Here is a 144,179-nt window from a genome sequence, read left to right as displayed (position 1 = left end):
TTTTAAGAGCCTTTTTGTCTCTTTTAAGAAAAGAGATCCTGCAAATATTACCCACTGTACTTGCAGTTATCTTGCCACTGACTGTATTTGGTTTTCTTGAAGGTGTACTGCCTATTCAGCACATGCTGCAAGCAACCAATGCAGAGATGTTTTGTATTCCCTGCTCATTGACACCACACCGGGCTTTCTTCTTCACTCTCTTTGGGAAAAAGGTTTATCGATGGGAGTGGGACAGATGGGAGTAAGTCCTACAAAAGGCAATGAGTAGGATGAACTTGGTTGTATGTGGGCCTTAGGGTGACAGATGAGGTGGAGACCAACTGACGTGGCTGTGGGGCAGAGAAGTTTGCTGATGGCAAACTGTATGGGAGCTGGAAAACAGCCTGGTGGGCTCTTGGACCTACTTCTGAACTAAAAGAGCAGCATTATCCTCCTGGGATTTCTTCATGAGGCAGATGACGGCAAGGTATGCTTGGGCAGAATGGATGGCAAAGGTGAGATTTGTAGAGAAACTCCAGGAGAAAGTTTAAGAATTACATCAACAGGAGATGAGTATGAAGGACGGCATGAGAAATCTGGCACTGTTGTGCTCTTCCTACCCCAAGTCAGGCATGAAACTCAGTATGTAAGAGCAAAAAGGGATTTTTCTCAGTTGTAAGTGACTCCCGGTATCTTCTAGAAGTGGGGTTGTTACTTAATAAAGGATGGCAAGAGCTTACTTCGCTTTGGACTTTTTCACTGTTCGACGAGAGTACTCAGAAAAGGAGGATAAATAGGGCTGATGAAGACTGTAAAGCAGCTAAAAGCAATCGCTGAATGAATTACTTCAGAGCTGTACACTGTTATTAGAATAAGTGTAAGGTACTATCCTTTTAAAAATGGCCAAAGAAAATAAAATGGGATCCTCCAGGCAATAGTATTCTGACCTCACCAAATGCCGTTGTCTAATTTAGACTGCATTAGCAATTGCGTTCCTCACAAAATCCTGGGTAGGAGAAGGGAAAGGATTTATAGATAGCATTATGTCCTAAAGAGATTCATACAATGAAATTATAAAATGCATTTAAAAATACATAATTAGCACTTTTCATCCATAAATTTCCAAAGTGATATTTTTAAAAGGAGGACATTATCTAACTCCATGTGGACTAAATAACTTTAAATCAAATGAGATGATTTATGTGTTTGAGAGATGTTTATATTTGAAATAAGAGCATCATTTAACATCTCTTCGCCCTTCTCTCATGCTGATTTATCTCCCATATTTCTGGAGGTCACTCTTATTGGTAGAAGTCAGCATTTGTTGTGTTTTGCAATGCAAAAATTCTTTTCATTCCCTAACACTAGAACAATATTTCATTGAATTGCTCTGGTTTATTAGACTAGTTGCACAGATGTCCTCTCTTCCTGAGCCAGATGTAGGGAGCGCTGCTTCCAGCTTAGCCCAAACTGGAACATGTTGACAGAATAACATAACTGAGACCAGACATATTGCATTTTACACTAAAGGTCATGCAAAAAGCACAGGCTGCATATAGCATGGACTGTTTTACATAAACACGCATTTGGTTCAGCTTTGGTATAGGGATTACTGAAAGAATGCTCGGGGAGGACAAGCTATAAAGCAGTTAGAAAGATCTGACAGTTGCTGAATGAATTACCCCCAAACTGGTGCATCTCACTGCAAAGAAGTGCGAAGGGCTGGCTCTCTGCAGCAGGGAGCGAGAAAGGGGTCTTGGGGAAGTGGTTCTGCTCGAGGTTCTTGCAGAGAGACTGGGCTACTTGGCAAGTTTAATGGGAGACTCCCTGAGGACTTTTTGTGCAGGGGGGTTGATTCAGCAGTGTCCTTACTGTGCTAATGCCTTGTACCAACATAAGAATAGTGACTAGAAAAATAAACGGAATCACCTAACAGTGAAGCTGAGTGAATGCAAGTGAGGCCAGAATTCTTCCAGTGGCTCCAGCATCTTTTTGGGAAGAGCTTGTGAGAAGCATGGATGGATCCAGATGGTACAGACGAGAAAGGATTGTCCTGCAGAGTAGCTACAACTTCAAATGCTTAAATTTCAGGCTCATGAAGTTTAGACAAATTACCCAGATGAGTTTGAGGATGAGGGTGCAAAGCCATATAAGGGCCAAAATCCCAAACGTTTCTTTGTGAATCAGGTTGGTCTTCTGTGACAGAAATCTAGCACAGTACCTGCCGTGCTGACATCAGTTCTGGTGACAGAGGAGGGGGAACAAACCCCTTCTGAACATTGCAATTCACCTGTGACTTGCAGAAGGCTTTTTTTCTTTTTTCTCAAGAAACTTAACCCTTCCCTGTTTTCTGCTCTGAAAAACGGGTGCAAACATTAAACCTCTTAAGGATACTGTTCGGTTTAATTAATCGGTGTTCATAAAGTCACTGAATTAACAGTATGGAGTGTAAGTGCCAAGTATTACTGGTACTATGAACAAATGCACAATAGCAAATGAATATAAGCACACTGCAAAGGAGGAATGTCATTAAGGAAAGAGGTCCCATTTCAAGCTGCCAAATACAAAGGAGTGAGTCATTTATTTTCAGTATGAAAAACATTTCAATGTTGTTCTTTAAGTGATTCTGCTTATGATCATTACTCCTTAGCTAACTGCTATAAATAATCCCAAGTGGTGACATGGTCTTCTATTCCCACCTAGATACGCAGAAAATGAAGACTGCAAAATAGGAAAATAAAAATAGTTTGGAAAAGGCACGTCTGGCTTGCCACGTGCTAAATACAGTCTTTGTCTTATGCACAGTTTTGCCTTTCTTTTGCTCCTGCAGACATCTCTGTGCATACGGGACTGCAGTGCCCCACGCTTCGCCATTACGGTCGGACCAAGATTTATGAGTTGATAACTGTCTAAATGTTGGATCGCAAAGTATCATTTTTGTTCTCTCCTGACCTTAGCTGTAACCTATGGGATTGCAGGCAGAGGGAAACGTGTGATTTCTGTACAGGCAGGCAAGGTAATGCAATCTGCTGGCGCTGCTAAAGCACAGCTCCACGTTCCTGTGAGAGTGAGTGCATTGAATTGGCCCGTAAAAGAGTTGCAAAGGGTACACAACGCGGTAGGAGTTTCTCTCAGAGACTGTCAGATAGTACCCTGGCTCCCTTGGGTATGCTCAGTGCACCCATCCCGAGGTGACAAAGGAGCAGTTTGTGAGTTGGCTGTCAGGTTAGCTGTATACACGATATTCTGGCCATTTCTTGGTGTAGCTGTGATCTCCAGCAAAACTGTAGAAATTTATGGCACCCGAGGCTTTGGAGCAAAATATGTATGTGCCCCATTTTGGACCAAATACACCTGCTTATTTTATTCCTTACAATGACATTTGCTGTCCACATCATGCACAGACAGGCTGGTCTCTTCCCTTGTGGGCTGCCTCCAAATAAGCGGCTGTCTGCTCCCTGCAACAGAAAGCCTTGTGCATGGAAGTGCCATCACCCAAACAGAGCTTGGGCTCAGTTTCCAGACCATGGTAAAATGCAGATGAATGCCAGCAACTACCTGAAGATGAACCCAAGTGCTTGGGCGTGAGGATCTGCAGGGGGCTCGGCGTGTTCAGATGCAGGTTTGCCGAGTTCACCCCTGTGAAGTTTCAACAAAGAGCCTAAAACCCAGTGCTACGCTGTGCCCTGAGGTGCAACAGAACTGTGCTACTTCAGAGGCACGCTGACATGGATTATTGACTTATTTTGATGCTCTGAAGAAGAATCTCACACGTCAAGCAAGAGATACTCATTTAAATTGGAGTAGCAGCGGGGCACATCAGACTCGAATCCTCTGCAGCAGTTGTCTCCGTTCTTTCCTCTCGTGGAGGCAATGAAGAACGGCAGCCAAACCCCCCAGGTGGTGCTGCAGGAATTGGCTGCAACAGGACTGTTCGGGAGCACGGCCTTGCTGCGCTCTCTAAGTGACAGGGCTGTGCAGCTCCCACCCCATGGGCATCGCTCTGAGAGCAAAGAAAATGTTTCCTGCTCTTAGGAAGGCTGAGACGATGATCGTCCCCTTGGACAGCGCAAGGCAGGGATGGGATTCCTGCGCTGTCACTGCCACCACCTTTAATGCATATAACGAAGAGAAGCTCTCGTCTCTGGCTCTGTCACTCAAAGGGGTATTTGCAGAGCTGTGTTTATTACAAAATAATTATAACTGCAAATTAGGAATGGGGGTGTGCTAGCACCTCCTTCCATCTCTCTCATATGCATCTAAAGTAAAATTAGCGTGGTGAAACTATTGTAACCTTCTGTTATAGGTTCAAGGCAGAAATTAAACTGAGATACTCAATTAGCTAGGCGCAAACACCGTGCATGCTGGCTTCACTGCCCATTTTCCAACCCCAGCAAGCCTATTTTCTGCACCGAACAGCCCAGCATACTTGAAACAACTTTAAATACACGTAGGACTCAAACAAGGCACAACTGATTTTACAACGGGCTGTTGTTACGTGGCTTTGGGGCCTGTGGAGCACCTTGTCCTTGACTCCTCCCTACCGTGATGCTGGTCCTGGGAGAGGAGGGTGGTCAGGGTGATACCCGCAGACTGGTGGCCATCCCCATTGCCCTCCACTGCTGTGGTTCAGGGACTGGTGTGTGGCTTGCAAGGGGAACAACAGCAAGCCAAAGTTCATTGAATTAGGTTTGCTACGGTTACGTTTGTTACCAGGAGGATTTTTATTGTATCGGTAATTTTGCTACTGCAAGGATCTCTGATTGCAGCAGGTTCTCAGCCAGGGGACAGCCACAGCCTAATGGATTGAAGTAACCTACCCATACAGACCATGATCGCTTTGTAGAGAAGTTATTGTCCAGATTTCAGTGTGCTTTGCTGTAATTTAAAGGTATTTCATAGCAGCGCTTTTTTAAGAGACTGGTTTACAAAGCTCTGAGCACTCCTTTTGGACATTCAGCTAAGCTGTAAAAGTGAGGGTTTAAAATCAGTGCAGGAAACTGGTTCCTAAGGCAGTTTATGAGTCGGTCTGAGCGAGAGCCATAGTACTGGGACAGGCTCAGAGCCCAGATACATAATGTCTGGGTCAAGAGCCTAACTGAGATCTTGGAGATACCAATTCCACATATACGGCAACCCCTTCCTCCACTTTTTTAAGGATCAGACTTTTCAACAAGGACAGGGAGAAGTGTTGAATGAAAAATGTTACTGTCAGGGTATGTTTTCCTACTGGAAATATTTTACTGACTGCTTCAAGGGAATAAATGCACAAAATATAACTACATTAGAAAAAAGATTGTTATGCATGCATATGTTTTACAGTTCATGCAGTGTGTTTTATGTTACATGTGACTTGAGCTGGTTAGGGTTTAGGAAACTCTTGAGAGAGGAAATGATCTTGACATTTGCAATTTATTTGTTCAACAGATCCAGAAACTGAAGGTTAAAAAAATTAGACTTGCCTAAGTATACGATGGCATAAAATTGGAATAAAATACTAAATAAATAATTGGGACATATACGACAAATAAATATATTAAAACTAATTAAAAATTATAAAGAATAATTTGAAAGAAAGAAAATGCAAGGCTATGCAGCACATTATATAAAATGCATATGCATGGGCTTTAAGTGTAGTCCTGAGGGTGATGCACATCTGTACTTGGTTTGCCACTGCAGAATTCACCAGGAGAGCACAGACCTAATCACAAACCTTTGGCATAGGTTTAAGCAGGTGACAAAGGGATTAGGTTGTATGAATTTTAGAAACCATATCTATGGATGTTCTGGTGCACAATTATGTTCTGACTTGGTTATTGTGAATTAAGACAGCCACGAACTATGTATTTCAAACCACTGCAAAGTGGGAATTTCACCTTCAGCTCCCTATAATGCCACTGATGACATCCTTAACACAGGTATCTCAGTGTAAATCTATGTTTTAGGGACTTGTGGGTCATCATATGGTCAGCGAAGTATTTCATCCTGTGGTTAATCCCGTGGATGCCATGCTCTGTTTGCCTTGAGGCTTGTTTCAAGGTCTTGATTAACACCAGCGCTCCATGCCTAGTTAAGCTGGCAGAGGCCCGTTGTGCAACCAACGTGGGTTTCCTGTCCCCCGTGCTCTCCAGATGGTGCTTTGCACTCCCTCCCCCTGTGCCAGCACAGGTGTTTCTCTGACCATGCAGTGAGAGATCAGAAAACTAAGCTCAGTGAAAATGGAAAATTAAGCCCCCACTCCCCCACCTTTTTTTTTTTTTTTTTTTTCCCAATGCCTGATTTTCTGACAGGCCATTTCCTCGGTTGGGTTCACTGCAGATATTCAAGCAGCATCCAGGCACTGGTGCCTGGCTGGATCGTGGACCTCTTTATAGACTTGCACAAGGAGAATGCTTCACCCACCACCAGGCTGGTGAAGAAGCAGCTTGCTCTGAGTATTGGCCATAAAAACACGTCCCTGTGGGATTTGCAGTGCAGCCGCTACTTGGTAGTTATTGCCCGTGCATAAGCTTTCCTCATGGTGAGGGAATCCTTTATAGCTGAAATCAGCCAAAACCCTGGCGCTACATACCCTCTAAATTTAGACATTTAAAATCTGAAAAGGCTTTCTCATTGGTATGGCTGCATTAGGAACAACTTGATGCTTCCATGCTAAAATCCTAAGCTCACAGCCTCCTACAGACACTGCAGTTCCGTTTCATTTCCCCTAAGCTGGGAACAGTCAGTTCGTCTCCTAAAGGCGGACCCGGCCCACCAGAGAAGATCATGAAGTCTGAGAAGTGGATGAACTGTTTGGAGACACCACCTTGCTTCCCGATGCCAAGAGCACGAGCATCTTCCCACCTTCCAGCACCAGAAGTGTCCACCAGCAAAGTCCCTCCCCATCACATAATAATGACACATCTGCCCATGGGATGGCGTCACACAGGAAAATGGGGCTGTAGGGCCAGATCCTGACTGCATTCTCTCCTACACGATCGATTACATGGTGGAAAGTAGAAATGTATATGGTCACTTGAGTTAACTTTTCTTAGTTAGCCAAAAGGAGAACTATCCTGTTGTGTTCTTCCCCCAAAAGACAGTAAAATCATGATCCTCTTCTACGTGCTAAGATATCTCTTCCGCCCTAAGTGAGGCCTTTTCAGTATTACGTGGTTATCTTGCTTTTATTGTGATTTGTGGCTTCTGTCTGTGGGTTTGGTTCCCACACATCCTTGTTGTGGTTTGCTACCTGAGTTGGGGTTCACCGGGTTTTGTCTTTGAGATCACGTTTACTCTCGGCTAGCTTGGCAGAATGCCTTAGAAAATGAGATAGGTTTGGGGCAGGAAGCGGCAGCTCCCACACAGAGGTTGTCACCGAAGCTATTCAGATGACTGCGTTCCTGTTGAAGTGAAGCTGAAGATGAACTCCACCCAAATGACTGCGGTAATAATTTGCATTTTAGCAGGGTCCTATCCCATCTGTAACGCTAAACTCTGTGCTCTGACCTGAAGGGTGCCTTGTAAGTCTTTAAACAATAATTTGATTAATTTGTGCATGCGTTGAGAGGAAAAGAATCAGTTTTAGAACATCAGCTTCCTACCCCAAATACCAACGAGGCTTTAAGTGCAAGAAGCTTGGTTCCCTGACATTAGGGATCAGTATTTCTTCAAATACCACACGGAGATGGCAGAGGACAGGCTGGCAAAAGGCTTTTTGTGCTCGTGTGCAGTCAGAATTACTCCTCTAGTCACTTCTATCCTTGTTTCTCTGTACATCCAGTAGATGATGTGCTCTCCGCCAGTGACACAAGCTTCTGCTGCTGAAGCTGCTCCTACCCTTGGCAGCAAGCAGTGTGTTTCCACGTCCCCGGCACAAAGAGGACAACCTCTGCAGCTCCTGCTGACAAGGAGCGAGGCTCGAGCAGCCGCGGCGTCCTTTGTGCAGGGCTCCCTGCCCCGGGAGATGCATCACTGCTACCTGGAAATGATGCTGGCGTGGAGGTGGCCGAGCCAGAATGCAGCCTGCTTTTCCTCTGAGAAATTAATCCGAGGTATTTTGATGAGGTGTGTACGAGAAACCTTTGCATATTGACCCCCTAGCAAGGTCTGAAATGTGCCTTCAGGACCCACTGCCCTCTTCCAGGGTGTTATAATAGTGAAATCTCACTGTGCTTTTTTTTTTCTTAAGAGAATCAGCATCAGGGAAGGAAGATAAAGCAACAAAAATATATGAATGCATCATAAGTTGGAATGGGCAGTTTTTAACAAGTATTCAGGGAAAAATAAAACTCTTTAGAGTCTTCAACTGAACTTTTACTAAGAAGAGTAAAGGGAAAATCAATTACCCAGCCTACAGTAGCTACCTTCTCTTACAAGTTTTTGTGGAAGAATTTTTTTTTGTTCGCATAACTATTTTGGATTCGAATTCTATTTTTTCTCTTGTATTTTACCTGTATTTGAGGTAAAGCACGAAACTTCCTCTAAATGCCACCCTGCAGTAGTTCATCCTTAGGATATTGTTTTAGATGTAATTGAATTGCTGGGGTACATTAAACATTGCAGTGTTTTAAGCAGGGGAAATAATTTAATGATGTGGTCTTTAAGACAGTTAATTAGCCTGGCATGTATGAAAGTGTAACAAGAACACCACCTACTGTAAAAGTGAATGTTCTACACTCTGGAGCACTAATTCCTTATAGCTTCACCCTGCATGGAAATTGTTAACCCCTTTTTTGTCAAATGTTTTTAGCCAATATTACTGAGTCTGGAGTTGGTGATCACAGCTCTCAACAACATTAGCCAGAGGGAATATCTGAGGGGTAAAATAAATCACAATTGGTTTAAAGATCAGTAGCGATTAGTTATGGGAAGATTATTCTGAGGTCTGATACAAGTCATTTTCATAATTATGATGGATTTTTTTTTTAGCTGGAAATGGTAAGGATTAAAAAAAAAAATCTGATGATGTCAGCACAGTTTTTAGAAAATTGCTTGTTGTGACCCTGCTGCAGCATTGGTGCATTGCAGGCTTGATTTATCCACCGTGAGACGGACTGTAAATGATAACTTCAGCGCTCGGTCTTAGCAGAAGGTGGCATAAGTCGTGGTGCAGGGGAAAACAGAGCGGTCCCTCCACAGCTCTGCACTGCCAGGAGCAGAGAGCAAGATCTGCATCCCCCGAGCAGCCTGAGCTCAGACCCCCGGCGGTCTGGGAGCTCTCAGCACCTACCTCACAGTCATCATTTCAGAGTATTCAACCACTTGTCGAGGTTTCATTCAAAGCAAAGCATGAGAGAGGTCTCTTGAAAAGGTCTGCAGACCTGGAGCACCTGGAGTTTTTAAAACACAATCATTGCTTGTGTCTGGAAATCGTAGCTTTTATCAGAACTTTTAGGTTGGCGTATCTTGGTCTTTTAAGCTCTGCCTCTTCAGCTGTCAGTTTTATTATTATAAAGCTCTGCCTCTTCACCTGTCAGTATTATTATAAAGCTATAATATTTAACAATTATAATAATGCTGCAGGTCTGAAGTCCCAAATCCTCAGAGATCTTTTGCACCCCCTACAGAAGGCACCTACGATGAGTTATGAGTGACCACAGGGCACACTGCCAGGCCAGCTGGGAGACAATTCACTGAGATGGTAACATCTTCCACTAAAAGATTAGGAAAGGAAAAAGAAATCTGATGGGGAGAAACAATGAGGGAAGTCTGCAGGGAGCACAGCATTATGCTGGCCTTGTGGAAGGCAACGCAGATATTGCTCTTACTTCTACAAGCCCTTGATTTCACCCAAAGTCACTTTCTGTTTTTATGCCTGCTGTTGAAAGTGGTTAGCACGGCAGGATTTTTTCTTCCAGTCAGAGAGCAGTTTTTGTGATTTCTAAGGGACGTTCGGTGCTGGCAGGGCTGGGAGCATTCCTGGTTAAACAAACTCCCTAATAGACCAACTCTTGCGCTGCTAAACTCACATGCATTATTGCGCAGGAGGCCAAGCATATTTCAGCCACAATGATGGAGTGGGCAGCACTCTGTCAGATCAATTATGTACAAGGCCCATCTTCTCTATGATTCCCTCGATTTTTCCTCCTGACAGTTCACCTTGTGCCCAACCTTCTGTTCTCACAGAGAAAAACCTGCAGACAATAGAAAAACCTAAGGCTGTTTTTCCTCGCTGCAAAATGGCACAAAGTAACTCTTTCCTGGCAGGTTCCTCATGACTTTTCACACTAATTTATCTTGCACAGTTTGGGAGATTTATAGCCTCTTTCTCTCTCTCTCTTTTTTTTTTTTTTTTTTCTTCTTGCTTCCTCTTTTTGTTCTCTTTGGCAGTGTTGTGGAAATAGGGAGCACGCTCCAGTCTGCTGGTTTGCAGCACGGTCCCTGTACCACTAACAGTGCTGCGGCCGGAGGCAGGCACCCATCCTGCTCCATCTTCCCCGTGGGTTCTGTGCTAGGGCTCAGAGGCTGCCCGTTTCCCACCCGAGAGCTCATCCCCAGTGGGGTACGGCCTGTCCCACACCCTGGCGGTGCAGACACTGCTGAGACCGGGGTGCACACATCCTTCATTTCACGGCAGCGCACACTGCTGCCTGGGGAGATGAGTCCTAAGAGACTGCAGTTCCCAGTAAACTATCTGATGCAAGTGGTCTCAACCATTTACAATCAGTTCTGCCCTGCAGGATTTTTAAAGAAAGGAAGATGAATCTGAGTCTTCTAAGTGAGGGCCAGTATCAGCCCATACTGCCCGGAATAATTCAAAGCAGACTTCAGATGAGCGAGGAGCTGAGTAAAAATGAATGGAGTGGAGCGAGTGGGGGAAACTTCAGAGAAGAGAACTGCTGTGAAGCTGGTGCCTTGCCTTTCTCCATCCTGTAAGTCAGTTCGTACACCTGCATCAGCAAAATGAGCTTTGGTGGTACCCAGGGTGAAGACAACCAGGAAAACATGACAGAAAAGGAGCTGAACGGCTCAGGCAAAGTTTGTATTACCCTTCTGTGCAGGAGCAGATACTACAGAGCATGTTTAATTCCTACTCAGTTGCATGCAAGCAAAACCAACACAAAGCACAATCAAGCACATTGTTATAGGTTGAGTTAGATTCCCTGTATGAAATAAAAAGAAGTAGTACCAAGCTGAAACAAAGCTCAGACAGATGTATACACACAAATGTGAAACAGAGGCGATGTTTATCAGGAGGGACCTCCTGGAGTCCTTTCAACGCAGTGCTGGTGGGAAGCTCGGGAGCCTTTCTCTGCCTCTGGTGGAACTGCCTAAGCCATCGCTGCAGTCAGCAGAAAGCTTCAGATAAAAAGCTTTGGATTAGCGAAATTTGTTCAAAGTGGCGAGTGTCAGTGATGTGCACGAGGGGAGAGAGCCCTGTGCCTCTCTCTATGAGACAGGAGCTTATTTGCCTTGAAGTTGGTGCAAAGAACATTAAATGCAGCCGGAACAACTCAGGAGAGCCGACCACAGCCTATGCCCCGAGGAACTGAAGTGGGAGATCGCTCCAGCCAAGGATAAGCACATATTTTTTTGGTTCAGATTGGTATCTTCTACAAATGCCTTGTCTTCCTAACAACCCAACTTCCTTCCCCAGTCTCTGTTTTCTCTGACCAAAGGGCTGTAGTCTTTCGATAGGACAGAAATTAAGTCATTTTTCTACCTGGGTCACTTTAAGCTGGGGAGAATTCAAGGTCCTGATAATATGGGTTTTCCACATAGTCTTTTTTTACTCCTCGCTGTTTTCTCTTTTACTTTGATCTGACCAGTTCTACTCTCACTTTTCAATCTCACTTCTCTCTCCCTCTGTAATGAGAATACTGATAGCAGATATATTATGTGGTATATATTGCATCAAGCAGTCACAGCACGCTAGGATCACTGCATTATGAGTAAAGAATAGACATGGCAAAGTGGCAAGATTCATCCATGAAAAGTCATTAAATTCATTAATTGAGAAATATTCCCCAAGACAGTGCTAGCATTTTTGGTCTCTGATACCCAAATCGATTTAAAAAAGAAGATTGTGCAAAATAAGAATTCAAGCTTCAGTAGCTAAGAACTCTGCAATAAAATGTTTTCAAATGTACGCAAGTGTCATTACGTGGCATAAGATGTTTTTTTATAGCTAATTGCTTCTCCTATCAATGGCTCTGTAGCAGAACCTTTCTAACAAAAAAAAAAAAAGTGTCCTGGAGTGAGCAAGATTACATTTTTAAAGATACCTAGCGCATCTTTAACAACAAAGAACAATTAGTCTTTTCTCAGTGGAAAAGGTCAGCACTTTATCTAGTCTCTGTATTTAAGGTTTTAATTAGAGATCAACTATGTAATGACAGTGCCTGATGGTATAGTGCTTTATGTGCTGCTAGGGCTGACTGCAGACAACCAAGTCCTTGAGTCCTTTTCCTTCCTATTTGGGCATATTTCTGGTAAATACCTTGAAATCTGTGACCTCTCTATCTGTGATGTTACGACCTCTAACCATGCTGCAGCCTGAGAAGAACGGTGAAAAATTAAATAGCTGGAAGCTGATCCTGGAAAAGAACATAGTACGTCTGAAAACTTTCCCTTTATCAGGCAGTGATTTGAGAAGAATATTTAGCCCCATTGAGGAACCTTGTAATTCCAGCTCCTAACACTGCTGCTTTCTGCTGGGCGCATTGCTGAAGGAAGGGGCCCAATAACCTAGATTACTAACGAATATTTCAATCTGACAGCTCACTATCTATCTGACAGCAGTGCTGTGACAACACGTCTGGGTCAGATTCAACACTATTATGTAACCCACCAACCAAACCTTTTTTTGAATACATTAAAGGCTGCTTAAGTACAAACCCACTCATGCAAATCTTAAAATGCAGGGAAATATTTGGCTAAGTGGAGTTTTTGGACACCCCTTTGTGCCCACACATTATAGCAAGCGATCACACTGAGAAACAGCCTCCACAAGAAAACTCCTTTGCATTTCCAGCATCGAAGAAATGTAACACATGCCCAAATTCCTCTGGCAAGAGGAACAAGCCTTAACTCTGACCTCAGCTGGAAGCTGGCAATGCCAGCTTTGGAAAGGGGAAGCTCAGCCTGACGGTACCTCTCGGGTGGAAGCAGGCAGAGGAGGGAAATCAGCTGTGGGAAGAAGTCTCCCTAGACAAGGCATTTTTGTTGTTGTTTTTTGTTTGTTTTTTCAGTCTACAGCACAACATCCAACATTTCTTAAATCACTAGATTGTGCATGACTAGAAATGCCATCTTTGGGTTTCAGGAAGGGGATGAAGGTGGTGGGACTTGAGGTGAGACATCCCTGTCCTTTTTGGCAGACCCTGGTAGGTTTTGGCCAGCGGTAGCAGACAGATGGCTGGTGTGACTGGCAGCCTGGCCATTTCTGCTGGGTTGAAATCCTTCCTCAGTGCTTCTGGAGCCCTTCAGCTGCACTTCACTTCTGATTCAACCATAGGCTAGATTTAAATAGGGCACTTGTAAGCAGAAAGAGACGTGCCCACAGAGGGCTTCATAGCACTTCGTGTTGGTTTATATGAGCGTCTCAGAGGCTATCTGTGCAGGCAATATTTCCGAGCTACCAAAACAACCTTCGTGTCAGCCCGTGCTACAGCCACTTATCCAAACCATCCTTGGGCAGAACAGGGGACACAGCAGAAGCAGGAGGGAAGTCACGCTCGGAGGTGCTACCCGCGTTGCTCCCCGGCGGTGGGACTGGATGCTTTGGGTTTGAGTGGCAGTGGCAGGCCTGGCTCCGGGCCAGGCACCGGGGTGGCCGGAGACACGTCCCTGCTCGGGCAGGGGCTCTCAGCTCCCGGCGAGATATCACTTATGAGGCATATTTCGTGCCCTCAACACTGGCCTCTCTCACCTGAATGTCACATCAGTGTCACCGGTTCTTGCTGAATTTGGAGCTCAGCAGTTCCTGGGAGCTGGGAGCATCTGCCCGGAGGCAGATACTGCTTATCAGCATCTTGGTTCCCTAGGAGGCCGAGTCTCTAAACTCCCGCTGAGCTGTTACCCAAAGGCTTCCATCTGAGAAAGAAAGAAATGTCCTGCACCCCGCTCCTAATTCCTGGGCCACCAAGACTGGTAGGAAACGTGGGCAGGAAGGGATTTCGTGCTAATGCAGTGGCCTTGGTACCAGCCACTGGCCATTAACAGGACCATTAGCACAAAAAAAAAAATCAACCAAGTTCCTGGGATGTCCAAAGGATTTAGTGACAGGGAGTCCCTCACAGAGGGCACAGATGGATATATCTATGAGTATTGTACCAATTCCTCAAGTTAAAGCAGAATTAATTTACTAAGTAGGTCTGTCCTTCTTTTCCTTACAGTGTGACATGGTGACAGACCTTCGGTAACCCCGTTAGGGTTAGTGGAGGTGCTTTGGATCTGCCCTTATAATCTAAGCAGACTTTGGCCCTTCTGGTTTTAAATGCTTCTAGAAAACCTCCACTTCTCACACAGAACAAAAGTGAGCACAATACTAAATTTCATCATTTCCTCATCATTCATTGTGTAAGCAGGCAAAGAAAACACACGTTGTACTGTTTCAGAAAGGAATACTCTCTGTGGGGCTCACAAGTAAGAACATCATGTTTCATGTATATGATATTCAAAGTATTTGATTATTTGTAGAAAACCCGGTGATTCAGCAGCGCCATGGGCTAGGTGAATCAGAGGGTGATAGGAAGGGGTGTTTGTTTGAAAGTCTTGTCTCCCTTAGCAGCCCACAACGTCTCCAATCCTCAGCAACCTGCTTCCTCTCTCCCAGAAATGAGGTCTTTCCTGCACAGCCTGGTTCCTGTACTCCGCCGAGCCTCTGATTCTGAGGAGGTTACACATGGGTGTAGGTGAGGTGGGTGTTATCTGAGGAGTTAGGTTCAAGTATGAGCCCTCTGGCAGGGGTGTAAACTATCTGAGGTATGACACACGTGAAGGTATGGTTATTTGTATTTTGTACAACCAGCTTCTGCTGCTGACTATTAAGAAGAAAAATTTGCCCATCACGTGTACCAGTAGCTGCAGTTATACCTGTGGTATGGACTTAGAAATGGAAGTCTTCCTGAAGGAGAGCTTCACAGAGCCACTGACTGTTACAAGAACAAATAGGACCCATGTCTGGACTCCTGTATAACACAAATGCCCAAACTGATGTTTTTTCAATCCCAAGCATATCTTTAAGATAATCATTTCCTCCTAGTACCAACCTAGATAGATAGATTTCCTCTATGTATCTCATATCTCCCAGTGGATCTAAGGAGGGAGCGAGATCTCACCTTGGATTTTTTAATGCACAGTCAGCTCTCATTGGTAACGGACAAAATCCAAATTCTTGTACTCTAAGCAAGGGGAATGGAAATCAGTACAAAAAAAATATGGACAAAAATAATTTTGTTTCTGTTACTTTAGTCTCAGTAATTTTATTAGGCATTGCCCCTGTGCCGTCGCATACTGCTTTCTATTACCCACTTTCCTGAACTAGCTGCACTCGTAAGAGTAAGAGGCACAGTGGCCCATGACTTGGTAGGTCAGCATTTTTTATTTCCTTTCAGCTCTCTCTAATGAAAAGCACATGTGTCCAGTAAATCTTGCCTTTTCCCTTATTAAACCAGTCGATGTTCATTATTGAGGTCTGTGCCTGGCTGGGTGGGAATCAATAAGATGATCCTTTTAATCGCCTTAGTAATCAACAAGCTATTTCTTATTTCAATCTCAGCCCAGTAGTCATTGAAATCCAATGATTTATCTGCATTACACATCCACTCACATGCACGCTTACAGAGCAAGGAGGTTTTATGTGTATACGAAAGAGAGAGAGAGAGGGGCTAGATTTCACAATGTACTTTAAATTAACGTGCCAGAGAGTTGCCCCCAATTTTATTATTTACTTCCCAGTAACCAGTACACGCATGCCTGCAATGCAAAAGATGAAACTGCAGAAAATAAAGGCAATTTTAATGGAAGGAACAGCCAAGAGGTTCATTATACCTACCCTAAACCTACTTTTCTGATTTTTCCTCGTGCAGGGAGGCAGCACAGTGCTGCCGAGAGCCCGCTGTGCTATGAGCCTGGTAAGCACAACTCTGCTGCATCACCAGGGACAAGTTTTGTCCCTCTGTGCCTCAATTTTCCCAGCTGTGAAATGGGAATTCTTGGACCATTTACCTTCATAAAAGACTTTCTGAATCTGTTTGAGTCCTGTTTGCACTATCCTTTAGGTGGCCGTATTTTGAGGGTTTGGACATAAAAATATTTGGATAAATGGAGGACTCATGCAAGCCTTTCTCAGCCGAGAAGCTCCTGAGATGTCACTACGTCTGGTTATCTGAGTAAGGATTCTTTGCACAGGTGGGGTAAACTGAATACTGCATGTCGGGGAGGTTGCTGTATGAAATGTGGTTTAATTGCCCAATGAAAGCAGCTGGGCAGGAATGGCAGGACCCTGACCTTGTTGAAATAAGCAGCAAGTCCTCAGCTGATTTTAGTGATTTTACCCCATATTTTCTTTTTGCTGAAAGGTCATTATGGTGTGAATTATGGACTCTGTTAACAGACGGAAAATTAGACACAGGGACTTTTTCCTGCTAATTTACAAACTTTGTTTTTTGGAGAACAAAAAACTAGAGGAGGAGAAGAAGAAAGAAAGAAGTCAACGTGTGAGTGCATAAAGTGCAGGCGCTGGAGCATCTTTCAGCTGTGCCTCCTGCTACGTAGGGCCGAGCTGTGTTTTGGCTGCAACCCGACACTGCCGCTTTCTCCCCCAAACAGAGCTTTTTCTCATAAAATTCAGTCAGGCACTTCTTCTCAAGTTCTTCATACACTTTTCGCAAGAAAAAAGAAATCATTCATATCTCTCAAAGAGAGTCTCGGATTCTTCAGATATTTTCCATTATAAGCTTTTGGCACCATTATTACCCACAGATCGAGTTACTTTTCTGATCCCTCTTCTTTCATCTAGTAAAAATGGATTATTTCATTATTAGCCTGGAACCGTTACTGTTCACAGAGATCAGGTCTGTATATGAACAATGCCTTCCCCAGTACATTACCGAAAATCCCGTGGCTGTTGTAAGGTTTCCTTTAAACACTAGAACTCTATTTTTTTTTTTGTGAAATCAGCATAGTCACATAGTCTCTGAAAGGAAATTCCTTCTCTCTGAATTATACAAAAGTGAGATATGGTCATTTTCAATAGTTTATGGAAGGTCTTAACTGGTGCTAATCCCGTAACTAGTATGTTTGTGTATACAGCATATGTATATATGTGCATATATGTACTTCCAATGTCTAGGCTAACATTTACTGTAACCTGACTACATTTTAACTATCTAATTAACTGTAACTTAATGTTGCTGTTATGTCAAATCTGCCAATGTATTAAAACAAGTCCTGTGAAAAATGGATGGGCTGAGTCACGCCAAAATCTCCAATTTGGAAAGTTTAGCTGACGGGAAACAATTTTTGTTGTTGTTGTGTGCCCGGTTTCTATTTTTTCTATTCCTCCTCTTCCATCAGAAGTCTCTCTGTCCACACATGGATGTCAGTTTGAGAAGCAGGGAAATCTCCATAACTAAAATGTAGACCCACGTCCCGAACAGAAAGGGGAATGTTTTTACGTTGGTGTTAGGAGATGCGTCCTGCCTCCTTCCCTTCCCTGCCCCATTCTCCAGTTCCTGTGGTGAAAACCATCCCCAGCATCAGAGTCCTCATGAGTGGGGAGATCGGGGGAGCAGGAAGAGATCTCGGTCTTGCAGGTCCTGGGACAGTGTCCTCAGCTGCACGACTGCTGCTCCTGCTCCCGCTGCATCCTTGACTGGGCAGCAGCAGTTGTGAGCGCTGGTCCCGCTGCCTGCACCTCTGCTCCATCTTCTCAGAGCAAATCATCCTCTCGTGCCCTCAGAGTGTTTTCCTGCAGGAGAGCACCTGTCTTCTGAGAAGTGGGCTAAATCCATCCATTAATTTTGCGAAGACCACCAATAATCTGAGCCAGTGACAACTTCTAGACGCCAGCCACACGGACAGAGGCAGAACAGATGGGACGCCAGGTAGAGAGCTCCGCTTCCCATCCCCACTCCTCTGAGAGGAGCTTGAATTCTTTATGTCCTCCATGTGCCTGCTAATTAGAGTGTCTTATCTGCTTAGACTCCATCAGAACATGTTTTCTACTTAATATGAGACAAATGGTTTATGTAAGTGGAGTCTTGAGTTAGACACTCAGTTCACATATGAGCGAAGGTGATAGCAATATTTTAAAGATTTGTTGTATAATGATGTTTCCTTCTGTGTTTAGCTTAACTTATTTATTTGAGTACATTGCTTCTTCTTACCTCCTTGGTACCTTCTTCCTATATGTGCCGTTTCCATCCTCATGCAAACCCATGCCAATAAGGCAAGAAAAAAACCCACCTTGGATTGCAGTTGCCTAGGTTTGATTCTGAATCTGGAATTTCGCAGGAATCCTCTGTTACGCTGAATTATCACATAGAGGCGAGGGTAACATCTTTGTGGGCTGTAGGCTCTTCCAGACTCTTTGTCCTCCATGGTAATGTCCCAATCACAGTGAAGTGCTCCCAAATGTGCAAGGACTATTTAAGCTTTGTAAATGCCGTCCTCCAAAAATCACTCCACATAAATGTTTCATGTCTCTCCTCTGCGATGCACAGGCCCCAAACATTCAGCTGTGAGGGTGTTTATATTTGTGGAACTCTCTTGAACATTTGCTGTGGATTTCAAACAGCTGCTACACTGAAGCACTGGGAATAGTAAGATCATGAATATTCAGGTGAAGCCACTGGAATGAACAGCCGTTAATAGAATAAATGCCTAAACAGTTGTGTAAGGCTTATTAAGACCTATTGGGGCTGAGATAATAAATTCCCTCTTTGACATGTTGCAACTACTGTAGTTTAAACATTTTGGACCACCTCTTCAGAACTGAAAGAAAAAATTATGTTAGTTCTGTGTGATAACACAATGAAACACCTGGAAGGGTTGGCGCTTGTATTAGATTTGGCAGAGAGATTTTAACGTGCTAGCTCATCCTCACTTAAAATCATGGCACTGTTTATTGTGTTAGTTGTCAAGGTTATCCAAATTACATACAGTCTGGAGTGAGCACAGTTATTTTGCTAGAAAGTATGTATTTTTTCTATTTTCCTTTCAAGTTTGGAAATCATCGATAATTTACCTTTGCATTGCTGGAGAAACATGGACAGAACTCCACTGCACAAAAATAGAGACTAAGCAGAATGTTAGGAAAATAATAAAGCATATTTAAAGTTGTCTTATCCTACTGTGGAGGATAACCCAGCAAAGTTCAGGAAACCTGCAGGCAGTGGTCTAGCTTTGTATGTTCAAAAAGACTGGCGGCTCTGCAGGTGACATTCTTGTTATGAGGACACCTGGCTGGCTGCAGCAAGCACAAAGCACTGGAGTTGTGCTCGGAGTATCAGGAGTGCTTAATTGTTGCAGGAGAACTGTCTTTTCCTTTGAATTTAGCTGTCACGTTGCATTATGCTGTGCTGCATTGCCTGGTTGTGGCATCCTATGTCACGAAACATAAAATCTGACAGCATGCAGCGTAACTCTTGCAGGTTAAAATTTAAAGGCAAACTCAGTAATATTTGATCAGTTACCTGCTGTCAGCTCAGATAAAGGGCATTTGATCTACAACAGCAGGGCTAACTTGTTAGGAGCAAACTTGCACATGGCAACACAGTGCTGCATTCAGTTCTGCAGCAGCTGTGAGCTGGCGAGCCTCAGCACAGCCGCTCAGGTGCACTTTGAACTTTTAAAAATTAACCCATTTGGCTCTTTCTCGGTGTTTTAAGAAATTTATCAAACTGAATCCCTATTTACTAGTCTGTGTAAGAGACAAGCAGACTCTGGTAGTTATTTAGAGAGGAAACTCCCAGGTTACAAGAAATACCCGAAGAAGTTACTTAATTCCACTGGAATTTGTACAAAACCCTGTTTTAACACACTGCACTTTCTGGCGCCTTTCTGCAAGCAGCGATTAGCTTTTCTGATCTAGTTGCACAAATGATCTCAGATGCATTTTGTTGACTGCCCTGATGTATGCAGCATACTGTGCAAATCAGCCGTCTGCATGAAAGAGAGTCAGAAGCTAGTCAGGATGAAATAAAAGCTAAAATCCCAACGTTTCCCTTCACCCCGTTCCCCGCTCTCCTGTTTTTCTGTGACCTGTTTATCAATATGAGAACCAAATCTGTTTCGGAAACTTCTGTGTCATGGTTACATTTTGGGAGGAAGGAACAGATGGAATAGATTAATTAGTCAAACTATGTTTAAGTAGAAAGGCATTTCTTTCCATGAGTAGCCAAAGGCTAGAAAGAACATATAAGGGACAAGGAGAAGTGCCTCGGGACTTCTTGCTTGCTGGAACAGCTTCCCAGTTCAAGGCTTTCAGCAGCATAAAGGGGCTTTGATTTCAGCTGCTATTAAGAAGTGGGTCAGGAGGTGCCTGCTTTGCAGGAAGGCAACTGCTCCCTTCAGCTTGTTGAAAGTAGCCACTCCAAAACATTTTTTGCATGTCATTTTTGTACAGACTCTGGCTTATAATGATTTCCACTAGCTATTGCTGTGATATGAAAGCAAGTGTCCCTGCTGCTAGTATCCATCAGTGCATGCTCTTGCTCTTCAGCAAGTGCCTGCCTAATATGATGCACCGTCATCTGTCTCCAGTTTTCCAGAGCCTCAGGCGAATACTCATTTCATCACCTCCCAATTTTTCCTGCTTGGAACAGAAAACTTGCCACTACACTTCTGGCTCCAATGTTGCTAGCTGCCACGAAGCTAGGCCAGACACGCCACTGCTTTAGAAACTTAACACGACTTTGTTTAACTTTAATATTGATCTTTGACGGCTCGTACAAACCTACGTGAAAAAACAAAGCCCAGAAAAGCAACTGGCTTGGGAATCACAGCGCTCAAGTTTCGGGAGGTTTAGCACAGCTAACTTGAAGCTGGTGCCATGCGCTGGGCATTAGCTGCAAGGTTTTCACTTGGCTTCGGTCACCCGACCTACAAGGAGATACTGAAGCAAGGTGCCTGCATGAGGACCGTGGTCATATTAATATCCTCTGATAGCCCATGGAGAGAAATTTGCACATCCTGAATGTAGTTTATCTGCCTCCAAGGGCCTGCTTCTTACCACAGAGTGTAACGGGGCCACAGGCTGACCTGGCCTAGGTGCGCTTCTGCCGAGCGCCAGGCAGACGGATTCAGCCCTTCCTCTTGCTGGTTTGGTTGGAATGGAGTAATTCCCACAAGCAATCATATTTACTAACTAAAATGTGTAACTGCCCTCTCTGACAGCTTCTAGAGAGTGTGTTTTACTGCTGTTTCTATTTTTATTTTCTGTCACGGACAGGAAGGGAAGATGGGAAGGAGTCTGGGACGGAAACAGTTATTTCAAATAACTGAGTCGGGAAAGATTTTGGCTACGAGGGAGATTTAAATCTAACCCAGATGTAGCTCATCAGTGTCTGGAGCAGGAGAGATGGTCCCAATCACCGAGTAGCACCCAAGGCTGGCGCGGGAAGCTGAGGGACAGCTGGGGGTGAGGAGCGCCGCCTGCTCAGCCTGCAGCCCCAGGAAAGGCACCGGGGCTGCAGCTGGGCACAGGGGTCAGGGAGCAGGATAGAGCTCACCAGCAGGCCCCGCTGCCTTCTGGGCACGTTGGCAAACGGGCAGGGCTGATGCAGGTCTGAGGCAGGGGCTGAGGAAGAGGAAGAAAGCCTTCTCCTTACTGCTCTGTGTGAACAGGGGGTCTCTGGCACCCAGGACAGCAGCTGGAGGGACACGGTGGAACTGGGCTGCCCAAGCTGGTGTGGCGTCGCTCATGTTTGCTGCTGACACAGCTCAGAGTGAAACTGGAGCGATCCCTTTCCTCCTCATCTCCGTCTTCCTGAAACGAGGTGGCAGTTGTGTACCAGAGAGGTATCGCCAAGTGCCCGGGGCTGTTTCAGAGACAACAGGCGTGCACACAGCTGTACACCCAGGTATATACGGCCAGCACACCTCACGCGGGGCTCTGGCCACTGCTGCGAGCTGAGCAGCCAGACCCGAAAAATAAAACTCTGGATAAAGTTTAATTCTCCTGATCATGGATGAGAAAGTTGACAAATGACCCAGCAAGCCATCCAGTGACAGAGAACAGAAAAGGTACTACGAGGGGCCTTCTAAAGGCTTTCTTTTTTTTTTTTTTTTTCCAAGAAGCTTTCTGAGATTGTCTAAAAAATATATATCTGTTTAAATTCACCATATTTGTCATGTCTTTGCTACAGCTATGAGAGAGAAGGTAGGAAAGCAAGCAAGGAGGCAAGAAAGAAATTGCTTTTCTGGTTGTCTTGCAGTAACTCTGGGTGCTACGATCTGGAATAAATCTCACAATACAGAAAACACTATGTTTACTGAAAAAATGCACAGTTCGTGGGTTTTAGTCTCAGCAAGACAGATGGAAATAAAATGAAAGAAGAAATCACCAGAGGTCTGTTTAGAAAAGTAATATTCAAAAGATAAAAGAAACAGCATGTATATTGTAATGATCATTGTTAGATAATAGTCTTTTTTATTTTTTTTCCCTGGTAAATAGTACTAACATATGCTGAGAAAACCTGGGATCAGAGCTCCCCTTTATCTCATTCTAGTCACCTACTTTTTAACAATGTTGGAATCACATTGTTCAAATCACTCGGCTCCAAAAGGATCATCTTATCAACAACGTGATAATAGCAACCAGGGCCATGTCGATTTGTAGCTAACAGTGCAAAATTCTGACCTCAACTCGGAAAATCTCAAAGCCTTTGGATAGCAGTGCTGAGACCTTGGCATGACCTCATTGCAAAATAAAGGTTAAAAATAAAGGTTAAAAAAAGACCCCAAATGGACCCAGACTGACAGGTCTTTAGAACGAGGTTGTGTATTTATGTAATAATCCAGTCTGAATTCAGATCTTGCATATAGCTGGAAGACAGATTTCTTTTTTCTTTTCTTTTCTTTTTTTTTTTTTTTTTGACTGCTGCAAAAGATTTTCCAGTGGAGGTGCTGATCCATGCTTAAGGAATTTAAGCCTAAAGAGAATAAGTTTGCTTTACTAGTTGCCCTTCACGGACCTGTTAGGAACAGTCCATGAACCCTCGGGAGCTTTCATCCCAGAGTCGGTAAACGACAGCTGTATGATTTTAGGATGAGTGTGTGGTTATTAGATTAGTAATAGCATTAACTCATTTCTTATTGTGTTTGTCTTTCAAGGGAGGAATTAATAGAAGCAGGATTATTTTCAGAACACGGATTCTTTGGGAGACAGCAGAACATGCTTGAGGTGTCATGAGTGGGGACATAGAGTCAGGATCCCAGGGGACGCGGGAGTAACATCCTGGCAGGAAAGAAACGGAGCTCATCTAAGTGAAAAACAATGCTTGATTGGGAAGGAAGGGTGTAATGACCTGGGTATAAAATTCAGAGTAATGGATGTGCTGTTACCTAGCTCCCAAGTTCTGTACTACCTTTGCACATGCTTCTTTCTGGGAAAGGAGTGAGACTAAATGTTTTCATAGTAGGAAGCACGCCGTCAAATGCCTGGTTTTGGACAATGTCCCCACTGGTTATGTCCCCAGGTACTGCAAGTCTCAGCTAAGCATGGTCAGCTAAATGCAGTGATGACTGAGGAGTCTACAAAAGATATTGCACAGCCTAATGCAGCCTCTCTGGAAGGTACTGCCATTCATGAAAGCACTGTAAGCACCGAGATTTTAACAGTTTGCTACCATTAATGTCCCTACAGCACCAATTCTACACGTGGCAAATGTATTGTCACCTAGGACAAAGCCAGCATGAAGAAACCCCACAGCTGAAGAACCTGCATGATTAAAATACAATGATAATTACATACATTGCAGATATTCTTCAATAATCACATAAGCCTTGCTGTTTTGTCTTCTCTGGTAAAGAGGTATCCTTGCGAGTGATCTGGGTTCCATGGATACCATGAGCAGCTCCAACTTTGTGCCTTTAATGCTTGCACTGTAAAAAACGCTGTTTAAATATTCATGCTGACCTTAGAAAGCTATCCACTTGGCCATCTGGAGGACTCCCATACCCCATCCAGTAGTATTTTATTTTGAAGGATATATTCTGATCACACTGACTGGGCTAAATAGACTATTGGTCCATTTGTTTTGTAACTGCCATTTAGTTACCCCTCAGGATGTCAGCTCAATTTATCAGGGTGGAGGTGAATGAATTCTCCAATAAAAATATAGATAAATATGACCAAGTATTGCGGGCAGTTAGGAGGTTACTCATTCCCACTGTCGCTGCCGTGAGTGGAAGTGACCTTGTCTGTAACTACGTGACCTTGCACCTTGTGATTCACATGAAAATTCAAAGCAAAAACCCTGCCAGGTTAGAGTGTTGTGTTTAAGCCTTGTGTTAACACAGCCTTGTGTTTAAGAAAAAAGATTTGCTTGTTGCGGCAGTGCTGGGGCTGAGTACCATACAGGGACACGGAGTGCATAATGCCCTGGGCTAATGGGAAAATGAATGGAGAGGGAACACACTTATTTAATTTGAAGTGGGAAGGAAAACGAGCATGTGACAACGTCAGGGTGATGGCTGGGAAGAGCAGGAAATGCTATGTCGAGCAGAGCACCAAAGGTAGAGACATCACAGTCCTGCATGGGGTCTTGCGAGGAAGGGCCAGCTGCTCAGGGCTGCCTGCCTCTGCTTGCTTCAGATGGGAACAGAAAAGGGCCCCAGTTTCATTGCCCAAAATTCCAAAAAATCATTATTTGGAGTAGGTAAAGGATTGTCCCATGGCCATCATGGTTCTCCAAGGGCAATTCCACTGCAAAGTCACCTGCAAAGATCTGCAAAGTCACCCAAACGACACAAGAGCCATTCGCTGCACAATCTCCTGCTCCTGAGACACTCCACCAGTATTGCTAATGCAAGGTTAGATGAATCGCTCATGATCAACAATGTTTATTTTGGCCTTTTCTCTCCAGTTTGGGTGCGGGGGCAGTGGCGATGGTGCTATTTGGCTGATTTATTTATATTAGGAAGGAGGGTGGAGGAAGGGGGCGTATATCCATGGTCACGCTGACTTTTTCAAGCTGCTTTGGAAGAAAGTGCGTGCTTAATTTGCATTCAAACTGCATCTCTGGTTCCTATCTCTCAGAAACGCTTGAATAGATTGTGGTGTGTACAAACCTGGCAATAACTCCAAGCTGGACTGACAAGAGTTAGGAAACACTGCTTAATTCTTCCATTTCGTTTTACTTTTCTGATCTTGGAGGGAATTTTATTCTTTGCTGCTTGATCATTTTCCTTGTGATTCATGTCCTTTCAGGAAATTGTAATTGACAAAAATAAAGCACTTTGGTTGTTATTTAGTGAGCTCCAGCTAAATTCACACAGTCCTGCTTAAGAATCTATGCCCTCCGTGCCGCATTTGTTTTAAGCTTCCAGCCTCTTCTAGACAGATTTTTTTCCTGTGCAGGCACAAAAGCACTTTAGTCAGCACAAATTTGGAGGTAGAACAAAAAGCCTGTAATAGCATATCTCATGCTGCTATCAATTTTCCACCAGTGGAGCACTTTGGTACATGAAGTCCTTTGTCTATATTCAGAAGTCAGCTTCGGTGACATTACATGAGCAACTACAACATTATAGCCTGTTCCACACTGGTTTGAATTGTAACTTACAAAAAAAAAAATAAAGAAAGGATGTCTTGGAATGCGGCCAGGGCATAATGATTTCAATTCTGAAGAAATCCGACAACCAATTACACTAAATTCAACATTTTCATGTACTGTAAGTTTAAAATCTCCTCTAATCAAATAGGGAAACCCTTTTCCCCCATTATGCTATGGTTTTAGTTACCAGTAGGCCTCTAAAAATCTGGTTTTGCTTAAAAAGAAACCCTGAAAGGTTATATTTACTATATGTATGAAAAAGGGTTGAATCATACAATTATATATTTTAGAATACTAAAGCGATGTAAAAGAGACTAATCATGATCCCAAATTCAATTTTCAAACCTTTAATTGATCCCATCCCAAAGGTAACATTCTATCTTAATTGCCATACTGAAATGGTTGCAATTACGTAAAATAAAACTATTCATTGGTAACTGGAAAAAGTCTTCTCATTAAGCAGATGACGGCCAGCCTTGAAAATAGTTGATTGCAAAAGGATGCAACCACTTTGCTTATATTTCCTTTTCTGGTTAAACTCTCCTTCACATATGTTGAGTCGGTTCCAAAAAACCACACACACACAACAGCAAGTTGAAGATAGTACCGTGGCGTGTGTCTCTGCTCCCTGCACCTTCCCTGGGCAAAGCTGCTACCTTGTAGGGGGGAAGAAAGGGCCAGAAGGAAAAATGGCTCGAGGGCTGATCTGCCGTGCTGGCAGGCTCTGGGGAGCACAGCACGCCGTATCGTCTACAGGGTGCTTCGTGGGAAGGGCGCTCCTCTGGAGATGCTTTAAACCCTGCTCCAAACAAACTCGGGAAATAATTGCTGCAAGCTGGGCTGTCGTGTCAGCCTTGTGAAAAGTTAAACCCCTGCCACAATGAGAGCAAGATGAAAGGCCCATGGAACCGAGTGATATAAATGTAATGATTTTCTCTCCTCCTTGGCAGCATGACTTTGAAAAAGGTGGTGACCGTGAGCCCAGGGAGAACTTAATTCCCTGTTAAAATCAGAAGTTGCACTATAAGGCATGTATAGGTAGTCCTGCTTGTACAGGTGTCACACAGGCAGGACTCACTGGATGCGGATATCACGTCAATAGTCACCAGGTAGTTACTCATTGCTATGACTATTATTATTTAACTTCTGTAAGATACAACTGTCCAGCAGAGACAGAGGCATGCCCGTAAGAGATTGCTAGAATTAGAAACAAGGCACAAGACTTCCAGCTGTGATGGCAGCAGATCACTGGAACAAACTATTGGGGAGACTAGAAAAGTACCCCTCTTTCTTCCCTTTGATCTCGTCTCAAGAAGGCTGGATGTTTTTTCCAGAATATCATCTCTGGTTGAACATACGCCACTCTTCTCTACTTGGGAATACAAAGACGAATGTCTACAGCCTGTGGCATACAAAAGATCAGACTAGATGATCTAGAGGTCCAGACTGAAATATATAACAGAAACACCTTTCAAGTAATTCTCTGAGTAGATCCATCACGTGGAAGTATTGGAAATAGCCCCCTTGTACAACACAGAAAGTTTCCATGATGACTGTCACCATCTCTCCGTTCAGGTGCAGGTTTGGGGCTCTGCTGAACTGTATAAAATCAATGAAAGGACAGTCCCTACCTCAAACAGTTCATGTTGTTTGAGTATAAGAGAAGATAGAGTAGAAACAAACAGATACAAACAGATGGAGAAGCACAAGGTAAGCCTGAAATGATTGTTTAATAAGCATCAACTGCAGCATGCCAGCTGTAGCTTCTCAGTCAAACTCTTGTACATGTTGATTAAATAAGTATTTTGGTTCTATACCAGCAAATACCAAGTCTTTGGACATGCCCATCCCATCAATGTTCAAGAGGCATTTGGATAATGACCTTAATAATATACTTTAGCTTTTGGTTAGCCCCAAAGAAGTCAGGCAGTTGGACTTGATCTTTGAAGGTCCCTTCCAACTGAACTAAACTAACCTAAACTATTCTACTCTATTCTATTCATCTAAACATGTTTATATATGCTTGTGATAGTTACAGAAAATAGATCCTTTAAATGTCCAGGAGATACAGTAGAAGTGATGTAGGTGCCTGCAGGTTACCTACCAGAACATAGTTTTCTATTTCCCTTTAACAAAGGGACTTAGATGCCCAATGGGACTTAGCTGTCCAAGTCATTTAGACATGCCAATGCAAGCCAAATATTGCCTATATATATCTTTAAACATCTGAGCTTTTGAATTGCAGTGCTATGTAGTGATGAATAAATGCCTACTTGGACATAGAACAAAGATATTTGACTAGCTGAATAGGCAGCATTTGAATTGTACAGAACATACAGATATTCTGCTAAATGAATGGCTGTTCACTCGCTTGATCAATAGGAAAAATTGCTCTTTCTCTTTCTGAGCACAGAGTATTTGCAGTAAGGAGGACATGCATATAAACCCAAAAAATCTATTTCACAAGCCCTCGAGCAGACTTGTTAAAATGGAACCAGTGCATCTTTTTTGCTGATGAAATCTTCCAAAGCGATTCAGACAGAAATCAGTAGCAGACCTACAGACACTCGGGTTCTGCACTCATCCTGAAGCACACAGTCTGGTAAAACATCATTCCAAGTCTGACCTACTTCTGTCCCCACCTCGTTCCACCAGACCTAAATCTTGGTCCTGTATTTGATCTGGAAAACGGTTGTGAATACAAATTATTCCCGGCACTGCTTCTAGGCTCAGGAAGAGTCTCACTTATGTGTTCATTTGAACCCAGTGCACTTGGGAAATTCAGGGACTCTGAGGTCAAGCAAAATTTTTCCTCCAGCAAAATCAATGCACTTTTTGAGTAAATCAGCCTTGGAAGTGCTTTGTATTTCTGTGGAGGATCACTCTTCACCAAAGAGACAGCAAAATGCGGCACTAAATTAGTATCTGAAACTTTCCCAAACTTTACTAAAATAGCAGTGAAAGGCCATACTCTTAGCTTGCATAAGCTGGTGCAGATCAGCTCTATGACAATTACCATGGAGATCAGCAAGGTTTGAGGTTGTTCAGCTGGCTGACCCACCTCTCCTATTGATCACTCTTGCAGCTGAAATCATCACAATACCATTTTTTTCTGATGTAAAAAGAAAGCAAAGGAAACATTGACAACTTTAACTACAACAGAAGCCGAGCATTACCCAGTTTGTTTTCAGAGCACTTCTAAGAAATCTCTGTGAATGTCACGGGATTTGAACATCATTTCAGCTTTACATTTCTGCTCTCGCATACAGAAGATTTCCTTTGGATTGTGTGGGGAATTCTTTTGTATCCGTGCCCTTGGTCCTAATGTCACTTACAGATGAGACAGCTGAGCCAGCACCAAACCAGGGCTGACTGAAGATGTACCACTGTGAAGGGACAGGGGTTGCTAAACTCCTACTTCTGTTGCAGTCTGACTCAAAGCAGCCTTAGGCCAAAGTCTAATTTGGGTACACAGTAATACACCGGCCTTCTCTGCCAGGTGGATGTCTGATCTATCACTTTCATTAGGTATAGACTTTCATGAGAGTTTGTTATCTGATAGCAACTGCAACAAAAATATGCAAAGCTCAGCCTGAACAAATAAGAGGCAAAACAGAGAATGCTGCTTGTGGACGGAGCAAGGTGCTTTACCTCATTTCTCTTCGAGTTAGGATTTGGCAGACAATGTTTTAAAGAGGTATGTGGGGACCTGGAAGGAGATAAATGCTGTCTTGGATCTAAAAGAGGACTTTCTTTTTCATTGCAATCTACTGGTAAAAAATGCCTAAACTTGTAACCTTGCAATTTGAATTTCTGTCAGCTGACTGAAGTTGTAGTGAGTTTTTTAACCTGCACATTGGAGTGTGCTTCCCTGCTTTCTTCCTTCACCCGTCCTGTCCTTCCCCAGCTACCACAAGCAGAAATACAGTGGGAAAGAAAATAACCAAGGAAGACAGAGGAGAGAGGGTGTTTCAGATTTGCTGAGCAGCCTCAGATGTGCTGTTCCCACCCTTCCATACCAATGCAGAACTACAGGCATGCTGTGGAGATGCAGCATTAAAAAAGCAGACACAGTAATGCTCGGTGCTTCCATGAAACATTTACCCACAAACATTAATCCCAGGTAAATAGAAGAGGGTGAGAAGCAGCAAGTGAAGCTTGCTCATGGCAGCTGAGCACAGGACTGTGTTTCTGACCAGAGACCGTGTAGGAGGACAGTAGCAGGGCTGGAGATGGACCCCAGCTACTCTGCCGCTCACCCTCCCTGTCCACCTGCTGTGCATTGCCGAGCCTTTTATCTTAAATCTCCTCAATGGCTTGAAAGTGTCATTTGATAACACTGCTCTGGAAACTTTGGACCGATATGGGGTCATTGCACAAGATCGCACATAATAAAGGAGATATTTATATCCTGTTAGCACAAAGTTAATAATAATCACTACAAACACCATTAAACTACAGCACGCAAAGCAGGGTTAGCTTACTTGGAGTGTAAACTGCATAGTACTCTAAGATGAATGCATGTTGTATTCCTTCCATGGTTATATTTAAATCTGTGTTTTCTTTAATTTGAATCTGTTCTATAAAGATTTCAGCAATTTGAAACAAAAGTATCCTTTAAAAAAAGAAAAAAATTGACATGATAGCATCCTTCATGCCAGGCTGGCCCTGTTGTGATTTTACATTGAGGGTGCATTTTAATTGATGAAATGTGCTACACAGCACAACTTGAAAAAGTAACAACCTTTAGTTACCATTTGGAAATGTGATGGAGGTGCCAGAAGTTAAACTCTTAGGACTAAATGAAATAACAGAAGCTCCCTATCCTTTCTTGAAGACGCTCATTAGTTTTCACTTTCTCACATTCTGTTTGCCATGGATTTCATCCAAGAATGACGGATGTAGAGTTATTAAGCAAGTGATAGTTTCAAAACTCCAAGTGTCAGTGCTCAGTGTGGAAGCTCAGTTACCTTGCAGAGGACAGGAGGTTTAAGTACCAGTACCCTGAAGCTGGCGTTGTAGCAGAGGGAATGATCACGCGGAAAGGTACCGTCAGAACAGGCTGAAAGACACAAGTCAGTTATAGGAATGGACAAATAAACAAACGAGGAATGTTTGGGGAATAATCTGGTATTCGAATGCGCCGGCACACACAGGAAACCAAAAAAAAAAAAAAAGAAAAGAAAAAAAGGAGTTTTAATATTCAGAAGGGACTGGAACAAGCACCTTTTCTAAAATGCAGTCCAAGGGCTGGGATGTGATGCAGGGGTATCTCAGACACTACAAGGCCTCTTTGAGGGATGAGGCAAATCACTAATGTTTCTGATTGTGGGCTTAGAAGAGGAATCTATGTGTACAGGTCACTCTTTCACTTGTTTGGGCCTGCCAACATGACCAGACATGGTCCATGGGACACGTGCCATGCAAGCGGTACCAGGGCTCTACGTAAGGAACCTGCTGGAGAACATGGAGAGCAAAGCTGAACCTCAAAGCCCAGCCTTCAGCTGAGGAACAGAAAAGCAAGCTGTCCATCTGATCTCTCCTTATTTTACCTTCCAAGTGACATCACTGCCACAGCTCCCTGTTTCCAAGGCTTTGTCCATCCCCGGGCCTAGATGGCTGTTTCATCTGGCCCCGCTCACTTGCATTTCCTGCCACACTCTGACACCGAACCACTCAAGCCCATCTATCAAATTAGCCCCAACCCAACTCCATTAGCTTTTTTTAATTACTTTTCCTCATCCTTTTGCACTTGATGATTTCGCTTGCAAAATAAAGTGGAAGCAGAAAGTAATGCCAGAAAAAAGCTGGTGATGTAGTATTTCTTCTGTCTTAGATGCAGTAAAAGCATAAAAATGGTGAGTGAGAAGCCTGATGCACACTTTCTCACTTGATTTCCAGGCTCCGGTGACTTCATGTGTGTCAATTCACATCAGACTGTGCATCCCTGGAAGTCCACCTGTTCCTGGCGGGCAGCTTGCTTCATATTCCAACCTGAAAGCCATCACGGTCTTATCCAGAACTAAGTAAGGCCTCTCCTCTAAGTGTGTGCGTCTCTGCTAAACTACACAATTCAGCCTGTGTTGTGAAGACTTGGGTTTATTTTTGAATTAACTTAGAGGCTCATTGCTAACATCCAGCCTGGCAATAGTTTAGACTGGAGGAAACCTCTCAAAACAGAAACCTCTTTCTAGGTTTCTGTAGTTTTCAGCCACAGATAGGCTTGCAATAATTTGCCTACAATGAAGCTGAGCCTGGTTCTCAGTTTTATTCAGCCAAACAGCTCAATTCTAAATCTCTCTTCACAGCACCCATACACCATTTCTTTCACCTGCTTTTAATTCTGTTTCATGCAAACAAATTGCTCTTGAATTTCTTATATTCAAGCAGCATCCTTTTCATGTTCTGTTTGCAAGCAGCTAAAGTGGTGGAAATCTATTTTTGCAACTTCGTCTTCGAGCAATGAGTTTTGGGCACCATGATTCAGGGATGATATAGATTAATTTGAGGTATGTCAAGGGAAAACAAGAATGACTGGAGTTGTAGATAACATGACCTGGTTACGGACATGAGAAGAATTCATCCCTTTCCTCTCTGCATCTTCTTTTTTCATAAAATCAGGCATTTCTCCTGTTTCCTATAGCAAATTCCTTTTCGAGAACCTAGTCCCCAAGGTGGGTAAGAGGCAATGGGAGTGACAAGGACTTTGGGGTTTGAACGTGAGCTGTGAAGCACTGGAATAGGTTGTCTTGAGAGGTCACAGATTATTCATCACTGGAGGTCCTAAAGATTGAACTGGACAACATCAGAAAGATGACTGTGCTTTTGGATATCTGAATGTGCTGGCTGACCTCTCAGGCTTTTTTCCAGCAAAAATTGTGGCAAATCCAGTGATTTTTTTTTTCTCTGAAGATAGAAGTCTGTGACATTTGTCACCAGCCTGAGCAGAGGACCCTTTCAGGGGTCTTTTCTGGAGGCAAAACATTGATTTAAGCCTATTCAACGCAGTGGTACATGTAAGTTAATAGTTATTCCCATTTGCAGGGGATTTTAAAGCTCTGTTGCAGCAGATGCTATGACCTGGCAGTTCTCAGCCTTGGCTTTTGTTGTGGCTTTCCCACTTCCTCTGATCCCGTCTTCTTGATGTGCTCTTTCAGGCACCCATTGCTATGTCTCTCCTCATTTTTGGATTCATGCCTGCATCTCAAACTCATCGCTCTCCTTTCCCATGGGTTTACTGTCAGATCCTTTGTGTACACAGTCATCTTTCATTGAGGACTTCATACTGTCTTAATCTGCCCCATGCTCTCTAGCATATTTTGTGAGCCCTGACAATCCTCTCCAAATACGCATTTTACTGGAAGTCCACACATGTATTCTTTACTTTTTTAGTCTCCTTATAACCTTAATTATAAATGTAATTAGATGATGGTGGCTATTCCTTGGGAGCTCCCAAGCGTGCCCTAATTTACAGCCCACCATTACTCAGTGTGAGCCATAGAAAAACCCATTTGCTGGTAACAGCTGGTGCAGGGCACGGATGGGAAACAAGGTGGCAGGGCATTTCTAGAGAGGTCCAGAAGAAAATGAGCGTGAATGTAATAGTGTGCCTTCAGAAATGGGTAAGGGCTGATTTATCTCTGGGCTACCAATTTCACCATTAGAACTCTTGCCAGTAGGCATTTTTAACATACGGTTTGCTGATGGGTTCATGGAAACAGCGTTAGTCTGGACCCTGAGAAATCCCCTGTGAGACGCTCTGTCCAAAAGCAGGCTTGTTCCTGCCAGAGGGTTGTCCAGCGTATTCTTTAGCATGCTCTCTTAGAGCAAACAACAGTGTCCAGGGCATGTCCGAAGGAGTCTTTTTTTTTTTTTTTTGTCTTTTTTTTTTTTCTGAATGAAAGACAAGAAAGCACTGTCTGGAACAAGAACGGGAACAGAGATAACGTCCTATTGAGAATGAAAACATTTGAGAGCTTCCAGTGGCACATTCCTGACAGTTGTAAGAGACGGTGCAGAGTAAGGAGTGGGCCTGCACTTGAATTACAAATGGAAAAGAGAATTTCTGTCCCAAAGAGCTTACACTAGGGATAAGAAATTTTTGTATCCATTTCTGCTTGAGATTTTTTTTTAGACTTCATGATTTGATTTTGTTTATCAGTTTGTCTATCTTTAATACTGCTCAAAAATATACGAAGGAAGTGCTTTACAACAGCTGATATTATTGAAAATTGTTAAATGTGGGCTACAGAGTTACATGCTGACCTTCCTTGTTCCACAACAAGATCGTGTCTGCCAGGTCAGTACTATTCTGGCCTAACACAGATATATTCAGATTGAATGCACATTCAGAGCCAGTTCTAACTCTGTTGTCATGCCCAACTTCTACGGATGAAACTTGTCAACCCACGGTTAGCATTAAGATAATTAACATTTCGAAACAGCCCACTAACATCTTCATTACCTGTATTATTTCCACTCCGCAAGTGAGACAGAGAGGATGGAAGGACCACTTTCAGGTTCTACTGAAATACATGGAAAAAATCTCACTGCCTTCACAAGAAGTCAGATCAAGTTCCAAGGTTGCATGTCAACATTTTTCTGAGTGGTCCTGGCTCTGCACAGAGGCCCCTACATCGCGTTACATTCCTCTGCAGAAAAAAAAGATGTGGGAATTTCTTACCCTTCCACAAACAGCTCTCTTTGGAAATCACATTTGTTTTCTCTGTAAGTACCGGAAATAAATGGATGTGAAAAGCTCAACAGTTGACTCTAAACCGCCTCTTATTTTGGTATCATTTTGGGGGCGTTCAGGAGGGGGGGACAGGGACGGGGGCAGGGAGGTAGTGTGCATGTACATGCACTCACAGCTAAGGTCTTAATTCTATCTCCAGATGCTGTGTATAATCTAGAGGTTTATCTTAATGAATTATTTCTGTTATTACTGCAGGCAAAGTGAGATTTAATTTGATGTGTGATATATCCCTGGATTAACTACCCTTTGGTTTTATTTGCTCCATAATGGTGAATTTTTGTTTATAGACCCATTTTGTAATTACATCCCTGAGCTCAGAAGGGCTACAGCAATGCTGCTTCGTCCTATAGGAGATCAGGATCCAATTCCCTTCTCCCAGGCCTGTTGTAAGCTGTGGCTAGAACAGAAGTTGCACAATATGATGTGCACCGTTTTGTCTTGCTTAATAGCAGCTTGACAGGACAAAGCACATTGAATCGAGAGGCTCTCCTTGGCCTAGAAGACTGCGATTACCACTTGAGAGGAGTATGCAAAGTGGCAGAGAAGCTTCACCTAGAAAAGTGACAACAGTGTATGTTATAATAAGTGCCAGGAGCATTCAGTTCAATCCCTCACGACACCAACACGTGGAGAGCATCACGGCACCACCGAGGCTCCAGGGGTGCTACAGGGTGCTGTGGCCATGGGAGCAGGTGGAACAGAGGCTCATTAATTCCCTATTTCCCAGCTGACCTCCCCTCGATGGGAACCCAAGCCTTCAGCCCACCCTCAAAGACGCAGCACAGGCTGGTGGTCGTGGCATTGGGACACTTCTCCCTTCCTCACTTGAAGCTCTGGATTTCCTGCTCCATCCAGCCCAACCCCTTCCCTTGTCTTCTCCTAGCTGGGTGGTTCAGGACCACCATACCTGCACCAGCTCACACTCACAGCATCTCTCTTAAAGCTGCAAGAGAAGGAGGAGCCTGCCCCAAATCCAGCTCGTCCACTTCCCTGGTGACCAACCCAATGTGGTCCCAAAAGGGGCAGGGGCTGCGAGCCCCATGGCAGCCCCGTACAGAGCAGGACACATCACGGTGGTTACAGAAGCTGAGAGAGCACCCTTACCTAATCCCCTGCTACCACATGGCACGGCACACATGCAGAATTGTGTTTCACTGCAATCACAGTGCTCTTAATTAATACTACTTCTAACAATAGAAGTCAGTGCAAGTACTGGGAGAGGAAAGTGGAAGCACACAAATCCTTCTGGACCTTAGTACACCCCTTGGAAATGTGTTTTTATCTTGACCCCTCACTCATGCCGATGCTCTCAGCTCGCTGGAAGCAGTGGCTCCAACTCTCTGAGTGCCCCATGCTGGAGCCTGGTGTGATGGAGCCCCCAGGAACAACCTGGAGCGGGCAGCCCCACCGAACCAGCCCGAAAGTACCAAGTTCAAACAGGAGGTCAGGCTTCTCAGGGAGAGGTGCTGGGTTCAATCTCTACTCAAACAGAGTCACGCTGAAAAATATGCATATTTTCTAGGTATACATCATGGTGAAGACATTTTTTTTTTTTTTTAACTGCCAGACAAGAATGTTTGAGGCCATTAAACTGCACTGAGCTAAAGCCTCCAGTCCATAAAGAGTGCCTGCAGATTTACGTTGCACGGTGTGTATTTGTAATTGCTCCTGACATGTCAGTTCTCATACACTTCCATTAAAAGTTTATTTCCACTTCTTTTTTTCATTTTTTTTCCCCAGCTAATAAAATTAAATGTTGGAAAGCCAAAGTGAAAAAGCAAAATCTGTCAGAGTCCTGCTTGGACCAGTGCAAGATGGGATATTCAGAGCTGACACCAAAGCCGTCTTCAAAATCACCTACTGTTGAGAGAGCAGCATACTAAAACTCAGCTTCCTGCTTTTTGCCAGTTTAAACCAAACCTGCAGTGCTGTTTTATGGCCTTGGGAGTGTGAATTTCAAATGGACCTTAAGGGTGGAAAGTGATTTAACAATATTTTTCCAAGAAACCCCAAAACACGAGCAGCATTTTTATGAGCGAAAATCTAGGAGTGCGCGTCAACATTTGCAAACATTTCTGAGGGATGCAAGCAACATAAATCCTAGGACTTTAAAGTTGTCAGGAGGCCAAAGCCTTGTTTCCTTTACCCATATGAGTAGTCTTGTTCAAGTCGACGGCTGTAAATAAAATGAGCAGGACTTAGCCTGAAGTCTACAGCAAATAATGTGAGCAATCTTTTTCCCCCGCAGGAGGAGACGCCGAGCATTCCTTGGCCTGACCTGTCCCTGCCAGCCCGTGGGGCAGCATCGGCCATGCCCGTCATGTCGGATCTCCACGGGGCTCCTGGTTTTCCCTCGTCTCTGGTGCCAGGGATGTGTCCACGTGGCGTTGCTGGACAAGGGCAGCACTGGGATCCTGCGCCTGGTCCTGCCCCGGGGTGTACGTGGGGTAAGGACAGTGCTGCAGGAGGGATGGGAGCAGCAGGACAGGAGGCTGGCCACACGTCACCCCTCTCTGCAGATTCAGGGATTGTCAAGCCCTTCTAATACTGGCTTTGGTTTTTAAGACCAGAATGGACCTTTGTGGTAGTGCAGTTTGACCTCACCCACTACTGAAAGGGACCGAGTAACCAACAACATGCTAAAGCAATTAAACAGGTCTTGCACAGATCTTAAAATCTATCAGAGAGAACTTATGCTGATTATATCCCAGCAACAATTTTTTGGAGAAAAAATGATTTTTTAAAATTTAAATCTAGAGTACTTTCTCTTTACAAGAAGTGGAAGGTAGGTCTGCTACTTGCCTTCGACTGCAGCAGGTCATTTGCTGATCCTTTCTGCTATGCTACGAAGGTGTAATAAATTTAACACCACTGAAGAAACTATAAAGACTTGAGGACCATTATTACAGATTTTGTATGTGCAGCGAAAGGCAAATTGTTTGCAACTATTATTGATCGGAGAAGGCTGAGTTAATGCGATTGCAGAACATAAAATGAGGGAATATAATCAAAAAAATAAAATTAATATACCAGTCACAGAATCTGAACTCAAAAAGCCAATAAAACACATGCAACGAAGCACTCCGGAGAAATGAAACTCCATCACAGTGAATATCAAGCTATTTACAGGAAAGTGCAGAAATCAACTAAGGCATTCCTCACCACTCAGACAGTTAGTAAGTCCTGTCTGCACTCCCTGTTTTATAAAATTAGTAACTGCAGCTAAAACCGTGTTTCACTGATTGCAAAGCGTCAGCAAGGTCTTCACCTGCCCTGCCGTGGAAGTGCATCTTTGAAGCCTTACCCTGGGATGCAGAGTAAGGAGTCTGATAGAAGTTTGTGCAGGAGGAAAATGCTGCTGTCATCAGCCTGTGGACAGAGCAGCTAAAAATGGAAAGTTTCACAGGGAGCTGGGGTCCAGTTACAGCGGTGCAAGATGTCCTATAATAAAGTACCCATTTTGACAGTACCCTGTTGTGAGAACAGCAGTATTATCAGTGTCAAAAAGCTTGAGGAAATCATGACATTGACAAGAGAATGAGGACACCGAGCAAGAAATTAAATGTACGTCCTTTGCCTTTGGTATACGACTTTTTTGGACTTTCTATGGTTCAGATTTTCAAGCTTTGCTCTGTCTCCATGAAGACTTGGACTGTATTTTATTTCCAAAGCTCAGATCAATGATGTGTTCAACCTTAGGCAATGCTTGCCTTGAGGAGTTGAGTCTGCCACAACGTGTGCTTCAGTCTGCTTGTAGCATGGGCTGAACCACAAGTTTGTGGTGAAGGAGGTAAAACAAGACAATGCTCTTACTCCTCAAGAGGTGCAGATTAACGAATTGATAAGTTTGAATCTAACTTTTAGCTCACAGGTTTACATATTACGTGAAAGGAACCCACAGTTTTCCCTACTTTCCTCGATGCCATTTCTCTCCAAATCCTTGGGCAGGCTGGATTTCAGCAACTGCTCTGAAGGATGCTCTGGCCTCTGGAGTAGGCTGGAGGTGGACACTTTATTAGCAATAAAAAAGGAAAGCAAAGTCCCTGCAAAATGTGCACTTACATTTTCTTCATGTACAACAGGACTTTCTTAGCACTTTCAATCCAGACAGGGAAGTAAGGATATCCTTTTAAAGTGCCTATCCAAAAAGAGGTAAAATATGGATCTTTCATAGGCTGTATATTTAAAAAAAGAAATGGTGCTTTTAAAATGGGATGTCCAATATCTGGTGACTAATGGATGACAAAGTGGTTGCAAGGTACTTTATTAAATGTCTCTAGAGACAAAGAAGTCAATTGCTTTCACTAAGTTGATTTACAATGATAAAGGTTTCTATATGTAGGAACCACTCTGGCTTCTCGTGCCTCCTCTTCCTGCTCAGAGCACACAGAGACAGAAAGCTTCACTTTTTTTCACAGGAAAGAATTTCTCTCTGAGCTAGGGCTGATGGTATTTTTCTGGTTATTGTGACAATCCTATCAGGCTAACGGGCTGGCAGCACTGGAACAGCTCTGCTATCTAGGAAGGGAACAACAAGACCTTGAAGAATCATTACATCATATTTGGTAGGAGCCACGTTGTCTTATTGGTACCATTCTCTGTGCTGAAACCATTCAAAAAGGAAATAAAATATAATGCCTCTCTGCATTAATCAGTTGTGAGAGGGGAGAATGCACAATTTTGCCTGGATTGCTGCTGATGGAGGAGAGGAATGAAGCTGGGGCAGAGATGGGCTGTGCAAGGGAAGCACTCCGGAGGCACTGGGAAGTTGTCCTTTGATGCCTGGGTCGGTAACTGCAGCGTATCTGTGTGTTAGATCAGAAGCCCCAGCTGGCCCAAGCAGAAATAATTCCTTGTTTCTGTGACACTACTACCTGCTCTACTTGAGCTTTGCTTTCTCTTTGTAGCTTTTGGTGGCATAACCTATTAACAGCACTGATTCTCAGCCTGAGCTTACGACACCACTTCCATTTGTTCTGCTCTGTCCTGAACTCTCTGTGAAGGAGTGCCCTGCATTTACTGCCTCAAAACATGTTATCCTGTGTCCAGAGTTCAGACTAGAAAAAACAGGTAAGTGAACCTCCTGCTTCCCTAAATCCAATTTTAGTACCGCCATGACTTGGGAGAGAGACCCTGGGAGTACACTGAAGACCAATTTGTAATAATGAAGGTCAGAAAAACAACAAAACCAGGTAAAAGACATCAGAAATACAGTTGCTGATTTGCAAAGCCCTGTTGTTCCACTGCCTCGTGGTGCAAACTAAGCCTGCAGAGCCATGCACTTGCTGATGCAATACCGAAGGTGGACAAAACGACTGTACTTGGGGAAGGCTACATAAAGAGGAACTGCAGCTTCAAAGAAAGGAGCTTGTGACATGAAACTTGTGATGGGCTTAAGAGGGTGTCAGTGTGACAGAAGCCCTGGGGTTTCCTACAGGATGCCCATTGATACGAAGAGCAAGGTCACGATGGATCTCGGGGATCCATCAATCACCGCAGCACAGACCGCAGGCACGGCATAGCTGAAGCGACACAGCCACTTCCATAGCACTGGCTGAGCTGGGCTGCTCGGGCTCTTGCGCCTTTCGATGAAAACGAGTTAATACGGAAGGAGCTTGGAAATGTCGGAGTGTTACGGAGGTGTACGGTATCTTACTGCACTGGGTCTTGCACATGCCTCTTCCCACAGAAGCACAGAAATATGTGAAGCAGCTAGCTCATCACTTTGCTGTAAAGACGGCTAGCAATTTAACAAGAGGGGTTATTTTAAAGCTGTCACTGTGTAGGATGAAGTTATCAACTCTCTATCTTTCCATGGATAATCCTGTTATGGGATAACGTGATTTTAGGACCGTCCATGTCAAAGGACAATCTTTTCAGCCTTGCCTGACAGAAGTCTCTAAGTTCTTCGTAACTTCTCTCACTCAAAGAAAATGGGAAAATCAGAACTTTCTATTAAAAATGTTGACTTGTCTTTCAGCTGACTTCGCCGATACATTGCACAGCGTCTATATCATTAATCGACAGCCTCAGTTTAACTGAATCGTGCACATACACTGAAAGAGTGGTTACCCAAAGAAGTTTGCAGCCTGCCATTCTTGCACGCTGGGGTGGCACACCAGTGCCCACCAGACCTGCCCACACCACTGTACTTATCTGCTGCTGCTCCCGCTGGCTTTACCTTCACAGAATCCTTACGGGGCACTGATGTGCTAACCCTGATGTTTTAGATCTGGGGAAAGTGAGGAACGAACCGACCAAATGAACTCCCCAGTGGCTGGGGAAAGGCAAGGATGGAAATCAGATGATCCAGTGCAGCAGTAAAAAATTCCCATTCCCAGGAACACCTCCCATTTTTCCTCCTTTATTTTTTTTCCATAAAAATTCCCAAGGTGTTCAGTAAAGAAAAGATTTTACACTTTAACTTCCTAGCTAGTCCCCAGGCATTCATTTTGGGCTCGCTGTACAGAACATCAGCACACTAACAATGAAAGCTATTTCACTTTAAGCCAAAAATTAACTAAGATCTTGCAGGTCAATAGGGTTCTCGTGAAGCAGACTGCTATTTCCACTTGCTTTGCTTTCTGGAAAGAAACCCTTAGTACTTTAAATCCAGACAAGTCCAGTTCTTTCCTCAGCAAGAGGAAATAGATCTACAACTGACGCTGAAATTCAGTGCTATTATTTGTATTTATTGCAACAGCATTTAGGAACCTGAAGCATGGACCAGAAGCCTTCCATAAGTGCTTCACAAATACAGTGAAATGGACAGCCCCAGCTTCAGTAATGCTGGGGAGAGGGGAAGGGGGATAAAGGGGAAAAAAAGAAGGGACAGCAAGCACGGAAATATAGCAAAATTCATGGATCAGTATCCTTTCACCTATTAATTTTTAAATTATACCCTGGTATCTCGATACTGACAACTCCCTGCTCATTCTCACCTTCATCTTTCGAAACGTACCTCTTGGCTGCTTACAAAGCATTTTCCCCACCCTGAAAGAAACCTCAATTATTTTCTTCAATCTCTGTGCACAAATGGCTCAGTGTAGATTCTGTGCTCCAGCAAGGTCAAAATCTGCGTGTGCAAATGATTTTAACTCAATGATAACATATTCATGCCCTGTCTGGGGAATTTCACTGATACTTTCTGGAATAAAGCAGAAGGTGAAATTTTCTGATTCAGTTTCTGTTTCAAACTATTTCAGTGTTCTTCAGAGGAGAGACAGCTCATTTCCTTAAGAAACTGTATCCACCCACCAAATGTTGTTTCTCACTGTATGTAAGTAATGGGAGATTTCCTACTTTTTGCCCACTTCTGCCCCATAGATTTAATATGTAAACTGGGAATGTACAGAATATATTGCTTGGCACAAGTCAGCAAAGTTCCACCTGTGAGAACACAGTATGAATTCACCCTTTGGCTGCCTCTACTAAACCACAGGGAGAATCTACGCTTAAGTGATGTGAAGTTCATAGATTAGACACAAACCCACAAAACCAAACCCACGGAGCAGCATTGAGGCTTGCAGAGATCCCTGACCCTCTGACTTCATCTCGCTGGAGCTGCTGTAGGAGAGCACCTTGCCCTGGGGCTGAGATGACCCTTGCGAGGTAGAGGAGGAGTGTTGCTCCTGGGGTGTAGCACACAGAGGGTTTTAGCACCTACCTGTTTCTTCTGGTACAAATGAAGACAGCCTGTGCTCCTGTCATTGCCTGCTTCCTACCAGCCCTGGGTTCTGGCTCCACAGCAGAGCAGGAGGGAGCACAGCGCTCTCCTCTTGTTAGAGGGGGCTCTGGTACTGGGAGAGGATGCTGAGGCACAAATCCTGTATCAGAAGACTGATTGGGAGAGGAAAACTTGACCTATTTCATGAAGAAGGCAGAGAAAAAGTGACTGATGCTCTGAAAGTGAGTGTGCAGGGCATAAGGAGACCATACGTGTTCTCACATTTTGAAGAAAAACTCCCTTTCGTGATCTAGAGCTATATTTGAACATTCATTTAAGCCTAATGCACAAAGCACCTGATACTCCTCGCCATCCTCTGCAGTGAGTCCCCAGGATTCATTTCCATGACCTCAGCGTATCACTGATCTCAGCTCCACAACAGGTGAGTGAAATTTATACCACGGTTTGCCCTTTCAATTTCACACATTTCTGCGTGAACCTTGAGAGGTGGGAGAATTATTCCTTGTTCAGTGATTTTTTTTGTTTGTTTTGGTCCATGGATTTGTTTCCACGGAGCAGTTTGGATTCCAGGTGATCCAGATCTTAAGCCATTATTTTCTCTTTGTCACGGGTCAACTCTTATCCTACTTCACTTGAAATGTGAGGCAAGCTGTACTGCTCTGAACGTGGAAAGGCAGCTCCAAAAAAACTCTGCTAGGAGCAGAGCGACAGCCAAAGTTGTGATTAACTTCACCTCTTCTGCGGGCTTCTGCAACTAACGCAAACTGCTGTGAAATCTTTTCCAGCAGGGTAATGGAGGGAGGCAAACAGTTGGCTCTAAGTTTGAGAATTATTATTCGTATAAACCCATTCACACACCTATCACTTGGGACAAGTGAAGGGCCAAAGACATGCCAAGCAATTACACAGCTACATAGGTCTGTGCACAAGATATTCCACATCACGTTGGCTGTAATTTGCACTCGCTAGGTTGGCACTAGCTCCACCTGTGTCAGATGGCAGCGGAGAAAACAACTTTTCTGGGAGACTAAATCCATCTCAACTGTGGCCAAGCCATGTCCTTGTTTTGGAAAGTCTGATCATCAACAGCAGCACCTTTCAATTTAAAGTGGAAAAAAGGTTTGCAAAGCTCGGACTCGTCAGGCCTGAATTTTCACCTTGCTTCCAGCACTCCGAGCAGAATCCAGGTGCTCGGAGCCTGTTGGTGCCATCAGTGCAACTGGCCACAGAGTCCAGGGGATTCAGTCCTAGTCCTGACCTCAGCCAGCTCTTTGTGCCACCTGACGAGAAATGGTTTTTAAACAGGTTTGTGTTTTCCCTCGCTACTCATTTGAGTTGAGAGAAAGCAGATGAAGCTGTTTCCTCGTTCAGCTAAAAAGACAGAAGAGCCACCCTTCCTTCTCAACTCACCAAACTCCACAGTGCGAAGGATCTCGGCAAAGCAAGAGGAGAAGCCAGGACCATCGTTCATCTTGTACAATGCATTTGCAGATGCTTAAGGATCTACGAAAGGCCCGAGGTGGTTACAGAGCAAGGCTTAGCCTTGTGTGGGCTGGTGTTCAGGACTGAACACATCGATTAAACCCTTCTTTCTCTACTGGTAAACTGAAGACTGCTGTTCCCTGCCAAACAGAAGTGGCTCACTTCATTAGTGTTCACAATGTATTTTCAAGTCTTCCTTCATTCTGTCTCGCAGAGAACCAAAAGCCATTGATGCTGTAAAACAAACGACAGAAGAGGACACAGCAAGATAGATGGGCCTATTCTGAAGGGCTCCTGAAGCCTGAAAAATGCAACACTGCCGATTGGATAGGTAAGGATTTGTTGGAACAACTCAATTTTGACTTTATTTTTTAACAATTAGAGGAGAAATACTCAATTACCTTGGTCTGAAATGCATTTTGACTTGACTTTCAAGAAGGCAAGAGAGCAAGTTAGAGGTGCTAAAGGGTGCCCCTGTTTCCCTGAAAAGCAAAAAGCATGTCTGTCCAGCTGCAGTTACTGTGTGTTGTCCACAGTATTGAACGGTTCAGGGGAGTTTAAAAAATATCTGACCCCAAAATATCTGACCCAAAATAGGCTGACCCACTATTCCACTAACTGACCATGGGCAGGACAGAAAAGCCCCCTCCCTTTAGCTGCAACGTAAGCCTTATACAGAGATTTTGAACTTAGACTTCTACAGTGGTTCCTTGAAAATCAAGGCCCTTGTTGGATGAGGATGCAAACCTGGAGTAGCATGAACAAGGCATTTTAAAAATTAGTTATTGCAACCATGTCGCCCCACAGGACTAGTCTGGCACAGCATTGTAGCTGCTTTCTGCTATTTGCTCGCCCCAGGAGGACAGATAGTTCACAATCACATCTCTCTCTCCCAGTAATACTGTGTTTTGGGCTGCTGTTTCGGCTTTGCCGTGTATCTGCCAAACGCTGCAGGTGCTGAAAAACAAAGGTGAAAGCACCCATATGGTGTGTTCAGATCACAAAACCAACTCACAGTTTCAAAAGCCCAAAAGGACCTGTTTTTTTTTCCCCTTGTGGGAAAACCTAACAGAGAATCTATGGAGTTACATCCAAGTGCCAAGGCTTATGAAAGGATTTATTGTGAATCCCTTTTACAAGATTCCTTACTTGGTGGAGATAGGTCCTTTGGGATTCCCCTTCCTGATACTGCTAATTCCACATATTTACATTTTATGATGCACATTCCCTGGTATACCAAGATGACTTTAAAAACACAGCGGAGATTGTTTTGCTAGATTTGTCATCCTCTTTTTAAGATTTCAGCACACAAGCATTGACTGTGATCACAGGCTTCCTTTTGCAAACATGAGAGCTTGAGCCTCACATTATTTGTATGCCGTACTGTGCCCACTGCAAATGTTTACCAACGCTCTTGTACAGTTCTGGGGTCCAGGGCTTTTCCTGGGATCAGTCATGCCAAGACTCAGGACTGGATAGTAAAAGTAATTTTATGCAAGGTGTGTGTGCATGCAAGTGTGTGTGCCCACATGCATGGTGTTCTTCTGCCTGCTCCTTCTACTTTCAGTGACCGGTTTGGGAATTAAAAAGTTGAAAACATTTTTTCCTTTCCACGCATATAGAAAATAACAGCAGATATAGTTCCTCCTTTACACTCTTCAATACTTCTAGTCATCCTCCCTGTTTGCAAACTCCAAGTATCTGGAAACTAACCTGGTGCTACTTTGCAGCTCCCTGCTGCATACAGGTAGGTGGAAGAGACAAGGACGCAGCCCAGCTGCCCAGAACATCCCACCCTGGGAATGAACAGCTTCTTTTCCTACATGCCAACTCCCTAGCTTCTGACATCCTTGTTACTTCCAGTGATAAAATACACAGGGCTTCCAAACACGTGCCTGGCCAAGGCAAAAACGACGTCAGTGACAGACGAGCTTTGTGTTTTAGGCAAAACTTTAACTCCAATGAAAAACACACACTGAGAGCTTTTGTTTGAAAATGTCGTATTATGTTTTTCCATGCCCTTTTCCTGGATGAGTTTAATTTGATTTGGTGTAATTAAGGAAAAATCCCAAACAACACACAAGTTACACGATGCCTTCTTTATGTCAGATTAGTGAAAAACCTTCAAAAAACTCCAAATGTATTCCAAAACCAGCATTTTTTCTCCCTTCTATTTCCCTTCCCCGTAAAAGAAAAACACTTTCTCTATGGAGTATGGTCTCATTTGAGCTCGAGAGCACAGATTTATATCTCATCCCTGCAGTGCCTCCTGAGCACAGCAAGGACAAGTTCACAGGGTAGCTCCAAAACAGCACTTAGAAATGTAAACCCACCCCCTAGCCCTCTGATAAATAATCCATTCAGCCCCTAAGAATATCAGGAAAAACAGGAAAACGATAGCACTAATAATAAAACCCGGAGCTGCCGTTATTAATAGAGGAGCTACACAAAGTGCACGGTAAACGAAGCTCGTTTAAACCCGCTCTGCATTAATTAGATTTAGTTTAGCCACCTAAAAAAATCCCAGCAGAACTTGTGGTGGGGCTTCGGCTGCCGCTCCCCGCTGGGTGCCCACCTGTTTCTGCCACCCGCACTGCCCTGGCAGTCCTAAAATCCCTGGGTCGGCTTCACAGGCTGGGGAGGTCACGGGGACGGGCTGCCAGACAGCCACGGCACGGGGTTGGAGGAAAAAAGGGGGTTTTGAGTGAAAAAGTGGCCTTGCCCAAGATTTGCCGTGCTAAGAAAAAGAAAAAAAAATACTGCTAAGCAGATAACTGGTTTTTTATTATTTTTTTTAAACTGCAGGTAGGTAAGAAACCTATTATTTCAAGTAGATTTTCATACTCTGTACAAAAGCTATTAAAAAAAATAATGCACTATTTTAAGCTAAGCCCTCCCCCCAATATCCTAATCTTTTATATATATATATATTAAAAAAACATACAGAGCTATGGCATGTACCAGGAACAGTGTCTCTGTGCTTTCGGCTGTGTATGTGGGTGCAGGGAATTTCTGCTCCTTGGAAAAATCTCTGTCCTGCTGTGCTCGGAGCCTGACCCAAATCCCAAGGCAGCGGCGCTCGCAGCCAGCACCTTTGGTGGCAGGGCTGGGCGGGGAGGAGGCTCCCGCGAGCGGGGATTATTTCTACATAAACAAGCCCAGGATCAGCCGAAATTGCCGCTCGCTGGCAAAGGAAAAGAAAGAGACAATTCAGAATCAAAGGTGAGTCAAAGAAAAAATATGTCCAATAAGAGGAGGCAGCCCAGACAATCAGTCAGATGCCAAAACATGTGACAGACCCAGAGGCAACTCCAAAACAACCAAACCAACTGCCTGTGGAGTCTGCCAAGGAGCCAGATGCTCCTGCTTAAAAATATCTTCCGCTGCCTTGGCATCTGCATCTCCTGCCTGCCGTCGAAAGGGGAGGGAGGGGAAAACGGGAGAGGGGTGCGGGAGCAGGGGTGGGGGGACAGCAGCTAATAATATTTTTGCCGTTTTAATTCTAACTACTCCTGATTATTCATCTGCAGTTTGTCACCGTGTCACTGGGGAGCAAAACAAGACCGGGAAGGGAAAAACAGGCAAAGCCCTCTAGGCTCTTCCTCTAGGAAAAAACTGCCGAGAAAGACCTAATTCTGCATTGCTGCGGGTGGCGGGTCCCCGTTAGGGCAGTAAGATGCTACAACCTGCCTGGCCAAGGCACGCACCGGGGCACCGCTGCATGCACCCATGGGCAGGGTGTCCCGGGGGTGCCCTGCCTTGGGCAGCGGGGATGAAGCTGGCGTGATCCGTGCTGAATAAAGGCGCTGCTGCTGTCAGTGCCGGCGGGTTTTGGTTCACAGAGGCTGCTCGAGGGAGGCTGAAGTCATGCTTTGGTGATATTAACTTACTGAATGGAGATGCAGATTCTTTGTCGGTGTGGTCGTTGATTAAAAACATCAGATAAAACATAGACTGTGGAAACATTAGATTATTCGATGTCAAACAAAAGCACAGTCAAAAAGGAGAGAATCCGCACAATTTCTGTTCTAGAAGGAACTATAATGCAAGAGGTACTATTACTACATTTTGTTTCTGCTGAAGGCCTTTTTCTCCTGTAGGGAAGTTTTCTTAGGAGAATAAACCCCTTCGGCACTGAACCTGCAGAACATTCCTGTGCTCCCCGATCCTCTGAGTGGGAATTGGGAGCCCCCCATGCGGGGTGTCCTGCAACCACTGCACTGACCGGCTGGCCACGGCGCCTGCACGCACAAAACCTCCACGCTTCTACGTGTCAGACGTGGCTCTCCCCACACCATCCCGGGCAGCAACACGCTCCCAAAGCCAGCAGTGCCAGAGCAGCAGGAACCGAGCAAGCCATGAGCAGCCTGGTATTTCTGTTGGAGAGTAATTTTGCCTGAAAAGAATTAGTGCATTTGTTTTTCCATGCTGTAAATCACAACTTTGTTTTTTTTCTGGGCTGCCCAGGCTGGGGTATTAATCGGGAAGGCTTGGGACCCTAAGTGCACTGGTGACTGCCTCAATTGACATGCTCCAAAGGTAGAAACCTGGTGCAAAAGGACAGACATACATGAGACCATCACTGCCTTTTAGATGGGAAGCAGCACTGAAGGTCGAGTAGGGCTTGGGTAAAAATAGGACTCGATCCTAAGCTCTTATAAGCAGGGAGATCTTTTTGTGATATTTGACTTATTTTCCCACTTGGAGCGTGGTGAGGCCCAGCTGTACGATGCCTGTAGAGAAAAGAGCAAAGTTTCCCGAGGGCTGGCCAGCAGCAGGAAGGGCAAGCTCTGGGCTCGCGGCTCCTCTCTCAGGCCCTCAAGCACTCCGGCTCCTGTGGGCCTGCCACCGGCTTTTCGGCACGAAAGGTTTGAACCCCTCGCTGAAAATCCGCACTACACCTTGTACACTACATTTTGCGTACCGAACTCATCTGCGGTGAAACGCAATCGCCGTAAATAAATAAGTCACGGGAGCCAAGCCGGCCGGGTGGCGGATCGGCACGCTTGTTTCGGACAAATGGGAAGAACTCGCGGTGATGAACCCTTCGTGTGAGTCTGGTACTGGGATTGTAAGAATCCTGCATGTCTGCATCGACTGACTGATAGCAAAGGAGTCTCTAGTCCCCCTCATGGCACACACAAATGTCTGTTAAAGACATAAATATTTAAAAACAACAGCTAGACTAAGAGGGTTAGCTTTCATTTCATCTAATTTGGCAAGCATTAGATACACCCACCAGAAATCATTTTATTTTGTGTAACTTAATAGCAGATCTATTGTAGTATTGCAGCTTCTGACATACCGAAACAAATCAATGTGGCCTTTTTGGAAGTTCAGAATTAATACAAAGCTGTATTTCAAATGTTAGATGGAAATCGGCGAAGATTAAAACCTGTGTCATTCACTTGTTTTCCAGCTCTGCTGCAAAGTTTATTTACTTTCCTGCATGTAATCCAGAGACTTTGATCCTTGTTCAAATATCTCTGATTTTTGCCTTCCCTCATGTTTGATCTGGTTCTCAGGTGAGAAATATTGGCAGAACTTGTTAGAGTTACACCTGCCAACGGTAGCGCGCGGGCTAGCAACATGGAAGTATATAAACTGCACTCTGCATGCCCTCTGGGTTATTACACATCAGAATAATATTCCCACAGAAATCAATCCGAGATTTTAATTTATTAAACCCTCTTTTTTCCCCCCCATCCTTAAAGGGATAGATGGAGATACAGCGGAGGAAATGAGACGACATCAAACAAAAACGGGTTCAGAATGGTCGCGGATGACCTTCACAATATGCGTTTTGCAATTTTGGGTGGATTAGAGGAAACTAATGATGGCTTTGAAATGAGCTTTTGGATAAAGCTTGGGAAACTCTAATCATTACAAATCCACTACTTAAGGGAACAATTCTGCATAGCACGCTGCAGCTTTAAAGCACACTCGTCTTGATTTCTTTCCCCCTCTCAACGAGCTTATTTTGCTTTCACTATGTCTAGTCTTCTTGGAGGAGCCCAGTGACTGTTTTCATTTTCTGCCCTGCCTTTTAATTTAAGGGAGCCTATTGTTTTTCGGCATTGCCTTGCCCTTACGGTGCCTTTTGCATTTTGTTTAGGACTCATAGAGTTAACAGGCTGAGGAAGAGAGAGAGGAAAAAAAAAAAAACCCACTTGCATTAAGCCTGAAGCCTGTCACCTTTTCTTGGCAATTACACTGCTAATGGCTGGGTCCCAAGCAAAGTGGCAAAGAATATCTCTTCTCACGTTCCCAACTCACAGTGCATTCCCAAATACCAGATGGTGTTTTTGGAATCCATTTCACTATGTTTGATATGACAATACTTTTGTATAATGTTAAATTATATATAACTATTTCAAATAGCCGCTACCAGAACAAGGCAAGGAAAGGAATACTAGCCGCAAGGAGGGGAGAGAGAAACTGAAGACTGAAGGTTCTCGTCTCCTCCTGTTGTGTCTTGTGCCTCTCAGATTTTTGTGCAATTTGAACAAAAGAGGAAATAAAAGTGGTTCAACAGACCTGCTCTCGCAATGGTACTGTACAGAAACGGTGTTGTTTCCCTCCCAGAATTTGGTATACATCTCAGGATGCTTGCCAGCTCTACAGGAGGTGAGTGCAAGATCATAAAGAGTGCGGCGAAAGCAGGAGAAAAGAAAAGGGGGGAAAAACAGTCATGAATAAACAAGCCTCAGCATTTTCTGTACAGACTTCTTCAAATCTTGGGGAAAGCAAGGCCCAGAAAATTCGTACAGAAGTAAATGGGTTCAACTCCATCATCTTCAGCAGAGCTAGGCCAGTTGACAAGAGCTGAGCGTTTGGCCCAGGTTATTTAAGTTAAAGCAACTTAGATCTGTGTAGGAAGTCTGCCACACATCTACTGAGGATGAATCCAAGCTCTCTTGCCCCAAATTAGCCCTTCCAGTTACACTGACGGACTTACAGGAGCTGGAAGCAGGCCTGCAGATTTAGTTGCAATACAATTTGTCACAGGAGTACCTTGGCCATTCCTCAGGAGACAATCAGGCCCTCAGCCTTAGGACGGATAAAGATTTTCCTTCTGCTGGCCACACTACAAACAATTTCTTAAGAGCAGGAGGAAAATGCAGTACTGAGGGAGAAAGTATTCGGGATGATCAGCGTCGCTTCGATCTGCCAGCAAGGCCACTTGGATTATCAGAATCCCATCATTTAAACACTGCTTAGTTTCATGATTTCTAAACGGAACTTGTTTATTTTAATGTAGCCAGAAACTTTGTTTTCTTCCATCTCAGTTTCAGCTCAAGGCACATTTTAACAACCAGCAAGCTTTCAGGATAAATGCTTACTAACAAAAACACTTTCCGAGCTTAACTGTAACATGAATATTGAAGCTATAAGGACACAACTTCACAAGTAATTTGTCTAGTTCAATCAGCTTTTTTCCTGCATATGCTGCAAACCTGTGGTGTACATAATCCAAATGAAGGTTTCCTTCATATGTCTAGGCATGAGCAACTCACCACATTAGTACTTACTTTTTTACACAACAAAATACTGATTTTCCCTCTTGATTACTGACGCTGCCAGCACACAGTAAAGATTACCAACCCCTTAAAGGATCATACAGATCCAGTGACTACTACATAATTAACAATAACTTGTAGTAATGCAATTTAAGAGTCTTTTTAATGGGCAGAGATGGCAGAATGTATAGCCCATCTTTCTTTGTCATCCTAGAAAAGGGGCCCCATGCGGAGCTGCTGGTTGCTGAGTGATGCTTTGTAGTCTGTACCAGACAGTTGCACAGTACCAGCTGCATTGGCAGGTAGCCGAAGTGCAAAGAGATAGCTGCCAAGCTATGCTATACAAAGGAAGCAGTGCCAGAGAGAAAGGGACCTTTGCATGAAGTCACCTTTGACCCCGAAGCCAGCATGGATCCCATATTCATCAATTCCAGACAATTGCATCTTTCATTCCACCACAAACTATGATTAGAAAGGGCCCATTTGTGATAGTGATTGTTAGTTTACAGTTCCCAGAGATTGGATTATTTAATCTTTAGTTCTGTTGGCAGCAATATTTTCCCTAACCTTTTGTAATGGCACGCCAGTGATAATCTAACATATGTATATAGGGAGATACACACATACACGCAGGCACCTCCTCTCCCCACCAAAACCGGGCGGATAGATAAACATACAAAGAAAAGGGGAAAGCCACAGCACAAAGAAATCACGTTGGTTTGCAAATATTGTGCGAATGTAAATTTTCAGAATTTACTCTGGAGAAGTGCAATCAGAGCCCAGCAGCATCTCAGCTTCTGGCCACAGACTTCTGACTTTGCTACAGTTCTTCTCTTTTAACAGGGAAACTTTTGCCTTAGGGAACCGAGATATACCAGAGATTATTTTCAGACAACAGCAGTTGGAATCACAGGATTTTAATTCCAGGTTCCAGATCACTTTTTTTATTTCTACACATGATTGCTTGTAGCACATGGAAAAAGAAAAGGAGCATTACACAGATTTTAAAAGGGCTCCTGAGAAAACACCAATGACGAGCAAAAGCGGTATTGGAAGGGTTGGGGGAGACACAGAATAAAAGCAGCAGGGAAGCGTCTAGGCCTGGTCCCTGCTACTGCTCTCCTGCGTGCTTCGCTTTGATATTGTGAGTCCTATTGAAATCAGTGAAGCGCTCACAAGGTGCATGTGTATGTCAGCACGTGCAAGACTGGGATCGTAGGGAATGGGTCTTGAGTAGCCAGCTCACCCCCTGACTTCATACAGCACCTCCTTCAGCAACAAAACAAGTTGTGGGCACAATCAACAGGTAGGTAAAGCACGTAAGATGTCTGAGAATTTAACACTCAGCAAAGACTTTCCGTAGTGTTCAGCAGAAATAAGGTAAAAACCCCACCAGAATCAAACAAAAATCAAATTTGTAACTGGAAATTGAAAGGGAAAAACAAACAAACAAAAAAAAACCACCAAAACCCAAGGGCATCTCTAAAGCCTCCATGAAAATCTCGTTTGTTCTTATCCTTGGGTCTCATCTGAGAGCTGTTAGCTGAAGGGAGAAAATCACCCTACCTGAAGGCTGGCCGTATTGTGCTGCACCTGACTTCTGGCTCGCCTGCGAGACCGTCTGTTCTTTATTTTCACTCTGTATGAAGCTAATGGAATTTGCAGTTGATTAACCTCAAATCTGGAGTAATGATCCAGCCTGGGACTGCAGCTGGCAATGCCGGGGCTATTTGTACTTCTTAACTAAGTAAGACAGCAACAAGTACAATGGCACAAAGGTAAAGGTCCTGGATAGCCGGCTAAATGTCAGAGGTGCGTTAAAGCAGTTGAGATTATGACCTCCTGAGAGCACAGACAGTTTCCCCCCTCCCCGCAAAGAGGTGGGAGTGCCAACTCTTAGAGAAATGAATCACAAGATAATATAATAAAAAGTACATGGCTGCACTTACTCAATGTTATTCTACAGGGGACACTCAAAGTATAAGATTTACCCTTTCCGCACACCAAATCCCTGCAATAGAGAAAGGTCAGCTGTTGAGGAACAGCCTCCGTGGAAAATTTAGGAGACACGGGGTCCTAAAACTTCTCTACAACTTCTATGAGGGAAAGCAAAGTCTTCATTAGATCAACACCGCAAAATAAAATTCAGAGTAGATCTACGCTGTGTTATTTGTGCTGACTTACTATTCTGTCTGAAATACATAAAATGGCAGCTGAATGGCTGCAGACAAGCACCACAAGCCAGCAATTCAAGCAGTTTTTCTTAATAGCTGTGTTGCTGTTTTTTCCTTTGCAATTGTTCAAAGCTTCAATGAACGGAGTTACACAAATGTGCACCAAACCTCGGAACTAATTTAGTTTAGCAAGTGCTTCACACATCTTCGTTTACTGAACAATGTTACTTTCAAATCACGACAACATTCTTCCTTCCTTGCCTCATGACTAATACAGTGTTATTCAAGCCGTTCCTCTTCAGACACTTCAGATCTTTACAATTTTCTCCCCAGCTTCACCACCTGATTTCTAATTAAAATCAAACTGAGAAAGTTCCTTCCACAGATGTAAATCCCGAAACCCCAGGCCAGTGACAGTTGCTGCTGAAAAAGACATTGCACAGCTTCCCTCCCACAGCATCATTTGGAAGAGAAACTCCAAGAGTTAGGTAAAACGAGCAGAGATCCAGGAGGAACTGCGCTTGGTCGTGAGCTCTGACGCTGCCGACTGGATACGTAAAATATCAACGTGGTGTAGTGAAAACAATTTTTCAGTCTGAGGAAGATCATTCTTTCCATCCTATATGAGACTCATCAAATTAATGACTACCAGTGGACTTCACTAACACTACATTACTGTCTGTATTTTATTTATATAGCGTGCATGTAAATATACATGTGCACACACACACACTGTGTGTACTATATGTCAACAACTAATCAAAAGTTGTTTGCCCACAAGCATATGTGAAAAATTCATCTAAATAATTGTACATTTAATTTTTAATGAAATCCCAGTAATCCACTCAATCTACCAAATTCCTACTTAATATGGAACAGCGGCATGCAAGTGCCTGGAAAGACACACAGATCTCTCTGTCTTACACAGCCTGAGCACAGATACCACTTCGGGCTTCCCCAGTCAGGTTTTATTATATTATTATCTTGATTTTGAGAGAGCGAATTCAGGGATTAATCACTGAGCACTGCTTTTACTTGTGCTCAGAGTGAAGAAGCATATGCTATATGAGTAACCCATAGTGTTTGGCTTAAAGGCAAAACAAAAGTCAGCAATAAACAAACAGTATAAACAGACTGCTAGGAGATGGAAAGACTCCACAGCCTGTTAGGTCTTCCCTGCCTTTAGCTTCTCTAATTCTGCAAGAGTTTATATTCAGAAGTAACTTTTCAATAAAATAATGTATTGCAATCATAGCACCTGCCTTCAGATAATGTTGGAAACTCATTAATTAACACCTAACACCCTTTTTGAGGTGAGCTGTATTATTCTGCTCCATAGACGGGGAGGGCAAGGCATAAAGAAGTTAAAGTGATAGATTTGGCAGACCCCTACCGAAACCAAGGGAAACACATTGCGTATCCACTTGCAAGAGCACAGATTTTAGCAGGCACCTGCATTTTGCAGGTGCAAACACCTACAGCATACAAATAATAATTCTACACCATGCTCGTACATACCCGTCCTGGAGTGTGCACCCAGAAAACTCGTTAGAACAAAGGAATTTGCAAGCAGGAACACATACATGGAAGTGCAGGTGTTTGATTATTTCAACCCAAAGCACATGAACAGATGTTTGCATCAAACTGAAATTGTCACCATCCTCAAAACTCTGTAGCTCTGTCATTCCCCCCTTATCGGTCTGTTTATTTCTCGTATTGCAGAAGGCCTTGTCTCACACCGTTTTTCATGGTACAACTTCCCCTCATTTTGTCTCCGGTCCTTTTTCCTGTCTTAAGGAAAATTAAAATTCCCAGCCCATTGATCTTTCTGTTGTTAGGCAGCCAATCGTTCAGTTGTTGACTAGATAAACATTTTCAGTGTATCATAGTTAAGGATTTATTATCCCCACTATGTCTGCATACCACTACTGCGAAGACCTCATTTTTCACACAAGATCAGTTTTTAAGCAGGACGAGTTCCATGCTCACAGAGCAGATCTAAAAACAGACGTGTTAAGAAAAGTAGCAGAAAGGTGGATCAGACCATCCAAAGATGGAACGACTGATAAGAGGAACAGGAAAGGGAGAGAAAGTGAAAATATCACAAGGACACGTGGCTCCTGAGGTTAACGCACTGTGAAACCAGACTTTGTCAAGCTGCAGGTGGGAGACACCGGGATGCAAGGCCGCAGGTTGCGATGCACAATGGTGCACTGGGCTCGTCTGAATCCAGTGCCACAGGGGCACTTTGCCAGCCTGGTCTCCTCTCTTTTTCTCCTTTTCCTTTTCTCTGTTTTCACCAGAGTTTACAGCAGAGTCCCCTAAAATATGCCCTCAGATTCTGGAATTGAGCAGATGCAATCAGAAGTGGCCGCACTGCTGATCATGGGGGACATCCCATGGGGCTGGCACCGAGCCCTGTGCTCGGCCGCTGCTGTCATCCTATGGCTCTTTGGCTTCCTGCTACGGAGTTGCCTGAGCACAGAAGAGTTTGAGCAAATGAGCTACTAATCTGCAATTCAAACCATGCCTGTGCATCTGAAGAGAGGAAAATAAACCCAAGTTATTTGTCTGTGCAGTGGTCCAGTTACTGGAGGACCACAGCAGTTGGTAGCCCATATGTTACTGAATGGGATTTTAAGTAACAAAAAAGAAAAACTTCAAAGCGAGATCTGAAGGAGAGCGAGAAAAATATTATGTGATTCACTGTCTCTACACAGGTGTGATCCCTTGGCCACTCCTCCTCATAATGCCCCAAAACATACTCTTATATTGAAGCCCTCCTTCTTTCCTCTCCTTTACAGTACCTGTGCTGAACACCCATGCCTTGGTCAGTCCTTCTCTTCCTATTCTTCCTCTTCCCATCACAAACTTACATTAAAGCAAATGTCCCTGCTTGCCAGCGGCCTGGCCTTCATCAAGGCCTTCCCACTATTTTAGGCCTATGTTGTCTTCCTACGTGCCCACGTGCTTCTGTGGAAGGTATTTCCCCCGTTGTTCTGTGGGAGGCTCTTAGAAGATTTCCTTATGAATGGGGAGAATGGGTGTCCACAGAAATGTTACGAGGATCTAAAAAAGACACGGTAGGGAGCGAGACCTCATTTCCTGAGATTTTCAGCTCTACGTATCTCCATAGTGAAAAAGTTGTATCCTATAAAATCCGGTGAGACAGTTAGAAATCATAAGAAAATGACTATTTGCAATTGTTTAAGAATTATTCATCAATTTTTGAACATCAGGGAATTCCTTGGGTGTTATAAATAATGTCTTATGCTACACTTTCCTTCATGGCACATGGAGAGGCAGACAGACAACATGATCTTTTAAGCTTCATTTCCTTAGGAAATCTAGATAAAAGGAGAGGAAGCAACAAGTCTTAATGCAGTGCTTATATGCACTGCAGTTTCTATAAACTGCAGTCATAACAGAGACATTCTCTCCCAGGGACAGGCCAAAAGGCAATGGGCACAGACTGAAACTCAGGAAGCTCCTTGTGTCCATCAGGAAACACTTTTTTACTCTGAGCGTGACCAAACCCTGGCACGGGCTGCCCAGAGGGGCTGCGATCTCCCTTTTTGGGGGGTCCCAAAGCCACCTGGACGTGGGGCTGGGCCTGCTCAGGGTGGCCCTGCTGGGGTTGGGGGGCACCAGAGGGACCCCGAGGGCCCTTCCGACCTCAGCCACTCTGGGATTCGACCGTCACTTATTAGCAGAGATCAGCAGTAAATTTGAATTTTACTTGTGATGACTTTCATCCCTTGAAAATTTGAACTTGTTTTGCTGTTCTTAAAACCTTGCTGATTCACCTTTCAGCCACTGCCCTAAATAACCCACACGTAACACATTCTTTTTAACCGGTCCTTCCGAATAGCATAGCAAAAGGAAATTTCTAGTCAAAAAACCACTGGCAAACAGAAGTACACAGGCATACTGTTTCTATTTGTTCCTTGGAGGGAACATAAATGCTGACTGAATAGGCAATCAAATGGGACAATTCTTCTTCTTGCTTCTCGAAGGTAAAAAGTTAATTTGGGTCACTTCATATTTCCTTTACGTAAATCATTAAGCCATGCTCTACTTCTCACTTCTGCTATGCTAGTAAAGATGACCACTTCTGAATATTAGCACATTGCCATGCAGAATGGGGTCCATTTTCTGCAGCTCAACCGAATTCTGAATTAAAAACAAACAAGCAAGCAGAAACACAGAAAATCTCCCAAATTACTCATGAACTCTGACTTATGGAAGTACTCTGTTAGTGACCATGCACACTCTGCGTCTTTCGAGTTAGGCATGTTTAAAGCAGAAAGGCCTCTTTGGCTTATTAGAGAGCCCTGAATTTCCACACTGCTCCTCTTGACAACCTTAGTTTGTATATGTGATTCCAATCGGGCTGTGAAATTAATATGGCTGTTTGTGTACATCAAGGGCAACCTGCACTCCTTTGAAAGCAAGGGCATTGCAATTATTGGTAGTAAAAGTCTACAAGCTTATAGTGCCATCTGTACGATCCAACACTCCCACCCATATCTAGTTGTATTGCTAACTTTGTGTTTCACAGCCTCTGAAAAAAAAAAAAAGAAAAAACACCAAAGAACAACAGACACACTTATACAGGCAAAATATTTTGAATCTCACTCCATTAGCCAATACAACTATTTAATCTGTTCTAATGACTTCCTATCTTACTGGGAACTACTTTCCAGTAATCTACTGTATGGAAAATATATCCAGAGATTTTCATTACAGTGACTATAAATTCAAAAACCTTGGCGCAAAAGAGCTGTTACGGGCTTGTATGATGCCTACTCCAAAGGTACCTCAATCAGAGCGGCTCCTGCTGCTCTGAGATCAGCCAGGTATCTTGGGAGTGTGGCAGGGCCTCTGCTTTTTGTGGCTGGCTGAAGTGTGAGTGTATCTCATGTGTAAAGTACGTGTATGTGTGTGTACAGAGAGCTCCAGCATTTGCAATGAGTAACGTAATTACCGGGCAAATCCTACAGTACTTGCTACAGAGGAGTTCCTAGTGAGATTAATGGAAATAACAATCAAAGATATTACCAAGTCAAAACATGCTATTAAGAACTAGCATATTTGTCTTTGAAATCAACAAAGAAACAACTTGATTCATCCTAAAATCATCTTTAAATATTAATCAGTGTCAGTGACCACATCTGAGGGAGAGGAGTGAAGCGTGCTTCTAGCAGCACAGCAAGGCTCTTTTCACGCTGGGATTAAAACCCAGGGAACCTCCTGACAAACCTAAAACATTACCTTTTTCCTTTCATGTGAAGGCAGAGAAGTACATATTTACATCCTTACTTATAAAAATTTTCAGATTGTTTTTTGTTCTTATGGAAACCACTTGGACTGTGCCAGCAAAACCTTGCAGAATATTCATTTTCATCTCCATTTTTGATTACTCTTTTTATTAGTGAAGGGTTTGCCTAATGTACCACGACCACACTGCCAGAAAAGATCACAAGCATCCTGATCAATTTAAAGATCCAGCCGTGGCGTTTAAAGTCAAGTGTACAATTAGCCTTGCAGCCTTTGGATTCAGATTACGGTGTTAGACCTTTCAAGACAGTACCTACATTTTTCATTTTTCTTCATGGTCTAGTATTCACAAAAGTTTGGACACTTCAGAACTCAATCCAGTGCTGATTACAGTGTGTGGAATTAAAAGGATGGTGAATGGTGAGTGGTAGCACAGAGGTACCTTACATATAGCATGGTCTCAGGCTAGAAGTCCTCGTATTTATCGGCAGAGAGAATGAGCTATCTATCTACACAACACTGCATCCTTCTGCCCCGGTGAGTGCCAGACGAGGACATCACACTGCTGGCTCCTGGCTTAGACCCACCATGAGTCCTGACGAAGATTTTGGACGAGCTGGCTTTCTTCTGTGCCCCTTCCCCAGAGAGTCCCGTGGCCGCACCATCGCGTTATGCCGGACATGAAAGTTTCTGAGGGGACGAGGGCTGACCAAGGGTTAACGTGGCACGTTCTCCTCTTACTAAAATGATGTCATTTCCCTCCCCCTCCCCAAAAGTATCTGTTGCTTGGTTGTTTACATACTGAAGTTAATTTAAAATATGTATTATAAACCTGCATAGTTAAAAAAATGAGTGAAATCTCCTATCTGAAGACATATATATAAATTTAAATTAAACCTACAGTGCTTCAACGTTACAAAAAAAAGTATTCTTTAGCCACAAACTACTCATTTTCCTCATTTTCCACATTTTCTCCAGAAAAATAAAGATTAAGAAAACAGAAGTACCAATACATTGTAGAAATTGTCCCAACGAGTTTATAATCCAGTGTAAGTTACACAGTACTGATAAGTAAAGGAAGTTCAACCAGACAGTTTAATCCTCCAATTTCCTGTCTTCTAATCAGCCACTGACTCCTCTGGCTTTAAATTAGAAACATTCATGGCAATATTCGGGACAGGTGAAGGAAAAAGAGTGGAAAGCAACTAGAGAAAAGGCTTGTAGGCAAAAGGAGGACATTCGTAGAGAGCAAAGACACGATAAAGTAGCAGAAGTGTGCAGAACGATGCACTGAATTGTTTAAGTTATATATGGAATTTAGCAACTCTGACAGGGAAGGAATAATTTTAATAAAAACTTTTATACGACGGGTGAGCAGTGCATGAATATACAAGAGTTACCGGATAAAACAAAGAAAATCCATACTGCAATGTTATTCTTTGTTCACATGTTGTTATTGCTGTATAGGCAGGTCTAGTATAATCGCTAATACATGTATGCTTCTTGATACACCCTAAATGATAACCAGGGAGCACAAATCAGCAAAGCCACGAGGAATTCGACAGGATGAAGGGCTTATCATGATAAACTTACATTAGAGTATGTACGTGCGTACACGTATAGATGTGCACAGTGATTTAAATGAGAAATACTGATTTTGAGTGTTTCATGCTTCTAGACAATTTTAGCTTTAGTAGTGCCAATCAGCTTTCCATATGACAAAACTGAATATTTATTAGCTATGCCATTATTTTTAATCTCATTTGCAATGAGATCCATGGTGAGGATTCCATTAGTTCTTAATTGACAGAAATGTTAATAACATTTCGAAATTCTCATTTTTTCTACTGCACAAGTTACCTGAGCGATTTCAGCTATTCCTCTGAAAATGGAGCACAGGTGTGAAAGAAAAGTTTTCAGTGAAAAAATGATGTTGGGTTAAAAACCTTTAAAGTAACAAAATGTCCAGTTCAAGCCTGGTCCTGGTATCTTTAATAAATTATCTTTTAACTTATGGTAAAGAAAATAAAGTTCTATGTACGGAAATATGGATTGACAGCTGGATAACAAAACTAGAAAATAATATTCTGAAAAATGTCTGAAGGGTCTGCTTTAACTGTCATATTCAAACCCAGCAGTTTACATGTTAGCGCATACATGGAGTCATTTGAAATGGCTTCTTATTTATTAATAAGGCTTTTTTTTTTTTTTTTTTTTGTCTCACAAAAGGAAACTTTGGGTCTTGAAGCTGTTTGGACTGAGATACTCAAATTTTGGGTCAAAGTTGGCTCCCAGTCACTCAGGGAGGTAAACCTGGAGATGCTCTGCTTCGCTTAACGCAGCGACTCCAGGCTGACGGCAGCGTAAATGCGGAGCAGAATTTGGCCCAGGGTCTCTGGTTCTGTATTGTCACTGAGAATTTTCTCCTAGTATATAACTTTGCTACGTATGTATTTCAATAACCCCGTGCAAAGGAATTTTGCAGTCAATCCCTTATTAAACATATATGATAGTCACATCATATAGGCTTGCTAGAGCAAATAATTTAAAAAAATAATCAGCTTGAAATAAATGTTTATACAAGTAGCACAGCTGCACATATTTGTTACAAATGCAAGACAGAGTACTGAAACTTTTCTATAACTAACCCTTTAGTGCCTGTATGACAGCATCAAATTTAAATAAAAAGTGACAAAATAATGGTCCTTTTTTCAACAAATCTGTTCTTATCATACCTTCAGGCTGCTATACTGGTTAAAGTATTTGCTTTTATATCTATGTAAAATATGTAATTCCTTCTCACACAAATTTACAGCATTTTGGGGAAGTTTTCTGCTCAAATGTCATATTACAATATAGCCAAATAAATGTTTCTGCACTTACTTGATTAAAGCAAAGCATGAGAAAAATAGATTAGGTATCAAAAGATTGCCTAAGAACTGTGGTGACAAATGCAATTATTGTTAAAATGTACAAATCCTGTGGGCTCCATCAAAATAGTTTGAAACATTAATAACTGTCTGCAAGAAAGAAGAATCATGTTCTTCTTTTACCTTGAGCTCGTGCTATTTTGGCAAGATAAAATATATTAACCATCCCATCAGCTGGCTAGAGAGAAAACCTAACTGTGATGAGGAAAAACGAATTAAAGGAGCATTAATAAAGATTATCAGTGAAAGAAAATAAGGTCAAAATTAGAAGTCTGCATTTTAAAGCCACCTTTCAAAAATGCAAGCTGCTTTGCCCAACGATAAAATCCATTCATTTTCCTAATCATGCAATCAACCAATCTCCATTATCTTCAGCTAGCTAGCTATAAACATGCTATAGACTGGAGTGAAAGAGGGAGAGTGTGAGGTTGAGAGACAGAGAGAGAGAGAGAGAGAGAGAGAGAGAAAGAAAGAGAGATTACTACACCCAGCCTTTTATAAAGCCGTTTCTTTCATTATAACAGGTCTTTTCATCAAAATGACACAGAACCTTTAAATTTGGGCATAATACTCCAGTACAGTACGCAGCTCTAGCTAAAAACTGATTTAGAACCTGCTCCAGAAAGCAAACAAACTCACTCGTTTGACACACAAATTGTTTACGATTCATTAAAAAGCAAAATTGCATATCACAGTGCTGGCAGCTGAGTCCATATGGGTGCAAGGGGTATTCACTCATCTCTTTGTATGCTGGCAGTACCAAACCGAAGTTTAGCACTATGCAGCTGAGATTTTGTGCAGCCAGACGATGCATGAGGTAATTTTAAAAGCTTTATTTGTCTTTAAAACATTAAGATCTGCTCTCTAGCTTACTTTTGATTAAAAGAATGTGGCAAATGTGGTGAGGTTTTGGGGGTGAAAAAAAATGATAGATATCTACTTTTTGTTGTGCATTTTAGATTCACAGACTGTATGAAAAACTGCTTATTGCTCCATCAATAATTGAAACTTTGTATGAAAATTATTTGCAATTAACGCATCTATTGTAAAGATCTTGAATTATTCATTTCAGCTAAAAATAACCTCTCTTTCATCTAGCACAACTTCTACCAAAAAAAAGGCTATTTTAGTGGGGTTTTTGTTCTCTTAGAAAATAAATGGTGTGACGTTCAAGTTTAAGGAGAACTTTCTGCAATGTTTAATCTAAACAACAGCATGTGTGGTTATAAAACTGTTTATTTTTAGGCAAGTGCATTACTAAATGTTTCCAGCATTTTTACATATTATATTCACAGTACTAAAACATCTGTGAAATAAATGTGACTGAAATGAAACTTCCTTGGATACTTTCTAAAGGGTGACAATAACTGCCTAATAGCATTTGAGGATACTTATTAAATAATAAACATTGACGTACCTCATCATAAAAGCAGCCGATAGACAATAAAAGAGGAGTGGTAATAAAATACACAAATGGCTTAGAATAAGGCAAAATCACAGCACGATATAAATTGTGTGGTTAAAACAGGCAGTCGAAAACTTTGCTTTGAAAATGATAACTCAGAATCAATAGCCTTATTTACAGGGGTTTAACCAGCTAAAAAAAAAGTCACATGAATAGTCAACAGTTTATGTGCATGCAAATACCCCTTCCCCCTCCAACTTCCCCTGGCAGAAAGTCTAATTGGAAAATCAGTACTATAAGTAAAGTGGTTAGCCTTCCCTATTCCCATTAACCAAAAGCTGCATGTTACATTTCACTGGCAACCGCTGGCAAACCTCTAATAGACGGTTAAAAAATTAAGAGTTTAGACAAAACAAAACTGAAAAACCCGAGCCCAAACACCTTTAAATACAAGCCACATGATATACACAATGGCCACCACCAAGCTGCAGAATAAAAACCTTCCGGATCTCACTTTTAAAAGTCTTTCAAGTCCTCAGAGGTCTTAAACTTTCCAAATGATACCAAAATTGGTCCGGGGCGGCGAGGGGGAGGGAGAGCCCCCGACTTGTTTCAGCGTATCATACAATGAAAGTGATCATGCCTTGTTTTGTAATTCCACTCGCCAGTCCTTTTTTAACTGATATCTATGTGAAACGAGCTGAGGTTCACGGTCCAGTTAGGAGCGGATAATACATTCATTGTCCTGGCAGCAAACTTTTCCTCTCACTGGAAGAATTCACGCTTGCCACAAGAATAATAATTACAGAAAACTCAAAATGCGCTGCTAACGAATTAATCCCTAACGGACAACACGCTAACGAGGGCAGTAATGATTTGAGGACTCTCTTCCTCACAACAGGACTTGCATCTTCTGCCACAATGGGCTATTGTGCATCCTCCCAACTCACTATACCTCTTATAGATTCAAGATGTCAAAGGTTGTCTGGCCCGGCTGACCATGACATGCTAGTTAACTCGTTCTACGGAGCACGTTGGGACTTTAGGGAAACTTTAATTGCGCCCCAAAGCAGCCCGAGCCAGGCTCGGTGGGATCCGTAACACATGGCTCCAGGTCAGCGCAGCCCGGGAACCTGCTCTCACATAAACAAGCGGAGGGAGAAGTTAGATCGGGGGCTCCGGCGAAAGGCAGCACCTCGCAAACCGCGCTCCCCGCACACGTGATGGTTTTTACACCACGCCACGACCGCACCGTTGCAGGCTTTTACAGGCACCGGCTCGCTGTGCAGCAGGCTGAACTTTCCACCTCCCCTCTTTACAAAATAGTGCATGGTAAAAAATCACGCACACGGACGCTTGAAAGCAGCAGATAAAGTAAAACAAACTGAGCAGTAGGCAGCCGACCGAGACAAGTTACTCTGCACGAGGCTTTTGCAAACTACTTCTTTGCATAGTTTGTGTATTTTTTTATTTTTTTTTCCTTCCTTAAGGAGAATTGAGAAAGCTTCCCTGTGGAAACTGTAGTGCACATTAACGGTCTCCTGTTACACAGGGGAAAGCACACAAGTGGGACAAGTGTGAGGCTGCTCCACTGAAGAGTGTGAAAAAAATCAAATGTTAATTTGATAAATGTGAGGTCTGGGACATTTTGTCAAAGAGGGAGGGAAAGTAGAAAAGGGAGAAAAAAAAAAGCAGCCCTGCTGCCAACTCACCATCCACCAAGTTCTGGCCGAGATGTCGTAGCAGAGCTGCCATTTGATGGAGCCGTCGGAGGTTTTCCCTGCCATTATGCTGTCAGCAAGCTTCATCTGATGCTAACTCACGGGAGATAAGACACCTAATTGAGAAAACATTTGCACTGGCATGTTGGGCAACATGTAGCCCGGTCCATACCATATGGAATCATGGGTAAAAAAAAAAAAATCTCCTTGACAATGAACCAATCTCTCACAGACCCAGTGGCAAGGTGAAGTGGAGATGAAAAGTCATCTGCTCCTAGCACTGTCTTCTCCTCTCTCTCTCTCCCTCTCTCTCCCCCTCTCCCTCTCTCTCACTCACTCCTTTTTTTTTTTTTTTTTTAAATAAGAACCCACTGCTCAACATCAAAGAGAGGCGGTCAAAATTAGGGCTTCATCACTCAGATGATTTTGGTCTGCAAGGTTTTTCTTTCCTTTCCCCTTTTTCCTTTTTTAAGAAGAATAAAGAGATTTAATAGGACAAAGGCAGGTAGTGGACTGCGGAGGGAGATCGCCACAGGCTATTAGCCTAAAATTTCTGCTTGACAGATGGAACTGCTTAGAGACTATCATGCAATGTTTTGATTTTTTTTCTTTTTTTTTTTAGAAAAAAAAAAGACTTTCAGTCTGATTCAGTATCTGTTTATCGCAGCTACTTTTCTCATGTACGTGACTGGGCAAAAAAAAAAAAAAGACTGAGCAAAAAGAATTGCACCTTTCTTTTTTCTTTTTCTTTCTTTCATAACTGTGCATATAATTATTTAAGCAATGCAAGAGCAAAACAAAAGTATAAACTGCTTGAGTTTATTTCTCGATTCAGTGAAAGGAGCTTTCTGAAAGAATCAAATGCTCTTTCATTTATTTATTTAATTGATTTAAATAAGAGAGACGTTAAAGTTTTGGCTCTTTGTTCCTTCTTGATTTTAGATACCAGATCTTATTCTTTAAATGAATGACTTTTCATATGAAGGTTCAAATGGCTAAAGTGCTCCCTAAGAGCCAAACAATTTCCTTCTTGTCTTTTTTTTTTAAATATTTTTTTGCCACCATATTTTAAAAACTTGTTCTTAATGTTACCCTTCCTGATACCACCAGGCAATAATGCCAAAAGCCTCACAGAGGTTTGTTTCTTCCTCTGGGCATCGGTATTCTCCACAGCATTCATAATTTAAATGCAGAATTGACAGATAGCTTGGAAAAAAGACAACTGCAGAATAAATAGTTTTGGAAAGTTATAAAATCCTGGTAATGTTCAATGTTAAGATCCTTTCCTGGAAAAACAGGTAAAAGATAATTGTATATTTTATTATAAACCTCTGTTTCCCACTTCTGCTGGGGCACTGCAAAACAGAAGTATTACTTTTAGGACAGCTGAGTATTAAACAGGCAGCAAATGCTTCCCATTTAAGCCGCCCAGCGACGGATGCTCAGCTCTGAGCACCACCACCCCACAACAGGGCACTTCAGCCCGTGCAGCAGCGCCTTCCCTCAAGTGCTCAAAAAAAATGAACTTCTGCACTGGCCACCAGACTCGCCAGGAACGTCGCCTGGGTCTGTCGAGCTGGGGCTGGTAGAGCTCGCTCGCTCACAAACAGCGATACGCTGCGAATCTTTCTGTCGTTTGGATGCAGGAGGAAAACGGATCAAAAATATCCCCTCTATTTTAAACAATATCTATTTCTGCTTGTATCAAAAAGGGAAGCTTGTGGGCGCACAATTCCTCGTTTGATTGTTTTGTGTACTAACAATTGTTTAACTATTTGGCTGCAGCAAAATTGTAATTCCGGGCTGCACAGATTACAAAACCATCATTCACACAGGACAGAACTAACTTTCATCCAGCCTCAGTAATACTTTCAGATTTCTGTGATGTGCAAGATAAGCAAATGACTTAGGATAAAATACAAAGTGCTGATGTAACACGCAGGGGTTAGTCTTTGTTTTTGCCCCAGCCCTAACCATCTATTGGGACTGCACAAAAAAATATGTCAGTGCATGATCTGTACAACTACTTCACATCCCAGTTAGCTTTTTTATTTTTTTTCCCCCTGGATAGCAGGTACAGTATCACTGCTACTTGCAGTGAAGGGTCGGACTAGCACGGGAAGTGTTAAGTTTTAGTCAGAGTCCAGGAAAAAAAAAAAAAGGGACGCTGTGCCAGGAACTGTCCTTGCACTGGCCGGCCAAAGCGTTTATCGTCTTCTGTTACTTCGGCTTCGCTAACGCTACCTGTCCTCGGCGGGGCTTGCTGCTTCCTGAAAAAGCTCCCTGAAAATAATCATACGAAATATAAAGTAAAAACCTGAAGTAATGATCAGCCTTTGAACGGGTGTCAGGTTCGATTTTATGCTGCTGTTTTTGCTGCTGCCTCTCAAAACAAACAACTTGCCCACCCTGCTTATAATTTATTTAGTATTTTATAGCCAGTTGGGCTGCGTATCTTTCCCCTCAAGTTGTGATAAATCTCTGCTCAGTCTATCAGGTTTTCCACTGCCCGATGCAGTTATAGATCCACTGACAAACTTCTCTTGATTGCTGTATTAACCACTGCTTGGAGAGCACTTAGGTCTTCCTATGGCAATATATTACTTTACTTCAGAATATTAATTATAAACACACTGGATAAACATTTTTTCAGAAGAGCGTACACTTTTCAGCTTATGAATGACAGAAGCATGAAACCATTTCCTTCCTGACAGTACAGCAGTTATGTGCGAAGAAACGAGGAGCGCTGTTGGTTAACTGTGTTTTAAATTCAGCACAATTAGGTGTAGTTAACTTTGCCATTGTTCGTTCTGATGCCGGGGATGGTGGGTTCTTACCCATAGAGCAATTATTCCTTTCATAAGCGGCTGTTGTTAATAGCATTAAAACAAGATTAAATACAACATGTTAAATATTGCAATTATTGTGGAAAATAAAATTATTTGGTGAGCATAATGGGGAGCAAATCAAGCATTTAACATGATCCAGGAAATGCTACTCCAAACAATTGCATTTGTTTTATGCAATTTTTCCCCTTTGATTGCTGACAGATGCCGTTTTGGAAACAAACATCTAAGTAGTTTTCCTTCAATCAGGAAAAAAACCACACACCAGAAAATGGCTACATGTTTTGAATTTAACTCTTGTCAATCAGCATTCTGCACAACACTCCCTGTGAATAGTACTAGGACAAAACGATGCCTTCCAACGACTAATAAGCCACAAAGATGTTTGCTTCTAAATCAGATCTGTTCCGAAGGAAGAAAAAGCTTTCGTGCTGCGTGGACATTCGCGCAGACACAGCTGCAAAATCAAAATGCTTGCAATATATGAGTGATACTTCAACTTGGAAATAAGTTAGGTGTCTGTGTTTGTGGGCTACGGGGGAAGAGATTTGTTTTCCGACAGCTTTAGGCCTCAAGCAATGAATTGAAGTGCTTGCCAGTTGCTTTCTGACTTCCTACTGAAGAAGTGGCCAACTATCCAAAAATAAATTCGCTTCATTGTCGAGCAGAGTTACCTGCCGCAGCACCCGCAGCACGAGCGTGCCCCTCCGCATCTGCCCTCGGCAGCACGTTTGGTGAGGTCATCGTTGCTATCAAGTGTACGAAACCAGGACGGAATGCTAAAAAAGGCTAATAAAGTATATTAATTCAGATGACTATATCAAGCTGGCATTTTACAGTCTACTGGAAACTGAATGCATGAGAGCATTAGAAATGTTGGCATAGCAGGCGCTTTCTCCAAATGTTGGCTTCTACTGTTCACGTCGGTAAAAGAAGCCCCGCAGAACTGCGTGCAGCTCCCAGCGCTGGGCACATCTTTAGGATCCTGGGGCTCCCTGCTAGAACACCTATTAATTGCACCGTCTCTACTGCTCGTTAACACTTTCTTGATTCCCTTTATCCCCCTTATTTCTTCAGTGGCAATTGCTTAGAACCTTTTTGGAAGATTGCAACTGATTAGATCTGTTCCTAATTTGGGAGGCGTTTTCCTTGGGAAGCCTGCACTTAGATGAGTTACGGAGAGGATTTCCTTATCTCGAGCAGTGACAATTAGTTCAAGTGCCACGTGAGAGCAGGCAGTTGATTTTTGGACAGCCTCTGAACTTATGCAAAGTTGCTGACAATGAGTGTGTGTTCTAGCTTTTGGAAATCCTATAATCCTGGCTTCAATCAAGAGGATCTGCTGTTGCTGAAGGCGTAAACAAGGACAGAAGCAGCACGTGACCGCTGCGCCTGCACCTTCAAGAGCTCCTCAGCCAAAATGAGTGCAACAGTAAAGCTTCTGCGGGATACTCAAGGTGACCCACGCATGCTGGATGATGTGGCCAAACCCAGGGAAAGAAGTCCTTTCCCCTTCCACAGGAAAGTTGTCTTTGCTCTCTGCATTTTCCCCGTAACTCTGTTGTATGTATTCCTGCCCGTTCCCCTCTCGCTCCTCTGAATTTCTTCTTGCCATCTGCACTCCCCCTTTTGCCTCATCTGAAGCAAGCACCAAGATCCCGCTCCTGACAGAATGGTCTGTCAGCATGGACACCCTGACTTCACAGACAGGGCTGGGACTTCGCGTCTGAAAGAAACAGGAGGAGCAGATAAAAGGACTTAAGGGGAAGGAACGGCACAGAAACATTACAAAAAATGTAAAAATTCTTCTCTATCAACCCAAAATGTAAAGGAACATAAGCCAGATTTATTTGGAAGTTGAAATATACCCAACTATTTCCTAATCTGTAGCTATAAATCAACACAACAGTCCAACACATCCTTCACCTGAGACGGGTACCAGCCCTGGGAGCATGCACTCCGCGGCCCCAATGTCTGTGACAGCCAGCCAGGTCTCCTGAGAAGGGCTAGGAGGGACAAATCTGGAAAAAAAGCTTAATGGTCATACCTGGGAAAGGCTTTCAGAGGGAAAGAAGGACTTCTGCCCCGGAAATATCTAAAAGATCTACGTAAATGCAAATTCACAGAAATGAAAATAAAATCATTAATCTAAACTACAAACTCTGTTTTGATGCAGCTGCATCAAAGGTAACATTACCCCCTGAGGAGGGCATGCAGGACGTACCCAGAAAACATTCTTATCAGGTAAATGGGGCTGGAATGTCACCTTACTACTGTTTTCCTTTCTCTTCCTAGAATGAAATATTAACAAAAGTAACTAACTGTTATTTCTATTGCTAACTTTTTTTTTTTGTATAAAAAATGGTAATGTTTAGAAGCCCAGCCTTTCCTTTATTATTTGAAATATATTATTTTAACTCTGACATTAGAGGGCATGCAGAAGATGCTGCTTTCCACCATCTCCACAGCCACTGCAAAACTCTAATAGTAAGATTCATAACTTGTAGGAGAGGAGCTCAAGAAAACTAAAAGGTTAATATATTCTAACTAGATGTTGGGTATAGAATGTCAGATCTGTCAAATTTCATTACAGTTTGCTGCTCAATGAAAAAGATTTGATTTCTTTTGCCACTGTCCTACTATGTTCAAGTCACACAGTGCCAGCAGCAACCAGCCAACGACCACAGGCTGGCACTGAGCGGGCCCGAGTGGGAAGCCAGCCGCAAGGACCATCTGTTTCCGATTTCTAGCGAAGCCAAGATGTGCAGTGAAGTGCATTCCATTCACCCAGCCAGCCTTCTCCCTGCTCAAGTTATTAGTGTTACAAGTGAAATTATCTTTTCCAAACAGCGGGGGAGCTATAATCCTTATGGAACAAGACTTAAAAAAAAAAAAAAAAAAAAGGAAAAAAAGGGGGGGAAAAAATAGGACAGAAAAATAGTCTCCCCTACACCCTCCCTCCCCAGTTCAAACATCTTTTGTTAAAGTTGTTGATGACAGTTTGGAAATTTAATTGCCATATTCATGAGTTTCATCATTTTAACGGATATTTCATTAGGAACTATATCCTCTAACGCAAGAACGTGTGCTTCAGTTAATGGGATCTAATGCAATAACCCATTCAAATATATTTAGACCGCTATTTATGAATAAAGTTAAAAATGACAAGATGAATGCTCATTTAAGTCTCCCTAACATTAAGTGCCTTGAAAAACATTGTAGGTTTTAAAGTATAATTTAAAGTGAGATTGCATAAACAGCGCTAATTACATGCTACTTACATTGTTTCAATATGTAATGCATATGTTTAACCTCTCCAGGAGAGGATTGGTCTTGGCACAGCACAGGGGGGATTTAAGGGTATGCTAAACTGATAACTGTCGAATGAGCCCTGACATCGGATATTGGTCTCCTACTGTTACCTAAATGCCAGGTGAAACCAAAGGATTTATTGAAGGGAGGGTGGAAAGGACACACACACACACACACACACACAAAGACAACACAATGAGGTGAAACTGAGAAGTTTATTTTCAAAGGGGGAAACATTTATCCTTTGACACCATTCCATTCCAGTGACTTTATTTCTAATATACTATGAGATTAATGATGTGGCTACTGTCACTGTGTCTGATGAACACTGGCAGAGCTCTGGAGCAGTTGCTCCCTCTACAATTATTGGACTTATTTGTAAAGTGGCATATATAAGACAAACTTGCTCCCTGTGCCAGCCAATTGGAAAAAATCTTATTCGGAAGTACAGAATTTTGGTTTTCTTCTACTGCACTCTATATATAATATACAGTTGATTTAATATTTTCTGGTTTAAATTTTTTTTAAGTTAACAGTTGTTTGACAGTGTTTTCATGTCATATAATAATCTCAGTATGACTCTTATGAAAAATCCAATCATAAATAAAGTAGTAAGTTTTCACTAGGACAGAGATTCCCGACACACCAGAGGGGAGTCAATATTTAAACCTTTGCTAAGGGATGGCACAATTGAGCATTGCCCTGAGTGGCTGATACCACACATTAAGAGTAACTGTTGAGTCACCTGAAAACTAATTCTCATTCAGCCCCACTTTAGGTTTTATCTTTACTCGGTGTCTTCAGTGATCCATGGACACTGGCTGCTGTTGCAGGAGGACGTTACTTGAGCTGTGGCTAAATTGGTACTAACACAAATCATAACCTCGTTCTCAATCGTCTCTCTGCATATACAGAAACATCTAAAGCTGCATACACTGCCTATATTTAAGATGTCCTGATGTACTAGAACTAAAATGTATTTTCTCCACGCAAGCTTGCTTCCATGTAGATAAAGAAGGAAGTGGAATAGGGATGCAGAAGAGTCCAAACACCACAAGAAGTAACTGTGGGACTGCTACAGACAATTTCTATTTTAGAGGCCTGCAGGGTATTTTAAGAGAGGCCGCTAGCAAGCAAAAAGCATCAGGCTCAGCACATTTCCATAGTTAGCTTGGTCAGGCTTAGGAGGCTGAGTACTGATACCTACTGCACAGATGACTCGAGTGGACTGTTTGGTAGTCCAGGCACAGGGAGGCCTCGTGTCACTCCTCCTTTTGAGTTTGTAGGTATTATAGAAACCTACAAACTCAACATTACATGAAGTAATGCCTAAAGTATGCCTAAATGTCTAAAGTAGATTGAGAACTACCTTCAGATTCAAAGACTGCAGTGTCATATGCCACAGGAAGCATTTCTCTCTCTGAAACCATGCTCTGATTTTCGCTTATTCTTCCAGTTTCTGATAACTAGTTGCTGCAAGTGGCTCACAGTAGAAAGGAAGACTTTAGTATTAATCAAGAGTGATAGACAAGTGCCCAAAGTCTGCCTGGAAATGGCTTTCTTTCATAGGACCTGCTGAGTCCACCAGTGCTGATGGATTCACAGGCAGCAGTGCTAAATCAGTGCCTTTTATCATCTACAACTACATGAAAGGCTGTGACTACTCCTTCCTAATGAGAGACTTCTGTAATGCTTTCTGCTTAGGGCTATTCTTGAGGAATAAGGAATCCAAGACAGATGTGGCAGTGACCATCATATTAATCCCAAAGACCAAATCCCTCAAAGCAAAGGAAATATGAACAATTAAAACAATAAATACACTGAATCATATGGATTTCCAGTGCCCTCAGCACTAACAACAGCTCCACACATACTTTGCAATTTTAGTCCATGAATAAGTAAATCCTCTTCAGTCTTTTTAACAAGATTAAAATGTTACTACTATTAAAACCACCCTTGTTTGCTGGTTCACATGTCTATTTAAATACCTGTCTATTCCTCTGCTTCACCTCTTGAGGTGTCAGACTTGTCCTCTTGACAATACGGCTGAATGGCAGCCAGCGGGCTGAACAGCACACCTGGAAAACTGTGGGGAAGGACTGAGCTGCATGGAAGCAAATTTTACAAGTGAACCTGATATGATGTATTAAAGTGCCTCTGGATTACTGAACATTTTACAGCAAGATAACACTTTGGTGATGCTAAGATAAATGTACGCTCTTGTGTAATCCATGCCACTGAGCATCACATCCTGGAAGGCAAATCTCTGTACATAGTTTATTCGAAAGACATCACTATAAACATCCTTTTTTCTGTTAACTGGTCATACAAAGGAATTTCGGAGATTGATTAAGTCTGCAACACTTGTCTGTCTTTGTGAGGTTCATTTTTTTTTCTTAATCTCTTTCGAAAAACATCCACAGCAGTCGTAGCTCATCAAAAATAAATAGTTCCATAAAGAAGGGGGGGAAGTTTCAGCTAATCAAACTGATAGTTGTTCATGAGTTTAAAACTAAAGAAAATGTATTACTTCAGATTTAGAAGATCAAATTTAGTTCAAAACATGGCGCACTGCTAGCAAAGAGGAGACTATACAGAAATTCTCTGACAGGGATCCACATTTAAGGGGAGGGCACATTCTGTGCACGAAGGCTCGTTTAGGGCGGTGACAGACAGGGCCAGGAAGCTCCCAGGAGGCACTAACAAATAACTTGCACCCTACGTTCAGCCTAATCATGGCCCTTTTGGCCATGTGCTTCTGTATGCCTGCGGGTAAAACAGAGGTGGTGGCCCTTATGCCACCATGTCACCTGTCTCTCCCAGCCTTCTGCCAGCTCTGAAGTGGCAGGAGTTCACAGGAACCCAGAAAGCACTCGGGGCGCTACGCTTTTACCTTCATAAAGTAGGGAATGACTGTGAACTTGACTCTGTGCCGTGGATCAGCCGTGCTCAGTGCTGAAAAGCTGAGGAATGGTTTCAAAGCAGGCTTAGAAGCCTACTCAGTAGGAATGGCTGGAATGTGCGTCTGCGTTACCAGCGAGCTGCTCTGGTACTGCGAGGAAAAACACAAAGCTGAGTCACAGCAGACGACAATGCTGCTGACAAAATGTTTTAAACTGCAAGCTAAAACAACAATGGGATTATTTATGGACTGCAACTCTTATTTTAATGTCAATAAATGTACTGGATAAATTCCCCTTCATTAGCTGGAAACCTCAGAAGGAAACAGAAATATTCTGGTAAACCACAAACTTGTTCTTAGCAAATACATGGCTACATTTCCACTTCAGAGGCATATCCAGACTGTTTCTTCACTGGGACAATAAATCTCGGGGAGTGAAAAACAGAGTCTATAAATGCAAGAGCTACAAAGTAAGGGTGTGACACACACACGGCCCTCAAGGCTCCAGAGGATGACAGTGGAAAGCAGTGAGAGCAGCTTTTTTTTTTATCCTTTACTTTCTTTTCTTTTACTGAATGGAAAACATGTCTTCTGAGCTCTACCATTCAGCTCTTAAACCAAATGGCTGGGACGCGTTCTCTGCACTCCAGGAGGTGTTTGCTGTCTTATCAACTGGGCTGCAGACATCCCAGAGAGACCAAGTTGTTTTGATGGCTGTGTGCAGGGGGTGGGAGGGGGACGGAGAAGCTCAGCCACGTCCTGCTGCACCTCCCTGACTTCTGAGATGCAGAAGGTGCAAGCCTTTCTTCTGCATAGCTGGCTCCGAAAATATTGTGCATCAGTGATGCAATGCTGAATGCAGGACAGTCTACTCCTTCACCTTCCTACCTTCCCACTGCTGGATGCTTTGTAGAGAAAGAGGAAGAGGACTCGGGTTGCCACTGGGGCTCTCCCATCTTGGGAGAAACCCCAGCAGAAAGCTGTGGTCAGCTTCTGCTTCCTTGGGGCCGATTTGGAGAGAGATGAACAAGACAGAACATCTCATCAAATAACAGTGATGGCTCCCAGCCTTTCTTGAAGGAATTGGTTCATCTCAGGCTGGGGAGCCTGGAAATCAGAGCCAGTGATTGCTTTCTCCCTCTGCTCCTCAGCACTAATTTTTCTTTGCTTTCCCCCTTTCTAAATCTGTGGTTCCGTATCTTAACCTGCACCTAATGGCTTGCAAGCCATTTCCAGAATTGAAAATGTGGTACACTCTTATCTGTGCAGCATTTTGCTTATTTATAGCATCACACTAATGACACTTTAGATTTTCTTTAGAGTTTTTTTCTTATCGTAAGGATGAGACACAAACAATTGTGCCTGTGTCTAAGTACATTCTCTGCCCCTTTATTCAATTTATTTCAGACGCTGTGTCCTCGGGAAGGGGGACTGACGACCAATAAATCAGGTGTTTCCTCCTGCAGAGTAAGTCACCTACTGTGATCAATAAGAAGCAGAAGAAAGAAGTTCTCTTGTTTGCATGAGGTAATACAGACAAATAGCCACATGTATGAGGTAAGAGCATATTTCAAGCCCTATTCTTGGCGAACCGGTGAAGTTGCTCAAGAATAGCTCGTTGTGTTCGAGCAAGAATAGAAAACTGCTTGCTGAGAAGGGATACAGGGGTAAAAATACTGCTCACACCCGAAAGTAAAATGGGGAATCCAGCCCTCGTTGGCTTTCTGCTGAGCCTCTGGGTCAAAATCTATAGAGCAGTACTCCCATGTCAGAGAGCCCAGATTTCTCACAACCCAGCAGCAAGGAACCCGACGCCCAGCTGAGCAGGGACCAGAACAGATACCTGGGGACAGCGCTGGAGCTTTGTTGGCCCTGCCCGTTAGTGCTGGCTTCTATGGGATGTGCTCTCCCCGCTGCACAACCTTCCCTGCTTCCCACCTCGAGCGAGGACATTGCGGTGTCCCCGACCATCCTGAGGCAATGCAAAACCCGTCACGGCACGGGTTTATTTTTCACTGGATGAAATTATTCTAAGTCTCTGTAGATAGGCAGATACCAAGGAAGCCTGCACAAAATGCAAAGAGCTACAAATATACTCACGTGTAAACGTTTACACAAAATGTTGCTTCAGTAATAATTAAAAAAAAATAAATCTTAGGCCTCAGTATACAAGAGCTGAACCTGTCAGTTAGCTGTGCACAAGTCAATGGGGACCACGCTTCCTTTCCCCTCCTTTCTTCCCACAAAACCTTAGCCAGACTTGGCTGAAACCTGCTTTGTCACTCAGTTTTGCCGAATATTTGCCTACAGATGGGCCAGACAGTCTTGCTTCTGGGTGCTTACCTGGAGCAGAGCTTTTGTGACCATAACATGAGGACTCAACACAAGTAAATGGCATAACACCATCTTTATACGAAAAGAAGCAAAGCCTACAAATTACAGACACTTTTCATTAACAGGGCAAATCCCGACTCTTGAAAGGGGAGCAGTGAGAACTGCAACAGTACAAGTGGGAACAGTAGGAAGTGAGAGGAGAATCATTCATCAAAGGATGGGAAAAAGCCTCTACTTTTTTTTAATCTTCATGACCTATTTTTTAAGGTTCACCAAGCTCGTGCAAGTTCACAGGTTCCAGTGGTGTAGGTCAAAGAACAGGTATGCTTTTACAACTGCAGAGAAGCTCACCGCAAGTACTGCAGGACGACCAGTCCTCCTGAGGCTACCCACAGCCACAAACAGCTCCCTAATACGTGGCACAAACACGCAGACACACAGCCACAGCCTTTGATTCAGAAGTTTATGTAAAGCTCATACTGAGTCAGCCTCCCAAGCATGCAGTATTTGAATACCTTCCAGAATGAGCTGCTTTGCCCCTCGTTCTGCTTTTGTAGAGATGTCTAGCAGCACCTCCATGCTTATATTCACTCTCAGTCAGGAGTGGATATTATTTTGCCTAGAGCACCTCACTTTAGCCTAAAAAAAAAATCCAAACCAAACCAAACCAGAATCAGGTTCCTTCTAGTAACTGCTTCACCTGAGAATATAGCCATCACCTTCCTAAAGGGAAGCAGCGTTAGCTCGAGCTTGTCTGTGCTTCTGCTGGAAGACCAGGGCTCCGGTGGATAATCCAAAAGATTATTCCACAGTGGATTAACCCAGACAATACTTACCAAAAAATGTCACACCACAAATATGAGCCAGGAATATGCTCCTGGGAAAGCCGCCTGGACCGGTGTAAAATTAGAGAGAATTGGGACACATTACATAGCACACAATGCAAACACTTCATGGTCTGTGAACATATGTCGCTATAGGTGCCTTTACATTAAATTAAATCAAATAAAGAACTTAAGAAAACTAAAGGCAGTCATCGTCCCTCCTCCCCCCAGCCTCTGATGGCATTACACCTGCAGCCCCGTGGGACCCCGGTGGGACAGGACTCTCGTGCTGTCCCTGTGCACCTCTGCCAATGCCTCACTGAGAGCATTAGTGTGTTGCTGACCTCCCTGGGGATGAAAATGAAGGGATGGGACATTTGCACGTCCCATCCTCTCTTCAGCACACATCCCCTTCTTTTCCCCTTTCTGCACTGCATCACTTCTCAGCCCTGCCTTCTAGCAGCTCGTATTATTTGGGGTAGGGATCTTACTAACTACTTACACTGCACCTAACACAATAGGGCCATGAGTGCGGATGGGGTTTCCGGAAAATTTCATAAGATGATTTTTACGCTCAATAAATACCTACAGAAAAGATACTGGTAACACCTGTCCTTTTCTAAGATTCAGTAACAAATCAACTATTTGGTGCATAATAGGCAATTCATTTTGCTATGCATTTACTCTGCTCTATTTAAAACATAAAGCACTTAAGGATATTTGGAGTATGCAAGAGACGATTACAAAATCAATTTCTATTCTGCTTTATAACTCAGCCACTTAAAGCCTTAATTTCCTACAATTCACCTTCTTACATTCTGACCCATTAAAAGTGGGACCAGCTTCCTCCCGAACTCAACCATGTGCTCCGTAGAGCGAAACTATCGGGGCCATCACCTCCACTTGCACGTTGCCTACGTCTGTGCACTTACAGCATCAGTTCAGGTTGTCTGCACTTGTTTGGGAACCGGCTGCCTCTTTTGCCAAGGCTCGAAGGAGGGAGCTTTGGTTTCGCCGAGGGATCTCCCGTTACGCTTTACAAATAAACAAACACCGGGGTACCTGGCAGGAAGGCACGGCCCTTCGGTGAGCGGGGCTCAGGCTCGGCAGAGGGCAAACGAGGCAGCATCGTTTTCACTCCAGCACAAAGTGTCTATTCTTGACTACTTGACCAAAGGAAGCAAAAGCAGAGGGACGACCAGCAAAGCACATCTGCAGGGCTGTATTTCACAGGAAGCAGCGCAGCTCCTCTCCAGATAAGTTTCACCGAAGAACAAAGGCGGATTTTGTTCGGTGCTTCAAGAATGATGCATTGAACCTGGACCTTGCTTTTCAGTCCCTGAAAACACGGCCTACGGAGTGAAACCTAATTTAATTTCTCCCTCTCCCTCCTGCGAATTAGCTGCATGATTTTTAAATTAGCCCTCTGCTTCCCATATGAAGAAATCTGAAAATACACACACTGATCTCCAACCAAGTTTCTATGTTTCATTTATTGATTTTGCAGACTACACGTAAGTTAGTGCATCTGAAATAAGTGTCAGAGAAACAACAGCTAGGCCAGTTATACAAAGCTTAGCCTCCAAGGCTGAGCTGCTTTCAACTTTAAGAAACAAAACATTTATGACTAAGAATAAGACACATGGGGTAATAATAAATTAGCAGGTGGTATTGTCACTGACAGTTGAAATATTTTGAGCTTACATCTTTCCTGTACACCATAACCTCAGAGGCATACTACCCACTACAATTGGTTTTCCAGTAACTCAATGAGGTGTGTTTCTGAATGATAAAAGCAGCATTGAGTGTAGTGGGAGCAAAAGCCATGATCATATTAAAAGCAAACAGCAGAGCACCCATTACCTCTTGTCCTGGTGTTTTTTGTTTGATTGTTTGTTTGTTTTTGTTTGTTTTAGCTTGAGCAGCATATTCCAGTAAATGCAGAAGACACACTGTCAAGTACTTTATAGTTAAATTTTCTTCTTTTTTTTTCCCCCCTTTTTAATCTCCACTGTTTGCAATGTCCTTGTCCTCTTTACAAGCTGCAGACTAATATTCCCTTCTGTCAGTTTTGTACCTTTTCTCTCAGCAAAGAATGACTGGGGATGAAAAACAAAAAAACCACCACCAACAACAACAAAACCCCTCAAAACTTCTGCCCCTCTCCAAGGTAAGAATAAAAGATAAAGCTTAAAATATGAAGTTTTGTATCAAAATTTAAAGGAACTGATAAGTTTGAAGGAAGATCATCTGTACTACTCCTCACCATTGCTCATTTTCACTATGCTCAGCTCTGCAAAAAATAGTGGAGCATTTCACAGCAAACAATAGCTTACAGTAAGTGCAACCTGGGAGATCTCTGCTCTTTGTACTCATCACATCTCCAATGATTCTTCCAGCATTTTGGGAGCAGAGGCTGTGAGATGTGCTGAGTACAAGGCAGCAGAGGGCTGGGGGAGCTCCCTGGACCAGGGCATTATCACTACAACAGCCTGGCGATGCCCATTTGATAAACTCCCCTTGGTGGCTGCCTGTCTGGACCACGGACTGGAAGGCAAATGCTGCTTGTTTTGCTCGAGGCAGATGTGATCACCTGCGGGGCTGTCCGGAGCTGGAAGCCGTCTTCAGGAAGGAGAAAACATCCAGAGCCCCCGGATTCGTAGACTGGCAGATGCTATTTCGTATTTTTTTTCTCTAATTCCACTGTAGAAACAGTCTCTTGGTGGTTACTGATGGAAATTTTCTTCTGGTTTCAAGACCTATAAGAAAGATTTTCTTTCTGGTAACTTAAAATTGAATTTCTGCAGGCTGCTAGTTAACCATTTTGCACTTGGCATGTGCTGTACATCATACAGGAGCGCTCCTTATGCTTTAGTCAGCATATTGCTTCAGCATCGCAGTCAGCGTTGCACATTTCTGTACATAACCTGCCATTTGCATTAGCTGCGGGACTGAATTTGATTTAATCTCTTTCTCCCCTCATGTATTGCGACTCTAAAAGAAACAGCAACACAAGGAAAAAGATCTCACCTCCCGAGCTCCCCTCCCAACCCCCAGACAACACAAGCGCTCCAAGAGCTAACTGGATGGCATCGCAGCCAGCAACTACTCTCCAGCAGTACCCGGCGACACTCTAGTACAGTAAGCATTTGGGTCACCAGATGCCACCGTGGCAGTGAGAAAAGCTTTGCCTGCATCTTCCCCAGCCTCCCCTGTAAACTGCTCCAACTTCCCCCTCCTGCCCTCTTCCGTGGGGTTCGGCAGGGCAGCGGATCAGCTCTGCAGTGCACCACCAGCAGCCCACAGGGCGATTTCTCCAACCCAGCCTCTGATCTACGTGAGGCCGGTCACCGGAGGATCCCAGCCTGGTATGCACAGCCCGGATAACAACTCCAGCACAGCAAAGCAGCCAACCAGCCCGAGCTGGCAACTGAAATGACTCTTTTGACAAAGGAGCAGACCCCTGCTATCCACGGTAAATTAGCACAGGCAGCTCCACACCTATGGGCAGGAGGAAATCCCTGCCTGATACCGGGAAATCCCGAGGCTGGTGTCCACCACCTCACAGGAATTATTTTGTAAAGCAGTATGTTCCAACCTGGGGGTCATGGCCCACAGTAACTTCTTTATTATGTTTCTTGCTGCCTGCTTCTTTCTGCAGTGAATCTACGCCACAAATCTGACATTCAGGCACCTACTCCTATGTGTGGGAGCAAGCAATAATAATGAAAAAGCATCCAGAAGTTAGCCTAGTTTTTGGATGGCAGCAGTGCACAAAGATGGTCTTGGGAAAAAAGATGAATGCATCCTCCCTTGGAGAGGACGGCATGCTCAGTGGAGAGAGGCTCTCCACCCAATATTTAGTACCACAACCCGAGTATGTTTCCCGAGGTATTTCCTGGCAGAGGCCATCCAAGATGTGACCAGTCTGTGGGAAAGTGAGAGCAGGGCGGAATTTGGATTTTAATGGGGCTGGGGGTCTGCACATCTGCCACAGCATCAGCTGAGACACGGCTGCAGTGCACGCCACAGGGCCAGCTGATGCTGCTGAAGGCAGAGGCCAAGCGCAATGACAAGACGGGTCCTCTGCAGACATCCTTCTTTAATTACCGTGCTTTCAGCCTCCTGCTCCTTCTCCACCCTTCTTTCCTCCCTGGAACACAAAAGGGGATAAAGAGTGGAACAGCAACTGGCTGTCAATTGACTCTGGAGGGAAGTTAGACGGAGAGGAGAGGAAGGAAAATCCGCTCTGAGATGGCACTTCTGGTCTCCTCTGACCACCATAGCAGCCTAAGCAAAGCCACCTCCCCCTGCTCCCTCCTCTCCCCTCGGAAATCCCAGCAGGGACAGGGATAGCAGCCCGCAGCCGGGAAGGCACAGAAACGCCTCCTGCCAGCTGCAGCAGACCCAGCTGCTGACAGAGGACGTGCTGTTGGACAGGGACCTGCTGGGAGATGCGCCGGGAGCAGCTGGGGCCGGATCCTGTCTGCTCCCCAAATACCCTCCAACATGGCCCAGAAGATCACTGCGCTCGGGCCAGCTGAGAACATACACAGAGCAGAATGTAATTTATTGTGTCCAGCGATAAACAAAATATTACGTGCACTTTTGATGCTATAAAACCTTTTAAAAGACTTTTAAACCTTTCACCGTGGGACATAATGAAGCCTGTATTGCTATCTGCAGCGGACCTGGCCTTCGAACACATAATTAAGCAGTCACAAATTGCAAAATTGGTCTGTTTGGTTCCCCCACTATGCAAACACTGTTAAAAGCTTTCTCATTTGTCAGTTGTTCTGTTGTAATTGACAGGCTATGGGCAACAATTATGCAACTTTGAAGCTTGAAGACCTCATCCATGTCTTATCGCGATTTCCGAAACACCAAATATTTTACTCTGTACGTTCTCTATGGGTCCAGTTGCTGCACGCACACAGGTGACAGAGCAGGTACCACTTGAAACGAAAGATTTAAAGCTCCCTAAGCATAAAGAATCTCCCTCTCTTTATGAGGCAGAGAGAGGATTATGCTTTCTATAGCTGACTGTACCATCTCTAACCACTGGAAGACTTCAAAAGCACCAGCATATGCTGAACGGCTTGCTGCATTCTGTAGCTCTAATAGTAGGGACACGGATACGTGTCCCAGAGACCAGAAACACCATATGCTCTTGCAAGCAAGTGCTGGGTCTTCTGCGCTGTCTCATGTACTCCTCCTATTCCTCAGACCACCCAGCGCACTGAATATCCAACACATTTACACGTAAGCAAGGAATATGCTATTGTATGTACCTTATACTCATAAGAAATTTTCTTCAGTGCTTATGTGAAGTACAAAAAATAAATAAATGCAGGAGATTGTGTGTAAATCATTTAAATCAATTCCCTTCAAGACTTCCAGCAGTAGCTTTTTGGCACTACCCATCAGACCAAGAATGTTTCCAGCACAATTGTTACTGCTGAAGCTTCTGTTCTTTATGCAAAAATCCTAGATTACTGGGATGAAAACAGAACTAGATCAAAAATATCTGAGGGAAGAAGACAACTGAAAGGCAGACATTCTTTCACAGGTTTTTCTAACTATTATCTAGCAGCTATTTAACTCATAAGGGCCAATAGGCCAGTTCAAAATATATGCTACGTTTAATGGCAAGTAAAAATCTTTCTATCCAAACTGCAGCTTTTAAATCCCCACTCTGAACAAGGGTCTACATAAAACACCAAACATCTTGGAGGATCACCAGGAAGAACATAAGGAAGATACAATACTCCTATGTGCTTTTGTGGGTGATGGGGGGAACCACAGGCTGCTCTTTTAAGAGAGACTGCTCCCAATCTGGATTTGTACCGATTTTCCAGCAGGAATCTCAATGTGCCACAGAGCAAAGGTCCAGACTGACTAACGTCTGGGAGGAAGAAACATCTCAGCTTTGACTACCCTGTGCCACGTTTTGTTTCACCAGCACAGCTCACAGAGTTCAAACAAAGAGGAGAACTACAGGCAGCAAACAGAACTGCTTGAGGAAGCAAGCAGCGGGACCCCATGCATCAGGGTACTCCAGATGCTACCAGTTTCATTTATTTATTTTTTTAAAAAAGGTCATTGATGACAGCATTTGGTAGAAATGCTTTCTTATATTTGCTAGAACTTGCTTTCCAAATTCAGACTCCCCTCAATCCATTTTTTTTCTTCCCCTGCACACTGCCCCCCCCACGTTAAGACACCCACAGGTAGCTTGCATGCTTAGTAGCAAATAAAAAAGCTTTGCTATTAAAAGGATAAAGTCCCAGTTCCGCTTCCATCTCTATGGATACAAGGTCGTGACTCCAAAAGGAGTCAAAATTAGACTTCACTTATACCTGTATAAAAGCATTGGCTTGTGAGAGATGCTTTGGATTTGCACCCAAGTCAAATTTAGCCCCTGAAGTTGATTTTTTGTGGGTTTTAGTGAAGGGATTTGTTAATTTTACACGACTAAACATAGAATTGGAAAACGTTAACTTTCTACCCACTTTTTCCAATATGTAGGTTATTGTAAACATCTATTTGCTCAGTTACTTTAGGCTTTAAGTTATTGGTGCTGTGGTTTTGGCAACCATAGCCAGCTTCCTCCAACTAACAACGAATGAGAGGGGGTTTCTATGCATTAAAATACAAATCAATATGGGCAATGTTTTACCAGCTTCTCCTGCTCAGAAATACTGACTATTTATTGTTGGTTTGCACCCAGGCTGATTCTACTGTGGAAGCACTGCCGAGTGCAGTGTAATCATGAAACCTTTGCTAAACCCTCTCAGCACACAGTATTAGCACTCTGGAGCTAAAAACTGATGGCAGTGCCCAGACACAGCTCTCAAGGTGCTCTTGGCTGCAGCGCAGCTGAATCCGTGTGGCAGCAGCACGAGTGCTCTGCTGCCGTGGCTGCCTTGGTGTCAGCACTTTTGTACAAGCTCTGATTTTCGGGGCATTATATTGACTTGGATAAAGAAATTCACTCGTGAGTGAATGTTGGTGTTTGGAGTTCTGCAGTCTGCCTGTATGCAAACAGCAACACCTCCATTCACCCCTGGGCACATCACTACTGCACCACTACGTGTGGTTCTCTGAAGCTACAAGCTACACGCCACTTGCTAATCAAAAGGAAGAGGCTTAGCCTTTTACTGGCTTTATTATTCTAAAAATCACTAAATGAAGTGGTTTTACAGATCTAATCAAGGAATGAGAAGGCTGTTAACAGAAACCCCAAATGTCCAGCAAGTAAAAAAGCTTTAGGGCCTTGCCCTGCCCCTGCTCAGTACTCACACATCCCTTTGTGGTCAAACAGGACCTTGGCTGCCTATGTCAGTGCCTACAGGACCTTGAGGCCAGCATGTCTCTGGCTCCAAGAATTCCACCCAGAACAAGAGTCCTGCAATCCCACGAGGACCACGTTAAACACTTATACCCAGCCACCTTTGTGAGGGCTGGGGGACGCATTCAGACTTCTCTGTGCTCTGGGCGAAAGCAAAATGCTGCAGAAAAACAGTCAGGCTGCTCTGCCTGCCTCCTCCCTGCCCACACAGCATCAGAGCCCCAACTGCAGGCAGCACACACCGCAGGTCATCAGTCTTTGCCCTCCCTGCCAGCCCCAGTTTGTCTTTTTAATGCCCCGTGGCTGTGAGCGAGCTGGGGATGCTGCAGAGGCAATCCCACCCTGCTCTGAAGGCTGACCCCCTGCGCCTGGGCGCTTTACCCCTTCTGCTCACCTGGGGGGTTGGCCACGCTTCAGCATGCCTCTCAACGAGGTTGCGGGTGATTTGGATGGTGTGTGATGCACGTCAGCAAGCAGAACTCTCAGTAACTAAGGGTTCATAAAGATTTCGGGTATCCAAAATAAGCCTGGCTGTATGAGTGCAATCTGTTCCTGATCAGAGGCAGGTGAGAGGAACAGCACTGCGAGCACCTGGGGAAGGGTGGCTGGGGTTCTTTAGGGCTGCTGTAGCCCTAGCACCCCCTTCATGCTCTGACAACAGGTCTAAGTGGCCCCAAAAATCAAAGGTTTGCAAAGGACAACAGCAGCCAGGTATTTCAAAGACATACTCCTTCAACTTGTATCAAGTATTCCTCGCCCACACTGGAGAAGCAATGTCAGACTAAACAAATCTTGAAAAATGGGGCAGAATTTCATTGAAATAAGGTAATTTTCACTGTGGTTTCAGCCCAAAATGAGAATTACCAAATCACCAAAAAGCCCCCAAACAACCACCAAAACTCCAAGATATTTTTCATTGCACTTTGACAGTTTAACCAACAAATACAATGTACACAAGCATTCAAACTACTTTGTCTGGAAACCAAATAACAGAACATTGACATTATTTCAGCTGCTACAAAACATTCAGACAGTGACTACAGCAGGAATGGGGTGTGGGAGAAATATTACCCTTGTGCAACTACTGGAGTTAGTGGGAAGAAACACATTTCTTTCAGAATTCCCTTCCCCTTATTTTTTCCAACCATTATTTGAGCTTATTTTTAATAAAATAATAAAAAATCTGTCTCCTGACCCTTGAAAGATGCTTTATTTTTACTAAGGATCAAAAGTGGATTTTCAAAAATGCTTTGATTAAATGAAGAAGAAGGAAAGATGAATAGACAGCTAAATATCCTCTAATAAGCCAAGTTAATAAGGAAAACGGTTCTAATCTCTCTTTGATAATGGCTCTATTGTTTTGATTTCGGAGGCATGAGGGAAACATACATTCAGTGATGCGTTCCCATGACTAAATCACCTGGAAGACCACATTTTGTGTTTGAAAGCTCTTTTACAATGTCTTTCCCAGAGTGGATGCCCATGCTTCTTTGATGTGGTTAAGCAATTTTGCACAATCATGTAATAGATTAAATTAGACATAGTCTTCCTTGAACATTTGTATGCTAGGTCTGGGTGATAGATGGAGCTCAGCAACATCAATTCCTGTTGAAGAAGCATACCTGAAGGCACCAAGCGCTTTGCAGGAAGGGTTTTAATAACTTCAAGAATCAAAAGCAGAACACAACCCTGTGTTTCTGCAGATCAAATATGCTCCAGTTTCAGCTACCATATCCTCTTTTCCTTCTATCAGCTATGAGCACCAAGTTGCACCATTTTCTACTATTCCCTAAACACCTTTTGGGAAAACAAACAATCCTTACTACACTTCATACCCCAGTGTAGCATCCTATTAAGGGAATAAAACCTTGAACTAAAAACGAAAAGTTTGCAAGTTCTTCTGTGCAGCCAACAAGACACCGCCCATTTGCGTCACTGCCGAAGCACGGAGCCAGCAGCAGGAGAAGCAAACACTAAAGAGTTGCTTTCATCTTTAAAATTTAAACAGTATTTAATAAAGGTATTAATCAGCAAAAGAAAACATTCTGTGGACATCTGCCATGACAAACAATACACTCAGGGAATCCACTTGGGGGAAAATACCCCTGATCAGGCAGGCCGTATTTAGTAACACGGTGAATATAAGCATTTCCTAAGAAAAAAACATAATAATTGGGGATGATTTTCTACTACTGGCTTGTATTTTAATAGTTCAAAGTGCAAATGGGAGGTTTCCCTTTGATTATAGGGGGCTTTGGCTGTATGTTACTTATTAACAACTTTGCTAATGAAGTGTCCGTTGGCTACAGAACATTTACAATTCTTGCCATTTCTTGGCATTTTAAACATTTCCTAAATAAATGGAAGTGTCTACGCTTGGATTTTCTTAAGAGTGAGAAAAAAAACGTCAGCAGCTGACTCCAACTTAGCCAACAGTGTTTCAAATACCTTTCTATTCATAATGAGATACTCAGAAACAAACAAAAACCAACACACTGAAAAGGGTGAAGGCATTAATGGATTTTAGCACCCACTTCTATGAATGATGATTAGGGGAAGGCCCTCCCTTTGCTTCTGTCCCCTTTCCTCCAAGTTTGCTTGCTTTTTGTTTTGAATGAAACCAAAAATCTCAAAGTGAAAGTTACTTGGGTCAAAACTGTAAACCACATGATACCCCAATGTAAATTTACCCCCCCCCCCACCTCAGTAAGAATTCTAGCCAAATTGGCAAACATGATCAGAGCTTCAGGGCAGTGTGCTTGAAACAAAAATGCCCTCAAAAATCTGAAAAATAAGTCACTTTTGCCTCATTTTAAGGATTTCTGTGAAGAACATTAAACAGTCCTGTGTAACAGGATTAAAATAAACTTACCTTCCAGGGCCTGAAATTTCTTCCTCTAGGTTTAATGACAGTTTTATTAACATAAGCTGATGCAGGATTAGACTGTAAATATTTAAATACCAACACTTTCTGGAATTAATCTAGAAAGGGGAAAACTTCAGACTGTTCCTTACCTAAGATAATCTATTCTATCTGTTTGTATGGTCCACTTTTTTAATAGATGGTTTAGAAAATGTGATACCACATTGTTAATTAATTTACTTAGGGCATTATTTGCCTGGGATACTGCTTAACAGCGGTTTGGTCTGAAGGACAGAATTACTTTGACAATTGTGCCTAGAGGCTACTCCATGATGTGTTCAGAGTCAGAGATTTCTGGTACATGTCTGGAATTGACAGTGACTCAATACATAAGGATATTCTTTCGTATTCGTTTGTGCGATAACCTCACTTTTGTTGGCACAGTAATATGTTGTCTTTTAACCTGACTTAAGGAGCTGGCCCTAGAATTAATCTTCATCATTTTGGATAGCAAGTTGGAATCAAGATTATTTTGACAGATGGCATCTAGCCTGTCTAATATGCATTCTACCTGCTCCATAAATATTGATGACTTTAATACATTTTGTTCTGCCATATGCTTCTTAAAGGTACACTTTCGAAACTTGACATGGCTGTGTGATTTAGATGGAATTAATCTCCATTTTGTAGTACTATAAATGAGATCAGAATCACACACATCGCGTCTGATGTTGGAAAATTAAAAGTGGTGCATACACGCATCCCAGGGCACAGTGGGAAACCCCAGCAGATTTTCATCCTAGTTTTTCATCCTAGTTCCACTCTCATAGTCCTCATCATGGATGTCACAGGGGGACGTTGTGTAGGTGGAAGGTGCTTTCATAATAGAAACGTAATTATACAGAAAGGAGTTCTGGACAAAGAGAACCCCCTTCCTCATGAGGTCCCACCACCTGGACAATATTTGAAGCTATTTCTCCACTCTGAAACCCTTCAGCTCTGTCAGCTCCTCTGGCTACCACAGCAAATGTCTCCAAGGGGAAAAAACAAGGGGGGGGGGGGGGTAGATGGTCTTGTTAGATGCCTATTGAATCTTTTTTTTAAATCTCTTAGCTGTAGGAACATCTTTAAACATCCAAACTGATATATAAATGTTCCTTTGCACAATTACTCTTTCTGCACCCTGCCATTTAGAGGGCGTACTACCGCATGCCTTCTGAACTGCTTGCTCTGTGTAAGGAGCGTCTCTTTGAACTGTCCTTTTCAGGCCAGATGAGGTGTAGAGTGACAATTAGCCTCCTTATTATTAACACCTCTTTCCTGCTTCCCCACAAAGCTCACAGAAGCGTTCACAATGCTGCAACTGAAATGGGAGTGGGGCCAGGGCTGCTGGCAGGAAAAAGAGAGATGAGGGCTAACAAAAGCCCAAGAACCCTTCCCCCAGGCCCTGTAGCCTTGAAAAACGCAGCACTGCTTCCAACAGGAGCAGCCTTGCGCCCCATGGCTGGGAGAAGTTGGCTTGGACTCCCAGCAGTTCTTTCTCTGTTGAATTTGCCACCTTGGCTCATCAAGCAAAAGAGACGGGCTTACTGCCACCCCTCCTCGCAAGACGCCTCTTCCACTTCCTCTTCCTCTCTAAATAGGAATTATTCTTCTTCAAGTAATAACTGAGACATCTTCCGCGCATATTTTTGTCAGGTATTCTACGATATGGCTGAACACAGCAACATAAATGTCATGCCCTTCAGAGTAAACTGTAGGAAGTCAGAGCAACACTACAAAATTTCATAAAATACTAGACCAATTCCTTAGGTTGTTTAAGCAGTTAGAAATGATACAAAGGTACTACTTCTACAAAGCAAAATAAGTTTTCCATCAGCATTTTTCTAGGTTCCCAGTAAAAAGTTTTTTTTTCATAAACAATGATGAAAACTAAAAAAACCCGACAGCTTAATGTAATTGAATTTTCTCAAAAAGTAGTGAAAGAAATGGGTTTCTACTCTATGTCAGGTGCACAAATTTTCCAGCTACTTTCATAAAAATGATATAACAAAAAATCAATATGCTTTATATTAGCTATTAGTATATACTAATATTTTTCCAACTTTAAACAGCTATTTTGCTTTCTTTTTATTTATTTATTTTTGTAATGTATCTGCTCTTATTTACTCCGCTTTATAAGAGAAGAGTTGGTAAATTGTAGCTACTTGGCAAAGGAAGGGAAACAGAACCAACAAACCTGCTGAGATTATCTGCAGCATGCTTTGCTTGATAATGATAACCACTTCAGTGCTGAGCACGTGAAAGGAGAGGTTCATGGTCCTGCGGGTGCACTGGTGCCTCAGGACCCCCAGAGGCTGTTTGTTGGTGCTGACATCTGACAGGAGCCCACGAACAGCTTGGTACTTGCAAGAGGAAGAGATATAGCTGAGTGCTTTAACTTTGCTACCCCATGTGCCTTACAAAATGACTTCTAGCACCGTGCAAAAGCATCAGGAGCACTTCCGTGCAAACTGTATTTATGTAAACTCTCTTCAATTGAAAGAAATAATTTCCTAGTATTAAAAAAAAAAAAAGAGCCAAATGTGAAAGGTTTGGTCTGTATCTGCTCTCACCAACTTAACTGGGCTTTCGATGATGCCTGTATGAAGGGCTCTGAACAGAAGCGTGGTGCTGCTGAAGCATGCACCCAGTCAGGATTTATCCCCGTGCACTAATTTACTACATAGCAGCAACAACACAGCTATGTATTTACCAAAACTGAAAATTATGGTGACTGTGCTGACCAGAAATGTATGCTGCTTGCTTTAGTGGGGCAGGGATATGATGGATGTTTTGCATAAGATTTGGTTTGCTGAAGAGCAAAGTGACTCAAACTTGTTGTGTAAAAGCAAATTTGCCATAAGCCCAACCCACTCACAAGAAGCAAACGATATTCTGCCCTGCTGGAAAGGCAGCACGCCTGCTACCCATGCAACACGTCTGCTACAGAAGTAAAGGTTGGAAAAGCTTCACCTGACTGTACTGTAAAAGAGAGATGTGAGTTGGAAGAAAGCCAACAGCGCAGGCCCGTCAGGGGTTCAAAGACAGGTCAGATCCTTACTAGATGTAAATTGGCAAAACATTTCTGGCTTCCGTGCGTTCAGATCAATTTTCACCAGCTAAGAACATGTGCTTGCTCTGGTCGGACGAGACACAAAGGAAATCCAGATACGGCAAGAAGAGCTGGTATTCCTGGAGCCAATGGTAATTTCGGCTACAGCCAGTAATAAGAGCTTTGGAGATGTCCGGGAGTCAGTGCTCGGCTGGAGCCGAGTATGCTAATTTGTGCAGGTGCTAAAACAGTCGCTTGGCAGCTGTGAATGGGAAAGAGAAAAATGACTGCTTCTTCCTCTTTCAGTTGTGATTTGACATTTCTAAATGCAGGTGTAGGCTGAATTAGTTCAGAAGGTTGGTTTGACCAGACACCCAAGAAGGATTATATATATAAAAAAAGGCAGAAACACAGTGAGAAACAGTTTTCCTTCTGTGGCTTCTAAGTAGACCAAAACAGCAACGGCAAAAACCTTTTTCAGAGCAATTCACTTATAGTTGCCACTGCTGCTTTAGTGCTGGCCCTGGAAATGCCAAAGCAAATTAGAACTAATATGGCAGTAGAAGTTAGCCAAACATTTTTAACCCTCAGAAAAGACAGAATTACTCCTATTCATTCCCAAGCAAAGCTTCTGTTTCTGTTCGGATTTGATTCAAATAATTTTACAGGTACTTAGTTATTTGTGTTATTAAGAGGATTTAGCTGTAATTGCAGTGGCACCACTGCAAGCTGACAGCTCTGCCTGCTGTCCACTGGCACCACGTTAAAGTCACCCCTGAATTGTGCTGAGGCTTCTGACAGCCCAGCTCTCAAAAAACACTCCAGCACTTGGAGGGAAAACAGTTCAACGCATTCAGATTAGAACCCACACTGGGCACAACACCACAAAGGAGTTTCTGGGCTCCCTCAGTTCCTAACATTGTTTTATCAGTTGTATCCCCAAGTGGACAGCCGCACAGAAGCATCCACAACAGATCCAAGAGTCTCGTTTCAGAGCAATAATGGGTCAGTTAGATGCAGTCATTCTGGGCAGCAGTTCAGCCTCCCTCCACATGCATTACTTTGAATTTCTTAACCTGGGTTTCCAGGTGCCACTCTGTCACCTGCTCACTCCACTTTGTGATGTCTTTGCTCAATACTTTGCAAGTTTTGAAGATGCTGAAGAGCCTAGGTTGAAGAATAGACTTTCTTTTTAAGATTATGCTGTTTTGTTTGTTCTTTCTTTACTGGTGATGCCGCCCAGGCAAGACCTTCCACCCACCTTTTGGAAAGCCCAGTGTCCCAGTTACACTGTACTGATGGAATAACGACACTGGCTTCTGAAGAGTTCTGAAGGTGCAGTCATAAAGGACACCTGTGGCCCACAAAGCCTTTCATGTCTTCACCTATTAAATTTCTCCAATTTTTCATCTACTAAAATTTAAGTAATCCCATTGCATATTCATTTTGTTCTGTGGTTCTTTGCCCGATATCCCAGCAGTCCCTGAATGACCCTGTTCATGCACATTCTCTGTGATAAGGTCTCTTCCAATTAATTTTCCTAGAACACCAGGATTTCATACACCTCGCAATACCAAAACATAACCTATCCGACGTATTTCTTAACAGAGAAAAATATAGGCAAGACAAACTATTTACTTATGAGGATATCAAAGCTTTTGAACGCCTTGCAAGATGGCAATGGTCACTGTCCCTATCTTTAAGGCTCATGTTGACAGTCTTAGAGAAGGCTAACAGCTGGTTTCAGTCTTCAGGACAGGAAAAATAAATAAATAAATAAAATACAATAAACTTCTCAAAGTTGTTAAAGGAAAGAGCTAGCCTGAGGGAAGAGAAAGGGTTACATAGGTGCAAGGAGAACATAATAAATTTAATGTCTTCTCAGGGCTCATTTTATGACATGTGCAAAACCAGTGATCTTAAATACAAAGTAATGTAAGGCAAGATCTTCATGGTTACACATGATGAAAACAAATATGTTTGTTGCTTTTAGTTTCAAGGTGGTTTGACTTAACACATGTTTATAGAGCCCATCCCGTTCAGTGAGGTAGTAACACAGACAGCAAGTCAGGGACAGGCCCTGCAAGCACTCCAGGAGTCTTCTCATGAGAACGAGGACTCTGCAGGTAACAAGAATCCAAGAACCTTTCAACCATTTTTCTTCAATTTGACTGCAATTAATTATTGTTGTTAAGCCACTGGCTATTAAAACCAGAAATGAGTTCACTTTTGGGCTCAAGTTCAGAAGTTCTTACATTAGTGAATAACCTGAAGCACAACAACTCCTGCTGACACTGCTCTGCCTTCCTATCAAAGCGCCTCCAAGGAAAGCACACACTGCAGGTCTGATTCAGGATGCACACACGCGATTTTAGACATCTGTGTTACCTCACCGTGTTGGTGACTACAACAGAGAAACCAAAGCCACAATCCTGTTTCTGATACACTTAAATCGTTAGGAAGCTAGGCTTGTGAAAGCACAAATACATCATCATAATTCCTGGGCTGCTGAAGCCTGGTTACAAGCTTTATTCCCGTGTTTTCCTTTTCCTAGTATGCACACAATTTACTTCCGAAGTCTTGTGTCCTGTGTATGCTGTAACAGAGCTCAGGAGCTTCTTTTATTGTCTGAAGCTTGGATTTCTAGTGTTAATGTATCACAGAATATCCCCAGAGAAATAACCTTTTGTCCCATAGGCTTGTTTACTGTAGCATTTCTTGGTTTAATAAATGAGGTAGCTAACGTGGAAACTTTTACTTGTTCCGAAAGTTTTGTTATTGCTATTTAAAATTACTTCATGACTTCAGAGGGCTTATTTCAAATCATTACCACATCTTTCTCTTCTTCATGGCTCTCTAACAAAGAAGAGTTAATAGAAAAACCCTTTCTCTCAATTACCTTCCCCTCAAATTCATTACTTCATATTTCTTTAAGTTGAATTGGATAAGTTAGTTATGTTTCTAGACTATTCCAAACCATTCAAATTTAAAATTACATGCTTCAGATAAGCGATTAAGAACCTCACATAAAAGGTTTTTTGGTAGAAAGAAGCACAATTCAAGTCCCACTTGTACAGACAGCCCTCCTTACTTTTAGTCTTCTTTGTAGGTTTCATTTCCAGTATGCAGAATACTCCGTTAGGTAATATACAACTCCTTAGGGATTTATCTGTATATTATTTGCAGAGAACCCCCTGCCATCATATAACCTTAAGAACCTTGCTGACTAAGTAGTTCCACACGGAGAAGCATTTCATCTTGACACAAGAACACTTCCTAATAACAGTACTACAGTACTCTTCTTTAATAAAGGCGTTAATTTCCCACTAGAGAAAGAGCTTTTAAGGCCTTTTTAAGGCCCTTCATTTACACAGTGTTGCGTAGTGGTTAATGCACAGTCAGATCTCAGGAAGCAGAAGAACAGTTCTGTATTATTCTTTCCTCTGTAGATACACTACATGATCAAACCAGTGAAAAAGTGCTTTCGAACCTATGGTTAACTACTTCCAAAGTGGGAATAATAACCTATATGTAAAGAGATATATGGGGTTTTGGATAGAAAGGTTCTTACAAACCTTATATACATTTATTATTCCTAATACACTGGAATAATTTTTAGTGCAATAGTTTTAACCTTCAGTGCAGTCATTGTTTAATTTCTCATGCTAAATCCTTTCTGGTTGAGTACAAAAGCAGTGACCTTCACTGAGTTATGAGAGCTATTGGGAACACTTTATGCTTCAGCCTGTACTTCTTACTCATGCATTTCCTGACTGATAAAGACAGGAGATGAAGACTTAGGTCCACTGCTGATATGCAGAAGATAAGAGTACTGCCTTCTGCAACAGAAATTTGTGTCTTGTATCACTCAATAAACAAAGCAAAATGGAACCCCCAGACCAAAGCCAATGCTCGCATTCTGCTCCTTGGCTGTGCACCATCTTGCCTTTTATTTTTGAGATTCTGTCAAAAGTTTTGACTACTTAGAAGCTACGTTCCACAAAACATGGGTGCATCTGGTTCCTTGATCATATTGTTAACTCTGCTAAGGAAAGAAATGAGTACTGATGTCAACAGGACAAACATTTAACCAAAACATACATATGTATATTGATACTATCAAATCCCTTTTATATTGATAATTGAGCACTAATTAATTCTCAAAGCACTGCAGCAGCAGGAAGACTACTCATTAAATTAAGCTAAATCAAAATCACCTTGTAAATGGATTCAGGGTTGGAGATAAACATAGTTATCATTTACTTTGATACAGATGAAGACTCACAGCAGTATTTCTGTTTCCCCGTTACATTTATTTGATTCAGTTGCTTCCTCTGGGCTGCACAGGTGTACATGCTACCGAAATTTGGCTCAATGCACGTTTACCTATTTCCATCCAAACACAAGACTTCTCGGCAGCACTTCGTTTCCACTTACAAAAAACAAAATCACATTACATAAATGACAATTCAAAATTCATCATTAGTAACTGCTGAAAATTCTCCAAAAAAAAACACAAAACAAAGCAAACAAAAACAAACAAAAACAGAAACCCCCTGCATGTGTAGTGGTAACAGCATCCCAGGACTTCCCAGCTTTCACCCTGTGCTCCTGCCTGCTGCAGTTCTGCAACAGAAACCTGTACCAAGCACTGAATCTGGTGTCAGCCAGAGCCAGAGGGAACAGAATGAGATCCCGATTTGTAAATATCACTGGACCACTCTGAAGTGGTCTCATTTCTGGCTTTGCCTTAAGCACCATTTGAAGGGCTAATTCTGTTTCATTTCCCTCTGTTTTCAGCTATTTTGCATAATTAATTTGATCAGCCCAGTGAAAAGAGTGCTCCTTTCTCTCATGCTGCAGTGATGTAATTTCTTTGAACCCTACCTCTACCTTTTAGGTATGAAGTTTACACAGCTAGAAATGGTGACTATTGCATTGTTAGCATGTATGGTGCCAAAATAATTGCTTAAACAGAAATAAATGCACGTCTTTCCACCTAAAATGGTAACATTTCAGCTTGCCTCATAACATCATGCATTGTATGCCTCTTGTCACACTGCTCTGGTGAAGTCTTTCCAGGCAACCAAATACATGTAACTTTTCGAAAACATGGGAAACACAAATTGTGTACCTCCAGAATGTGAAGATAGTACCTTTTCCTAACGTGCAGTGTACCTGTACTGTATTAGCAGTTCAGCAATTAACTACTAAGGAGAAACCGAGCTCTGAACTTGTGAGATTAAACTAGCTTCAAGTTCAGACAAAACTTTCAATGAATGGTCCAACAGAATTGCAAGAAGAGTATTATTATACCCCTGAGATCTAAGCTCACATTTTTCCCCTTTTTAAAAAAAATAATTTTTAATGGTGATAGCTATTTCTATTACTACAACTGTGATTCATCAAGGCTCCTAAGCATATGCTTACCTTTAAGAAAGATGACAATGAAATCAACATATGCTCAAAATCTGTTCCTCTGAAAACACTACTGCTTATTTCTGTCACGTACCCTCTCTCTTCTGGGTTAGCTGTACTCACAACACGTAGCATAAGGAGATGTTTTCTGAATGATAGGTAGTATTCTGACCCATTTCCCTCTTTTCATTTGTCATCCTTACTCTTAAGACCTACGCTGATTCTGTAGGCTCTTTGGGAGTAAAGACTACAGCAGGTACGGGATTCACCAGGGTTGCTTCCACCACTGGCCTGTTTTATTATTTCTTCATACAGAGCATTCAACGCAGATTGGAGGTCTATACATTTATAAGCAACAAGGCAAATGATAGATCTAATATATTAATATTATACACATGCACAATATTATGTTTTCAGCTGATGTACACACGATGTCCCAGATACAGTCATCGAGGCTTGGACATGCAAGCATCCATCTCGATTTCACAGTAACTCAGTCACTCTCTTCTCCCCCACCAATTTTTTATTTTTATTTTTTGATAGACATGCTATGATAATAATTGTATTTTTGTTCAAAGCAGTCATTCTGTAAGACATGATACTCAAGGTAGTACTCTTATTTTTACTTTATGGGCTCTTGTTTTGTTTTGTTTACAATTATCGGTGCCTGCTGTGAGTTCTCTAGAGAGCTTTTATTCCGAAGCAGGTGCATTTTCAGCTCACGTAATGGATATACAGATATTTGGCCATAAATAGATAGTGTTAAATGCTGCTGTAAAAATTAGATAAATGTTTATTACCCAAAAGGTTAATAAAAAAAATCCACCTGGGACCCTCTAGAAAAGAGCTAATCCCTATAAGCTTGTATTGAACCAGTGACAGTTGTACACAATTCACAAGCAAATTGCATTCCTAAAACATCCTAAAAGCAGAAAAAAAAATCCCAGACCGCACACCAGACTAAATGGAGTGAATGGCATTCATGAGATAGGTACCATTTATTATCTAATTTAAGCACTTAGTAGTGGCATCTGTTTACAAATAACCACTTTCAGCATTAGATAAGTCCCACGTTAGGTTAGTTTTGCTTTCCAACTTCATTATCAAACAGTATGATTTTATCAGAGTAACACAGAAAGTCTCAGCTGAAAATGAATGAGCTCTAAAATAGTCAATAAATAATCCAAAATGTCAGCAGGAAGAGGAAACAGCACTTGCCAGGCACAAGACACTTCATGTATGGCCAATATTTTCACCGAACTGCAGAGGTTCTCATACCTAGCATTAATGGATTAAATGCACTTGACATTTTACTCCCCTTACTCCATGCTGAATACAGAAATAATATGTAGCCTGGATGGAAACAGAAATTTATTTCCATAGGAGTACAGACAGATGAGATCATAACCATCGGATCCACCACTTATCAACAAACAAGTGAACATAGTACTGTATGTTTGTACAACATACTGCCCCCTTCTTTGCAAACTACTCCACCTAGCCACCTTCCCTAGCTTCTCCTGGGGGAAGGCAGGACTTCAGGTTCTCCCAAACTGATTTCCTTGTGACCACCCAGAGAATTCCAGCGTCATCGCTCCTTATTTGCACTCATACTTCACTTCTAAGTCTACTTTGTGTCCTAGCAATTGACATGGGCAGTAAAAACTCTCTTCTCGCTAGGTGTGATTAGCGGAGTTACAAGAGCCATTTGGCCCTCTAAGTTTTAACATCCTAGCTGTCATCTCCCCCTTCTGGCTGGCTGCTAGAATGATGCAATACATCTAAGAGCTCCCCCAGAGGAATCCAGCCACCACCGCGGATGCTGGATTTGGCAGAACCAAGACAGGTAGATGGTTTCCATACCATTTGGCAGGCCATCCCCTACGGATCATTCTTCATACTCCCGTTCTTCTTATTCTTCCAAATGGTTGACAGATTTGTCTGGTTGAGGACCATCACTTTGAGGACCGACGAAGAGCTGACAATGTGTAATTGTCCACATTTACCTGAATCACTACTTCAAATACACACTAGGGGTGAACAGAGTTAAAGAGGCTGATCAAGGTCAGAGCTTTCCTAGAGCTGTGAGCATGCACATGGGAATGGGTAGTTGGATATTTATCTCAGCAACTGAAAGAGAACCTGAACTCCACCTAAATGACAAGTATTTAAGCCACAGATTTCACCTCCTGAAGTTGTCAGACTCTGGATGGAAGGACAAGGCTGTTATGCAACTTCATCGTGTCACGGTGGGGAAAAAATGCCTACCATTGAAATATGAATTTCAGCACTCTGAAACAAAGTGTACATGGTGCAAACCAGAAAGTTGTGAAAGACTTAAACACAAAATTCTTCTTTTCCTGACTCCTGAACCAAAAACTCCTCCATCATTTACACAGTTGTATCTACTTTTAAGAAGGCTGACATACGATATCAGGATTGTGAGCTCTAAATTCATAGTAGGTGCTAAAGCCTTGGGCACATCTCTTTGTACCTCTATTGCCCGTTTTGTACAAATTGTGATAGCAATATCCCCTTGTAAATGCATGAAAAAATTAACTGTCCGTGAGGTAGTCATAACATCACAACTGAAGTGTCTGAACCATACCTTCAAACAAAAGTAATTGGCTTTTGAAACTTGAGTTTTATACACATTTTCCTGAAAAGTCTCCTACTTTATTCTATCTGTCCTATTCCATTTATTATCACTGATAGCTTTCCCAAACCTACCAAGTCTTCAGGAATTCTGTCTCTTTATCCCTATAACTGTAACCCTAAAAGATTTTTTGCTTTACTAGATGTAGATTGCATTAAGGTCTAACTGTTTCCTTAGGCACATCTTTTGTCATTTGCAATGAAATTCTGCAACAGCAATTTCTTTTATGCTACAGGATATATAACTAGCACATACTACTGAAGTTAATCAAGTATCACTGCATATCAGAAGTTCATGTCAGATGCTTCAATCCTCCCCAAACTTTGTGATATTTTAAGCTAACGCGTAGCTTCCATTAATCCCGCCTTTGTGTATCCCCAGGTTTGGAGTCCTGCACTGATGAAATAGCCTAACTCCATCCTGAGACTGACAAGTCATTAATTGGGACAGCAGGCCTGTCACAACCTCTAAGTATCTCCAACGCTTCCCCCAGCTCCTCAGAGAGATGTATTGTCACCTACTATTGAGATTAAGCTTCTCACTTCTGAAACATAAGCCTCAGTCATGGCAGTAGATTGAAAGTGACTCCATTAGTATTTTTGTAGTCTGTTGGCCTGCTTCTTTTCCTTTTTGGTTCTAGGAGGGAAGTCTCAGATTGTTGAAAACAATGGGAGTTTTGCCACCAACTTCACTAGGGCCAGAATATCACTCTACATATTCTACGGGGAATCCTGAGAGAAAGAATTTAATTAACAAAGCAGACTATCAAGTGCAGTGCAACAAAAACGGCCTTAAAATATCCTTAGTTGTCTCAATAATGGAGACGGTGACTTGGATAACTTAGGACCTAATCTACATAATCTTGCCATATTGGCTGAGAAAGCAGCATCCGATCCAGGAACACTGATAAACTCACAGCGAATCCTCATCACTCAAAGTACTTGGAAAAAAAAAACAAACATCAGTTAACAATGCTGCTGGACTCCAGCTAAGTAAAATGGAAGCTGCTACAAAGGATGACTGAAGGGTGACATTCCTGGGACTCCCTTTAAGTTGAACTCTTGACTCAATTCAAAGGCAGTGGGAAAACACACAGGATTCGGACTCAACAAGAGCTGTATGTTTTCATATTACTGTTTGCATTGTATTACTTGGTATCCTTTAATGAGGCCATTAGCATACAATGATGCCAATCATATGCAGCATGAACGAGCGACTGCAGATTCTGTTCAAAAGAGCTTTCAGTTGCATTGTTTTTACCCTCCAATGGTTTAGGGAGCCAGCAGAGCGGCAGTATAAATAGCATCAGAACAGAAAGAAAAAGATGTAAAGGAAAATGTACTTGCATGAAAGAGTTTTGATGAGAGCACGGTATTCTATTAGAAACATTCACATTTAGCTAGCAGGTACCTTGAAGAATAGTTACAGTTCTCTGTCATGATAGTGCTTCTGCAGCTCTACTAGTTTAGAGACAGCTGCATTCGTTGGATTAGATTCACACAAAAAAACACCCTAAGACCTGTAGCCAATGCCATGTAGGTCACCATGTGGGGTTCTAGCATTTGCCCATGCTGCAAAAACATTATTAAGACCAAGCTTTGTGGAGGAGCCAAGGGCCTTCTGTAGCATCTGGGTGTGCTGGTTTCTAGTTCATTGCTCAAAGAAAAACATGCAATTTCAAGACAGAAAATGGAAATGGATTAATAGATGGATTTTTGTGCAATGTAGAGTAATGCCCAGTCCCAGCTTTGTCTTCTGTGCATTTATCAAAGGCACCAATATGCAGCTTTGTACTTGTTTTATTCTAAACATCCACAGACCTATAACATGTAGACTTAACACGAGTACAGTACATAGAAAAGCAACATTGCAGAGAATGCGTATCGAATTGCACCCCAGCCTGCATAATACCAATTTTCACAGTGAAGTTACAGTCAACCATAATAATTAAAAAAAAAAAAAAAAAACAACACACAAAATTACCTATTCCTTCCTACCCTTCTCTAGTTAGCCTTTTAAAAATTGCCTCCAAACTAATGCTATTTAACTGCTGGTGATTTTTTTTTTTTTTGTACAAAAGGACTTAGTTGTCTTAGACTAAGTTTCCAGTGAGCAATAGTCAACATCCCAATTTATGCATGACCAATGTAACTCACACCAGCTATTGCACCTACTAGCAGAGATCTCTGGATCTACTCAAGTATGAAGACTATGCAAATACACACTTACTCTTGGTAGAGTTCATGTCTAGGTCATTTTGGCAACAGACACAAAGGAAAAAACAGTGTTATCATGCCTATGCTGAAAAAAACAGAATTCCAGGCACTCTAGATCAATGAGAAGGGCAAGAACTCCCATTCAAGTTTTAAGTAACACTTTATTGTTCTTTAAACACTACAAGGCATGTTAGGTGCTAACCCACACCAATACAGTCCCACAGAACAAAAAGACATATCACACGATTCTGACTAAATCTATTCAGACACTTATTAAGTATCTGGCTGATAACTACTAGCCGAGGGTATCGTGCTCATGGAAAGCTGCGGAGACACTGAGAAGGGTCTTTTCTGAGAGGCACACAAGTAACTTCAATTGCTGTTTTTTTCTAGTCTCCCATCAAACCTTGCTTTAAAAGCATAACCAACAATACATCTTTCCTACTTGCTACCCCTGCAGTCCTGTCTTTGCCCACCAGGCTCTCCTTTGTCACACACCACCACCACCTCAAGCCATTCTGCCACTGAAGTGAGGCCCTCAGAAACACCTGGGGACATCAATGGACCTGAAAAAGGTGCACCTGGGTACCCTTAGGTTACTCAAGCCCTTCCTTCACCTGCAGGATCTTTACTCCTAACAATGCTGTGTACAGCAGAGTGAGCTCAAAACAGCTCTCGGGTTAAGAAACTAATCAAATGCAGAGACTCAGGTTGTCCCCATAAGCATGAAATGGCAAAATGCCTTTTTTTTTAACAGAGTCATTTTCCAGGACAGATTCATATCCTGCAGTGTTCACAAGGCCTGTGTTTTCACAGCATCTGAGGCAAACCAAATGCTCTTGATGAAATACCAGCTCTTTCTATGTGCAGAATATGGCATTGAGTTTATAGAGCACGGGAAGAAGGGGTTTACTTGCCTTGAGGGGAATTGAGAAGTGACAGTAGGCACTTAACAGCAAGTTCCAATTACAGCATTCAAATATAATTGCATACTCTGTTAATCTATGTCAGGATGACATCATTTTAATACGATTCTCACAGATTCTTTCTAATATTATGAGTAGTGTGAGTGAAGCTGAGCCTAGTGAAAAAGTTCAGTTCCAGGTCTTAATATACGCTCTAATTCTGTCCGTCAATTACGCTACAGAAGAGTTCAAATAAAGGTCTGGGGATCTAGAGGATGTAGCTACCTTTATTAAAGTACTTCTATTGTAAATACTTGTATGGGTCAGGAGACAGTTATCACTTGGTCTTGTTATTTTTTATGAGCCTACTACTATTAGAAGAGACTCTTGTGTATAATGATTTAGACGTGTCATGGAATCCTATTTCAAATGGAAACTGTAAAGTGAAATAACAAAAACTGCAGTTTGACCTCTGCAAAAACGCTCTTTTATGCACTCACATTTTTGCATTACATTGAGCTATTACAGGAGACAGTTATAATCCAAGGATCCAAAAGCACTTGGACCATCCTTTATAAACTCCAAACTCCCAATGAGATGGTGAAAACAGGCCTACAAAGAAGGGAGGATCGTGTTCAGCAGTTACACTTCAAAACTTAACATAGACATTACTCTTATTTAAAATGGCAAAAACGTGCGGCAAAGTGTTTCTTCTGGTGTCACGACCACTCAGAGGTGTTCCTGCCTCCTTGCTCCACCACATCTAGTCCTACATTGGGATTTAGTGCCTCCACAGTTGTACTAATGATATTGATTTTATGATTGTACTCCAAAGTTGATCAGAACAATTACCGAAGTTAGAAAATATCCTCTTTTGGAGGAGTTTTTAGTCCTCATCAGCTCATTGATCTGGCTTAGAACATGACCCGTGCAGTCACATAAGCACAAACTTTACAGTAATGTATTGCAGCCTGGGGCTGGAATGAATGACTGGGGTAAAGAAAAATTATATCACAGAAAAATTATATCACAGAACTGTATAAAGACCTTCCAAAATTACTGTCTCTTGCTGGAGAGTGTTTGAAATATCAAGCAGTCTTCATACAGACACAGACTTCTGATTATACATTTCATCAAATGCTGTAGATGTTTTGTGAGCTGTGTGTATAGACAGAAATTACTACAGAAATATGGCCACCTCCTTGGAGGAATACAGTAGTGTTATTACAGCGATGGCCATGAGCAGAATAAAAAATGAAGAAAACCCCACACAACAGAAAGCAGAGCACAGAGTTACAAGAAGACAATAATTATCAAAACTTCTGTACTTCTGTGCAAATTTTCACTAGATCTTTAGAATAAGTTTACATCTCATATGAAAACATCGCCACCAACAACATTATTGCCTCACACCATGCTGGCACTTGGGTTGCTGTAATCATGCAGGAAGAATGCCACTTACTGATCACTGGATTTTCCTTGGCATTTTCCCATCCAACACTACAGGGCTTGGCTCTGCTTAACTCGCAAGATCAGGCAGGATCTCAGCCAAAGTTGCATGGCCACGTATTTTCTTAACCCTCCGACCAGCTGCCATGTTAAAAAGACAAGTTGCAAATGTCCAACTACATAATTCTGTAAAGTTAAGATACTTTTTATGGCATTTTATTGCCTTATTTAGTCTCCAAAAAATTGTTTGTGGCCAATCATCTATATTCTGTAGTCAGAATATAGATTTTCTCTGTAGTCATTTAAGGGAGCAGAATAATTTCGAAGTAGATTTTTTTTTTTCATGGAGGGAACCATGAAATTTCACAATACGGATTTTCTTCTAAAATCACCCTTGGTGAAGTGATGCTTATCCCAGAGGCTTACGAAAAAAAAAAAAAAAAGACAAAAGAAGAGATGTGCACTTTAGAAATCAGTGAAGCAAGCGAATGATTGTCCTACAAGTTCTTGGACAGCTCTGCACAGAGCTACCATATGCTTCCTAGTGCTCCCCTAACTGCCAGCTGTCTCCACCTTGCTCCTTCCAAATGGCAGAGCAGGCAGCTGAATTGCCAAAATTGATGTTTTGACCTGCAGTTATAGGCAGTGAAGAGGCTCCGGGTCAGTTTGATGAGAAAATAAGCTCCTCAAAGTAGAGCAAGGACAAAAGAGGGTCACATCATTCCACTGCTGTCACACAAGGGGAACTCAGGAAAAATGACAATACAGAGGCGTATCTGCTAAAGTAGGGTGAGAACAAAACCAAGCCCAGATTCTGAACAGCATTTCACATTCAGTTTTCCTTTCCTTTGTGGAGGAGGCAAATGTTAAGCAAAGTGCCAGACAACAGAAAATCAGATCCGCTGCCCTTTGAATTCGTGCCATGATCTGAATACAGATAAGCCTCCAACAAATAAATTGTCAACAAATGTGCAGGCGGGGGAATCCATCTTACCATCACTGTGTCACAATCTCTGTTCTCAAAATGCCCCATTAGCTTTCCTCCATCTATTCTTCTGCTCCCTTCTACCAGTTCTTGCCACCTCAGTGCAAAACCATGCTAAGAGGTCTCCTTAGTTTGGGTTCTATACACATTTGTGCCTCATCCCAAAATCCTGGTACTGCTCAGCAGTGAGATGCACCCCAGTGAGATGCACCCATCCCACAGAAATGGCATGTCCTCGCTACCTGCTGGACTCACAACTTGTACTGGCACAGAAGGAATGGCTGTGTTTGCATGTGTGCTTCTGAACCTGACAAGGATGTTAGATGGAAGCCCTTACACTAAGGAGAAAATTCACTATGACACTAAATTGGAGTGATTCTGTCATGTTGCTATGAATAGTATAGAAACCCAAGAGAAAACCAGTGCAAGATACCAGTCTTGTTAATGTTGTTTTAATGATTTTTTTCCCAATACATTACTACAGTGTTGTATCTGGTGCTTTTTTACTACACCAGCTGGAACCCTAAAGCTTCCTCCTTATAAAGCATCAAATTGAATAGGTTATGACTGCCTGATCTCAGTTATTCTCAAAGGTATGCATCTCATGGGAGATTTTACAAATGAAAGCTTTTACTAATGAAACACATAATAGGCAGGTGTGAGGCAGAATGTATGAATACATCCTTATCTCAGTTATAGACTGAAAGGTTGGAAGAAATACTAATAAACAGTCAAAGGCCTTTAATTTAGTGTGCCCCAAATAAATTGTGTGCTCTTATGGACTTTGTTTGGATGGGGCTCTGAGATCATAAAACCTCAAAAACTCTTATGAATTCTGGCCCATGACAGCCTGGAGACACTGAGCATGCGACGGGCCAGAGGAAGGCAAAAGACACTGCAATTATTTTGGCAGTTTTCATCACCCCCTATCTTCCTGAGGGTTTCATTAACAACAGAACAAAGGGCACCAGGATTCACGTGCTCCAGCCAGGCCACTTACCAGCATGGCAAAGCCAGGCAGCAATGTGCAAAAAATGCTTACCTCATTTTTAACTACTTTTTGTACAGAAGTAAGACCTACAGAACTAGGCTTCTGAGGAACCAGGTTTTAGGTGGGATGTGCTGCCTGTCTGCATTGTGTCCTTTAATAATTTTTTGGAGCACTGGTGAATTTCAGACACTTCTTAAGGATGGCTAAGCTTCTCCACATTAGGTAAAAATCAGTACTTGTTTAGAAGAGAAAGGCCCATTGGTTGAACCTGTACACACTGTCTCAGGAAGCATTTACAGAACAAGTTGACAGAATTAGAAATCAGGGAATCCTCAGAGAATTGCTCCTCCTAGCATCCCAAAAGCTTCAGTTTGACCTCACAGCACTAAAGACAGTTACTACAAGACATAAATTAGAGAAGCCCAGTCTTCATTACCTCTATTTCCCATAGGATGGCTTGTTTCAGCTCTCCAGCCTTGTTATTACCCAAAGGCAGTTCTATCTGGATGCCATAAACTCCCAGGGGTGTTTCATCACTCATGATGGCATTAGCTGAATGCCTTCAGCCCTGGAGGACAAACAGGCGTACAGCGTAAGGCTGGACTGCTGAACTGCCTCTTCACCAAATAGGAATCTTCTGCACTCTGAAGTTTCCTTAACATTGCCAAGTGGAGCCAACGTTGTGCTCGGTGCATTTGCTCTTGTATCCTCCGGAATGCTCTGCACTTCCAAGAGCTCCTTGGTGCAGGAAGGTACGAAAGACAAATCATGCTCAAGTAACTAAATATGATGGTACCCCTTGTGTGTGTACAGAAGACAGACATACACTTGCTCATAATTAAAACAAATAAAACTACTCTTCTCCCATCTATATGTTGTTGCTTTTCTCTAACGATGCTTCTACTTTGCCTGTGACTCCTTCTGAAGAGGAGATGCCCAACAGCTGGTGTAACAATGCAAACTTAGGGGACAACGGCTATTAGAGGAGTTAACAGGTGAAGCCTGGACACCACTAGGAGACATTTTCCATGTCACTGTGCATTCAGCACGGAATCTGTGTCATCACACGGTGCAGCAGTCTTGGCAAATCTGATTCAGAGCGGAGTCTGTTGGCACTTTGCAGCTACCATCATCCCTGCTGCTGCTGCTCTTTGGCTGCCTTTCCGCAAATGGTATTCACTCGCTGTCACCTCTGCTGCCACACAGAAATACACAGCTAAATTCGGTTCTAGCCTGCATACACAGTCTGTCATTAGGCCGAATGGCATTATTCTGGGCTCCTTTTAGATTATATTTATCCATAATAGTAATCCTGTAGAAACAGGGATATGCTTATTTTCTTCTTTGATCCAGGAATAGAAGGAAGAGGGGAAGAATTCTTGACTCTCTTTGGTCATAATTGTGTTCAAGTCAGCTCAGTTCAGATGTTATTCCTTCAGTGAAGGTCATTCACCAGATAACGAATCCTTGAAGTCCAGGCATTAAACCTGACTTCTTTAAAGGCACAGCAGACCTTACTGGGATTGGTAGTTTCTCCTGTGTGTTGTTTTTACCAGCACAGGAGCTGTTAATAGACTACGCTGGCATTGAGATAATTTTATATCTGTCACAGGCAGTTCCTTCTACATAGAACTATTCACTGTGGGTATGCAGTTATAAAACTGGAAAGGCATGTGGACACAGCAACTCCTGGTGCATATGTCAAAAGTTGGTATGTTATCATATCACGCTGTCTACTGTGCTAGAGATCTGTTTTTCCTACTGTACTAGTCCTTTTCTACATTTTGGTCCTTTCATGCATCCCATTAAACTATTCATTATCTTACAAATTTTGAGGAATCCTTAAAATCAATCCTGCTCTGTGGCAAACTTTGTCCTGAAAGCATGATGTTACTTGTCATTCCTTTCTGCTGCTCTCATTTGCCATTGAGAGCTACCCTTGCTGTCTGCTGACCCCTCTGGATTGCAGGCAGCACATGTTAAAGGGATTTGCTCCGTATCCACTCTATGGGAGTCCTTCTCAGTGTGACCAATTCCCCGTGCTAACATGTACTTGAACACACCTTGAGGATTTTTGCTTGTTTTGATTCTAAATCTGCATATAGCCAAAGGTTCAGGCAGGTCTCAAGGAAGATGAATTCCCACTTTAGAAAGAAAGTTGTGGTAATGCTTGAGGCACTGACTGCAATGGGCCACTTTACATGACCAACACTTGGACAAGGGTCTACAAGCCTTTTGGGAAAAGCAAGATTTAAGAGTTGGGTTCACCATTCACATGCCACATTATCATGCTAGGACACAAAAGCTGGAAGAATAACAACCGAGCACCAAGGAATCTTCAGGGACATAGGACTGCTGGGTTTCTATCTTTTTTCTTTCTCCTGCCAACTCCTGTGTAAAAGGGAAGCAGTAATACCTGTATAACCTCTACCTCTTTTAGGAAATTCCCTGTCTCTGAAAGCTTTCATCAATACTTTCATTAATCTACTATCATGTATCTAATAAATGCTTTAATTAAAAAGAAAAAAAAAGTTCAATCTTTTCATGTAGGTAAGGAAATAATATTCTTTAAATGTTCTTTTTATTTCAGCAACTATAGTTTCAGGTTCCAGCTTCCTCCCCTCTGCCCTTCTCTCTGATTGTCAGAGCTTTCAGATTCATTTTTGCTGCCTTCGGTATATTTTTACACCTCTTGCGCAGTCTACCTTGCATTTTAATCCCCACCCTGCTCCTAGCTACTCTGTTGCCAGAGGAAACCTGTGCCACTTAGGGCTAATGCAATTTTCTGGAAACCTTTCCCACAGCAGAGGCACCAAAGGGACAAAGGCCATTTGTTCTACTTGTCCCAGATAGACCAGATACACAAAATATGTGGACATGCGTAAGCCTCACTGGACGTTCTTACAGACAAAAGCTATGCTGACGGCTGGCTTACAAGCTCCCCTTAAGCATTTAGTTCTCAAGCAATCAGAAGACTTCCCTGATACCAATACCAAGTAATTTGCATCCAGCATGTTTGGACTAACCTAATCAACTTTATATAACTCTATATTTAAACGGTACAGCAGGACAACTAGAACAGTGCAGTACGACTTGGAGCAATTTTTACTCTAAACTTTACCAGACATTGTCTGATTTAGTTTATCTTTATGGCTGGTTCCTTAGCTTCTGGCAAGGCAAGTATTTAAAAAATGAACATATGTTGCATAAAATGACAATGCATGTAAATTAGTTATTTTACTCTGACATACATTTCCAGCATAGCCCTCTTTCTGCAGAGCAATCTCTGTTGCTGGCAATTCCGATCATGTTCCATGAAGTGTGTGTGGCCGTGTCTGTTAAAACGCAGCTGCGTTGCACAAATCATTCATTACCTGTAAATGCAGGGAAGCAACCTATAGGAAGTAGAGATGAACTTTCAGATAACTGATCTAACGAGGATGGGGTTTATTGTAGTAAAGAATGCTTTGGGAGTTCACGTTCATAAGCTCTTCCTGTGGATGACACAGGTTTGCTGAACGTCTCATTGCTGGATTCAAATTACTAACATGGAAAGCAGGTACTGTTTACTCATCTGCCTTATAGGTGGGCTGTATTTAGATTTTTTTTAAGCAATGGCAATGAAATACAAAGCATTGTGGTTAATAGTTTGAAAGAGTGCTAAGAATAATCATACTTTTTGCTTACTCTTCCCCAAATAACCTTCCTGACTGGATTTTTGTTCTTAAAAACTGAAGCTGAATGAGAGAAAACAGAATCAGAATTGCCTGAAATGTCAAATCTTGGGAGCACAGCTTGGAGAGCAGACAGATGGACCTAGCAAAAAGCAACCGCATATAAAAGTGCTATAATCCGTTGGAGCAGCATGTTAGTCGAGAACAATCAGATTCAAAATTGTTCCTCTGAAATTTTCTCGCTGGCAACCAAACATTGTGACTTTTGTCATCGTGCTACGAGGATGAATCAGATGGGTGACAAGAGCCAGGGACCAGAGAGAAAGCAGCAGATGTGAAGACAGAGAAATGAAGCCAGCACAAAATGCTGCTATCGTTTATGAGGGGAGGTAGTGATTATGGCATTAATCAACATTCCATAATCAATGGCAAAAACTCCGAGGAGTGCCAGTAACTATTCATCTTTATTTATGCATACGCCACTCCTTCTTTATAGTATTTTCCCTGGGAGTAGTTTCTAGGTTATAAGGATTGTTGCCATGAAAAAAGAGATAATTGTAGTTCGTGACCTGGAGGCCAAGGTAGTGCATAATAACGCTATTGTGCTCTGGGATGTACAGAGAGCTCTATAATGAGGGCGAAATGTAACCAAATACATCGTTCCGGCGTAAAGTCAACAATGCATTTTAAGCAGAAAATTCTCGCTGTGCTATTAGAAATATGCTTTTGCCAGGATGTAATTACACAGAAAACCAAATCATACCACAAAAGCGATAGCATTCCTGACATCAACAGCCCGAAAGGTGCCTTACCCCAGGAGCTTACCAGAGCCATGAACAATGGAAAGTTGTGTTGGAGGGCAGTCAGCCCGGGACTGAAGTCCTACCTTTGAGAGCATAATGCTTAACTCTTTCCTTGCCTCTTGAGCAATGGTTTCTGTCTCGCTCACCCCATAATTACATCCAATATCTGCCATTTCTGAGACTGGGAACTATTTCCCTGTGTAGTACTAAAACGTCCTGGTTGTAAGCCTTAAAATTATCTAAGAGAGTTTGGCTTAGCAGCCTTCGAGCCCGCTGTTTCCAGAAGGCTTGGGCTCAGCTCACCAGATAAGGGGACCTTGGGGATACTTTGCTGTTTTTGGCAAGGACCATACTAAAAGCTTAAACCAATTCTAATTTCTCCTCTTTACTGGTTGTAATTTCACATTCAATTTTCAGCATACAGTTAGAAGAATACCACTGTGCTTTTTTTTAACAGAGGCTTATAGACAATGAGCTGCATCATGTTAAGTTGGAAGGTGATGTGCTCTTTTGTGAGAGTAGAATGTTAAAAGTTTATGGGAAGTTTTACCTAAAGCTATAGTCTACAGCAGGCTCCCCAGGGAATCAGACAAGGCACATTTAAAGCTTTAAAATGATGCTCCACTTGTACTGCGTGGTATCTGGACACACTGGATTAAGTTGCTTTGTGTGATGTTATGTGACTGAATGTAACCAAGTATAACCATATGGTCCATAAAGTAACTTGTGAAATAGACTTGCCTTACCCTGGGAATAGATGTTGCTCATTTACAACCCCCAAAATATTCTGTGTCTGAACTGCTTGCAAGTAGTACAAGGGAGCTGGGCTGTATTTCATGGCCAGCGCAGCAGCCAGCCAGAATCCTCACACCAGCTCAGCTATAAAATGTACATGTAGGTCAAAAATACAGTACAGTCTGGATCATGCTGATTGCTGTTTTTGGTGGTTCCCCGTGCAGATCTGTTATATATAAGAACGGTACAACACTGTTCCTGGTTATGGAATGCTATGAAGACTACCACGTTATTCTGGCTAGTTCTACAAAAGACTAATCTCAGAATCCAGTTCTCCTGCAGATCCACCCCAAGGATGAAGTCATCTGTCTGAAGTGATCCCGATTCATTTTTCTTTAGCTTTAGAACCTGTCTACCATCTTTGACAGCTAATTCTTTTCCATTCTTTTGCAGGGAATTTTAGTCACATAAAACTACACAAACACTTCTCAAATATTTCAAATGCTCATCTCTCTTACAATGATGAACTGTAAATCCTAGAAGTTTCATGACAAAACTTGAAAGACTCTACTAACATTTCCATGTTTGTCATTTTTAGTAGCTGTTGCATGTTATGTAGCAAGTGGATGTTAAAAGATGAACCTTGATTACAAAGTTAAGGCTTAGAACATAAGTACTTCACTATCCTGGATTGATCTGAATTTGGAGCCTGGGACTAGGCTATGACAAAAAGACAAAGAAGTTTGAAACTGGGTCTTCCCCCGGGCTGAAGGAGGATCGGATATAGAATTTTTATTGGAAAATGAAATTCTAGGAATGGCTGAGCACAGCTGAGTACTAACAAGACACGTCTGTGAGAACAGAATTGGAGCATATGGAGCAGTTGAGAGCTGATCCTCTTCTTTATTCTTGTCAATAACACTCATGAAATTCAAATTTTAAAACAAATAAAAGGATGAAGAAGAAAGAATAAATAATTTAATCAGTGGATTAATCTATTAATCTGATGGTAATACTGGCAATAACCATTGTTGTTTTAGAGCATGATGAACAGTGCTGTTTTTATTAAAGCTGCACTGAAAAATGCACACTCCGGTTCTTAATATATCTTAATGGGAACAGCTTTACTATCACATACATCCTTTCCCAGTTGCCCTTGAATTAAGTTATACTAGCTACAAACCAATGGCTAGGTAAGTAAATCAAAGGGAGATATTTCTGATGAATGTCCAGAGGCAGTTCTATATATTTCCATGTTGTAGCCCTATAATTAAAAAGTGTAGTCTAAACTCAAATATTGCATCAACTACCTGTTGTCTTTATCAGATTAGCACTTTTTCATTACCTATTAGATTTTGGGATGCACCCATAAAGATCTTGCTCCCTCCTAAATGTATAAATCTGGACATAGTGAATTCTATTTCATTATGGAGATTTATGCCTTTAACAAAAAAGGGAGTATTTATTGATAATAATTTTATTATTAATAATAAAGATCTTTGCAAATTTCCTAGGGATTTACTTGACTATATATTATCTTGTACAAGTTACTTTATTCTCAACCAGTTTTATGTACTTTTTAAAGACTGAACATCCAATTTTTCTGTTACATGAAATAAGGAGAGATTTCAGAAGTTATATAATGTAACTCTGTGTGGACATGTGCCCACACGTGAATCTGCATGCACGTGTATGAAGGTTTCTGTCTACTTTTCATGCAGTGAAGTGCATGAAAAGGAGCCAAACGCATGAACTACTTAGTCAATTAAAATGATAGTATCATACCAGATACTGAATTCTTATTCACATCTGATGCTACAGTGGCAAAATAGGCAGGAAAAAGGGGAATTAGAGGTAAAGGTATGTAGGAATGGATATTCATTCATAGAGATACATATCAAAGCACCAAGAACTATGTTGTTTTCACATCAATTTTCATTGTCACTCAGCTCCTTCACAAAATGTAATTTGAGCAGGTGTCATGAAAACAAAGCAACCAAACTCATGAGCCATTAAAAAACCTTTGATCTTGTTATTTTGCATCAAAAAGTCAAATAGTAAGACACTAAATATGGAAAAAACACGGAAATAATGTTTTTTTGACCTTTGTCCTTTGTACATCAGCTAGATCTTTTTTCCCCACTGTGACTGATAAGCATAGCTAAAAAGGAATGAAGACATACCAAGCATGTCCAAGTGCTTTATTTGCAAGGTCACTGCTTCCTTCCTAGAAAGGCAGACCTCTGCATATCCCATTATTAAAGCTGCAACTAACAACAATGGTGCCTCCTTCGTGTCATGCTTTACAGCAGACTGAGGATGTGCAAATCCTGAGACTACAGATTCATTTTCACTAATTTCATCAAACATGCATCTGTCAGGGAAACAGGCATAGCCAGGACTATTCCCACAGAACATTTCATAAATTACACGTGTTCTGCACAGACTTTTAGGCACAGACTAAACATTTGTCACTCCTTCCTTAGACTTTTTCCCCGGGTTCTTTCATTTTATTTTTCTCTCTCCTCTGGCTTGTAAAGAGTTGAGCCATTTCCTTCATAAAACAATCAACTTCTTGAAATAAGAAAATAGATGCTTCTGACAACTGTACATCATTATGGTATTCAAGCTACATAAAATAATCCCAACATCTGTTTCTCTGTCAACTTTCCAAACCCCAACCTACTAATAATATGCTAGACGGATGGTAAAACCAACCATCTTGCTATCTGGATCCTTCTGGCTAAATAAATGCAATAGGATGTGTGGCAGCTTTTATGACAACATGGAAGGAGGAGAAAAAAAATAGATGCAAAAAAGAATCACAACAAAAAAAGGAGCATATGCCATCAATAAGCAAACATTAAAAGCAAACTCCAGAAAAATAATTTTAAGACCAGTAGTTTATCAGAACAGACTGGAAACATTCTGTTTTTACGGTTACATCACCTACAAGATGGTTTCTTGCTGGTTTTGAAATCATGGCTGACTGATGATATATCAGCTTGACATAATGATCTTTCAGTATATCTAATACTGGAAAAGATGTTCTTTTGATTGACCGTTACATTTCACCCTCGATACTTTTATCCTGAGGCTCCTATTTATCAGTGGGGAAGAATTTTAGTGTTAGGAAGTCTTCAGTGAAGGCTGTTGTCATCTAGTCATGAAAGAACATTAAGCATCTTCTACTGCATATGGCTGTGACCTTGGTTAACATTCAGTAATAGCTGGATTTGGTAAAACAATTTTCCCTAACTATCTTGGGGCCATAGACAACAGAACAGGGAAACTGAGGCTGCCACGACATCCATTTCTATGGCAGACTTGAAAAAGGTCTTGCTTCTGCTCCATATCTGTAATGTGGCTAACGACTGTAAGTGCCTAAGAATGGTAAACTGAATTAGACTGAAGATCCCATTACTTTAATATTTTATCTCCAGTAGTAGTGAGCAGCTGAAAGAAGCATATATGAACAGAACAAGTAGACAGTGATACCTTCTCCCAGGCTCTGACATTTTGCACTGTATGAGTTTCCAAAGCCAAAGGATGTCCACATCTTTGTTTTGAGCAGCCCTTGCTGGACTTTGTTTCTGTCAATTTGAATAATCATTTTTAGTTGCTTTTGCTTTGTGGTCTCCACAGCTACCTCGAAGCTGCAACTTGCAAGAATTTTTGTTATTATCTTCTCATCTCTTTTTGCGCTGTTTAATGTAAAAATTGAAAGTCATCTACAGCTGCCTCATTCCTCTTCATCGATTCTCCATCTCACTTCCAACTCATTTTAAATTGCATGTTCCCCTATAACCCTAATAGCTCTCTTTGTTTAGACCTGGCTTTACAAATGAAGGTGCAATGACTGAATCAGAATGACTTGCTTGCATCGACTTCTTTGCTATGCATTGTGGTATATGACAGGATTTGTTATCTAAAGCCCCTCAGGATATTAGTTGTCTGAAATATCTCACAAAAAAATTCCATTTTTAATAACAAAATTCTAAGTATCAAAATGTAGCTGAGAATGGAGGAAAAAAATGGAATGAAGTAGCGAAGTTTTATGATAGGACATCTTCTAATTACAATAACGCACTCCAGGGCTCAAATTATCAAATGATAATTTACACCTAGGTGATTTGACAGCACTCGGCCTTTGGCCTTCTGCCTAACAACACAATAGGCGTAAATCATTACCAAGTGATTCACACCCTGTCATGTCTTATTGCTTAATTAATTTGTCTAAAAGGCTTTCCATGAGAACTTATAGCAAATGCCTTTGTTGTACATCTTTCAGTACAGGGGTCACTACCTGCCCTCTCTGTCATTCTCAGCTCTCCTTGCAGCCTCTCGTGTTTTAAAAGCATCCAGCAGATTTTTGCTTTTACCATGCAGTCATTTGAATTTATACTTCCATTTTATGCTCTCCCTTTAGGTAAGTTTCTCTGTCGTTCTATGGCTGCTCTATCTGTGGACCCATGCCTGGAGGTTAAAGTCATGCTGAGCTTTAAAGCGCAGACAGCCTAGAACAATTGATCTAAGGTGTCACTGGAAAATTGTACTCAGAAAGTTAAGATGTTTTTATTTTTGCTAACTAGTAACTGCTTGTTTACTCAAACAGGAGTTATCAGCCTCATATATAATCTTAGAACAGGTAAAACAATATTGTTGAGACATTAACATAGACATTAAATATTCTGAATACAAATAATGTGTAGTATACTCTTGCAGTGATCCAATCCTAAGCTCCACCACCACTGTGAAGAATAATAGATCTGATGATACAAAGGAGTTAAACAAGTTCATGGGGAACTAACTACTGATAGCACTGGACAGGATGACCTAGCTGCAGCCTCAAGTTCTTAAAGTACTGACTACTGAAAACCAGAAAGATTAGAAAATGGGAATGCCACTCCAGTATTGCTTTTCTACTCTACCCTTAGAATTTGCTGCTGACTCCTTTTGTAGGGAGAGTGAATGTTAGATGAATCAAACATGAAGAAAGGCATATTTTATGTTCTTATGACATTGATAACCGGCATTTCCCAAGGACTGCTTTGTGCTAGAAAAGACAAAGGAATTACAGAAATGTTAGTCTTTGCAATGGCAGTACTTTTTTCTATGTGTGTACTCAGCACACACAAACTGTACCCAAACCTCCCCAAATGCTTCCTTTACCAAAACAATTTACTCATTATACAGGCTCCCTCTCCTGGGAATGAGGGAACAAACCATACCTGACAAGTCCTTGCACCAGAATAGTCATGTCTGCAAGGCACCTAGGATCTAGAGTGACGAGCGTGGTACAAAACTGAAGGTAAGAATTAACAAACCAATGCTAGGAGTGCAAAAAACAGATGCTAGATTGCATTCAACTTCCAAGAATCTTATGTCTACTTATTGATTTTTTCTCTTTGAAAATGAAAGTTCACTATCTCTGACATATCTCAGTTCAAAATAAACACCTGCAAACAACAGAAATGTGCTTCACCTCTTTGACAACTAAAGACGGAACATACTGGAAAGGCAACCCAGAATCTGGCGGTTGGGCACATGACTGCAAAAGAGAACATAAACTGTTTCCTTACATACAGCTTCCAGATTACGGCTATTTTACGAGATGACCCTGTATCAAAGGTAATTTCTTTCTATATACTTAAACATATGGTTATTTCCTAAGTCAAACAATTTTTAGATGTCCCAGCTACCATTTACATTTCTGTCTTGACTATGTTCATTTGCCCTATTAATAACACAGTTTTCACCTTTCCACTTGAGTTTCCTAGTGAGACCATGTTTTTCTGTGTACTTGTGTAACGGTAAAGTCCAGATGCTGATGTCAGAAATTGGCTCTCTCTGCTTACAAGCGTGTTGACTCTAGTTTAATTATGCAAGGGTGATGGGGACATATCCTCAGTTGTTTTTCAGCAGATGAACACTCACTCTTGTCTATGTAGGCATTTGTTCCAGGGCCTCACGGAGGACTGGTTGTTTTTTGTTTCTCTGTTTGTGTGTGTCTTGCTTTGCACAATGGAAAGGATGCTGCAAAGTAATAGATAATTAAGCCAATCATGCAGTAGGATGCTCCGAAGAGGTGAGGGATTGTATAAACACCAGGTGTTTTAATAACCTGTTTTCATTCAATAGTCATGAAGAAACTCATGGATTCAATATAATTTTTCTAGGAAGGAGTATGTACTATGCAGGCTGTGCACAAAGCAGACACTCAGCGATGCTAGAAGAGAGTTTGTTTGTCTAGACTTAATCATAGTGAAGCGTGGATGAAAGCCATTAAATCAATTTCAAGTTGTGAAGTTCATGTTTCTGGTGTTTAACTGTCCACTGAAAAAAATAAGGAGCTAATAACTGTATTTTCTATTTATTTACTTGCATATAACCTCTGCAGTAGGATGCTGATTTTATTTCCCTGCTGTTTTATCACCTACTTTGGGCTATGGGTATTGACCGAGGCTATGAATACAGCACCACAGTGGTGAAGGAGGGTCGTTCCATAAAGGAATTCCAAAGCAGGTCTTCAAATAGGGAAGATCTAGTGAAAATGAGTAATGAGTGGCAGCCCAGGGTGGCTGATCTTATCAGATGGCATCATGAAGAGGACACATGAACAAGATCAGAACTTAAGCAGTCATGAAACCAATTTTCCTACATGAACGTCTTTCCCAAGAAATGAATGACTGTAAAATACATCATTAATATTTTGAAGTAACAGCAGGAAAAAAACAAAAAAAAAACAAACAAACAACAACTCGATTCTAGAGATTTCTCGTGTACCACTTTGTGAAATATTTAGCTCGTCTGGGGGCCTTGTATATGAAATGGCCATTTCACCCCCTGGTTTTAGCAATTGTCACCTAATAATTTTATATCACATCTGTGTGGTTCCTTCAGTGCAAGAGAACATGACTTGGAGATGGCAGATGACTACTTGTTCTAAGGAGCCAGGTGAGCAGTTACATATTTTACAGCTGTTAAGTATCTTTGCACTTAGCAAAGACCTTCCTGAACATTAGCCAGCCCAAATGCTCTGCTGTGCTCAGGAGAGGCATCCAAGGTTACCAAGTTTAGCTGTTCAGCAAGGAGGTTCTTAATAAGGAGGGCCAGACCATGCAATACATAATATTGCACAGAACGTACAGACAAGCCCAAAAGCAATGATTTCAAAGGTGGTTGTATAGAGGTCTAGGTTCTCCTTTTGTTCCTTCTATTTCAAAAAAGAAAATTAATTCAGTGTCATTTCATGCTCTACAAATACTGGAAAAGTATCCATGAGTGTAGAAAGCAAGCTGAAAAGAAACTTTACGGGGACCACCCAGCATCTGTCCTTGGTGATCCAGGGCAACAGAGCCTTGATGAAAGATTTTCTTTTTTCTTCTTTTTTTTTTTTTATAATAAACTTCAAAAGGCGAAAAGAGTCCTTTAAGCACTTACACAGCTGCTCAGACACTAGCTTGCTCTGTCAGTCGGCTTGGCCCACGCTCTCTGGCTTCTTTTATCTTAATGCTGAACTCCTCAGTAGTAACGTTGAGTTCTCACACCACACACCATTTTTTATTAAAAAAACATCAGGTCTGGGTGTTTGGATTCTGAAGATGCGTATATCTTCTTTTACTGATTTACTTAATCTTGGCCTTAAAAATGCACTGAAAGACATCATTAACTGCAAGAACTTCTTTATTTCTTTGGCTTCTGAAGCCCAGGTTCTTACACAGGCCAGCTTCATTTCTGTTCACTTCACAGAATGTTCTGAACACGAAGCAGTAAATGCAGCTTTCCCTGGTAAAAGAAGCATCCTTGCCATTTGCCAAAATTGTCTTTTAATTGACAATAAAGTGGCAGTTTTCTTTATTATTTCCTTCTGGAATTCTGATTATTCCTATTCTGCAAGTGGACTTAGTCATCCAAAAAAAAGAATAAACAGAAAGCAGAATACATTGAAAAGTGGAAGATGACAATTTATTCAGGGAGACTCTCCTCAGATGTTTATTTGTTCCAAGTACAAGGCTAAACTTCTACTTATTAGACCAAACTTTACTGTTGTTACACCTGGCAAGCTAAGCAAAGGCAGTGTGACTACACAAGCGCAACTGAATTCACTAGAATGACATGTCACAGGCAGAAAACTTACCTTGGAAATCCTCTGTAAAGACTATATGCAGGACAGTGAAATAATTACTTTTAACATGAGCAAAAGGGAATACAATGTTTGAGTGATAACAGGGCCTCTAGCATTTTTCAGTTTGAATAGAAATTCCAGATTAGAAGAACACTTTAAGATTAAACAAACCTTTGGGGCTCATTTCTTACATCAGGATCCAGGATACTCCACAGTTTACTAGGAAGCCTTGCAAAAGAGATGATTCATGTAGCATGACCCAAATGTGACACGAGAGCTCAGGTTGACCTCTGAATCATATCCAGGTCTCTATCACCAAGAATGCCCTAGCACTGGCCACTTGGGATCAGATTTATCCAAGGGTTTAAGATAAATACTTTTCCTGTTCTTTCGTTCTATTTTTTTCTCATTGTAGTTCATATTGCAGCAATAGAAGCTGAAAGGACTCATTTGACACAAATGCTTTAAAAGTACCTTTAAATTGTGACTGTACCACATTTGCATGCCTGCCATCTGCGCATAAAAGCCTTGTCTTTGCTCCAGTGAAGCTGACTTGCTGAACTTACAGTCTCTAGATTTGCACTCTCCTGCACCACTGCATGGTTATTTGAGTAAACATGGACAATAGGAATAGCCACAGCTGCGCATGTCTATCTGAGGGTAGAATGTATTCTTAATCTTCAATAATAATAGTGGCAACAGTTAACAATTAAATAAACCTTTTCATCTTCAAAGTCCTCTGCAGCACACAGATTCACCCAGCACCTCTTAGTTGTGGACGCTATTAGCAGCATTTTACAGACAGAATTAGGGGACAAAGAAAAACAATGCAATTTGCCCAGGGCCAATCATGGGATCACTGGCACAGAGAATATTATGAATTGGCATCACCTGGAAACTCGTTTCAGAGACCACGAGAAAGAACAGAATGGGAACGTGTTCACAGAACCACAAAGAGAGCTGTGATGCTGTTCCTTCCTAAGACTTTACAGTGATACATCCCAACCATTAGCAAGCAGTTCTAACATGAGAAAAAGAGGAATTTTTTTAACTGGTGAAAGCCACCCAGAATTCTCCTGTTGCTAGTTCCAAGATGTTGCTCGGTGTCTTGTGATGTAGATCACAGTGATTTGTTGCAGAAAAGTGCAGCATATTGCAGTGAAAGTGAAATATCACCTGGATTTTGTTCTACTGCACATTGATTTAAACCACACTGAATTCAACTGCAACTATCCAGAGATTTTGGATCAAGCCATCCTCCTATAAATATATAATCAATCTTTTTATATTTAAGGGATCTTGTTTTCATAGGAACAAATGCCTGTGCAAACACTGAAATGCAGTACTAAAACCATACTGTGGCAGTAGCTGAAATATTAATGCCCAGCATCCTGGACTGTACCTCTGTCAGAAATGTGACGTGTTTTTGATCTAAGCTCTTGGGAACAATGGGGACAAAAAGCATTTTCAAAAGCAGAGAATAAAAATGGTCTTATTTGAAATTTGAAAAAAGCCCCAACCTCATCTTTATTAGCCTACTATTCAATCCACATGAAGTGAATCCTTCATAACACTGCCATTATCACCCCACTGGACATGGAGTTGTAATAAATTGAAATAAACACATTAGGTGCTCTCTGAGGGACCTGGTCCTGAAATGTACTGAGCTGCTTATTCCAAGCCAGAAATCCTTTAAGCTCCCTTGAATTCAGTGAGAAATCTGGGCTCTCTGGGGCTAGTGCTTGAGTACTCTTTATTTTAAAACTCTGGGATAGGTGTATTGAAAAATGCTTTGAAAGGAACACTTGCAAAATATATTTACCCACTTGGATTTTGTCCTTATGTCTCATCTTAATATAGTGCATCTGGCAATATAAAGGTATGGCAGCTCAACACTACATGGAAAATAAAAATGCTGTTTATTTTGTCTAGGATTTGTAAATTTGTAAATTGTATAAGGTTAAATATATTCTGCAACAGAGAAGCACAATATCCATCCAGAAGTGAATTTGCACTTACATTCTGCTGTAAAGAAAAAATCTTTAACACGCTCTTTTAAGATCATGATGTGATAAAATAGAGAGCAGGAACATATTACTCCAGCAGTACAATACTGACTGTTAAAAAATGTGTTTTGTTTTTTTTTTCTAGAGTAACTACACCTAATGCTAGGAATTTTATCATTCAGAGCGCCGATGATTTTTCCCTTATTCTGTATTTACAGCAGGCAGCTATAACATACCACTTGCTCTCTAATATTCCTACAGAAATGACAACCATCTGGGTGCTGGGGTGGGTGCACCAAGCCCTAGGGTGCCTTTAGCCAGTTCACTTGAAATCTCGAGTCTGTCCTATCCTATCACCCAGCAGCAATGGAACATTTGTTCCCCGAAGGGCCGGCACGCTGCCAGCAGCAGGTGTTAGGCTGTCCTCTGGGATGAAGGCAGCAGGCATGAGCACTGATGTGTGCCTATGACAAGATGTTGCAAATCTGCTCTCATAGCGACGGTGACAGCATCTGGGACAGTGTTGTGAGTCACCATTCTGTAACCATTAAAAACCAGTTGCCATTCCTTTCATAATAATAAATTAAAATATCATTCCAAAGTGTGCTGGTCTCAGGAAGAAAATTAAAGAATGTATGTACGTGCACACACACACAGTTTTACGACGTGTATTATCAAACTGTTCGGGTGATTGTATCTTAAATTAATAGGTGCAGTTGATAGGATAGGTTTGAAGCCACTTTTCAGAAGGCTTTTTTAGATTTTCTTGAAGAAAATAAAATCAAGTGGAAAATGTTTAAGCGTCAATAAAAAATGACAAACTAGTAGGAACATATATTCTTTTGAATTGATGAGTTTATAATTTATAGCCAAATTTAATACAGTTGTCCCTATTAAGTCCAGATCCCCAAACCATTTAAGATTTCAATTTTATTTACAGAGGCTGAAGTTGTGTTTCTTCAATATGTCAATATTAAAAGCTCAGCAGGGTATGTGGTATTTTGCAAGAAGGGTATTTATATAAATATCTGCATGGAAACAATAATAGATTAGCAGTAGCTGTCTGTTTCCAAAATGTCTGTTTTGAAAACGCTTGCATAGATCTGTAGGCAGGTGCACAGATATTGTTTCCATGATCTCTTCCCACGGAGATCATATTCTTCTACTTCAGTTTATACTGGATTTGAATATGGATAAAGCACATTTTAAACATTCTCAAACAAGTCATACAGCAAATATCCAAATAATGCTGGTCCCAGATTTCTCTGGAGCCTTGTTTCAGGCTGGCATGCTTATCTTCCTAGCGATCTAAATCCGAGACCTTCCATCTTATTGACCTTTGTTGGACAGAACACATGGGGTTGATGAACTCAGCGACTGGGCCTCCCTCTGACTAGCAGTCTTTTGTCAGCAAGCCTACTGCTTTAATTTGGGCTGATCCTGACCCAGTTCAGATCAATGGCAGAACTGTTAATGATGTCAACAGAGCCAGGATTTCACCCCTGCCCTCAACACTTACAATGGTTAGCATTATCACCAAGGCGTTTTATAAGCAGTGCTCATCAACATTAGGGGCTTCAGAAAGAGAGAACTCATTTGAGGGCTGACGCCTCCAGTCACATTAAATGCAACACCATTTAGTCCAAGTAGCTTTTATCATCATTACCGTTTTCCCCCCCATCCACGCTCGGTCTTCGCTTTGCTTAACAATCTGGGTGGTTGTTCACTGCTTTTAGTCTAGCAAGGCAGTCATTTGCATACCTGTTTCCTTCTACTATTTCTAGTAAGCCACATTTTTGCAGGTTTGCCTAGTAATATCCCATGCGCTGCTGAAGACCAGATAGTTTGGCCCTGCCACATTTCCCTTTGGTGAAAAGCAAGTTGTTTTTTGTTTTTTTTTTTAAACATAGATGAGAAGTTGGTTTGAAATGGTCCCCCTCGAGAAAATACGTTTTGCTTTTTGGCTCCTTCCTCTTTTACTTCCATTTTTAAATCAAAATATGTGCTATTTTTTGTCCCTCATAAATGAAATGTGCAAAATAGAAACAGGATTTTTTCTGGCAGTTTTGAAGAAACCGTAATTATTTGTTAGTAGAACAGATTCAGTAAATTGGTCAAAAATGCAGAAAATACTGTAAATGGCTAAAAAATTTTCTGGTTCTTTTCAAAATAAAAATGTCTGATTTCAGGAATGCTGATACCTTCTGTTTAAGAAAACTTTATAATTTTCCCTCAGAAACAAGTATTTTTCATTTAGAATTTGACCTAAACTTGTAAGAAGAGTGTCTAGAAATTTTAAGTGATATAAAAAGGAAATAATTAATTTAAATTTGGATGATAAATTCTGTGTTGACTCAGAGCAAAAGTTTTTGATGTTTTTGATTTTTATTTTGCAATGAAATCAAAAAATCAATCAGCTAATTTTCACATTGTGAGGAAAACACAAAAAAATAATGAGAGCTTACTGTAGTGGCAAAATCAAACAAATCCCCAACACCCAAGGTCATCTCACTTTACATTAGTGTAATCTTTTACTGATATTACTGACTTTAAATCTATGTCAGACGTGTCCACATTGCTCAATAGTTACTACAGTGTCTGCAGCATAAACCTAGAAATACAGTCAAAAAACAAAACTCACTTATGAATGACAGACAGAAAACAGACAAAAATATTAAGTGCAGTATTAAGTGCCGCTAATATTCTCTCTTTTCTTTTTTGGATTAACTGCTGGTTATGTGTTTAGCTACATAATGACATCAGATCTAAAAGGCGCCAATTATCGGTCACCCCCTCGAGCCCTGCTAAAGCTCGGTGATGAGCACCTCTCAGTTCCCCATCCCTCCGATCTTTTAGCTGAGCACTGAAAATTTCTTTCAGTCTCACACATCATTCACTCACCTCCTGTGTGTTTAAGATCAGATTTTCGAAGCCAGGCATGTGTATTTGTGCATGTACATCCGCATGCACCAACACCAAATCCAGCCCACAGTTCAAAGGAAAAAAAAAACAATTCTATTCCAATGCGAATAGTACAAATACTCCAGAGAAAGCTGAATGATTTATTGAAATGTTTGACAAAGAAACCACATACTGTGTCTTTTTGATGGATTAGTTGTGGGTCTGCTTTTTTTTTTTGAAGAAAAAAGCCTTTGCTGTAAATCAGCAGCATGAAGAATTAAAAGTTGAAAACAAAAGCATATTATTTAAAGAACAGCCTGTTCCCTAAACTGTTACTGTACTTGGTGCCAAACCACATTTTGTGATATATCATGTACAACCTCCTCTTGCATGTTTTACTGTTATGCTTTATATGACTTGGAGTGAGAAAACCCTGATAGTTCTGTCTTAGACTTACCACTGCCATCAAAGACAGGTCCACTCATAGATCTGGATCACAACATGACAACTTCCTCCGAAGATGACGACTCTAAAAGAGGTGGAAAAGTGTTTGTTTACTTGGCAATGTTTATGAAAAGAAATCTGAGTTAACTAGAAATGTGAATTTACAGTGGATCTGTTACCCTTCATAAAACACTTGGTGGACGCAGAACGACAATGACCTTGCTTGCAAAGTGCAACACACACAAAGTAAGGCCACTTCATTCTCATACAGGCCCAGAAATAAATGACAGTGACCTATGCTTAGATGTGAATTTACAGCATATCAACTCTAATTACTGGCTGTATGCAAGCAGATCTGCAGAGGTAAATGTGAAATAGTTTATTTCACACAGGGCTATGTCACTTCTCATTTACCACATGCACACAGAGCAGCTCGTGTCCACCAACTTCACGCTGAAATCTATGCTGGAATGTTTTGTTTATATGCCTCTATCTTCTATCACTACATTTACACTAATCCTTTTCCAAAGTTGATCCAGATTAATTTTCCTAGACATAATGGAGAAGACAAGCCTAACTTTCAGTGATGCAGTAGAGAGAAGGGTTCAGCAGCCTTTTTATAGATCTTGTTTCTAGTCTCTCACTGTACAAGCTCTAACTCAGAAACACAGGTCGGAAAAAAAAACAAAACACACCTGACAGTAAGCAAAGAAAAAAAAAACGGTCTGGAGCTGTTTGTATTGAGGGTGATACAGACATTCAGAAGAAGATATTTCAAAGGTAAATCATTCTGTGCCTTTTAATAAAAAGGATTAAATAAAAGTGGAATAGAAAGTTAGAAATGCTTGTTCGTTCTTTCTTATTGCCTAACAAATTTTCCTTTTGAGTAAGGTCTTATGTCCCACCTAAGCTCAAAGTACAGAAAAAAATAATTGTGATCTAAGTAAAGGTGGAGCAGGTAAACCAGTTTATTATTGAGATGCCTCTAAAGCTGTCACTTCTGATTGCCTATAATCTTGACAACTTTCAGCCCTTTGTGCTGAAATTCTCCATGTTGTGGAAAGCTGTCTTAAGCTGACTTAGGCAAGTCATTACTCTTTTAAAAGGACTGCATCAAAAAGCATGTTCTTGGTACCTGCAGCTCTCATTTGCTGCAAGCTACTTTGGGTCAGCATCCTGTTTCTCTCCTTTTGGTGTCAGAGTGAAAGGCAAAGATGCCTTCTAGATTTGCATAAGAAGCTATCTCATGTGACTTACCTGAGGCAAACAACTGGATGGATTTATAGCCTAGAGCTGCAGGCTGGCGGGTGAAAGAATGGAACTGAGATTTGAGGTGCGGGGAAACTCCGTGAAGAGATCAGAACTGCAGCCAAGGACAAAAAATACTGAGTGCTGGTAGAGAGAGGAGACAGACTGAAGGAGGACCTGGGACCAAATACAGGAGGGAAGTACCACCAAATGGAAGGAAAGAAGGGAAAGGCTGGCTATAGAAAAGATGTGAGTGGAGCAAGCTGCAGTTGCATGCCAATAGGGAAAGCATGTTTAAGCTGCCACTGATGTTAACTGCTCCATTAGCTTAGGTACAGAGCTACGGTACATGAGCTCCCAGACTTTGGAGTGACCCACAAGAATGTCAGTGTGATGCAAGATCTGCTCTCCATTTTATTTATGAGCCTTTCAGAAAAATGACAGGCAGAGACTATACTAAAGTTATATATATTTCAATATCAAGGACTCATGGGAAAAGATATTGCAGAATGAATGTTGCTCTTTCAGTAGTAATTGAACTCTTCCTGTTCACACGCATTATATCTTTAATAACATAATTGCATGCCATTTTTTCAACAAAACTCTTGCCTTATTCATTTCATAGTTCTGATCTACTTTGGGATGAATTGGTGTTGTGAAATAAATTCTTTCAAATCTCCACATATTGGGAAACTAGAAGTAATAAATGAGGTAGAGATTCCTGGGAGTGATAAGAAAGTCTCATGGTTAAATCCACTGAAGACTGAGATCTTGATTCTCTAATTGCTATTACTAAAGTTATAATGTGGTGAAAGGCAAATCAGACAACCAATGATATATGGTCACTTATATGTTCCTCATTTTCAGGGGGCCCAGCTTCATACTAGAGGACTGCAGACATTGAAGTGCTGAACAAACTGAAGCTGAGGACAAAGGACGGCAATGCAAAGAACATGTGAATTTTTACTTAGGTATCTCCATAAAACATGTATAATAAATTCAAGTTTCTGTAAAAACACCGTATCAATTATGAGTACTTTTAACATATATATATATAAACACTGAAAATAGCAAGTAGCTTAGAATCCAGTATTCTCTTTTTTACATGCTATTACTGTGAATTCAGTGGATTTCTAGGAGCAAAGTGACCAACTCATGTCAGTCTGCTGATCCAATTGTTCCAGATAGATTCCTTGCTGCATTTTAAGAAAATCATTGTCTTAAGAACCATTTTTCTGTAGTTTGCCCCAAATTAATGTATTAATATGAAGATGTAATGGTAAGTATTCTAAAATAATTATATTCCTACATCAGAATTCTTTTCCACTTTTTTTCTTTACCTCATTTCCCTTCACCTTCCTGTGGTTTAAAAAAAATAAATTACATCTTTGTTTGTCATGTATATAAATTTTACTGTTAAAAGTGCTGTAAAAGAGATGAAGAGGAAATTAGTAACTCTGGGCAGTAAAGAAGGCCTGGGACTACATACTGAACTGTGAGGAAAACCAGAAGTATGTCTGTTCCATCCATCTTTTATCAGATTAAAAAATTGTGCAAGCAAGTAAATGTAGCGCAATGCATACATACCAACTGTGCAATCTTAGTTTCAGCATTATAATTTTTGGTCTTTGAATTCCCCTCTCCTTTTAACTTTCCTTAAAATTTATTTCTCTGTAAATATTGTAAGATTGGTTCTCCAAAACGGAGCCATTCACAATCAGTCCAGAGTGGAAAGAGAGAGGCTCTGGAAAGGAGTGAAACGCTGCAGGATTGTAGCTCACCTGCTTGTACCTGTTGTGTTCATGGCAAATAATTTTCACCAAGCTGGAACACTTTTCTTCCTCAAAAACGTCCATACAAGAAAAAAGAGGTCTTTACCTGCAGGAAATCACAGAAAAGAGCTGCTGTAATAGTTTATTCCTGAGTAGCTGCATGTGCTGTCCAGTCTGCCATCTTGGGCACGGTGGAGGCACACCCAACTCTAGAATAATGCAACCATGAATTGGACATGGGTGACCACTGATAAGTGAAGAAAACCTCATGGTTCGTATACCAACATCAGTGATTTATGTTTATGTTAAGACTGAGTGAAGGTGCAGGGGTTGTGCTTCCCCCCCCCCCCCAAGGAACACCATAGAAACAGAGATGAAAAGGAAATAAGTAAACAAATGTGGTTTTCAGAAACTGAGGAACAATTTATCCTCAGCACGGCAAGCAAAAACTTGGAAAACATTTGGAAAAGTCAGAAAACAAGTTAAAGTTGGTTGGCAGACTCTGACAGAGCTGACAGCTAAAACTACCCCTGGCATGTTGACAACAGTGTGGCATCAATCTGTGTGTAACAACCTATCCTTGAAATACTACATCCTTGATTTAAGCTAGCACTTCCTAACCTTTTCTCTACCCAGCCTCCAAACTGCAGTGCAAAAAGTTTCCAGACGCGACTTTTAACTCCCATACCATGAGGGAAAGAATCCCCCAAAATGCTCCCTCATGCCTCACGGGCCAGCGAAGGCCTCCTCTCACTGACTCATGGTGTCTTGCACCTATCCCATGTCCTCGATTTCTTTCTCCAGGGTATGTCTCTGTCCCCCAGATCTTCCTGTATGAGAGGAATCATGGTCGTGGTAGGAGTCTCTACCACCCTCTGGAGAGTGGCGTTCTCCATTTTGCAGGGGTTGATTTTCCTCAGCTAGTTCTCTGCTTCAGGTAACTGAGGTACCTCAGGTAGCTGAGGTAGGCCTTACTGCCACAAATTAGTAGTTTTATGTGAATTAATATTCACTGGCAAATAATATCATGATTACACACACATTTTTTATCAAAAAAAAAAAAAATCCCTCACATAAATCAAGAATAGAGTGATGTAAATGATGGTCTTGCACCACAACACTGGAGCTTATACCTGCCCTCCAATTGTTCCCTCCCCCGGATGCCATTTTCTGCTGTGCTGAGCTCTGAACCCCATCAACCCCATTTACCAAACCACATATTTCTCTCCAGGAGGTTGGGGAAAACTTTTGACTCATTTCCTTGAGGCTAAATACAGACTTAATTGTAATATTCCTCCTGAAATACTTTCAATTTCATGCTCTCTGAGCCCAGATTTAAAAAAAAAAAAATCCTCAGTTTTAGTCCCCAAAGGAGTTAAACTCCCGAAAAAATCTTTTTTTTTTTTTTTGGGGGGGGGGTGGGCGGTATAGGGGTGTGTGTAGGGAATACCTGTGTCCCCTGGGGCATGCAGGGCTGTGGATGCATTGCAGGCCCTGCGCTGCCAGGGAGAGCTGGAAGGCCTGCCTGTCCTGAAGAGCCACCAATCCCATTCTCATGGCTGAGGTCTCCAATAGTTTTCTGCCAACACAGAGGATCTTGGGTGGGTCTGACACAGGAAGTGAAAAGAAATCACAGGACAGCTGAAGCTTAGGCCCAGCCAGTAGCAGGCCTTTCCGAGCTTCATGCATATTCGAGACACATACTTCCCCACCATGTTACATTGCTGTATGCTGTTGCATGAAGGTATATAAAGACCATGACATTACTTTCTGTTAAATTTCCAGCTGCATCCACTGTTTGCTGCTAATGGCTGAGGCCTATACAACTGCAAGTGCTTGTTCTCTTAGTAAACTGCTGACCATTAGATACCAGTGGGTGTAGATCCCCTGAGGTGCAGTGGTAGCAATAAGCACAACCAGCCTGTACCACCTGCAGCCTCGGTCCCAAGTAAAGCAGGTTTAGAAGGCTGTTGCATGACAACAGCCTCACATGCTACCATATAAGATGCCATGGAAGTTATTTCTTCCACATTGTTACTACACCTTAAAAATAGTCTTCTGTTTTGAGACCCTTCAGTGCTTTCAGATTATCTGTATTTATACAGTAGTTGTGGTCCTATGATTTCTTTGTGTTTAACTGAATGATACACAGATAGCCTGAGTTGTCAGTCAAACTCTCCACCTCTCTCATCCATTGCTTGAGAGGCTCACCTCATTTCTATGTATTTCTTTATATAATATCCCCAAGTGATTTAGCTCCAACACCTCAAATACATTAAAGACATCCATATGTAAAATGTCAGCTTCTATGAGGACTCAGCCAAAGCTTGCACTGCACAGCTCATATGTGTGCTATAATGACCATATTATTTTGATTACAAAAGAAAGCTGTGCTTTCTCAGTCGTGGTATGTCTAGCTATCATTTGCTGCCGCATGCCACGTTGAGGTTGATACTTAGCAACTGGTGGGGGAAAAAATGAATTGCTAACATCTGTTTTATCATTTTTCGATGAATGAAAAGCGGAATAGAGACCTTACTTGTGCCTGGATCATTCAAAGAAATGAAATTTACAGAGACTGATGTAATCATGTGTTGTGTTTCTAGCAAATAGAGCTCTCTGTGCTTACCAAATGATTTTAGAGATGTTGCTAAAAGAAAATCTCATATGCTGCCATATAGACAAATCTGTGATCTCACAGAAGATCACAGCCTTTGGATCATCTGGCTGTTTGTCACTAGTCATTGTATTACAGGTATCGATACATTTATCAGAAAAATGAAGATTACTTCTCTTTCCAATTTCTCATGTGGTAAAGCCATGTGAATAGTGGGCCTGTTAGGTTTACAACTGCAATAACAAATAAAAATTCCATCTTTAACACTTCGGAAACTGTCTATTTTTAGTTTGGTTTCCTATGGAAACAAGGCATCTGTGATCAGGCTGTCTCTGTGCGTGTATTTGTCCTTGTGTACCCCCTAATAATTCTTGAATCTAGTGGCCTTTTCCAACCAACAGTGACAAAATGACAGAAGCTCCAAGATGACTGATCTGTAGTAAATTTCATGAAAATAAGTGGCCAGATAGATGAACAACAACAACAAAAAATAATAATCTATGCTGCCCAGCTGATGGAAGGCTGCAGCATGAACTTTTATTTTAGGAGCTCCAGGAAATCCGTGGAGGTGGGAGCTGTGGTAAATAAATCCCTATAGAGAAAAAATTCAGTTCTAGGTCACATTTTCTTTTCACCTCAAATTCATAAGAAAAAGAAACTAGGTTTAATACATTCTACCGCTTGTGCAGCTGTGTTCTTCATACTTGTATAGGGCCCCTTTCATTGCTTAGTCAAAGGACTAGAGTCAATTCTCCACTCTCCCTGCAACCAGCAGAGAATCTACTCCCAGATGTTTTCAAATCGGAACTGTCATTCGTGTCAGAAGATCAGGATCATGTGATACTGTTCTATGAAATTAAATCTCCCCAAATGGTGTGGACTTCTGCATCAGAAAGCTTCAGGGAATGCCTGGAAGCAAGATGTCTTTTGGAATTAACCAGTGAGCCCTGCAAGGAGAAGAAAATAGTGCTGGACTCAGCTTTTCTTTTTAAGCTGGCAATTAGAACATGTGGACATATTAAGCAATAAATGTTAAAGATGGGCTGGTTTTGGTTATTGGGAGAATCAAGAGAAGAAATGGAAGCAGTAGCAAGGGATGATGCTGAATTAACGTTGGTATGGAAGGGTTGCCAGCTTAAATTATCTTGTTCCTGTGTTGCTGAATCCATCTCTCGCTATGTTTTCAGCCTTCTCAATATTGTCCAGAGCTAGAAAGCAAGCAGGTGAAAGTAGTGTCCTTTGAGGTAAGGAAACTGGAACAGGACGTAGAGTAGTTAACAGTACATATATAAAATTTATAAAAATTGCAAATTAGAGTTCCTGTTCATTTTGTGCAGGAATCACTGGAATCACTGAGGCAGAAGGTAAAGACACTGCTATGGCTCTCTGAGCTGGATCTGAAACTGAATGGCTATACTTTTGCAGCTTTGCACCTAAATTAATAAGCCCTCTCGCCGAGGCAGAGCTGCTTTTGGATCCATTTTGTGTAGTACCATAAAGAGACTTGCTGGCCCAACCTGGTGCTTGCCTGGGACTCTGTTGTACAACGAAACCCAAGATCTAAGCAGAGGAGCTGTGACTGTAGATGGCGTGTTACAAGAGGAGCTAGCAAGGCTAACAAACTGGGGACAACTGCAGCTTCCACTTTCATTGGAGACCAAACGTTTTTCAGACCCTGCTAAGGTCTGCAGAGGAGGCTTAGCTGATTTGTAGCTATTTTCCACTTTCTAGGCTTTTAAGTACTCAGCATCTTGGGAGCCTCTCAGTATGGAAATGTTCTTCCTCACAAGAAAATATCCTGACTGTAGAGATGCTTCCCTACATTTCTGACTGCTGCCTTGCCTCCCTTGTTGTGGTGGTAACAGAACCTTGGATTGATGGAAAAGATGAGGATATTTATCTCCATCATCGAGTGTGGAGGAGGAGTTCCCATGAAGTAAAGATTTTGGGTTTTCCTCAGATTAATATAGTTGCCATTTCTATCATCTAGCAGTCAGCTGTTACTTCATCGTATTCTGGGTAAAATGCCAGTAAAATCATTATTTGCTATTCTATGCTATGCTACGGACATTACGCTTAGGATCTCCTAATTTTTGATCTTTTATATGAAATAATAATTAAAGTCTTTTAAAATAAAAAATAGGCAGATCTTTTGCCTGACACTGAAAGGTAATATCTTTTAGTTGTGTAGCTTTTTTTTCTTTCCAATTTCGACAACAACACTTACTGTAATTCATTTAAAAAAACAACAACAACAACAACAAATTTTAGAAAGCAGTGGATATAATTAATGTATTGATCTAGTTTTCCATTATGTTGTTATCACAGGTGAAAAATGTGTTTTTGATGAAATTGTTGATTAAAACTACCAAAAAAATCCATTATATCTAACTTACTTTCCTTTACCTAATGAAGCAGATGGTTATAAAATGAAAGAATCCCATACTGACCTTTAGCGGAAATATATATAGCATATAACTTGATACCTATGAGATAATTAATATTAATCCAGCCTTTTTTAGTTTCTGGGCTAGAGCTCTGTACCTAATAGCAGCTACATAATGTGTTGTGTGCTTTAACTGAACAGGTGACACTGGTTGAGAGAAGGAAAATGTGGTTTTGCTGGAGCTGTTCTCAATATCTTCTAGATTCGGAACACAGAGGAGGAACAAGCCCATCTTTCTTCCCAACCTTCTCATAGAGTCTGGTAGGTCAAGAATAGTGCCTCTTTTGTGGACAGTATATTTAAAGCAGGATCATCTGCTTGCTGATCAGGATGAGAAACTGCACAAACAGTTAAAACAGGAGATGGGATAGTTACAAGACACTCCCCGTCCTGTGCTAGTCACTTCTGAGCAGGAACCATCAGTACACTTGGTTTGCCCAACCTCAAACATGATAGTACAGCAATGTTATTTTAGCTGCTGGGTTACTGAGGGCTATGTAAGTGTGTGATTATTGCTTGCCTAGCATGGAATTACTTGAAAACCTATCTTTTAATTTTGAAATTCACGTTGACTATAGATCAAATTGACTTCAACTGCAGGCAAGTCCTAAAACAAATGCAGGAAACTCTGCAGTAAGCTTTTAAAGAATATTCTGTACATAAGCACTTTTTCATAACTCTCCAGAGACAGTGATTGGCCTCCTCTAAAATTTCAGTAGATCCTGGGTGTTTCCTGCATTACTCAACAGCAGCTGCCCTTCGTATTGGCACAACAGTACTACTTGTGTTTCTCCTTGTTCATTTTTTTTTAAATTAGCACTTCGATTCCAACCAAAATTTTATTTATGTATATATACATATATATACATATACATATACATGTATATGTATATATATGTATATATTAGTCTTAGCACACGAATCCAAAGGAAAATTCCATTTTATTTGGTTTGGGTCAAATGCAGATCTTTACAGTAGAGCTCAGGACACTCTGTCCATGCAGTCCATTTCTTTAAGCATGTTGAAACTCCTATGAAAGTGAAATTTCAGTGTGGCACCATATAAAGAGTCCTTTCAGCATATGCCAGAGGTCAGCCTGTCAAGAGCCTGACTTTTAGTGCTCGCACTAAAATCCTAATAAAACACTAAAATCCACACTATTTTTATGTGGTTCAGGGCAGCAGAGGGTGCTCCTTACACTCTTAAACATTTCAGACAACTGAGAGAACAAATTTTATTAGGCCCTAAATAAAGGGGATCCAGTGAAGAGATACTACAGCTTTTTGTGTGCACAGAATTAGTTTTTATTACGGTACAGAACGAGAGAAGTTCTAAATGATAGGGAAATTACACATAATTTCCTGTCCTGACTTTCCACACCCAAGGAGGTGTTCCCTGTCAGTCAGTTGTTATGAAACAGCAAGGAATATTTTTTTTTTATTCCATGAATTCCTCTTCAATCCTGCTCTTGCTCAGTGTGTTCAGAATGTTTTCTTTTTTTTTAAGCAGAAAACTTGTTCACATTTCCGCAGTTTAGCATTGCTTTTGCACCTTGTTTATAAATCAGCTGCAAGCCAGTTTGTCTCTGATCTAGTAGGACTTTCACAGACGTATTGTATGCACTGGGCCATGAAGCTTGCATCTTTCTTTTTTTGATGCCTCACATTTTCTTTATTCACATTTTCACAGATTCTTAGCAAATAAGGCTTGAAAAAATATATGCAAATTTGTGTAATCCATCCTTTGAGCATGGACAGATATGTTTACTTGTTTTAACAAAAATCAAACCTGGGGTTTTTTGTCTCCAGTGATGAATATTCCATGGTCTTCCCCTTTTCTTTGTTATTTTCCTCCGGACTGTTCAGTTACATTTGTTATTTGAAGCTCTTTCTCTGAAGTTTCTTTCAAATTGTACATCCCACAGATGCTCCTTTTTAAGCATCCTTTGATAATACCAAAATTATAAGTGAATACCAGAGTTTTCAAGTCTTCTGCATGTTCTCTTTCCCCTTTTTCTTCTTGGTTTCCAGTGAGCTAGCTGATCTCTTGGGGTCTGCTCTAGCTGTGTTCTCTGCAGATGCCAGGTAAGCAGCCAAGCTAGTGTAGTCAATCCACGTGCAGCGTGGTTTTCTGTAAACACAATAGGATTCAGAGAGCAAAATCTATTTGAAAGAAAAAATTAAGCGATCAAGGTTGATAAAAACCTTCTATTTGTGAGATCTTGTGCAGTTTCCCATGATTATTAGAGGGAAGTAAGCTGAATAATGGAGTTTTTAAGGAATCCATCTTTTTTGCATAGCTGAATTATTGATTTTCTAGATGCAGCCTGTGAGACTGGCATACTCAGTGCTGTCTCTGTGTTCACACCTCTTAAAGCTCATGAACAGCTTAGAGGGCATTTGTATTGCTCAACTTCAATCAAAGGTGCCCTCTGAGAGCAAGCTCACAAGGATGTGTGGAAAAATGCTTCCTCAGCATTGGACATTTCTAACTATTTACTAAAGCAGTTCAGTTACTACATATCTCTGCAGCAAAATACTCCCCAGATGTCACAGTAAAGGGGTGAAGATGCAGACAAACCTTTACCTTCCCTTGTTCAAAGCACATCCAGCTTTTGGGGTGAACCCAGAGCTGCCTATTTACTCCATTTCCACTGTGCTTCTTTGTTTTCCCGTGGCATCACTCCCCTCTGTGCTGTGAGCACCACAAGGCTGACCCCTGACACTTCTGTATGTACAGTATGCTGCATAATAACACAAGAAGGCTCCACATTTCTGAAACTAAATGTGTTCTGTATTAGGAGCACTGGTTAGCACTAAGCTGTGACTGCAGCCGGTACTCCAGCCATTCTCATTCAGGCTGAATCCTTGGGTGCCTTCACTTGCGCAACCCCTGCTCCTCCCTTCAAATTCTAGACAGGCTGTTATCAGCAGTTGTCTGCCTGCTACACAGACCAAATGGAGAGGCTCCCCTTTCTCAGGATCACCACCTACAGCAAATTTCTCAGCTTCACATTTCTTCCCTCTTTCTTACTTGACTGTACTTCAGTGAATTACCCTAAACTCCTTCCTGGGGTCTATGACTTCCCCCATAAAGTCCTGTTAAACTCTCCCTTTTCTCCCACTCCCTTCACTGTCTTATGGACGCTCCCACCATTGACTCTTCCCCAGTCCCAGCCTCTTGCTCGTTATCATCTGCTGGTTGAATATTTTGCCTGGCTTTCATCCTGCAGTGGTCTGATCACCTCAGGATCAGGACCATTGCCCTTCTTTCTGGTTTTCCAGGCTTATTTATATATACAGACATATATGTATATACATATATATTGTCAAGATTAGGTCATTATGCAAACTGTGCATGTTGAAGCTGTAAATAAAATATTTGGAGAATATTTTTTATATTTCTGTCTCTTTACAGTCAGCAGCATAGCCATCTCTTTTAAAGGTGCTTGCAACTCTTTCTGGCTAATATAAATAATGTAAATAATTCATGTATTTAGTAATGATAAATATTCATATTTCATTGGAACCAGACAGTGGTTGTCTAGATTAAATTGAACTGCTTTGGATTCAACAGCTGGCAATCTCCCCATGCCAAAGAAGGGATTTTAGTCATACTTTATTAAAAGTGCATAACTACCAGAAATGGGAGGTGGCGAGGAAAGGAAATGGACTCTCTTACCCAAACATATAACACATCTGTCTATTGACTGTACTTTCTTCAGACTTTGCCACAAGCGAATATACTTATTTCTGGAACAGACTAAATGGGTGCTGAAAGGAAGAATAGTTTGCATGCTTTATGAGAATGGGTAAATATGTCAGAGTCTCTTATTGTTTTTGGAGTTCAATTCCTGGTGAGCTGTATTCCTCTAGCCTGAGGAAGCTTGGTGATTTGGGGGGCTATTTGTTAAACAACAACAACAACAACTAGTAAAAAAAAAAAAAAGAAATAGAAGTCTCCTCCCCAAATTAAAGAAAATCTTTTTCTTAATGTTATTAAACTCTAAACTGCATTTTCATTTGTCCAAAATCTTCATCATTAATAAGAAACACGAATTTCATAAGCATGAAGCAGGAGAGAGTTTTAATCGTGGGAGATGCTCACGGATTCTGCTTTGACCAATTGTAGAAATGGTAGTTTCCTTTCTAACTGTCCCAATCAATTGTGCGATAAGGGGCCAGGGTGAGAGGAGAAGTGTTTGTGCTTTCTTTCTGTGCTTCCTTGGTATTCATTTACTTTCCTAAATTCATAAAATAGGCTACTGGGCAGGAGGGCTGGGAGCTGACGTACATTTTCTTGCTCAGAAAATGGGAGTGCGCATGGCTGTGCACTCTTTATAAGCCAGCAAAATTTAGGAGGCAAAGCAATTCTTGCTTCCTGACCAGATGAAGTAGAGTCACCAACTTTTAACAAATCTCAGGCTGTCTTTTCCATGGAACAGCATAGAGATGTTTCCTGAAACAGGCACTCAAATGCTGCAGATATCTTCCTGAGGAAATAAATGTGTTTTTCAGCCAGTCTGAGCTAAACCATATTGAAATCCAGCTGAAAAAGCAGTTGTATTTTAACAGTCATTATCTAGTGGAGGTTAATAATGGGCTTATTCCCAGGAGTTCCTTAGCTACATAACACAAATCAAATCTATATGTACTGCATTAGGGTTCTCTGGCAAAGGATACAATATGTGTCATTCTGTTCAGATCAGCCAATTCTGGACCAGACCCATAAAGTATGATTGTAATTTCAAATGCAGGTAATTTAGGGAGTCAAACTATTATTTTTTTTGAATTTTCCCTCCTTTTTGAAAGAGCTGGAGATGAGGATAATGAGATGCTCAGGGGATATGTGGGGAGAGCTTCGAGTCAACGGTTTTCACAAGAGGCTTACCCAGTTTGCTGGTAGCAGCCTCGGAAGTCACAGAGACGTTAATAAATCTTTTGTGTCATTAATTTGGCTTGCTTCTGTGTTCTTTCCAGTGCTCAGCAGTATTCAGGGCAACTAGGATGTGTCAGTATTGGGAGGCAAAGACTGCAACGGCCAGTGGAAACATTCTTCTTCTTATGCATGCTCACCATCAAGCAGTTGCAGGTGGGCCGTCTGGAATCACAGCCATGACTCTGCCTGGTGTTATTTCCTCATTTGTTGTTTTCTCCATCTGCTCATTTATTTTCCTGGTTATGGTCTTCTTCTCTTTGTCTCCATTTCCCCCCTCTCATTCGTTTAAGTAGAAATATCCTTCCCTCTGGCAACTGTGTAATGTGCTTTCCCTTTTATGTATATATTTGGCTTGCAAATAGGTAGCTTAAAAAGCAGAGACAAGACAGAGAAACCATCAACAAATTCCAGCAGATTCTTCACATATTTAGACTATCTTCCTGCAGATTTTGCTTATATTTTCTGGATTTTTTATTTTTATTTTTTTTGGCCATGGCATATCTCAGTCTAAACACACAGCAATGAAGCTTTATTCAGGACAGGTTATGTGGGAGATGAGACTGAAGCACAGAACATGATGCACAGTAACTTCAGGCTCAGTTACCACCTTGCTTGAGCACAGCAGGGATGGGGAATGACTGGGTGTGCTGAGCAAATGAAGGTGCTTTGCAAAACATATGGCTGCTGCCTTGTTGCTGAGAAAGTGTGGTTGCGTTAGTTTGTGCTCAGTGCCAGCTGTGGGGTGCTTCTCCTCTATTTGTGCTTTGCCAAGGAGAATTGCAAAGAAACTGAAATCTAAGCAACCATTCTTTCCTGGATTGTGAATATACTGGGTTTCACCTCTTAAATAGTGTAAACGGGGAGCAAATCAGTGAATTACAGAGGAGCACGGGGAAGGGAACAGCCTGTTCTCTGTCAGATGGTGGTGGGGGCTACTGTACTCTCAGTCCGCTGGTAAATCTGCCCTTCATGGGAGTATACGAGTGTGATATTGTAATCTGTTATTGTTATATTCAGCTGCCCATTTTGCCAGGAAGTGAATTTTGAACTGCAGCACTGGGGGGCTGCTGGAGTCTGGTGGATAAGGCGCAAACCTGGTTTGCTGATGCTGTGTGCTGAACTGTTTTCTGCCCTAAAATGTATGGGTTTTGGCAATGATTTCAAGATTTCACTGAGAAAAGGATTCTCAGCTTTTCCACAGATCCAGTGTCTGACCTCTGGCCAATTCAGTCACCTTTATATGCCTCTTTCTCATCCATCCCATCTGTTTGGACTTGAAACTCTTCAGAGCAGCCATTGTCTCTTTAAGTGTATTTATTTTGTACAGTACCTAGCACCGTGGGGCTCCTGCCTCAGTTGGAACCACTGGGTGTGACTGTAATGTAAATACTGAGTAATAATAATAGCATATGTGGGGGTGTAGAAACAGGGAGAGAGAGAAAAATATTTTCCCCATTCTTGTCTGCTTTTTGTTGTTGTTCTATTTCCTATTCACAGAAAGCATACAATACTGATTAATGAAAAATTTCTGGCTCCAGTTCAGTATCTGGCTTCAGTACATTTGCTATTTGATATCTGAGATATGTACAACATGTTCACAGTGAATTCTCCAACTGAAAACAGTAGAGTTCAAACCAAGTCAATTAATTCACAGAGTGAATGGATTCAAGCCCAGATTCTCGTGCCTTGTGGAGGCCTCTTTGAGTCTCCTGCCAAAAGATATCTGTTTATAAATGCAGTAAACGTAACTATTTGATACTTATAGCTCTTACAGCCTTATGTGATTTTTTCCTTGTTATGGCTGATCTCTGATAATTGAGTTACATTTTGCAGACATTTCAGGCATTCTCTGTCTCTCTGCGCTTTCTTCCCCCCCTGGCGCTACAGCTCAGCCAGTGCTTTGGATGGTTTCACATTTCCTTTCTCTTTGTTGCCTTGGATATTCTGCTGAAGTAAGGCATAACAAAACTGTATCCAAAATCCATACATACCTCTAGCCAGGCTCCTTTTTGAACCTGCTTTGTGGCTCTTGCTTGTGAGAAACCTTATCATATCTGCGGAAGGAGAAGAGAGATAAAGCCTTACAATGAAAATGACTATTGTGTTCTGCATTGATGATCCAAGAACATTAATAATAGATCTTTGTTGAGTAGCATCTCTCATCCCTAACATTCACGCATTTAATCAAGTGATGTATATAGTACAGTAGGCAGTTTTGATAAACAGTCCTCACTTACGTGGAGTATAACAGGTAACCATTATAAGACCAAATAGAAAAAAAAAACAATATATGGGGAACATTTTTATCCATGTGAAAAATTAAGTTAGAATGATGTGGAGTAGAAATTTATGCAGGGTATATGGGCTAGCATTTCTTTAACAGGCAACATTCAGGATTTCTTTCTTTTATAGTCTTTATACCTTACTTTTGTATAGTTTTTCAGCTCCTTGTAGTGCCCTCTCCTGTCTTTCTCCCTTCAAGCGAGGATGTCCCAGGGCTCTTCTAATTGTGTTCTGCTCTTTTACCATCATACACTTTGCCCATTTTTTAATCCAACTACTCATCATATCCACCTGTTCTCTTTACACACACTGACGTCCTACATCTGAGCTGTTTCCATCCATCCATCTCAGTGCATTGGTATGTCTTCCTGGCTATTTTGCCACAGCTGAAATACTTCATAGGCATAAGTTAAATCCTGACATATCCTTAATAGTTCCTTCATCCCCTTTGCTCTCTGTGACCCTTGTCTGTACCACTCTTCCCTTGCTACTCAGGTCTGCAGCCTGGGATGATCAGGTTTGATTCATTCCAGTCTTTGGCCCAGAAAAGAAGGAATTCCTTTCCATCTCACGGCCTTCTTATCCACCTGGTCCAAAGAAATGACACAAGTAAAGTTTATTTTCCTTGTCCATTCCTCTGACAAATTCTTGCAATTACTCATCCCATTTTACCTCATGAAGCCCACTATTTTCTTAGTCTTTTAGATCCTTCCTTACTTTAACCCTTACTATATTCTTGTGTCTTTTGCTGCAATACCCATTTAGCCCTGTTCCGCCATGGCACCTGGACAAGTTTCTCACAGACTGGTGTCTTGTACCAACAATACTATTTTTTATATCATGTTTTTCATCATGCATAGTGCACCCAGTGCCACCATCTCATTTTGGTTCTCAAGTTTCACCCCTATGACAAGAACTAAATAAAATCAGTCAGTGAAAGAGACCTGAAGAGGCGGGATAATATCCATATTATCTAATAATATCCATAGTTTAAAAGGACTTTAAAAATTCACACTCCTTTATTATCACTCTCTCCTCAAGTTCTTTTACCATTTCTGTTCTGGTTGGAAACTGTAGGCAGGATTTTTTCGTTTCTGGGTATTTCTGCAGCACATAGCACAACGGAGTGCCATTCTACTCCGTCACAGCGAATACTGCTGAGGAGCAGCTGTAAAAGATGAGCATTCCCTAGCACTATGTTGAAGCATTAGAATATTTTATTTGGCCGCCTGAAGAGTTGCAACACGTATGGTAACATGACGCTGGTACAATATCAAATGAATATGCATTGTCCTCAATACTTTTAGACTATAAATTAGAAGACATTTTGTAGCTGCCAGAAGTTCTGGAATGGCCTCACCAAAAGGATAGTGTTTCAGGAACAACTTCATGAATTAGTGGAAGAGATCATAAAACAGGATAATGGCGATCTTGAAACTGCTGTTTCTGACCATGAGGCTTTGGGTGTCTGATTTGTTGATTCATTATCTGCAAAAGGGTGGTAAAAAGAGATTTGATCAGTGAACATGCGTTGTGTTGCATTTGCTTAGCGTTTAACTAATTCCATGCTTTAGGGCTTCTGCTTTTCTTTAAAGCACAAGAAGCTGGCTAGATACAACATTTGGTACCTTGTAGCCTAGGTGCAGCATCTAGTAGTGTGGCATTGAAAGATGTTTTCCTGTTTGCAAAGGTACTTATTTGCTCAAGTTCACTGCTGGGTTTAGCTGCTCAGCTCATGGGATCTGGAGCCAGTCCTGCTCCGTCCTGCTCCCATTCGACAGCAGATAGCTTTCCATTCTTCTGCAGCAAACACCCAAAGGCTCGCTCACGCTCTTTGGGAGGCATTTTGTGCCGCATGAAATGGGGGACCTGTGGCCTGGACTGGCTTCAGCGTCTGTGCTGTGGCTACCTGCAGCCGGAGGGGCGCCGGAGCACCCCGTTCCCAGCAGCTCCCATCGCCCTTCGCCAGCCGCCTCCTGCCCGCGTTCGAAGGCAGTCGCGCTGCGCTTGGCAGATGCTGCTCAGCTAATGGGATCCCTGCAAAGGGTGCCATAACCTTCGGCAGGCAGTAGCACGGCTGTCAGCGCTAGCACGCTGAGCTGTTATTTGTGGTATATTTCGATAAGGAAAGATAGCTGAGGAAATAAGTGTCAAAACTTAAATCATTTCACATTGTAAACTGTTGAACTGCTTTAATCCTACAATAGTTCTGCTTTTTTTTCAGTTTATTTAAGTTGAGTCACAGCTAGAAAATCAGCTCCTCGGTATTTTTGCAACCACAAGTAAACCCTGCCAGCAGTAAGAAAAGGGTGAAAAGGTGAAGGGTTGAAACAGTAAAGCCTAGAAAATAATGAAATGTCAGCAACACTGTGCTGGTAGCAGATCTCCAGCAAACCCACAAAGAATAGAAATGATCGTGTTAAACAGCCAGCAATAGCAGATCAAAGAACGCTGGATCTGGGAGAGTACTCTTGTCTCAGGCAATCTCCAGGAAGGTGTGGGAAGGCTTTCCTTAGAAATCCAGAGAAGTTGAGAGCAAGTCTAGCTTCCATTTCACTCCTTAGAGCATTTATTAAGGGTATCATCCTGAAGCTGCCTCTCATTTTCTTGAGGAATTCTCCTGGAACAGATAAAACCTTATGCGTACTAATTTAAAAAAAAAGATGTTCAACAGATTCTTCACTGCACTTATCTTGTGTATATATAGGTAGAATTTCATTCCAGCACTGCTCGTGTGTAGAAGAAAGTGCTTACATAGCAAGCTATAATTTCCCTCCTCCTGCTTCGGAAAGTATCAGTATCACATGATCGAGGCTTCCCATCACATACCACGAACGTTGTCTAATTGAAAACATGTGAAACCAAATATCTGGTCATCAACCCTTAACTGAAATGGATTTTCAGAAAACATTTCAACGATTTCAAACAAACAAAGTGTGTTGATAGACAAGTTCTGAGCAGGAGGGGAAAAGTCTAAATTCATCCATTTTAAGCTGTGAATTAATCGTAGCTTCAGAAACAGCTTTTGTCATGCCACAGGTTTGATGTCTCCCTCCCCAGATCTTACTCATACCTTCCCTTCCTTTCATCCCGATGATTAGAGCTTCCCTTGGGATGTCTGCTCCAAAACATGCATATCCAAGCAAACACGTTTCTCGCAGTTCCTCTCTCTCCCTTTCAGCCTAGAGCTCCAACATGCTGTTGGTTTAAAACATCTCCATAAAACTCCATCTGGCTGTCCCTTGGATATTTCATCCTCTTCCATGCCTTGCTTATCTCTTTCCAGCCCTTTACTCAATGTTTCCTTTGTCCATTGTGCTATTTCCTGTTTCTCCTAGCTACATATGAGTTGCTTCTGTCATGTTTATAAGCAGGTAATTTAAATTTTGCTCATCTTTGCTCTACTCTCTTCAGTGTTTTTAGGTACATGGTTCATAAAAGTAAGCAGTAACATAAAAAAGTGAAATGAAACCTTCAAATAAACCAAAGAGTGAGGCTGAGACCTATTTGCAGATGTTCAATAAAGTCAAAAGGAAGCTGATTTGAGGGGATAAATTATTCATAGCTAATTATTTGTGCTTCTTTAATGCTAAATATCCTACATTTCAGCCTCCTGCAGGCAACTCAAGCAGTGATTCCTGAGTTCTTTAACAGCAACAACCACACAGTTTTTGAAGTGCTTTTGGTCCCTCCGGGTTGACAGGTGCTACATAAAAAGAAGACAGGATATTGTTATTAAGGCTCTTGAGAGTTTGAAGCATAAAGTCCTGTAGAGTGAGCTGAGATTGTATCTTCAAAACACACAGATTGCAGCTTCTACGTACTCATAGGCTCCGGGCTGTTCTTTTGGCACAGGCTTGAGCAAGGAGCGGTGTGTCGGTTGCTCTGCCCCAGGGATTTGTGACTCCAGCTCGGGGCTGCATTGTGGTTCATCATCTGCCTCTGTGGTTCTGCGAGGAGAGAAGATGGGAATGTAGCACTTGCCTGCACTGTACCACGAGTTCACAGTCCTCCTATGCACATACTGACCTTGCTGTATGCCCGGACAGCTGTGGATGGACTCAAGGTCCTGGCCTTTCGCCACGCTTTCTATCTGCCCCTGAGCTGGTAGCAACTGGGCACAAAGCTCCACTTGCTCATGTAAAGCAAGTTGTAGCTTGCGCGGTTACAACTGCAAGGCTTTGCTCCATGTACATATCTCACGTCTCACATTGACCATCCATGGGCCTTTTGGCTATGAATACTCTGCGCTCTTGCCTGCTTTATTCAAGGAAGATGCTACCTGCTTGTGAGCATCCTTGTTCAGTTTATTCCAAGTCAGGAATATAGTTATCTGTCACTGAACTAAGTATGCGGTATGTTTTATCAACCCATTATACTTGTAGATCCAATGTTAAGGTTACAGTAGAAAAAGACTTGATTTACATTCCTTTCTTTTTCTTTTTCTTTTTCTTTTTCTTTTTCTTTTTCTTTTTCTTTTTCTTTTTCTTTTTCTTTTTCTTTTTCTGTTTTTTTTTTCTTTTTTTCTTTTTCTTTTTCTTTTTCTTTTTCTTTTTCTTTTTCTTTTTCTTTTTCTTTCTTTTTTTTTCTTTTTCTTTTTCTTTTTCTTTTCCTTTTCCTTTTCCTTTTCCTTTTTCTTTCTTTTCCTTTTCCTTTTCCTTTTCCTTTTCCTTTTCCTTTTCCTTTTCCTTTTCCTTTTCCTTTTCCTTTTCCTTTTCCTTTTCCTTTTCCTTTTCCTTTTCCTTTTCCTTTTCCTTTTCCTTTTTCTTTCTTTTTTTCCCTTTTCTTTTTCTTCTCTCCTTCCCTTTCCCTTTCCCTTTCCCTTTCCCTTTCCCTTTCCGCTTTTTTCAGACATATCAGCTACCCGAGACTGATGTGCCTCGGTGTAAGATTAGCATGAAGGAAGCTACAAAACAGGCAGCTACAATGCGAGGACTATTTATATGCATCATTTTATTTGCATTGTAAAAGGCTTTTCCAACGCACAATGAGTTCCAAGTTCTCTGTGATAAGTTTCAGACTGATTACTGGAGTGCACAATATATTTTGTATGTGTATTTATATGTACATATATACATATAGACAATGTTAGAAGGATATTAGCTCAGCATCTTCAGAGTCATATCAGGCTATGAATGGAAGTCCCTGTGTTTATACAGACACCAAATAGTATGTTAAAGGGCTTGTTTTTTGAAAATAAAAGCTTAATTTCATTATCATAATGATGATAACATACAGCTCTGAATGGTATTAGTTCCTGTTTACATTACTCATGGTGTTGGTCTAAGCTGCATTTGCCATCTAGACATAATTACTATTTTATTATTATTTTTTTCACAGTTAAGTGGAGCATTTTAGCACAGCTGAATTGCTGCAAGCCTTGGTGGAACAAATCTATT

At 41.9% G+C, this 144,179-nt stretch overlaps 4 long non-coding RNA genes across 7 annotated transcripts; 2 read left to right on the top strand and 2 right to left on the bottom strand.

Annotated features, from left to right (window-relative positions):
* Positions 1–62,746: 62,746 nt before the first annotated feature.
* On the bottom strand, positions 62,747–128,558 carry LOC121074260. Of its 3 annotated transcripts, none has more exons than XR_005822235.1 (4): positions 127,947–128,558; positions 123,490–123,561; positions 64,631–64,755; positions 62,747–64,509 (listed from the first exon to the last, which is right to left on the bottom strand). It is a non-coding gene; the product is annotated as an uncharacterized LOC121074260 (long non-coding RNA). The 3 variants fall into 3 exon arrangements; XR_005822234.1 differs by having other exon boundaries at positions 62,747–64,051; XR_005822236.1 differs by lacking the exons at positions 123,490–123,561; positions 127,947–128,558 and adding an exon at positions 84,603–85,284.
* Positions 68,924–83,372, bottom strand: LOC121074263. Its single transcript, XR_005822240.1, has 3 exons — positions 81,410–83,372; positions 80,888–80,901; positions 68,924–68,936 (listed from the first exon to the last, which is right to left on the bottom strand). It is a non-coding gene; the product is annotated as an uncharacterized LOC121074263 (long non-coding RNA).
* Positions 75,122–81,450, top strand: LOC121074261. 2 transcript variants are annotated; one of them, XR_005822237.1, is made up of 4 exons: positions 75,122–75,226; positions 78,900–79,027; positions 79,859–79,998; positions 80,122–81,450. It is a non-coding gene; the product is annotated as an uncharacterized LOC121074261 (long non-coding RNA). The 2 variants fall into 2 exon arrangements; XR_005822238.1 differs by lacking the exon at positions 80,122–81,450 and having other exon boundaries at positions 79,859–80,091.
* LOC121074262 lies at positions 115,480–125,696 on the top strand. Its single transcript, XR_005822239.1, has 3 exons — positions 115,480–115,628; positions 116,901–116,954; positions 125,592–125,696. It is a non-coding gene; the product is annotated as an uncharacterized LOC121074262 (long non-coding RNA).
* Positions 128,559–144,179: the final 15,621 nt, after the last annotated feature.

Source organism: Cygnus olor, chromosome 8 (assembly GCF_009769625.2).
Source record: "Cygnus olor isolate bCygOlo1 chromosome 8, bCygOlo1.pri.v2, whole genome shotgun sequence".
Classification (NCBI taxonomy): Eukaryota; Metazoa; Chordata; class Aves; order Anseriformes; family Anatidae; genus Cygnus; species Cygnus olor.
Note: the sequence above shows the minus strand (reverse complement) of the source record. Positions and strands in the feature narration are given on the sequence as shown.